Raw genomic sequence first — 135,118 nt, forward strand, 5'->3', positions numbered from 1 at the left:
CCAGACCCCCCAGCGCCCAGCACCCGCCGGGGGGGCCAGACCCCCCAGCGCCCAGCACCCGCCGGGGGGGCCAGACCCCCCAGCGCCCAGCACCCACCGGGGGGGCCAGACCCCCAGCGCCCAGCACCCGCCGGGGGGGCCAGACCCCCAGCGCCCAGCACCCGCCGGGGGGCCAGACCCCCAGCTGTCAGCTGGGTCAGATTACGATATGCTGGGACCTAAACTGTAGCTCATTTAGCTTGTGGACAAATCCAGCCCTGAGCTCTGCCCCATTCCTTGGAAAATCGGGCCCCGAGGGCCCCTATCCAAAGGCCACGTGGAGCCACTGCCAGGATTCCCATGGGCTGTGGGTTCAGAGCAGTGGCCACGGGTGGGGGGGACACTGAGAAAGTCGCCTTTCCAATCTGAGCCCCTCACAACCGAGCGCCCCCAGGCAGAAAGCAGCCCACGTTTCACAGCTGTTTATTCTGTCCGTCCCTCGGCTTTCCTTTCCCTACGCTCCTGATGGCTTTACCGGGGGTGGGGGTGGGGGCACTTTTCATTGCTCTCCTTCTCTTTCCTCCCAGCTCCCTCCGTCTCTGCAAAGCCGTTGCATTCCTGGATCGGCCTGGATCGCTAGTTCCAAATGATGAGGTGGCGTCTCTCCTTCCCGGCCCCCCCTCCCTCCCTCTCCCCTCTCGCTTTGCATACATAGATATAAAAAAGATGACATTCTTTTCTTTTCTGTCATGCTGCAAAAATTAAAGACACATCTTCCCCCGGCCAGCCGCCAGCGTGTCCAAGTTTCCAAAGGCGCGATTGGAGGAAACTCCTCTTGCAACGTGTCTTGGGGGCATAGCTACAGGGTGGAAAGCCGGCCAGATCGTTTGGTGTGTGTGTCGTCAAAACCACACCTCCCCCCAACACAGATAGCTACTTTTGGTGGAGCGCTTGTTGCATTTAATGGCAGCCTATAAAAAAATTGTAGCATTCACCATATGATCCTCTCCTGTCCCAATTTCCACGTGTCCTTTTTTTTTCCCCCCAGCAGGAACACACACACATTCAAAAATACTTTTTGTTAAAAAAAGAGAAATGCAAAACTTGGGACGCCCCCAGGACAGCGAGGCTATGTCCGCACTGACGGGTTCTTGCAAAAGAACGACCGTTCTTCCGCAGAGCATCCACACTGCCCTTGCATGCTGCTCGTGCGCAAGAAGATTTACAGTAGGGCGTGGGAAGAGAGGGCTTCTTGCACAAGAGCTATGCTCTTTTCCAGCAGGTGGAAGCCCTCTTGCACAGGACCTCTTGCACAAGAGGGCAGTGTGGACGCCCGGCAGGGGTTTCTTGCACAAGAAAACCCTATGGCTAAAATGGCCATCAGAGCTTTCTTGTGCAAGAGAGCGTCCACACTGCCATGGATGTTCTTGTGCAAGAACCCGCCAGTGTAGACACCTGAGTGTGCAAGTCCCCACCCCAGGCTAGCTGGACGGGGCATGAAGAACTGGAGGCTGTCAAGTTTCAGATCATTGTGAAAAGCCACCCCACTGCCTAGCCTGGGGCCCATTCTCTGCCGGTGGCACCGTGGGCAGTTTGCACCGCTGTGAAGTGGTTGCAAAACCTACAACCCCCCACTGTGACAGGGGAGCCTTTCTAACCCACTCTGCGAGTGCAAGTAACCCTCCTGGGGCCCTAGGCCTATTAGCTGATCAATGTTGTGTCAAGTGGAACCACAACAACACAACAGAGCTGACCTGTAGGGTGAAATGTCAATTGTGGTGGGGCTACGCCGACCTACGCCGGCGGGGGCCGGCCCCTTGACGCCGAGGGGGCTACGCCGACTTACGCCGGCGGGGGCCGGCCCCTTGACGCCGAGGGGGCTACGCCGACTTACGCCGGCGGGGGCCGGCCCCTGGACGCCGAGGGGGCTACGCCGACTTATGCCAGCGGGGTCCGGCCCCTTGACGCCGAGGGGGCTACGCCGACTTACGCCGGCGGGGTCCGGCCCCTTGACACCGAGGGGGCTACGCCGACTTACGCCGGCGGGGGCCGGCCCCTTGACGCCGAGGGGGCTACGCCGACTTACGCCGGCGGGGGCCGGCCCCTTGACGCCGAGGGGGCTACGCCGACTTACGCCGGCGGGGGCCGGCCCCTTGACGCCGAGGGGGCTACGCCGACTTACGCCGGCGGGGTCCGGCCCCTTGACGCCGAGGGGGCTACGCCGACTTACGCCGGCGGGGTCCGGCCCCTTGACGCCGAGGGGGCTACGCCGACTTACGCCGGCGGGGTCCGGCTCCTTGACGTCAATGGGGCTACGCTGACTTACGCCGGCGGGGTCCGGCCCATCGTCCCTGAAAGGAACCCTGAGTCATGCAAAATCAAGTGCAGGTTTGGCCTGGGGATTGCTTTTGATGTGAGCATCTAGGGGGCCGGATCCCCCTGCTCTTTGCTAACTTGGGGCATGGTAGGGCAGCGACATCAGCAGGGCTTTCACCACGGACGTGGGTAGAGAAGATGAGATGGATTCTCATTCTGCCCACGGGTCTCACAAAGTCAGTGGGTCTAAGGGATCATGGAGAGAACGTGGAAGAACCTGACCCACGGAGCCCTGAGAATATTCATAGGGCCAGCTTCCATCGGCAATCCACAGACACGACCTCTAAGGGCATCCTCGTTTTATAGCGAAGGGCAAACGTAGCGTTCTCCTTACCAAAAAAAAAAAAAGAAAATGCCACATTGTCTAGATAACCTACCAAGAATTCCCTGCTCTGTGTGTTTGCCTGCCCCTTTTGGTACTAAAGCTCCGGCAGTCTGCTATTGCATGGTAAACATATATATTTTCACATGTAATTATACCCTCTAAAAATTGCACAGTATAGTGTATATTATTGTCAGGGTGCGTTTTCTTTTTCCAGCCAACGTGGCTCTTCAAATGTGGAAACAGCTGTGGAGCCCTGCCAAAGAAAGAAAGAAAGAAAGAAAGAAAGAAAGAAAGAAAGAAAGAAAGAAAGAAAGAAAGAAAGAAAAGCGAATTTGCTGTAGTTTAGCCAGTGGATTAGAGAATCGAACTTCAGTATTTCAGCAGATGAAACTAAAGGGTGAACACTTTAATATTAGGTGCCTTTGCATTCTAATGGCACCATGTTTTCTTTAGTTTCCCACTGCGTGGCAGTTTAGTGCCTTTTTAATTTACTTTGCTTTGTTGAAGGGCTGAGGATGAAAAGTTACAAATCGGAGGTTTTTTCAGCCCAGTGAAATTTCTATCATAGACAAACAAGTGGGATTTTAAATTTATTTAGAGATTCACACTATTTCTGCTTTTAGAAAAACACTCGCAAGCAATTGGGTATGGCATGACTGCTCCGTGTAATGCATGCATGCAAGGTGTATATTGCAATAAATATTATATCTACAGCACTGTTTAGAGCAATAGATACACACATATAGTCAGGGTTAATGAACAATTATATTTATAATGCTTAATGTCCCATATGCATAGTTGTTCTAAATGTTAAAGACGTTATTTTTCAGTGCTTAATTCTGTGAAATTACAACATTTTCCCAGTGGTTCTCTCTCTCGTTTCTATTCCTCCTCTTCCTAGATCCTTGCAAACCCTGTCCTTTTCTATCATTTCCAGCACAACTTAACCAGCAGAATGGTTCCTCCGGACAATCTTTGACTACGTTTTTAAGCTTTCACTTGCAATTAACAAAAAATGATGGTTATTTCAAAAACCAAAACAAGGCAGGTTCGTGGCTAGAGCCAGCCACAGCAAGGTTGGGATCCAAATCGTCCCCCCACCTTATCTGGAAATCGTGTGCACTCCCCACCTGGAAAAACATTTTAAACGCTTTGAGAAAAGAAAAAGTGAAAAGCCCCTCTGCCCCCAAACCCCTTTATTGGTGGGACATTCCAGCTGGTGGCTTCCACTCCACAATTGGTCCTAACAAGCAACTTGCCCAGCCTTGGAACTTGTCAAAGGGAGCTACTGCCCCAAATAATATCCCCTCGTTTCCTCCGCTTCTTCTCTCTCGGTGCCATTAGAGCCCAGCACACCCCTACTCTCCATGCAACCTGCTCTGCCAGTGTGGGGAAGCCAATGATTTTTGGAAGGCTACACAGATGGGTCCATACCCTGGTGATTGGACTGAAAGGGGGTTGGCTGTTCCCTCCCAACTTTGTGTGTGTGTGTCCCCGCCTGGGACTGTGTTAGCCGAGCTCTTCTGATTGGCTGAGGGGTTGGTCCAAGCTCCCCTCTGCACTGAGAGGCAAGCTCGGTTGGGACCCACCTCTCTGGATGCTGGATCATATAAAAGGGGAGCCCAGGCGCTTGCCGAGTCAGTAGGAGGTTTCTGCTGGGGTCTGGACTGGATCTACATAGTCAGATCATCCCTGTATGACTGGACTCTAAACCAGAACAAAGGGGCCCAAAGAGTCTACATGTCTAATATTTAGACATGTTCAGCTTTGTGGATTCTCGGTTACTGCTGTTGATAGCAGCAACTGTACTACTCACCAAAGGCCAAGGAGAAGACGACGGTGAGTAACAACTTTCTTGCTCACTTTCTGTACAAGGTGTGCGGCTCTGCGTGGATGCATGCTCTGGTGAAACATCTTTGCTTAGGCACAGGCTGGTCCTCCTTGGGGGGAAAGTGAAATTGCACTTGAGAGCTGGAGGGATGCAGAGCTGGACTGGTCTGCAGAGAAAAGTCGGTGGAAGTTCAGGAGTGGGGTTGCCGGACGTGGTGCTTTGCATGCTTTGGATGGGGTGCAGTCGGCATTACTAGCTCGGGAACGGCAGGTACGAGGCCAGGTTAGGGAGACGGGGAGAAATGTTGTTGTCGTTTTTCAGGGGTTGTGCATTTTAAAATGGGGTGGGGAAAAGATCGTCTCCACCTTGACAGAGCATCTGGAACTGTGTGCGGCGGAGGGCGGGTCGGAAGGGGCTCCGGTGTGTTGCTCAAAAAGTGGGGGTGGACAAATCCAGTCGTGGCTGGTGTTTGTTCTCCCCGCACTGAAGTGCAGAAAACAGCCCCTTCCCCAAGCACGGAGAGGCAGCTGCTGTAAAGGGGACTGGGCGTGTTCGTATGTGCTGTGTCTCCTCTAAGCATGCCTCTGGCGGGCAGACGAGCTCTGAGATTCCTTGCCAAGTTCTGGGGTGGGGAGAGCAGCACAATCAGCCTCCGGGAGGGGTTCTGGAAAAGCCATTGTGAGCGTGGGCCGCGCCGGGAGCAGGGAGGGGGCCCGGGGCTGCAGGTTTGGGAGCTGCAAAAGCCATCAGGAACGAATTAGGAAAGGCTCCGATGATTCATAAGGAAAATGTTTCCAAGCCTGGGAAGCGCAGGAGTCTAGACATCACTTCACAGACAAACCCTTCGGATGCTCAGGACCTGGACTCATGTTTCTGCAGTGAAGTTTCACGGTGGGGGGAGGTCTCGTGGCGACCTCTGGCGGCCATCACCAGGCCTTGCTCCTGCAAAGCCCTGGGTGGGCTGCATCACCGCCCCCTGGGGCCCATTGGGAGCCCTGGGACTGGACAGTGCCCGCCAAAGGGGCAAGACCTCCGCCACCAAATGGGTTTGTGGAGCAGCCCCTCCACCTGCTTCCCGGCCCCATTCCAGGGCCCCTGGGCTTGGCCTGCCCCTACCGGCGGAGTGGCTGACTGCACCCTGGCACGCCACTGCCGGGCGGGTGTCAACACAGCGGTTTCCTGTTGCAAAACCGCTGGCTTCTAGGGACTCCGCCAGCAGCAGCATGTTTTGTTTAAAGTGTAAAGGAGACATGAGAAGCCGGGGACGACAGACCAGAAACAGCTGGCCTCCCAGCCGTGCTCCCGCCCCGGGGGCTTCCCACGCGAGGAGAGCTCTTCCCGCTTGCCTCCCGCTGCGGGGAACGGCGCCACATTTGACAAAACCCGCAACAATCACGTGCCCAGCAGCTCCCCCCTCCCCTTCTGCCCGCGCTCGGAGCTGTCACCACCAGCGAGCAACCTGACCGTGGCGTCTCCTCCATCTAATTCCAGCCGCCCCACCTGGCCTTGCATTCCACCCGCCCCAGCTCCGCTTCCCTCCCAAACCAGTGTCACCAGATCCCATTGCGCCAGAATGCACTCCACGCCCCCTCCCGGCCCTCCCCACCACCCCTTGGGTCTGGCCCTGCCTTCCTCCTCTTCCAGCCCTCTTCCCTCTCTGCCGTTTTATTTGGCTTGGCCTAGGCTCCGCGAGCTGGGGTTACAGTTGGATGTAACAATTGGCCGCAGGTTTTGTTTAAATTCCAAGGGCTCTGGAAATAGTTCTTGTGGTGTTGGCATGTTTCCTGTGGCAGGGAGCTGAGCTGATGAGAAGCAGATGAAGTTCCCGGAGAAGGGGGGGAGGCCGGTGGGACTGGAAGGGAAAGAAAACGCCCTTGGATAGAGAGGAGGCCTTAGGAGATACTGTCCTAGTGCCCGGATTGGGGGTCCTGGCCTGCAGCTTCAGGGCTGGGTCCCGAGTCAGCTCTTTGGCTCCTGACCTTCCCTCCTTCCCTCTAGTTCCATCTGGAAACTGCATACAGGACGGACTAACATACAGCGACAAAGATGTGTGGAAACCGGAACCCTGCCAGATCTGCGTGTGCGACAGCGGCAACATCTTGTGCGACGAGGTGATCTGCGAAGACACCTCGGACTGCCCCAACGCTGAGATCCCCTTCGGAGAATGCTGCCCCATCTGCCCCGACAGCCAGGGTACGCCCGGGGCATGCTCCGCCTCTCGGCCACGCGCACGCCAGCCACGCGGCCCCACGGGCCCTGGGCCACGCAGCCCAGCCACGCTGAGCGGGGAGGCCCGCAGCTTCCTCCTCGGGCCTACTGACGCCAAAGGCCCTAGCTCGGCTGGCCCTGCTCCTCCCCTGTGAGCCTGGGGCGTCTGCTCACGAGCCGTGTCCAAGGGGGCAGATTTGCTCTTGCCCGTGGGGGTGGGCGGTTCTCACCTCTCCTTCGCACGCGGCCTGAGACGGGCAGAGTGAGAGCACCTGAGCTTCCCTCCCCGGGGAGCAATGGGGCCTTTTGCTGGCACGTGGACCAGGGCAGCTCGGTTGGCTTGCCTGGCCAGCCTGCAGTCGGGTGGGGGGTTAGAGGAGCATGTGACTTGCCTTTTTTAAAGGACCCTTTTTCTGTCTTTTCCCCCACAGCCTCTCCTTCCTACCCAGAAACCACTGGAGTAGAGGTAAGGACAAGCCCTAGGCTCTCTACACAGCCCTATTCCCTGGTGTTTTCTGGGGGGTCTTTTCTCTCCCTGCTCAGCCTCTAAAGACCCTGTCTTGCTTCTCCCCCCAGGGACCCAGAGGAGACCCCGGCCCCAGAGGAGACAGGGTACGTATCTCCAGCCACGCTTTGGCCATTGGTCACTAGGGCTTGGTCAGGACCGGCGGGGGAGGCGGCGGAAAGATTTCCATGCACGTGACTTTCAAATTGTCCCGAAAACGTTGTGTCCACATTTCACAGCTTGAATCCAGCTATGGACGATTGTGACCCAGTCCAGTTACCCAGCCTGTGACATGCCTGGGGGTGTTCCTGAAGTACCAACCTCTGAATCCCCCTCTTCTCTTGCAGGGACCCCCCGGCCCACCTGGGAGAGACGGCATTCCCGGACAGCCTGGTCTTCCTGGACCCCCAGGCCCCCCAGGACCTCCAGGCCTTGGCGGAGTGAGTTAGCTTCCAGCCCCTCGGCCTGGCACGGGATGAACGCGGCTCAGCGTTCTCACCCCGGCTCTCCCTTCTCTCTCCTGCAGAACTTCGCACCTCAACTCTCTTACGGTTATGACGAGAAATCCGTTGGCGGCCTGTCCATGCCCGGCCCTATGGTGAGTACCCAGGGTCTCCCTCGGGGGCTGGCCTGTGGTCAGGACTGGAACAGGCGAAGGCAGGGAGCAGCTTGGCTCTAGAACGCACAAGGCCAGCTGCCCCAGAAGGCGGGGCGGGGGCGGGGGGCAGGAGGTATCTTCCTGTGGCCGGGGCGGGACCATGGCTGATATTTTCCTAGGCAGCTGTATCCTGGTTCCGCAGGCTCAGCCCAGGACACTTGAATTTCCCTTAGCACAGCCCGAGGGCCGGGCCTGCTCTCTGCCCCAGGATTCCCCGCAGCGGCAGACCGTTCTGAGGACGTGAGAACGGCCACGCTGGGTCAGGCCACAGGGCCCGTCCAGCCCCGTGTCCTGTCGCCCGGGGTGGCAGCTCTGTGGATGGGGAGCGCAAGGGCGAGGGGGGTAGGAGACAGCGAGAGGCGGCATGGTCCATGCCCCAGCCAGGTGGCGAGAGGGAGGGGGCCCCCGGGACCCAGGGTGGAGGGGCCAGGCCAGGACTCCACTGACTCCCCTCACCTGATTTATTTCTTCTCTCTCTTCTCCACTCCCAGGGTCCAGCTGGTCCCCGCGGTCTCCCCGGCCCTCCTGGTTCTCCCGTAAGTGCCTCACAGCTTCCTGCCCTTTGGGAAGGGGCTCCGCTGCTCCCGGAGATCTCCCAGCCGCGGGGCCGGGTTTGGCTCCTTCCTCCTCACGCCCTGGGGCAGGGTCGCGGCTGCTCCCTGCTCTGCAGCTGGCGGGGAGGGAATGGGACGGATGCCCCAGGAGCTGGGTGCGGCAGGCTCGTTCGCTCACCTGTTCTGTCCTCCTGCTCCTCTAGGGTCCTCAAGGTTTCCAAGGTCCTCCCGGCGAGCCTGGCGAGCCTGGCGCTTCTGTGAGTCCTGCTGCATCGTCTTCGCTCTTCCGCGTTCACGGGGGGCGCGGGGGGCTGCACCTGGAATCTCCCGGCCCCCGGCCAGGACCGTTCCTTGCACCGTCCTTCTCCGGCCATTTGGGGGCGGCCGGCGCCACGCCAGCCTGAGCCTGGCCGCAGAGACTTGGTCCGTGGGCTGGGATTTCGCTGGCCAGGCCCAGGCCTGGGGTGAGCTGCTAGCGGAGGGGTGGCGGGGAGGCCTGGTCTCAGAGTACTCACGCACCTTTCTTCTGCCTGCTGCAGGGTCCCATGGGTCCCCGCGGTCCTGCTGGCCCCCCTGGCAAGAACGGAGATGATGTAAGTGGCCCGAGAGCCCGTCCAGGGACGTTCTCCCCCCTCCCCGAGAGCCGGGCCTGCCAGCCGGTATCCACGGTGTGCTCAGCCCGGCGGCCTCCCGGGACTGAGGCTTTGGCTTCTGGGGGCCTGGCAAGCTGGCGAGAAGCAAGCGGGACCTTCCCGCAGCCGGGTGGCCTGCCTCCCGCTGACTGTCCGTCTCCTTTTCCTTCTGCCAGGGTGAAGCTGGAAAGCCCGGGCGTCCCGGCGAGCGTGGTGCTCCCGGCCCCCAGGTGAGATGTCCCTTCTGCCTGGCCCCCCGGGGCGCTTGGCTTGGGCGGTGTTGGCCCGTGGCCAGCCTCAGCGAGGTGACGTGGCTGGGAAAGCAAGGCCCCAGCTGGGCCGGGGGAGAGGGACCCTCCGAGCGCTGCCTGAGGGGCGTCGGCTGCTTCGCAGGATGGCCATCCGTGGGGCAAGGCAGCTGGGCCCTGCTGGTCACTCCCGATGGCGCGGAGCCGTGAGCACAGCGAGCCGTGGCCGTGGCCAGGCACAGCGTGGGGGCTGGGCTCGAGCGGGTGGCACCAGGGGCCTTGGCTCTGAATTGTTTCTCTCCCTTTGCCAGGGTGCACGTGGTCTGCCCGGAACTGCTGGCCTGCCAGGCATGAAGGGTCACAGAGTAAGTTGGTCCGTGGGTTAGTTACTGGAAAAGGGAAAGGCCCTGCGCCCCGCCCCTGAGCGCTGGAGATGCGGCTGTCTGAGCGCTCGCGCCCCCAGCGGGCCCCACCCTGCCCTCAGCCAGGCAACCCTGCAGGAGGGTCAGATGGCAAAGAGCATCTCCCCGCCCGCCGTGGGCCTCACCCCTCGGGGGAACTCCCCCTGCTCATGCCGCTCCTCTGGCAAACAGACGGGGCCTTGGGCCTGCTCCCGACCTAATCGCTGGCCCCCGCTGTTTCTGTTTCTCCTCCCTCCAGGGCTTCAGTGGTCTGGATGGTGCCAAGGGTGATACTGGTCCAGCTGGCCCCAAGGTAAGCTCCCTCTGCCCCGACACCTCCACCCTCCCTGGTCCCGTAAACGTGTCCCTGGCTCCTTGGGAACCGGCTGCTGACCCGGCTTCGTCTTCCTTCTAGGGTGAGCCTGGCAGCCCTGGCGAGAACGGCGCTCCCGGACAAATCGTGAGTAGAGCGCCCCTTGGGGCCACTTAGGGTGGGGTGTTGAGCCTGCGAGGGGGGGGCTGTGGGGAGGGGAGAGCTCTGGGTTTCCCGTGGACTGGAGAGCAAGAGGGGCAGATTTACCAGCGTGAAGCCCCACCCGGAGGGGAGCAGGGCAGGGGAGAGCCAGGACGCTGCAGACTCATTCCAGTCTCATCTCTCCTCCTTTCTAGGGGCCCCGTGGTCTGCCCGGCGAGAGAGGCCGCCCTGGTCCATCCGGCCCTGCTGTGAGTATGGGTGCTGTATCGCCGGGCTCTGGCGCGCCCCGCGTGGTACCCCCTGCGCCACAGCGTGGCACCCGCCTCGCCTCCCAGCTTCCCTGGCCCGCGCCAGCCTGTCCGTAACCAGGCCGTCTGCTCTCTTCCCGGCAGGGTGCTCGTGGTAACGACGGTGCTCCTGGCGCTGCTGGTCCTCCCGTGAGTATTTCCCTGCGCTGCCCTGAGGGGAGACGGCTCCGGCCCCGGCTACTGGGCTGCCCAGACGCTGGCCCCTGCCACATCACCCCTCCCGGGGCTTTGCTGGCGGAAGCCCCAGTGGTGGCACCAGCCAACCCCGCTGTGGCCCATGCCCAGGGGGGAGGCCTCCTCCCTCCGGCCTCTTCCTGCCCAGGGGCAAGCGTAGCCCCGGGCTCTGGCCACGGCGCCTAGTGACAAGAACCCGCCTGCCGGAGGCTGGCTACTCTCTAACTCGCTTGCCTCTCCACCTAGGGTCCAACTGGCCCCGCTGGCCCCCCTGGCTTCCCCGGAGCTGTCGGTGCTAAGGTAAGGGCAAGACCGGATGGCTGTGGTAGGAGCTTTCCCCGTGGCCGGCTCTGGTCCTAGTCTGGAACCGAAGGGTGCGTTGCAGTTCCCATTGGCTGTCCAGGTGTCTGGAGAGCTAGAGATGGGGCCCAGCCCCAGAACCCTCCAAAACAGGCCCATCCGTTGGGCCTAGCAAGCCCCCAAGCCCGGCTACGCCCTTGTGGCATCTCGAGGCCGAGGTGTGGCCCCTGGAGAACCAGGCGAGCCGAGAGCAGGGCAGCCCCAGACCCCCCCGAAGGTTGGAGCAGCAGAGCTGTCTGTTCCACGCAGGGCCCCGTCAGGCCTGGGGGCGCGCGTGGGGGGGCTCCCAGCGCCACGGGGCTCACTGCTCTTTCTCTCCTCTCGTGCAACAGGGTGAAACCGGCCCTCAAGGTGGTCGTGGTGGGGAAGGCCCACAAGGTGCCCGTGGTGAACCTGGAGCCCCCGGCCCCGCTGGCGCTGCTGGTCCTGCTGTGAGTGGAGCCGCACGACCCGCACCGGCTCTTGGCCTCTCCCATTTGCCCAGTCGCCCCCGGCGATAACCCCTCTTCTCTTCTCTCTCCTAGGGCAACCCTGGGAGCGACGGACAACCTGGTGCCAAAGGTGCCACTGTGAGTAGCCAGCTCCCCCTCCAGGTGGGTCGGCTCACGGGAGACTGGTTCTCACGCTGCCTCACTGACCCTTCTGCCTCCTCTAGGGTGCTCCTGGCATTGCTGGCGCTCCCGGCTTCCCCGGTGCTCGTGGTCCCTCCGGCCCCCAGGGTCCCAGCGGTGCCCCCGGCCCCAAGGGTAACAACGTAAGTGTCCTTCCTGCTGCCCCTTTGCGTCAGGCTCAGCTCGGCCTTCGTCACCTCCAGGGCCAGGCAGGGATGCGCCGGGCTGGGAGGGAGCCCATGGCGTGTTGTGATTGATCTTTGCCCCTGGCACCCCAGCGCACTACACATCCCTCCCCCGCCCGGCTCCTCCATGGAGCCCTCTACAAGGGCCTTCTCCTCCGCCCTGGCCACCTGCCCGCCTTGGCGGCTGGAGACATCTGCCATCTCTGCCCACCCCCACCCCTCGTGCCAGCAATGTTCCCTCTGAGGTGTTCCACGAGTGTGCAGAATAAATGTGTGCACTGACGCATGTGCAGATGGGCACCACCAGTAGGCATCCCTGCTGCCGGCTGTGGGCGCTGCGGCCCTGGAATCTCTCATGGGCAGCCGCCCAAGCGCTCAGCTGACTGGGAACCCTGCCCCCCACCCTCCGCCCAAGGACGGGGATCTCTGACCTTGGGCACAGCCAGCCTGTCTCCAGAGTACCCTTTGCGGGGAGGAGCTTTGCGTCTGCCCTCCCCCTTGGAGCCGAAAGGGGCGGAGGGGGCAGCGTGGAGGGCAAGAGGCGCTCAGGCCTGGCTCACGCAAGGAGCCCGCTGACACTGACCGATTTCTCCCTCCTTCCTGCAGGGTGAACCTGGTGCTCCAGGCAACAAGGGAGATGCTGGCGCTAAGGGAGAACCTGTAAGTACCGGCCCTCCTGGGGCCTGCTGGCAGCCTTGCCCAGTCTGCTTTGCCAGCCACAAGCTGCCTCTGACCCCTCTGCCTCGCTTGCGCTCGCCAGGGTCCTGTTGGTGTCCAAGGCCCCCCTGGTCCATCCGGCGAAGAAGGCAAGCGAGGGTCCCGCGGAGAGCCCGGCCCCGCTGGTCTGCCCGGCCCTGCTGGCGAACGTGTAAGTAGCAGTCGCTCGTGCCCGTCGGCCTGGAGCTGAGTCCTGTTGCCTGTAGGACATGGAGGGGTCCCGGCCGATCTCCGCAGTGAGCCAAGGCCTCCTGCACCTTGGGATGGGAAACTCAGGCCTGGACCCCGGACCAAATTGGGACTGGCCTGAGACCCCCCAAATTCGAGACAGGCCCAGGCTGCGGGAGGTCGGACACCGACCCAGCCCCAACCCGCCCCATCAGCGAGGGCCTGTTCCTACCCACTGCCGGCCCTGGGACGGGGTGTTCTGGGGTGCCCCCTTTCCACTGCGATCCCTGGCTGCACGGGCTTCTGACCCACGGCTGTCTCTTGTGTCCCATCGCAGGGTGCCCCCGGAAGCCGCGGTTTCCCTGGCTCTGATGGCATTGCCGGTCCTAAGGTAGGTGCTGGCCTCCTGCTGGGCGAGAGAAGAGGCCCCAATGGCCGCACAAGGGGTCTGGAGCCCCCCCACCTGGGGAGCAGCTAGTGCATGTGGGAGGGGGAGTTACTGAGACTTTCTGGGATCTGGTCCAGCCCCAGCCGCTCCCCGATCCACCCTGCACCCTGGATTTGGGGGTGGGACGTAGCTTGTCTCCCCGTGGCACCTAGGCTGGGGTGGCCCTTTCACGAGGGCTGTTTTCCCCTTGGCACAGCCCTGGGACTTCCTTGCCACGAGACACACCCCGCAGGGCCAGCCCGGCAGTGCCCATCCAGCGCCCCGCGTGTTCCCCATCTGTCATGGGCCTCCGCAGCCTGTAACCGCTCTCCCCTCCCCCCCAGGGTCCCACTGGTGAACGTGGCTCCCCCGGCCCTGCTGGCCCCAAAGGATCCCCTGGTGAATCTGGACGTCCCGGAGAGCCTGGTCTGCCCGGTGCCAAGGTGAGAGTGCGGGTCCGAGCGGGATGGAGGGGCTGCCCCGGGATCCCGCCGAGCCCTGCTGCTGTATCTGCCATCTCCGCCCCCCCCCGTCCTGCCCCGGTGCCTGCGCTCTGCCGTGTCGCCGGCTCAGAGCGGCTTCCTCCACCCTCTTCTGTCCCTGCCCCCAGCCGGACGCCCGATGGCTCAGCCCAGCTCTTCTTGCTTTTCAGGGTCTGACTGGAAGCCCCGGTAGCCCAGGACCCGATGGCAAGACTGGCCCCACTGTAAGTCACGATTTCTCCACACGCCTCCTCCTCCTCCTCCCCCTTTGCTCCCTGCAGCCTCCCCTGAGCCGGCCCTTTGCTTCCTCCTCACTAGGGTCCCGCTGGCCAAGACGGTCGCCCCGGCCCCCCCGGCCCTCCCGGTGCCAGAGGTCAGGCTGGCGTGATGGGTTTCCCTGGACCTAAAGGTGCTGCTGTGAGTATACCCCTGCACCGGGCAACCCTGCCGCTGCTGGGTCAGCCCCCCAGCCCAGCGATAGGGGGGTGAGAAAATGGCCACCCCAGGACATCCCATCGCCCTGGGAGGGCGCTGGGGGTGGAGACAGGCTGCCCAGAGGAGACGGCAGCCCTGAGGCAAGACGGAGCTTGTGGGGGTTCACTAGAGCATCAGTAGAACGACGACAGGGTCAGCCGGGCCGGCTTCCCACCATGGTGCCTCTCAGGCCCTCCCGCGGCCGCCTGCGAGGGCCATGCAAGAGGCGGTCATCCCCGGAGCCCCCAGCCCCTTGTCCCGGGGCCCCCCGAGCACCTTCGCTGAAGCTGTTTCGTTCCCTTTCTCAGGGTGAGCCCGGCAAACCCGGTGAAAGAGGCACTCCCGGACCCGTCGGCGCTGTGGTGAGTATTTCTCTCGGTACCGATGTCTCCTAAGAGTCTGCTTCTCACAGCCAGGGCTGGGCCTGGCGTAGCTTTGCCGCCGGAGGCCGCTTTCCAGCAAGAAGAGAGAGAGCGAGACTCCACGACCACACTGCCATGGGCTTAGATAGGATTGGGCGTTCCAGAGACTGGGCCCATCTAGCTGTGCCGCAGGACTGAGGGGAACGTATCAAACGTTCTGCCCATGGGGGCTGGTTAATTGCGTATTCTCTGGATGTCTAAGGGAGGGTTCCCTCCTTTACTTCGCTTTCTCCTCCTTACTAGTATCTCAAAAAGACGGGGACTTTCCAGCCTGGAAAAGAGGAGACTAAGGCTGTGTCTAGACTGCATGCCTCTGTCGGCAGAGGCATGTAGATTAGACACATAGGCAAAGTCAAATGAAGCCGCGATTTAAATGATCGCGGCTTCATTTACATTTACATGGCTGTCGCGCCGAGCCGACAAACAGCTGATCAGCTGTTTGTCCGCTCAGCGCGCTAGTCTGGACACTCCCCTGCCGACATCAAAGCCCTTTGTCGGCAGCCCCGTTATTCCTCGTGGGATGAGGGTGTGACGTAGTGGGGGGACTTGCTGGGCGGTGGTGACCCCTGCTGTCTGGAGCAAGACCCAGCAGGGAAAACCTCACTATGCAAAGGTGATGCCAAACCTGTTGAACCAGATAAACCCCATGGAGAGGGACAAAGGAAGGGGGAATGCTGCCCTGGCTGGGGGGCAGGGCTGGAGGAGAGTTAGTTAGAGTGGCTGGCTGGGAGCATGGATGAGACAGCCTAGGGAAAGGGGCTGGAGTTTAGGGGCCCAGTCTCCCCCATCTCAAGGGGGCCTGAGGCATCCTAGCCCAGCTCTGTGACCAGATTACATCTGTGCTGTGCTGTATCCTGGAGAGGGAATAAACTTCCTCTATTCCACCGGCTGGGGCAGTCTGTTTGTGCCATTTCGGGGTGCAGGAGACGGGGGACCCCAACGCGCCGTCACAGAGGTTTACTGGGGCTGCCGACAAAGGGCTTTGATGTCGACAGGGGGAACGTCCAGACTAGCGCGCTGAGCGGACAAACAGCTGATCAGCTGTTTGTCGGCTCGGTGCGGCAGCCATGTAAATTTAAATGAAGCCACGATCATTTAAATTGCGGCTTCATTTGACTTTGCCAAAACAACAAATCTACATGCCTCTGACGACAAAGGCATGTAGTTTAGACGTACCCTAAGAGGGGGATAGGATAGAGGTCTCTGAAATCATGAATGGTGTAGCGAAAGGGAATAAGGGAAAGTTATTTACTTCTTCCCATAACACAGGAACTAGGGGCCACCCAATGAAATTAATAGGTAGCAGGATTAAAACAAACACAAGGACATATTTCTTTATACAATGCAGAGTCAACGTGTGGAACTCCTCGCCAGAGGATGTTGTGAAGACTAGGACTTTGACCGGGTTCAAAAAAGAGCTAGATAGATTCATGGCAGTTAGGTCCATCAATGGCTATCAGCAGGGCTCGCCGAGCCGGGGTGAGCCCCACTCACCAGCCGCACTGTCTGGCGATCTGCCATGCACAGATCGCCCGATCCCGGCTCTTCCGGGTTGTAATCTACTTGCCACGGGCGAGTAGATTCCATAGTTTGTCGAGCCCTGGCTATTAGCCAGGACGGGCAGGGATGGTGTCTCTAGCCTCTGTTTGTCAGAGGCTGGGAATGGGCCACAAGGGTAGGATTGCCTGTTCTGTTCACTCTGTCTGGGGGCACCTGGTTGGAAGACAAGCTAGTGGGCTAGATGGACCTTTGGTCTGACCCAGTGTGGCCATTCTTATGTTTTCATGTGGCAATGAGTTCCACAGGTTAACTACACAGCCTCTTCCCCCCCCCGCCCCCCCCCCCACACAACCCTCCATGAGGCCAGCTATTGTGGCCTCTCTGAGGTTTTCTGCTTTCGAGGCCCCTGGACTCCCCACCCCTCCCCTGATGCTCACACCCCATTCTCATCTGAGGCTCACTCAGTATCTGTGCCGAACTCTTTCTCACCCCTTCCTTCTTCTCTCCCCAGGGTGCTCCTGGTAAAGATGGTGAAGCTGGTGCCCAGGGACCTCCTGGCGCTGCTGTGAGTACGAACCCCTCTCGCCCCGGCCCCCTGCTCCAAACCCCGCTGGGTCCCGCCTCACACTCTCCCCTCCCTTGCAGGGCCCCGCTGGAGAGAGAGGCGAACAGGGACCTTCCGGTGCTCCTGGATTCCAGGTGAGGAAGGCCCCACCATGGGGCAGAAGAATCCCGGCGGGCCGATCCCGCTGTGTCCCTTTGCTTTCCCGCGCCGCCTTCTCCCAGGAAATCTCAACACTTGGGCTTTTCTCTTCCCCTCTGCCCAGGGTCTGCCCGGCCCCGCTGGACCCGCTGGTGAAAGTGGCAAGCCCGGTGAGCAGGTGAGTGCCAGGAGGAGAGTGACTCTGCTTAGCACGGAACGCCAAGGAGGGGTGCCTGCCCCACGGCGCTCGCGCCCTCCCCTCGTCCCCACGCTCCAACCCACCTGTGCCCTGTGTTGGGGGCTTCGCTCGGGCTCCCTCCTGAGAGCTCCTGCCCCTCCCCACCCCCGCCAAAGTCCTTCTCCCAGGCTGGGGACACGAAACTCCTCTGAGCACAAACCAGGCCACCAGCCTGCCGACAAGGCCCCGGCTCGCGGCTCCAGGCCTCCAACCTCTCCTGGAGCTGAGCCCCTCTAAACTGGGCCGTTGGATTCTGGAGCCTGTCGCGAAGAGCCAACGCCGGCGCAGCCTGGGTGCCCAGGGCCAGAGCGTGCGCCCGTCTCTCACCGGCACCCTCTGTGCAAGACTCCAGGGGGGCAAGGCGGAGGCAGCGAGGGGTTGGGGTGCAGCTGTCCCCTTCCCTGCTCCACCCCAGGCAGCTCTGGGACAGCGCTGGGGTGTCTCCAGGAGGCGTCCTGGCACCTCCCAGGCCTGGCCCCTCACTCTGCTTTCTGCTTCTCCCCCGGAACAGGGCGCCCCCGGAGACGCTGGTGCCCCCGGTCCTGCTGGTGCAAGAGTAAGTAGCCATCCACTCCCGCAGCAGGGAGCCATCTCCTGCCCCTCTGGTCCTCTCCCGGCTGCCCTCTGGATGGCACTGCCACCAGTCACCATTCTCTCTCCTCCCCCTAGGGCGAGCGAGGGTTCCCCGGCGAGCGTGGTGTCCAAGGTGCTCCCGGTCCACAGGGTCCACGTGGTTCTAATGGTGCTCCTGGGAACGACGGTGCTAAGGTACCTGCTTGCGTGTCGGGGAGGAGCCGAGCCAGGCGTCCGGGGGAGCAGGCTCTGACAGGCTGTGCAGTGGGATAGGGGCTCGGGGTCCAGCCAGGGGGGGCGCCGTCTTCCCCTCCTGCGCTAGCCCCGGTCCCACGGCCGCGGATGGCGGGAGGCTGCCGACCCTCCTCTCTCTGCCCAGAGCTGCCTGGCCTAGTGCTGAGAGCAGGCCAGGGTCGCGGCTCTGGGGAAGGCAGGCAGCCTGTGCTATGGGGCTGACTCGAACTCTGGCTCTTTTCCCCGCGGCTTTAGGGTGATGCTGGTGCTCCTGGCAGTCCTGGAAACCAAGGCCCACCCGGTCTGCAGGGTATGCCCGGTGAACGCGGTGCTGCGGGTCTGCCCGGCGCCAGGGGAGACAGAGTAAGTATGGGCCCCCGAAAGCCCCCGCACAGCGACCCTCGGCCTTCACCCCCCAGCTGCTGCCTGGAGACCCTGCCTGAGACTTGTGCTCAGCCCGTTCCGGCTCATTTCCCCTCTCGCAGCTCTCGCCCTGTGGCTTCTCTCCTCTCCGGCTCCTTCCCCGTCCCCTCCTGCCGCGCCTTTCCCCACCCCCGGCTCCAGCCCCCACCTCTGCTCCCTCTCACGAGTCCGGCTAGGCCGGGCCAGGCTGCTTCCGGGCCTGTCCACACTCGGCCGACAGTCGCTTTACACCACAGAACACACCCCCACCATGTGCACACCGAGGCCTGTCCGGGCCTGGCCACACTCAGCCAACAGTCGCTTTACACCACAGAACACACCCCCACCACGTGCACACCGAGGCCTGTCCGGGCCTGGCCACACTCGGCCAACAGTCGCTTTACACCACAGAACACACCCCCACCACGTGCACACCGAGGCCTGTCCACACTCGGCCAACAGTCGCTTTACACCACAGAACACACCCCCACCACGTGCACACCGAGGCCTGTCCGGGCCTGGCCATACTCGGCCAACAGTCGCTTTACACCACAGCACACACCCCCACCACGTGCACACCAAGGCCTGTCCAGGTCTGGTCACACTCGGCCGACAGTCGCTTTACACCACAGCACACACCCCCACCACGTGCACCCTGGGGCCTGGCCGTCTGTGTCTCTGGCCCCAGTTCTCGCCCAGCAAAGGGATGGGGTCTCTCTCCCTGGGGCTGGGGTAGGCCCTTGTAGCCAGCTGCTTGGAAGAGACCTCATCTTGGGGAGACGAGGTGGCGGCACTGTGAGGGCTACGCTGTCTCCTTCCACTGGGCGGGCGGGTGGGCGGCTAACGGTCTGCCTGGGAGCAGCGTCCGGAGCACGGCAGATACGTGGAGGGGGCAAGGATGGGGGGGGGGGATTCCATGGGGTAAGTCACAGCGAGGTGTGGAGGAGAAGGGGGACAAACAGAGACACATGCACAGGTGTGTTGTACATGGGAGTGCAAACCCACACACATACACACGTACATACAGACACATGTATACACACTCATGTGCATACACACACACTGGCGTGCTTACACGCACACGTACATACAGACACATGTATACACACGCACATGTGCATACACACACACTGGCATGCTTACACGCACACGTACATACAGACACATGTATACACTCTCATGTGCATACACACACACTGGCGTGCTTACACGCACACGTACATACAGACACATGTATACACACGCACATGTGCGTACACACAGACACACATCTGGGCCCCGTCCTTGCTCCCTAACCAGAAGGTCACCTCGCGGTGCCCTCTCCCCCCAGGGTGATGCTGGTCCCAAAGGTGCTGACGGAACTCCCGGCAAAGACGGCCCAAGAGGTCTGACTGGCCCCATCGGTCCCCCCGGCCCAGCGGGTGCTCCTGGTGACAAGGTAAGGCTCCCCCGCCCCCTCGCAAGGAGCAGTGACCCAGCTGGCCTCTCGCACCCGGAGCTGGCCCCGGGCATCCGTGCAAAGGCCCGTCCCGGTCGTGCCCAGCAGGCCTCGCCCCGAGAGGAAAGCCCCCGCCGACCATGTGATGCATCCCCCCAGGGATAGCTTGGGGGCTCCCTCTCCCCACGGGACCCCCGCGCTAGCCCGCCTCGGCCCGCGCCTGGAGAGCCCTTGTCTGCCCGGCCCAAGTCTTGACCTCGTCCCTCTTCTCTCCTTGGCAGGGTGAATCTGGTCCCTCCGGCCCCGCCGGTCCCACCGGCGCTCGTGGTGCTCCCGTAAGTACGGTTCCTCTCAGCCCTGGCCCCGCCCGACGCAGAGCTCAGCCCCTCCCTCGCCTCGCTGACCTGTCTCTCTCCCGCCCTTCTCTTCCAGGGAGATCGTGGTGAGCCCGGCCCCCCTGGTCCCGCTGGATTCGCTGGCCCCCCTGTAAGTAGGATCCTGGCTGGCCTCAGATGGGGGGCTGGTGTCCGTGGGGCAGGCTGGGGGCTACGGGAGGGAAGCAGTGCTACCCAGGAGATACTGGGGGGTGTCTGGGATCCTCCCTGCCCCGGGAGTCCCTGGCTTGGCCTGATCCGGCCTCGTCTCAGCCCCGGCTGTTCCGTGACGGACCCGTCTCCAGGAGCCCCGCGCATGGACACTGCCCCTCACCCTCCGCTCTGCTCTCCCCCAGGGTTCTGACGGCCAACCTGGTGCTAAAGGTGAAACTGGCGACTCTGGTGCTAAGGGCGATGCTGGTCCCCCAGGCCCTGCTGGACCTACTGGTGCTCCTGGCCCCTCTGTAAGTGACTCTCCCCTGCCCTGATCCCTCCCCTGCGGCCCACCTCCCGTTCCCGCCTCTGATGGGGGCTCCTTCCTCTCCTGCAGGGTGCTGTTGGTGCTCCTGGACCCAAAGGTGCTCGTGGTAGTGCTGGACCTCCTGTGAGTATCTCCTGCGGTGCTGGGGGTGCACTGAGCTGGTGCCTCCTTCCTGGGACTCTCGCGGGCCTGGGGAGCTCGTCACTCCCCTTTGCAGTCGGCTTCTCCCACAAACACGTGGCCGAATGTCGGTTCCCCCCAGCCCGCTCTGCAGCGTGGCCTGCGCCCCGGGCTGGCTCCTTGCCCCGTCGCGGGGAGGGGGCAGTGTGGGGCCCGGAAAGGGCCAAGTGCTCCAAACCCATCGAGCAGTTTGTCTCTGGGTCGAGAAACATTCAAATCGGACCCTCGTGCGGCCTCCCCTCCCCGAATGGCGCCATTTCGGAGCCCGTCCTGCTGCCACCTGCCCCAGTCGGTCGGGTGGGGTCCTGGGCATTCGGCTCCTCGCGGGGGGGCACTAGTCCCTGAGTGAGCCGAGGGCACCGCTGCCTGGGTATTGAGCCACTTCCCCTTTTGGGGGCCTTTAGCCCCCCCCCCCCAGGCTTCGAGAAGGTCTCTTTCCCGGGGCTCAGAGCGCTGGCTGCACCGTGCCCTGCGGGCAGATCGGGCAGCGTCTCGGGGCTGGTGGGATCTTCCGCCCTGCCCTGCCGACGAGCCTTTCAGCCGCTTCCTTAGCCGCAGGCTCCCAGCCCTCGTGCAGGGCCTGTCGTACGGTCTGGGGCCAGCGGCCGGGGCCTCATGCTTCTCTCCCCACCACGTGCAGGGTGCTACTGGATTCCCTGGTGCTGCTGGACGAGTCGGTCCCCCTGGCCCCTCTGTGAGTATCTGCTCCTTGGTCCCCTTGGGCACAGAGCCGGGCGGGGTGGGCCACTGGTGGGGGGTTTCCACAGGGCGATGGGTGCCCTCCAGAGCAGGCACCTGGGAGCTGGGGGGGTGGCACCTTGAGGAGCTGGAGGGAGGGGTGCCAAGGCCCTGCTGCAGCACTTGCATGGCGCGTCTGAAAGCCAGGCGGCTCCAGCGGGGCACCGGGCGGGGAACGTCCGTGGAGATGGTCCGGGAAGCCCGGCATTGCCTGCACCCCAGAAGCGGCTCTGTCTGCCCCATGCTGGGTCTGGAGCCTGTCCTTCTGTCCTCAGACAGCCCTTGGGCCGCACAGCCTGACCTCTCTGCTCTCTCCCAGGGAAACATCGGTCTCCCCGGCCCCCCAGGCCCCAGCGGAAAGGAAGGTAGCAAGGGACCCCGTGGTGAGACTGGCCCCGCTGGCCGCAGCGGCGAACCCGGCCCCGCCGGCCCCCCCGGACCTTCTGGTGAGAAGGGCTCTCCCGGTTCCGACGGTGCCCCTGTAAGTACCTGTCCAGTGCTACCCCAGGGCCCTGCCGGAGCGCGACGGGCGGCTTGCTAACCAGACTCTCCCCTCCAGGGCTCCCCTGGCACCCCAGGCCCACAGGGTATCGCTGGGCAGCGCGGTGTCGTCGGCCTGCCTGGACAGAGAGGCGAGAGAGGATTCCCTGGGCTCCCTGGCCCATCTGTGAGTACGAGGTCAAACCCTCCACGGGGCTGGTGGCTGCAACTCGCTGCCCCATCCCAAAGCAGCCAGGCAGGACGGGACCTGTCGGCCGAGGCTCAGCCCTCCTGGCACCCGGGCGGGTGGGGGAGACGGGCGCGGAGCTCTCCATGGGAGCGGCAGAGGCTGGACGCCTGCCCTGTGCCTGGGGGAGCCGCTCTGGCCAGGACCCGGGAGCGGAGGGGGAACTCGAGAGCTTAGCCTTGTTCTAGAGGAGGGTGCTGGCGCCGCCTTCTCCTGGGCCCCCAGAACTCCAGCCCCACTCCAGGCCTGGCGGAGCCGGACCCCGTTTGGGGCTGGGGGTGTCCTCGTTCAGCGGGGGCGGGAGGGGCCCGGCCTCTTTCCCGTCCGAGCAGGCTTGTCAGCCTCAGCCGCGCCTCTAACCCGGGCTGCTCTCGCTCCTCCCCAGGGCGAACCTGGCAAACAAGGTCCATCTGGCCCCTCTGGTGAGCGTGGTCCTCCTGGCCCCGTCGGGCCCCCCGGCTTGGCCGGCCCCCCTGGAGAAGCTGGACGTGAGGTGAGTGGCCCCTGGCTTGGCTAGTTAGGACTGTGCTTTGCCCAAGTGCCGGGAAGCGCTGAAAGCCGGGGTGCACAGGTCTCGGGGGTCCCGCAGCCCTGCTGGGAGTCACTAGAGGGCACCTGTCACCATCGTGGGCTCCGTGACCCACCTCAATCACCAGGACAGCACCAGAGCCAAGGAGAATTCAGCCTCCCCATGCCCCGGGCCAGCGCTCAGGTGCCCAGCCGCCTGCCCCATGGAAGGGCAGGACAGACCCTGGCCCTTGTCTCCTGCAGGGCCAGTGAGCAAGGGGCCCGAGATGGGGGAACAGCAGAGTGTCTGAGGGAGAAGGGGATGGGCCAGAGAAATGGAAGCCCCATGGGTCCCTTTCCCCTCCCCCATTCTCTGTGGGTCTCGACACCCCCCACCCCCCGTCTCTAGCTGCTGTCCCCGGCCTCCTGGCTCACCCTCTGACCAAGTCCTTGCTCGTGCCTAACACTGGCCTCTGCTTGTGCTCAGGGCTCTCCCGGTGCGGAAGGTGCCCCCGGCCGCGACGGAGCTGCTGGTCCCAAGGTGAGTAGGGCCCAAGGGCTGTGGCAGGAGGCGCACTGGGGTGGGAGAGGGACGCCCCTTAGGCGAACGTGAACTCTGAGTTTTGCTTCCCAACAGGGCGACCGTGGTGAGACTGGCCCAGCTGGTGCGCCTGGTGCTCCCGGTGCCCCTGGCGCCCCCGGCCCTGTTGGTCCCTCTGGCAAGAATGGAGATCGTGGAGAGACTGTAAGTGACGCTTCTTTGCATTCCCCTAAACATGCAACCCGCTCCCTGCCCTGCGGGGGGGACAGAACCCCCGAGTCCTGGCTGCGAGGGCACCGCCCCTTCCCGGAGCTGGGGAGAGAACCCGGGAACACAACTGGGAAGATAAAAAATAATCAGCCCAGTTATCAGGTCCGGCTCCAGCCTGCTCTAACCACTAGGTGATACTCCTTTTCAGAGTCAGGCCTGAGACTCAGGAGCCCGGACTCCCAGTCTGCCCTGCTGTAGCCAGTAGGATGCCCCCCCTGCCAGGCAGAGGAGTGAACACAGAGACCCGTTCAGCATCCGAGGATGCTCTAACCTTCGCCTTTCTCCCTCCTTCCCTAGGGCCCCGCTGGTCCCGCCGGCCCCGCTGGTCCTGCTGGTGCTCGTGGCCCTGCTGTAAGTTCCGGGTTCCACGCCTGTTTCTGGAGCTGAGAAAGCAGCCGGCTCGGCAAGAAGGCGGCTGAGCTGGGGCTAGGGTGGCGCTGGCCCCACCACTCAGCCAGTGACTCTGCTTCCTCTTCCAGGGCCCCCAAGGTGCCCGCGGCGACAAGGGTGAAACTGGAGAACATGGCGACAGAGGCATGAAGGGTCACAGAGGATTCTCTGGTCTCCAGGGTCCACCTGGCCCTCCCGTGAGTACGGCTGCCCCCCGCGGCCCCCCAGGGACAAGCCCTCCAGCCACTTCCCAGGGCGACGCGGAGCCCTCTTCCTCGCTGCCCCAGAGCATCCTGGGAGAATCCCAGGGCAGGCCATGAGATGAGGACCAGCCTCAGGCCTACCCCAGCGCCAGGCTGTCCTTAGACTTGCTGCGATTGCGGCTGGGAAGGGCGGGGGTCGGGCCTCAGCCCCCAGCGGCCCAGTGCTGCACCCTAGAGCCTCCAGCGTGGCCCCAAGGAGCAGCCTGGCTGGACCGTCTCTCGCACGCGGCGCCTCTGGCAGAACTGACATTTCCTTCCCTCTTCGGGGCAGGGCTCTCCTGGCGAGCAAGGTCCCTCTGGAGCTTCCGGTCCCGCCGGCCCACGGGTAAGTCCCCCGAGCCCGAACAAGGCAGACACCGGCAGCCTGAGGGAATTCGGGGCGGAGGGCTCGGAATGAAATAACCAGCCACTGTTCGCACCAGACCAACCCCACAGCTCCCCTCATCGTGTGCAGCTCAGGTCTTGCCTGACCCCGCGCTGGGCTGGCCCAGACCTCGCCGGGGGCAGAATACGGATCCTAGTGTAGTCGCCAGCGGGAGCCCTGGGCATGCAGAACATAGGCCTGCTGCGGCCAGGAGAGCTCCTCCGGCCCTGTGCTCGGCCACCTCCGAAGGGCTGTGCCTCGAGGAGAGGCCACGTCCGTGTGGGGCAGCCTGAGAGGTGGTGAGGGGAAGATGTGACGCTGGGTCGGGGCTCCCCCAAATCCTGCACCCCCGGAGCAGCAAGAACAGACCCCGCCAGCCAGAGACGAGAGGGGGGTTATTGCTCCTCCCGGCTACAGCCCAGCACAGACGGGACGTGGCTACAGGAGTCTGGGCCGGGATGCCTCAGATCCCTTGTGTTGGGGGGGTCCATCACCCCCTAGACCTCAGCGTAGGCTCACTCCCTCCTGTCTCCCCGCCAGCAACTGGTCTCCCCCTGGGAATCCCCCGTTAGCGCCTCAGGCTGAGCCCCGGGGTCTGGGTTAATCCACGTGTGGGTGAGTCAGTGGGAATCGCACAGCCCAGCGCAGGGGCCCCGGGTCACAGCACAGCTCTTCCCCCCCCGCTACGGCAGAGAAGGGAACACGCATTACCCCACGGAGAGGGAACCTCCTCAAGCCAGAGCCCTCCTGCAGGGACCCCACAGCCCAGAGGGAGAGACCCTTGTAAGTCCCCAGCACGGGCAAAGACAGAGTCCGGTTCTGTTCTCAGCTGGACCTGGGCAAATCCAGAACGATCCCTCCACTGCCCATCAGAGCGGCCAGGCAGGCTCCGAGCAAAGGTCCATCCGCCCGGTGTCCTGCCTGCCGGCAGCGGCCAAGGCCAGAGGGAGCGACCAGAGCAGGGAGTGATCCCTTCCCTGAAGCCCATTCCCAGCCCCTGGCATTAGTGGATCCAAGTGTCTCCGCCGTGGAGCGTGGGCCTTGGTTCCGTGGCCATGGTGCTCGATGCGCTCTGGGGGCGCTCAGAGCAGAGGCAGGAGAGCTGGGTGGGAGAGCCAGGCATGTCCATGGCGCTCACGCTGTGTTTGCCTTTCCCTTGCAGGGTCCCCCTGGCTCCGCCGGTTCCGCTGGCAAAGATGGTCTGAACGGTCTCCCCGGCCCCATTGGCCCACCAGGTCCACGTGGTCGCACTGGTGACGTTGGTCCCGCTGTACGTATCCCTCTGGGGCTCGGGCGGTTGGGGGCTGCTGGCCTCTAGGTGGGGAAGGCTCCCGGCCTTCAACTCATTCTGCTCTCCTCCTCCAACAGGGTCCCCCCGGACCTCCCGGACCCCCTGGTCCCCCCGGCGCACCCAGCGGCGGCTTTGACTTCAGCTTCATGCCCCAGCCCCCTCAGGAGAAGGCCCACACCGACAGCCGCTACTACAGAGCCGACGACGCCAACGTGATGCGCGACCGCGACCTGGAGGTGGACACCACCCTCAAGAGCTTGAGCATGCAGATCGAGAACATCCGCAGCCCCGAGGGCACCCGCAAGAACCCAGCCCGCACCTGCCGCGACCTGAAGATGTGCCACAGTGACTGGAAGAGCGGTGAGCTTCGCGGCCACTTCCTTCTCCTCTTGTTACCAGTGAATTCCTCCCTCCCTCCCCTACTGACGTCCTTCCTCCTGCCCCTCCGTCCCCCATTCACTCGCCCCTCTCCTCTCCCCGCCAGGCGAGTACTGGATTGACCCCAACCAAGGCTGCAACCTGGATGCCATCAAGGTCTACTGTCACATGGAGACCGGTGAGACCTGCGTCTACCCGACCCAGCCTAGCACTGCCCAGAAGAACTGGTACATCAGCAGGAACCCCAAGGAGAAGAAGCACGTCTGGTTCGGCGAGACAATGAGCGACGGCTTCCAGGTGAGCGGGGGGCCGGCGTGGCGGAAGTGGGGAGAAGGACCAGCTGGCTCCCCCTGACAGTCTCTCTCTCTTCCATGCAGTTTGAATATGGTGGTGAGGAATCCAACCCAGCTGACGTCGCCATCCAACTGACCTTCCTGCGCCTGATGTCCACCGAGGCCTCCCAGAACATCACCTACCACTGCAAGAACAGCGTGGCCTACATGGACCAGGAGACCGGCAACCTCAAGAAGGCTCTGCTGCTCCAGGGCTCCAACGAGATCGAAATCAGAGCAGAGGGCAACAGCCGCTTCACCTACGGAGTCACCGAGGATGGCTGCACGGTGAGTCTGCCACCCCTGGGGCGCCCGGCACAGGTGGTACCAGGAGCCGGGCAGAGCCTGCCCAAGTGCGTGAGGGCGCTCTAATGGCTAGAGGGTAGAGCGGGCGAAGGGGGGTTTCCAGCGGCAGGAGGCAGAGCAAAGCTGCGAACCAGTCTCCCCAGCCATGGACGCGGCTGGCAGAGTCCCTACAGTCTAGGCCAGTCCCCTTGGCTGGGACAGGCTTGTTAGAGGGTAGCTCAGGAAGGTGGTTGCTCTTGATCTCACCGCAAGAGCAACAGAACCTAGGAATCTGGTTTCCTGGGGCCCCTGCACCCTCTGAGAGCTGGGACGGGAGCCCAGGGGTCCACTTCCCCGTCCCCCCTGTCGGAATCACGGGGCAAGGCTGCCTCTGCCGTTAGAGCTGCTGGCTTGGAACCTCGGCCCCATCTGCCCCCTCATGGTCTCCTTTTCCCGGTCCCTCTCCGCAGAGTCACACCGGCACCTGGGGCAAGACAGTCATCGAATACAAGACAACGAAAACCTCCCGCCTGCCCGTCATTGACGTGGCCCCCATGGACGTTGGTGCGCCAGATCAGGAATTCGGAATCGACGTCGGCCCCGTCTGCTTCTTGTAAACCGGAGCTAAAACCTGCCCGGAAAGAAAACAAAAAACAGCCAAAAAGGAGAAAATTTCACATGGACTTGAATTCGTGTTTTTTTCTATCCATCATCTCTAAAACTATTTTTGTTTCCATTAAAAAAAAAAAGCATTAAACCAAAAAAATAAAAATAAATGACTTTTCAAAAAAATCCCAGACGTGGGTCCACTTGCTTGACATGGTTCTATTTCATTTCATTTTTTTTTTAAATCCCTGAAGACAGATTGGGGTTGGTTTGGTTATTTTTTTAACGTGATATCTCGGGACCACAACTTGCACAATCCAACCAAAAATACCATCCAAAACCGACCCTACCAAAACACCCAAATCACAACCTGCTTTGAAAATTTTGCAGCAAGAATGGTTTAGAACCTGCTCCCCCTGCTCCTACTCCTCTTCCACCAGTGCAAAAATCTCTTTTTATAACCTGGAGTTGGAAAAAACACCAAAACTAACTGCCAGCTGACCTCTCCCTGCTGGTGTCTTTACTAAATGTATTTTCTATACCGCTGCAAGGAAGGCACTTACAATGGTGTGTAATGAACCTTTTTTCCTTTCATTTGTTCAGGTGGCAAAAGAAATAAATAGGAGAAAAACTTCAAATCCAGGTGTTGTAATTGTTTTCCTAAGCAGAGCCTGGCAGAGTGGAAAACAGCCGAGATTGTCGCTTGGTGTGCTGCCTTTTAAACAGAAAGAGCTGTTAGCAGGACAGCTGGGAGAAACAATCCACTGAGACAAAAATCCAGTGTTTTGTCAGTGAACGATGAAGGGAAAATGAAGGACTCACAAGCATTCCCAATGCAGAAAATGTCGTGTTAAACCTGTGTATTACTGTTGTATGGAAGGTTACCTCTCACTGTGTTTTCCAAGTAGTTGTTTAGCTTGCTTTGAGGTTTTGAATGACACCAGATTGTGGAGAGGGGGCATGGAGTCCAGGGTTAGATCAACGGTGCTAACTTTGTCTTTTTTTTCTTTTCGTTGGCTATGTTAATGGTTTTCGGTTCTAGGTCCCTTTTCTTTGTTTGGTGGTTTAAAGCTGCACGATCCAACTCATGGAGAGGCTGCGATAGGGACCAATTGGTGCTATAGATCTAGGACTGTTGTTTTAAGGAAAGAAACTCAGTTCTTTTGCTGCCCAGGGTCAACTTGTGAATTTTCTGATGGTGCTATTTAAAAAAAAAAAAAAGAAACAACCCCCTCTAAAAGCAGGGCGGGAACCAATGCAAACAGATCCAAGTAGCCTTGAAAGGGAAGGAGAGCGCCAGCCTCTTTCCGGTTAAGCAGGTGGATTCCGTTTCTGCTTTCCTGACTCAACCCTTCGCTTTTCCCATCCCTCTGTCCTCCTTCAGCCTGCTGCCTTCTCTCTCCTCCGCACACACTCTGGTCCCGCCACCGCCGCTGGGCTGTTTTCTCTCGCCTTCCCTTCCCTCTCGCCCGCTCCTCCTCTGTGCTTCTCTGCAAGGGTCCCCAGCAGCCCCGCGCAAAGCCCCGTCCTGCAGGGCGCAGGTGTGCTAGGGAGGCGCCACCGAGGATTCTGTACCTGTTGTGTGTCTGTATGATAATTTGAGATGTTTTTAATTATTTTGACTGCTGAAATAAAGCATGTGAAATGATCCAAACAAACCTGTGATGCTCTGGACTCTTCTCTCTCGCATGGCTCAGGGCAGCCAGGCCTGGGGCGGGCGGGCGGCGGGCGGGCGGGCGGTGCCCCACAGGCGGGGCCGACAGGAACAAGGCAGGTGGCCGCGGTCCCCAGCTCTGTCCCTCTGCTCCACTTCCCTCTGTCTGTCCTTTCCGCTTTCCCGCCTCCTGCCAGCTAGGGACGCAGGCACTGGAACCCGGCCCAGGGCAGCCCAGGGGCCCGTGGCTCATGGCAGCGGGTTAGAGGCAAGTGCAGGGAGCCCCACAGGAGTGGGGGGGGGCTTCCACTCCTTCCCCTTCTTCACACCCCCGTCCCTCCTGCTGCCTTTCTCCCTTTCCCAACCAGCAGCCACAGGACTTGCATTCCCTACAGGTACCAGCCTATGGCAGCGGGGGCCTGGCCAGGTCTTTGAATAGCTCCCGGCCGGCGCTCGCCGCAGCTCAGCCAGCTCCTGCCGGGGCCGCGCACCTGGGCACGCCCGCTTCCTGTCGCCTCGGGGCCCAACCAACGCTTTCCCACCCCGGCCTCTGCCCGGATCCCCCCCAGTTCCTTTCTCCTGGCTCCGTCTTCCCTTCTCACCCTGCCTGTGCCAGCTCCGTCAGCTCCCGGCACTCCCGGGGCAGCCGGTTTTCTTTCCTTAGTGCTTGGCGGGAAGGTCCTCGCGGTGCCCAGCGCCCCCCGAGCGGCTGCTCCATGCGCCACGCCCGGGGACAGATCTCCCCTCCCAAGAGCGGTTTGTCCGGGGGCCCGAAGCGGGGCCGCCGTGGGGTGAGCTGTGCCCTTGCCGGGGGTCCAGGGGCCGCGGGGGGCGATGCCGGGTGAGAGAGGCTGGAGAGGAGGCTAACGAGCCCCTGGGAAAGCCGGGAGCCCTGCCGGGCCGTGCTCAGAGGTTAGTGCCCCCGTGGGGCGGAACACGATGAAAGGGACCCGCAGAGGGAGGAGGGCACATGGGGCAGGCGAGACATGTGGGCTCTTGTAAAGGAGCGTGATGCAGGGCAGGGGCTAGTCTGGGGGCAGCATAGCCTTGGCCCTGCCTGCCCCCAAGCTGAGATGCCGGGGGGGCCTCTGGGCACCGGCCTCCCTTGGTCTGGTGGCCAAGTGGGCACTGAAGCAGATGGGGCCCCGGCTCCCTGGGAGGCCAGGGCGGGCACTAGCGGCCTGACACCTGCTGGGGTGGGTAGCGCTGAGCAGGGGCACGTGTCTCTCCAGGACCCGAGTCCGGGGCTGCCGTGCTGCTGTTGGGGAAACCCGGCCCGGCACCGGTTTCTTGTGGATACCAGCAGCCCCTGAACCCCAAACCGGAGGCCGCCTGGAGTGGCTGCCACATCAGTCCAAGCCAGTCCCTGCACCCTGCCTGACTTCCCTGGACCATCCTGCTGGCTCGTGCCCCTCCTTTGGGCCCGCCAGGCCCAGGGCCCCGTGTGCCGCCTGAGCCAGGGAGGCCTCAAGGACACAGATTGTATCAGTCTGGGGAACCCGCCATCGGCTGGTGCCCGCTCCCCCAGCTACTAACGGGCACAGACCGGGCCCCACAGGCCCCCGGACGTGCTGGTGCAGAGCTCAGGAGAGGCAGGTGTTCCGGGTGCTGCTGCTGGGTGGCTCTGGGGAGATGGGTGCGATACTGGGGCTTAGTCCTGGGTGCTGGGGCCTCCCTCGCTGTGCGCACTTCACGGGCGGCTCCTGTGCGCTCCCCAGGGCCCTGGCGCCTTGTGGGACCCGGGCTCAAACTCTCCCTGCGGGCACCTCCTGGGTGTGACCTGCTCCCGTTCCTCCTTGCCAAGGGACAGCTGCCTGGAAACCAGCTCTCTGCTCCTGCCTCTTTCCTGCGGTAGGCCCCCAGGCTACAAGCAGCCGGTCTGCCCAGAGGCCAGCCCCACCCGCCAGGCCCCACAACATGGGCCAGACTCCCTTCTGCAACACATGGGCCAGAGACACAGAATTACCAGCCCGGGTCCTTCCACAGCCTACCCCGCTCATAGCGCACACTGCACCAAACTGCAGTGCTCACTCTCGCACCCCCCCACAGTGCACAGGCACACCCGGAGTCACACTCACACCCCCCCACAGTGCACAGGCACACCCGGAGTCACACTCGCACCCCCCACAGTGCACAGGCACACCCGGAGTCACACTCGCACCCCCCACAGTGCACAGGCACACCCGGAGTCACACTCGCACCCCCCCACAGTGCACAGGCACACCCGGAGTCACACTCGCACCCCCCACAGTGCACAGGCACACCCGGAGTCACACTCACACCCCCCCACAGTGCACAGGCACACCCGGAGTCACACTCGCACCCCCCACAGTGCACAGGCACACCCGGAGTCACACACACACCCTGCAGTGCACAGGTACACCCGGAGTCACACTCGCACCCCCCCACAGTGCACAGGCACACCCGGAGTCACACTCACACCCTGCAGTGCGCAGGTACACCTGGAGTCACACTCGCAACCCCGCAGTGCACAGGTACACCCGGAGTCACACTTGCACACCCGGAGTCACATTCGCACCCCTGTATAGTGCACAGGTACACCCAGAGTCACACTCGCACCCCGCAGTGCACAGGCACACCCGGAATCACATTTGCACCCCTGTATAGTGCACAGGTACACCCAGAGTCACACTCACACCCCGCAGTGCACAGGTACACCCAGAGTCACACTCGCACCCCGCAGTGCACAGGCACACCCGGAGTCACACTCACACCCCACAGTGCACAGGCACACCCGGAGTCACACACACACCCCGCAGTGCACAGGTACACCTGGAGTCACACTTGCACACCCGGAGTCACATTCTCACCCCTGTATAGTGCACAGGTACACCCAGAGTCACACTCACACCCCGCAGTGCACAGGTACACCTGGAGTCACACTTGCACACCCGGAGTCACATTCGCACCCGTTTAGCGCACAGGTACACCCAGAGTCACACACACACCCCGCAGTGCACAGGCACACCCGGAATCACATTCGCACCCCTGTATAGCGCACAGGTACACCCAGAGTCACACTCACACCCCGCAGTGCACAGGCACACCCGGAATCACATTCGCACCCCTGTATAGCGCACAGGTACACCCAGAGTCACACTCACCCCGCAGTGCACAGGCACACCCGGAGGGGCACAGACATGCAGGCAGACCTTACCCCTCACACGTGCACAGCCCGCCCCCCTCCCCGGCTGAGCTCTGCCCAGGCCCCAAGTCCCCCCTTACAATGAGGCCATTGTACCCGGCTGGCCCCATGCCGCCCACTCGGTGACATCACAGGCTGCTCAGAAAACCCCGGCACTCGCCACAGGCTCCCCCAGGAGTGTCCTGGCGCCCGCCCGCAGCACATCGCGGTGCGGGAAGGAGCCGCGCGCTGCCCCTTGCGCTCCGCGCTGCCCCGGCCCGGCCCGGCCGCGCAGCCGGGGGCAGGACTGAGCGGAGGAGGAGCCCCGTGGCCCGAGGGTTTGTGGAAAGCTCGGCGGGTCGGTGGGCTCGGGCCCACGGGCAGCGGCAGGAGCTTCTGCTACGCCCACGTCCCGCGGGTTCCTCTCCACTTCCTCCCTCCTGCCCACGCTGTATCGCGCGTGTGCGTGCACGAGTGGGTGAGTGTGCATGCGTGTGCGTGCACGGGTGGGTGAGTACGTGTGCACGAGTGGGTGAGTACGTGTGCACGGGTGGGTGAGTGTGCATGCGTGTGCGTGCACGGGTGGGTGAGTACGTGTGCACGGGTGGGTGAGTGTGCATGCGTGTGCGCCCACGTGCACGTGTTTCTCTTTCCCCGCTCTCTCTTGTAGTCCCTTTGGAAAGCCTCGCCCCGGGAGCCAGGCGGCGGACGCAGCGGGCGGGGTCCGCCTGGCTGCGGGGCAATGGGCCGCGACGGGGCTGCTCCGGGCCCGGCGCTCCGGCTGGAGAGCTTTGCGGAGCCTAATCCGGGGGGGTCCGCCCGCGGCCCCTCCCCGCGCTGAGGAACCGGCCCGCGCCCGCGCAGCCCCGGCTCTGCCACTGCGGGAAGCGCTCCGGGAGCTGCCGGCGGGGTCTGTGCCCGGCGGCGGCCCGAGGGGAGGACGCGAGGCCCCGGGTAGGGGCTGAGAAAGGGCCGAGGAGCCCGCAGGGCGGGTGAGAAAATGGAGACACCCCCCCCGTGAACGGGGGGAGCCCGCATGGGGGGCTGTCTTGTGAAGGGGGGCGCCTCTGAGTCTGAGTCTGGGGGTGCGTGGCTGTGAGTATGAGGTGTGGGGGGGTGCGGCATGTGTGGTTGTGAGTCTGGTGTGCATGGTTGTGAGTGCGAGTCTGGGGTGTGCGTGGTTGTGATTGTGTGTGTGAGAGGTGCAGCCTCTGGGTTCCTGAACAGGGGAAGAGGTGCCTGTGTGGGGGTGGTTGTGTACATGCGGGTGAATGGGGGGGGTTGCCTTGTTTGAATAGGAGTGTGGTTGTGAGTCTGGTGTGTGTGGTTGAGTCTGAGAGTGTGGTGTGCGTGGTTGTGTGTGTGTGCGTGAGGTGCAGCCTCCGGGTTCCTGAACAGGGGAAGGTGCCTGTGTGGGGGTGGTTGTGTACATGCGGGTGAATGGGGGGGGGTTGCCTTGTTTGAATAGGAGTGTGGTTGTGAGTCTGGTGTGTGTGGTTGAGTCTGAGAGTGTGGTGTGCGTGGTTGTGTGTGTGTGCGTGAGGTGTAGCCTCCGGGTTCCTGAACAGGGGAAGGTGCCTGTGTGGGGGTGGTTGTGTACATGTGGGTGAATGGGGGGCTTGCCTTGTTTGAATAGGAGTGTGGTTGTGAGTCTGGTGTGTGTGGTTGAGTCTGAGAGTGTGGTGTGCGTGGTTGTGTGTGTGTGCGTGAGGTGTAGCCTCCGGGTTCCTGAACAGGGGGAGGTGCCTGTGTGGGGGTGGTTGTGTACATGCGGGTGAATGGGGGGGGTTGCCTTGTTTGAATAGGAGTGTGGTTGTGAGTCTGGTGTGTGTGGTTGAGTCTGAGGGTGTGGTGTGCGTGGTTGTGAGTGTGTGCGCGTGAGGTGCAGCCTCCGGGTTCCTGAACAGGGGAAGGTGCCTGTGTGGGGGTGGTTGTGTACATGCGGGTGAATGGGGGGGGGTTGCCTTGTTTGGATAGGGGCGTGCTTGTGAGTCTGTGCTGTTGCGGGGGCAGGTTGGTGGAGGTGTGTGGCTGGCTGGGAACCTGGATCTTGTGAGGTGTGTGTGCGGAGGGACTGGGGGCCTGCAGTCGCATGGAGGGTGCCATGGGCCCTTTAAGAAGGGAGACACTCCGGAGCCTGTGACGGGTGTTGAGCCCTAGTTAGGCGTAAGGGAGACCATCTGGGCCCTGGGAGGCTGGCGACTTGGCAGGAGTTGCAGGGGAGCCTGTCCTAAGCTGAGCTCAGAGGAGAGCGGGACCAAACCCGGGGGGGCTGGATTGTGTATTGTGAGCCGGGCGCTTGGGCAGCATCTCCGGAGGTCCCAATGCCGCCCCGCTGGGCTTTGTGTCTCTAGGTGGTGCACATGCCTCAGTGCACCTCAAATGTATTCTGCCTGTGAGTGGAAAAAATCCGCACGTGGCTGGAGAAGAGCAGCGGGGACGTTGCTGGGGCCCGAGGGGCAGAAGGAAGGGGCAGGGCCGAGCAGCGAAGGGGGAAGATCCAGCTCAGTCCGGAGAAGCAGAGCCCAGCAACTGCAGGGACGTGCCCTGGACAAGGGTCGGACTCACTGGCAGGGAACTCTGCGGAGAGGCGCCCTGCAGGCAGCTGCCTTGATGGGCTGTAACTACTGCTCAGGTGAGGGAGGCCTGGAGAGCAGGGTCCAGGGTCAGAGGGAGGGAACAGGGACCCTCTCCAGGGGCGAGTGTGAGGGGCAGGGAACTGCTGCCCCTTCGTCCGGTCCCTGTGGAAGCTGGAGAAGGGTTTTGTTACAAGGATTTCGGGGAACTGCTGAACGGCTGCATGGGAGTTGATGGGGGGGGGGTGCTGGGCTCCTTGCGTGGGTGGAGTGACGGGAACAGGCAAGGCACATCTGTAGTGCCGCAGACCGGTCCCTGTATCGGGGAGTTACGCGTCCGTGGAATAAGGCGGCTGTGATGGGCTCTGAAATTGCATTTACATTGACAGAAGCTAGGAGGAGGTGGCCTGTGGACCCGTGTTCTTGTGCGTGGCTGTCAGGCTGTGGACGTGGTTGTGAGTCTGTTTCTTGCCCTGAGTCTGAGAGTCTGTCTCTCTCCAAGGCCGGTTGAGAGTTTGTTTCCATGTGTGCTTGCGTGTCTGTGACGGGGGGAGATTCGTTGTGTTGGGATTCTTGTGGGACTTGGTCTTTGCGTGTGGGAAGCTGGTTGTGAGTCCGGGCTCCTGGGTGTGATGGGGCTCTTGTGTGACTTTGTGCCGTGAAGAGGCAGGCCAGCGCCTGGGGTCTGGAGACCCCCTTTGCTCGGTGATTCCTTTCTCCTCATGCTCCCGCCAGTGCAGCACAAAGCGGCTGCTGAATACAACACCAAAGGAAGCGCTGGGCGAGGGCGCACGATTCGGGTGGGGTGTGAAGGGCCAGCCGGGCGTTTCCCTATTCCGGGCCCTGGGATCGCCGGGATGAACAGGATGGGGATGACACGGGAATAGGTTGGAAAAGGGGGGAGAGAGGGACTTGCATAGAAAGCAGACGTGCAGCTGGGCTTTTCCCGAAATCCCAACCATCGGACGAGCTCCCCCTTCAGGCCGGCTCGCTGGGCCTGGGACCGCACAGAGCTGTTAAATCTTCCCCTGGAATCGTTTTTCCCTTCAGAAATGCTGCTTGGGTGAGATCAAACATCCTGTAGCTTTTTGACAGTTTTGTTGCGGAGGTGGGGGGAGGGGACAGTTTGCAAAGCTCGCGGACAATAGTTTAGCATTTTACAAAACCGGGGGACGTCACATCAGTCACTGAATCCGTGACGTATGAGGGATTTGATGGGCCAGGGTTTTGCAAAATGCTAAAAACAAATTGTACAAAGAAGTTTAAAATGAAACCAAGGCTGAAAATCAACACAGAAGCCACCGCTACAACGGACGCACGGCAAACAGGGTTTCAAGAAATTTTGTTTCCTAGAAATTTGAGGGTTTGTTCCAATTAGGAATTAATTCCCCCCCTCAGCCCCCCCAAAAATTATGGAAAATCCCAGGAAATAGAAATTCTGCCAGCTCTCCTGCTGAACAAGCGGAACCAGGGACCAAGGCTGATTACACCAATCTGTAACCCTGCCCTTTGCCTAGGACTACAGAAGTGCAAACTGCCCACTTCACCTGGAGTGCCTTTTGCAGGGCCAGCATGTGTTAACTCCGCCCAAACACACTGCTTCAGTTCTTGTCTAGCAGTGCACTGCCTGTAGCTGGGGAGCTTCCCAGCTTATCTCTCGCCATCAGAAGTGTGGCCTCCCTGGCCTGTCTCTAGCAACCCGGGACTCTCTTGGCTACAACAGCACTGCCACGCGCTCGCCAGCACGGGTTGAACTGTTAGTACTGCTCCGGCGGGATTTTCACGAGCCACTTAGCATGGGGGGGCGGGTTTCCCGCAGTCCCATGAAGTTTTACCGCCCCGGTTCCAATGTTCCGTGCTGTTGTTTATCCTAACTTACCCCCCAATGCCTTGCAAGAGCCCAGTGGGAGGGTTGGTGATGCTGCCGGACAATATTGCCCGCGTGGTCCGGCACCGGTCGGGATGAGAGCGGTTCACTGCGTCTCCAGAAAGTTCGCTTCCCGATCGCAGGGCGTCTCTTCCCTTCGGCGAGACAGGGTCCCAGGAATCTTGGCTCGTGTGTAGGTTAGAGAGGGGTGGGCAGTAATTTTTGACGGGGGATCACTCCAAGAATTTGGTAAGCAGTGAAGGGCGGCACTCTTCCATGACACTGATGGAGGAGGGGTGGGGTCTGGGATGGAGGGTGGGTGCAGAAAGCAGTTTGGGGCAGGGACTTGGGGTACAGGAAGGGGTGTGGGATCTGGGAGGGAGACTGGGTGCCGGAGGGAGTTGTGTCTTAGGGCAGGAGACTGGGTTGCAGGGTCCAGGAGAGGGGAAGGGTACAGGAAAGGATTCTGATGTGGAGGGGGTGCAAAGCCTGGGAGGGAGTCGTGACCTGGGGCAGGAGAGCAGGAGGGGGTGCAGGGATTCGGGTTGTGACAAGGGGTAGGAGACGGGGTGCAGGATCCGGGAGGGGGTTGTGAGGCAGTGCAGGGTCTGGGAGGGGACATGGGGGAGGGGGCAGAGGGTTGGGGGAGGAAGAAGCTGGGTCCAGGCTTTGGCAGGAGGGTGCTTACCGGGGCAGCGCCCGGCCAGAGCCCAGCAGGTTCCTCAGCCAGGGCCCCTGGGCCTTGTGCGGCTCTGAACACTGCAAACCCAGAGGAGGGAGGGAACTTCCCCCACACTCCAACACCCCCCCCCCCCCGCATCCCACACTTGAGTTTCTTACCGACGCTCTCGGGGGAGCCGGGTGGGGGCGGGGGTGATAGCAGAAACGGAAGGTACTTTCCCCTCGGGGCTCTTCAGGCCCTTGGCCGGCTGCGTGCTGCAGAGAGCAGTGGGGTTCCCCCGGCCGGCCGGGGCAGTCCCCATGTCCCCAGCTGCCCTCGTGCCCTAGGGGTGTGAGACGGCAAGTGCCTGGCGCACTCTGGCTTGGGCAACGTGGCCCCCAGAGCTGCTGTTCTGACGGGGCCCTGACAGGCTGCAGCCGACACCTGACCCCTGGGAGCAGCAGGCCAAGTTTCAGCATCAAAGCGGGTTTTAATTCATTGTTGCGGCTTCGTCCTTCCCCACCTCTCTCCTGCTTGAGCCCCCCCCCCCCAGCTCTCTGTCCCGCCTGTCGCTCTGTTTCACAGAGGGGAAAACCAAGTGTCGGGTCTCCCGACCAACAGAAGACTCCTTGGCTGTTTGCAGTGACTCCCCTGGACGCCCCACGCCGGTCGTTACCTGGGGGAAGGGAGGAAAAGCTCCTTAATAACAATCCTGCTTTGCTGCTGACTAGCTCTCCCCTCGGAGACCTCGGCGTGGGTAACATATTACCACCCAGGCCCGGGTCTCAACTCGCAGCCCTGTGCACTAGTCACTAGGCCCCCCTGCCTGCAGTTCCAGGGATCCACACGGATCCCCTAGGAGGCAGGAGAAAGGAGAACAAATCAATTTCCCCCACCCAACCCCCCTTGCTGGCTGCCCCAGCAGGCCAGCCGAGGACTCCTGGATCCCCGAGGTTGACCTGCCTTCTTGGCCCTGCAAGGGGCCAGTCCTCTGTCCCCCCGCCCCGGTGTGCTGACGAGGCAGTGTAGCCGCAGCCCCAGGTCTGTTGGGCCATCCACGGGGCTCATGCACCTGTTTGAAAGGCAGGGCTGGGGGGCCCCGCGCAGCCCTTTCACTGCCCCACAGCCTCCTTGCTGGTGCCAGGGCCACAGAGCAATGGCAGGTCACTGCCTGGGGGGGCAAGTAACCCTGGAAGGCGAGGAACCAGCTGCCCCCGGTCACGGCTCTGCCCCCCACCCGCCAATCAAACCCGCTTTGTGGGAACACTCACTGCTGGGCGAGGATGAGCGGGACGTGGGCGCTGTCGTGCCGGCCCGGCAGTGGGGAGACCCTCTCGCCCGTGCGCACGTTGAACATGGGCAGGGTGGAGAGGGGGCGGGGCACGTCCCGGCTGCTGGCCATGTGCCTCAGCTCCTCTGTGTTACTGTGGATCGTGTTGTGATGCACCATCTGGATACTGACAACGGGGGAGAGCAGAGAGGACACCCTTAGTCTGGTGCTGGGGTGAGGGGAGGGGAAGAATGGGGAATAGTCATTGATTTCTGGGGGGGGGGGAGTCTTGGAAACCCAGCCCTGCACCCCACTGTGCTAGGTGCGGTATAATATTTATTAGGTGTATTACGGTAGCACCTAGGCACCTGTCAGGTGCAGACCCCACTGTGCTAGGTGCGGTATAATATTTATTAGGTGTATTACGGTAGCACCTAGGCGCCTGTCAGGTGCAGACCCCACTGTGCTAGGTGCGGTATAATATTTATTAGGTGTATTACGGTAGCACCTAGGAGCCTGTCAGGTGCAGACCCCACTGTGCTAGGTGCGGTATAATATTTATTAGGTGTATTACGGTAGCACCTAGGAGCCTGTCAGGTGCAGACCCCACTGTGCTAGGTGCGGTATAATATTTATTAGGTGTATTACGGTAGCACCTAGGAGCCTGTCAGGTGCAGACCCCACTGTGCTAGGTGCGGTATAATATTTATTAGGTGCATTATGGTAGCACCGAGCCTGTGGTGGCCCAGACCCCACTGTGCTAGGCGCTGTAGGAAGGAAGACTGAAGGAATTGGGTTTGTTTAGTTAAGAAAGGAGAAGTCTGAGGGGGACATGAGAGCAGTTTTTAGGTATCTAAAAGGGTGTCTTAAGGAGGAGGGAGAAAACTTGTTCATCTTGGCCTCTGGGGATAGAACAAGCAGCAAGGGGCTTAAACTGCAGCCAGGGAGGTTTAGGTTGGACATTAGGGAAAAGTTCCTGCCTGTCAGGGAATGAATTGCCCAGGGAGGTTGTGGAATCCGCATCTCTGGAGATAGTTAAGAGCAGGTTAACGTGTGAGCTCAGCTCTGCCGGGGTGCAGCAGAGGAGATGGGGCTGCCAACTGGCTTTGCTGCTTGAAAGTCTCTTCCCCCCCCCCCCCCGCTAGCCACGCCTCACAGGGCTCTTCCGACATCACAATGCACCGGGCTGCGCTGCCGTGGCTCAGTGCCGGGGGTGGCCTTTGCCTTGGAGCTCCCCACTGGCTGCCCAGCCTCCTCCACGCAGGGCAGTGGCCGGCCGCGTTGCAGGCAGAGCCAGACCCTCAGGCATTCAGGAGAGGAAGAGTCCTGAGCCGAGCCGCGAGGAGCTGACCCTGGGACGGGTGCCGGCCAGCGCTTTCCTACCGAGAGCGGCTAACGGGAGCGTGCCCCAGGGCCAGCAGAGCCCCCAGGCCGAGGGCTCCAGGAAGCAGGACTCCGTGCGGCGGTCCAGAGACTGATCGGAGCAGACGGTGGAGAACCCGGGGGGCTAAGCCAGGGCCCACAGCCCCACATTGCATCGTTGGTCCTTGGGGCTGAACTTCCAGCAGGAAACGAGACTCCCCAGCCGGGGCGGCTCCGATCCCAAGGCAAAGCTCCAGGCTTGGGCTCTGCCGGGACGAAGAGGGGTTGGCCACGCAGCCCTGAGGGCCGCCAGCCAGCAGCATGACTGATCTGTGTGAGCCGTGTGAGGGGCCCTCCTTGGAATCAGAGCCCCAGAAGTCAGCCGCGAGCGGAGCAGCCCCCACGCCCGCCAAGCAGGCCAGCCCCAGCGTCTCGGAGCTCATCCTCTGGGCCGTGGCCACCTCCCCGAAGTGCCAGGGCCTCTCCCTGGACGCACTGAAGAAGACCGTCACCAAGGCGGGCTACGACGTGGTGAGGAACCGGACCCATTTCCTGCGGGTGCTGAAGGGGCTGGTCTCCAAGGGGCTGCTGAAGCAGATGACTGGGATGGGCGCCGCAGGCTCCTTTCGCGCCGGCAAGAAGAAGAGGGAAGCAAAGAGGAGCAAAGGAGCTGCCAAGAAGGGGAAGGCGCCTGGGACGAGGAAGGCGCCCAACCGTGGGTGCTCCAAAGCCAGCCGGCCCGCCCGCCGGGGGAGGAAACGGCAGGCTGCCAAGTGAGGTGCCGGGGCTCGGCAGGAACCGGTGCTTAATAAAGTGACCCGAGTATTTAAAAGTTCTCCTGTGTCGGGCTGATCCTTTCCGCGGGAGACGGCAAATGGAAACAGCCTGGAACGTCAGGGAGTTGGGAGGCCGGGGCGGACTCACCAGCCCTCTGCGCTAAGGCTCACCGGGCTGGGCCATTGGGTGTGGGGGGAGACCTCTGTGGGATTCCAGGACTGGGGCGTGGCAACTTGGCGGTGCCTTCCCTGCTTCATCATCAGCTAGAGCCCCTCCATGTGCCGGAGCCGGAGGGGACTGGGCTATTGGCCAGTCGAGCTCTGGCAGCAGAACGTGCACTAGTCACGGTGTCTGCGTGCTCCGGGTCCAAATTAGGGAGGCAGAATAAATCTACGAACGGCAAAGTTCCTCCTGCACTTGGGGGCTCCGGGCTCTTTGCTGAGTGTGTTCAACAGCTGCCGTGTTCCACCCCAGATGTGGCAGCAAGCTCAGGTGACCTGCCAGGGCTCGGGGTGAATGGGATTCTAGGAGCAACTGGCTTGTCTGTCTACATGCTGAGGCCTCCATCCAACCGGGGAAATGAGACCTAAGGCTACACGCACGTTGCAGGGTTCTTATGACACCACAATGCGCCCACCACGGCCCCCAGGGTCACCACCTTCTGCAGCCCACTCAGCAAGCAAAACGACTGATAGGAGTAAGCTCCCTTGGGGTCCCTCCTCTGATTATCACCCTGATCCTCAGCTAAGCCAGGTTCAGAGATCCCTGAGAGCACAGGGTAGTTCCAATCCATAGTCCAGCCTCTCCAACCCGCCCAAGCCAGCAGGTTCTAGGCTCTCCGACCCGCACAAGCTGCTGCGTTCTAGGCTCTCCAACCCGCCCAAGCCAGCAGGTTCTAGGCTCTCCGACCCACACAAGCTGTTGCGTTCTAGGCTCTCCAACCCGCCCAAGCCAACAGGTTCTAGGCTTTTCAACCCGCCCAAGCCACTGTGTTCTAGGCTCTCCAACCCACCCAAGCCAACAGGTTCTAGGCTCTCCGACCCACACAAGCTGCTGCGTTCTAGGCTTCCCCGCCCACACAAGCCAACAGGTTCTAGGCTCTCCGACCCGCCCAAGCCACTGTGTTCTAGGCTCTCCGACCCACCCAAGCCAACAGGTTCTAGGCTCTCCGACCCACCCAAGCCAACAGGTTCTAGGCTCTCCGACCCGCGCAAGCCACTGTGTTCTAGGCTCTCCAACCCACCCAAGCCAACAGATTCTAGGCTTTTCAACCCGCCCAAGCCACTGGGTTGTAGGCTCTCCGAACCTCCTAAGCCACCGGGTTTTATGCGCTTTAACCCACCCAAGCTATCAGGTTCTAGGGTCTCCAGCCCACCAGATTCTAGGCTCTTCAGCCAGCCATTTGGTGCCAACCCTTCCAAATGAGGTGATTGGGCAACACAGTGGTAGGTAAAATTCATTGTTGGTCAATGCAAAGTAATGCCCATTGGAAAACCAGATCCCAGCTGTAGCTATAAAGCTGCAGTTCCCAACCTTTTCCAGATGGGGACCCATTTTGACAATTCAGGAAGACTTGGTGACCTGGGGCAATTCAAAAAATGTGTGAATGGCTCCTTAAGAGCCACCTGGGGAGATCTTTTAAAATGGAATGGCCACCCATATTTGGGTCCCAACCCATAGGCTGGGAAGCCCTGCTATGAAGTGATGGGTACTAAATGAGCCGTTACCACTCCAGATAGTCACTGGGGCTAGTTCTTGGAGACCATCCACTCAACGTGCAGCGGGATCAAAAGGGCAAACGGAACGTGGGGAATCATTCAGAATGGGATGGAGAATACGACAGAATTTCCTGTGGCTCCATGTAAATCTTGACTCCTGCATGTGGATCCTAGACTGGACTGGAAGGGACCTCGAGAGTCATCGAGTCCAGTCCCTGCCCTCCCGGCAGGACCCAGCACCGTCTAGAGCATGGACATTTATCCAACCTGCTCTTCAATAGGTTGGATGTGGCACCTCATCTCAAAAATGATCTCTTGGCCTTGGGAAACGTCCCGAAAAGCTGAGGGGTTTGGCTCGGCTGCCGCATGAGGAGCGATGACTGAGACGGGGGCTTCTCAGCTCAGGAGACCGGCGCATGGACGGAGGCGGGCGGGTGCATGCTCGGCTACGTCCCCAGGCCAGTCACCCACCGCAGCACGCAGGTGCCTCGCAGGGAAGCCAGTGGGAGCTGGTGTCTGGTGACAAGACCTGGGCCTGCAACGGGCCAGAATTTCCAGCACTTGGCCCCCACTGTCAGACCCGGGTTTTCAGAGGGGCGCTGTTCCCATTGAGGTGCCTGCCTGAAGGCCAGTCCTCAGCACCCTGCGACTCCCGTTATTTCCCAGTGAGCCCCTGTCACGTTACTGGATCTTGAGGGGGAGCAGCCAGATCACTGCTGCACCCAGAGGTGGGGGTGTTGGTGTGACGTAGTGGGGGTACCTGGCTGGTTTCTATGCTGCTGGCTCTGGGGTAACCCCCACTGGCTGCCGTGGGTACCACGACCCAGCGAAACAGGATGAGTCACTATGCAAACGAGTATGGCCAGCCACCCCCCATGGAGAGGAACAAAGGGAGGTGGATGCTGCCCTGGCTGGGGGGCAGGGCTGGAAGAGGGTTAGTGAGTTCCTGTCTGGAAAGCAGGGGAGAAGGAGCTGGGGAGGGGGGCTGGGACTCCCCTATCTCAAGGGGGACACTGAGGCCTCTCAGCCCCAGTTCCTGTAACCAGATTACATCTGTGCTATGCTGTATCCTGGAGGAGCAATAAACCACCCTCAATTCCACTGGCTGGTGGAGTCTGTTTGTGCCATTTCGGGGTGCAGGAGACGGGGGACCCCCAACGTGCTGTCACAGTTGGCCCCAAGAATGGTATAGAAGGGGGCCATGTGAGGTGCTGAATCGAAGCTTATTATCTGATAATCCTGTGTAAGCTATTTATGTGGTTGTATAATGTCTGTGTGTGTAGTTAGGAATCTGTAGTCTGTGTGGATACTGAATATTTCTCTGCATGTGGTTGAGCATTGGGCAGAGCCCGGGCCTGTGGACATGCTAATTAGCGAGGCCCTGAATGGGCCAAGGACACACCTAAAGCATGAGGGCTGACACCTGAGAGCAGCAGCAGAGAGAGGCTGAGGACCAGGTGATCTCCTGCAGCCAAGAAGAGGCTGGGAAGGAGGTATAAAGAGGCCATGTGGCTGACTCCATCTTGTTCTCAGCTCAGCACTTCATCCCAGAGGCAGCAGTGCAGGGATGGAAGAGCCTGGAAGACCTGTGAACCCATCCTGATCTAGGATGCGCAACAAGAACTTTTAAACCAGCAGCTGTAACATCTCTGCTAGAGCCTGCATCGAGAACTGGGAGATTCGGTGCATGTAACGTACTATCCTTTAATAACCTTACTCTCATGCTTCTCTTTATTGTAATAATAAACCTGTAGTTGTTAGATGCTAAAGGATTGGTCCAGCGTGATTTGCGGGTAAGATCCAGAGGGGAAATTGACCAGGGATCTGTGGCTGGTTTCTTGGAACCGTACAGGACTTGTTCAGGGTAGGTGGGATTGGGTGCTAGGACCCCCCACCTGTGTATGAGGCCTGGGGCCATCTGGGGCACGGATATTGCTGGGGTGTCGGAGGGGTTTCGCTCGTGAGGCTTCAGGCAGGCTGCTGAAGCGCTCTGTGGGACTGGTTTGTGGCCTGTTTCGAGAGGTCACCAGTCTGGGGGCTGTAAGGAGCCCCAAAGTTGAGCAATTCGCCCTGAGCGGACGCCCTCAGCTGTGCCCAGACACAGCCCAGTCCGTCACAGCCCCGCACCCGGCCCCCTGAGCTCTCCCCAAAACCCGGGCCTGGGTGCCTCAGGCAGCCTGGCCCCCTGCTCCCGGGAACATGCAGCGCACAAGCAGGGGGAGGGAGAGGTTGCTCACTTGGCGGGCCCCAAAGAGCCACGGCCTGAATACGAACACGCCAGGCCGGGCTAGATAGCGCCGGCTGCTCCCCTGGCCCCTAACACACACGCCCCTCTCCTGCACACGGCCCCATGCAGACATCACAGACCGCACCTGACGTCACAATCCACCGAGCTCCGCCCTCACGGCAACCGCTGGGTTCTGCCAGCCCGAGAGGGGTGGCCGAGGGGGCTGTGCTTTAGAGCTTGTCCTCGCTGGCCCTACGCCCCGCTCCAGGCTCACAGCCGCCTCCGGCCCAGACTCCTGGTGGGAGAAGGTCCCGCAGAAGACCAGCCTCCGAGCGAGGCAGCAAGGAGCTAAGAATCGGCGCGGCCCGGAGCACCACGGTCGGGCGCCGTCTCCCCTGGGTCCTCCCGGGCGGCCACGCCGAGCGCGGCCAGAAGCAGGACACTCCACTGCAGCCCGAGGCTGGGCTGGGGGAGCAGGCGGCGGGGTTGTAGCTGCCCAGCAAGCCGCAGCGCAGGGAGAAGAGGGGGACGTAGCCGCTCGGAAGGGGCAGGCCGGGCACCGGGACCCGCGAGAGGTGCAGACGCCGGCCAAGGAGCAGCAGCTGCCTCTGGCAAACAAGATGGAGGAAACAAAAAACCCTCCTAAGGTTCCTCCCCTGGGTTCCTCCTCCACCCCTCCAGGGCACCCGGACCCCGCAGCTCCGGGTTCTGCTGCCGTGGGCTCAGCTCACCCAACGGCAGAGAGCCCTGAGCAGGCCCAGCCATCTGGGTCCACCGGCGCCCAGGAGACCCAGCCGGCGGGCAGCAGGGTCTCCCAGCCTTCCAGCTTGCCTGGGGCCAGCCCGGCCAAGCTGCCCAGACCCCCGGGTCCCAGGCTCCCCAAGCTCATCCTGCAGGCCGTGGCTGCCTCCGAGAGGCGCACCGGCCTCTCCCTGCAGGCTCTCAAGAAGCTCGTGGCGGCCGCCGGCTACGACCTGGCGAGGAAGAAGACCTACTTCCGGAGGGCGCTGCTGAGCCTGGTGGCCAAAGGGCTCGTGAGGAAGCTGAGAGGCTCCGGGGCCTCGGGCTCCTTTGGGATTGGCAAGAAGAGGGGCCCGGGGCGCCGGAAGAAGGCTCCCAAGAAAAGAGGGAGGCCCCTCGCGGTGGGCGTAGCAGCCACAAGCCTGGCAGAGAGAGGGCAGCTGCTGCTGATGGATGGACTGACGACGCCAAGCCACCAGCCAGCCACGCAGGGCAGCAGCCAGCCAGCACCTGAGGCTTAGACCCGCCCCGCCATAGGTCTGCCCCGGCCGTAAATAAAATGGGTGTTGTATTTACACGCTCCTGTGTCCAGGCGCATCCTGGGGACCCAGGGCAGGGCCTGCAGGCGGGAAGGTGCAAGGGAGAATGATCTAGTGACGCCTATGGGGCTCCCTTGCCCCTCTCAGGGCTGGCAAGGGGCACCCCTTGGTTTGCTGCTGGTGGAGCGTCCCACGCTGACCACGGAGCGAGGGGCTCCGCAAGACCCTTGGAGACCAAGGACCGAGCCCTGAGCGATCACAGCGATCAGAGAGGTCGGGCAGGTTTTCGTACGAGGGGGGGCTGAGAGTTCCCTGGGGAGGAGGTGCCCTTTAGGGAAGGACTTGGAGAGTCTGGGCTGGGGAGGGCACACAGACAGCTTGCAATCTGACTGAAGAAGAAATGGAGGGCAAGGGATTTGCCAAAGGCCATGCAATGAATCAGTGGCAGAGGGAGGATTAACACCCAGGTCTGCTGAGTCCCTGGCTAGTGCCCTCGCTGCTCGGCCATGCTGCATCGAAGGAGGAGGACAGCTTTCCCAACCAGCCTCCGGGTCCACCTCCTCCTCAGGCTGTCTGTGGAAGCCTGGCAGAAAGGGGGAGGCTGCGGGTCCTTCTCAGGGAGCCAGGATGCCTGCTGGCCAGGGAGGGAGAAGCTCCCGAGCCAGAGCTGCAGCTGCGCCATGAATACAAGGTTGTATTGGCCGGACTCAGCCTCTGCCCGGCAAGGGGCTGAATCCCATCTGCTAACCAGCGCAGACAGGGAGGGCTACAGAAATGGTCCCTCTGGCCCCTGCAGAAGGCGGCAGAGAAGGACGGTGATGGGGTTGGGGTCTAGGAGCGGGACGAGGCTGGTGCCGTTTGAGTCCCACTGTCATGCCCTGGGTGTCTGGTACCAGGGTCCTCCCAGGCCAATGCAGGCGCCTGTCTCCAGATCTGCCCCCCCCCGGGGAGTCACAGCCCTGTGACAGCAGTGAGATATGGGTGGGGAGGAGAAATAGCTCCCAGTCCCCGGCGAGGCTTGGTGTGTGCCCCCCCCAGCCACCTAACACGATCACCAACGGCCCCCCCCGGACAGTGTTCCCTCTAATTTTTTCCATCCACATGTGGAATAAATGTTATGTGTGTGGATGTGCACCACCAATAGAAACACCTGCTGCTGGCTGTGGGTGCTCTGCTGGGCAGCACCTGAATCTCCCCTGGGCAGCCACCCCAGCACTCAGCTTAGAGGGAACCCTGCTACGTATCCAGGCTGCATCTAGATTGGCAAGATTTTGCGCTAATGCTGTTAACGGAAAAGTTTTTCCATTTAAAGTATTTGCGCAAGAGAGCGTCTAGACTGGCATGTGCCTTTGCGCAAAAGCATCCGTGCCAGTGTGGACGCTCTCTTGCGCGATAAGCTCTGCCGGCCATGTTAGCCATCGGGCTTTCTTGCGCAAGAAATGAACGTTGCTGTCTACACTGGCCTCTTGCGCAAGAGGGCTTATCCCTGGGCGGGAGCGTCGCAGTATTTGCGCAAGAAGCCCTGGTTTTGTACATTACAACGTCAGTGTTCTTGCGTAAATACTCGCGGCCAGTGTAGACAGGCAGCAAGTTTTTGCGCCAAATCTTGCTGGTCTAGACGCACCCCCACAGTCAGCAGCGTGTTGACAAGCAGGCACCCAAAACAGCCCCGCCTGCAGAAGTGCTAACATACAAACAGGCAGAAAACACACGCCCTGCCCTGTACAAAGCACACACGCCGGTCAGCCTCACAAAGCCACACGACACACAGCTTTACCCCCCCCCCCCAATACACACTCATGCAGGCCCGGGGGGGAGCTCTGAACCACTTACTCAGAGGTCTTCATGTCCCTTTTGTGCCTGGGGGAGGAAAAGGAAGGCGGGAGAGGTTGGTCACTGTGGGATGCTGAGCTGAGCTTCAAACTGGCACCGACTAAGCCGGCTGTGTGACCAGGGCCCAGCAGAGGTAAAGCGTAACTTGCAATAACCCGAGCCAGTGTTGATAGACAGCCTGGCCGGGCCCAGCTACGTGAGCCACAGCAAGAAGTGTCGTGTATGTGCCCTGCTGTCCCCTGTTGGAGGGACTCAGCGCTGCTGTGTCATAGCCCCAGTACTGCTCACAGCTAGTGGAGATCCTCCTGTGGCACAAGTGGCGGGGGTGGGCTGGTGCAACAACTGGGCCAACAAATGTACCCGGAGTGTGGACTCCGCTGGTAACAGTATGTCCCAGTCAAGCCCTGTGACAGAGAAGTGGAAATTCACCCCAGGACAGAGGGGCCAGCCTAAGGCTAGGTGTGTCCTTAGGGCACTTTGGCAGGGGTGGATTTCACTCTGCCCCAGGGGGCTCCAGCCCTCTGCAAATGGGGAATCCTGAGCACCCTCCCCAGCCTCTTCCTCCATCCCTTCCCGTTCCTGGCTCCAGGGGCGTCTGCCCAACTTACAGGCCCTCCCTCCTGCCGTACATGACGTAGGCCAGGAGCAGGCAGAGCAGGAGGGCCACCAGCAGCGGCAGCAAGATGGTCAGCAGATAGTCAGCCAAGAACGCCTTCTCGGGGGAGTCGGTGGGGGGGTTGTATTCGCTGGCGTCCTCCAGCACCCCGTCGCCCCAGACGGGAGTCCCCTCGGCGGTGCTGAGCCCGGAGAGATCGGTCTGCAGGAGGAGAGAGCCGTGACAGTCAGGGGCCACCGGGGTCTCTCGGGGGGGCTGCCCAGGGGGTGTTCGCCCCCGTTGCCAGGGAGGCTCTCCGCTCGGTCACACCTCCTCAGGGATTTCTTGGGGCCAGGGAGACCGGAATCTCCAGTCAACAGGGCAGCCCTGCCCGCGCCTTCCTGCGCCTTCTGCAGCATCCCTGCCCCCAAGCGCCGGGGGAGGAAAACAGGAAAAGGAAAAGCAGAGGAAAGTGAGGATTGGGCCCACCACAGTGACCCGAGCCTTATTTTTAAACTTTCCACGGGCCCCCTGCAGTACCGGCGTGGGCTGCCAGGGGTCTGCCGACCACAGGGTGGCACCACGGGTCTAGAGCAGGCCTGCGCGACTCGGGAAGCGGCGCGGGCCGTATTCCTCCAAAGCAAACAGCTGCAGGCCGCAAGGTCCCAAAAAATACCGAACTCGCGGACTAAAAATGTCTGTCAAGCAAAAAGAAAAGCGTCTCCACTTGGCCCCCTGGCATTGGTCTCTCCTGCGCCCGGCCCCTTGGTGCCTTCCCCTGTCCCCTGACCTGCCCCCTCCCCTCAGCACAAGCCCCTTCCCCTCCCCTACCTGGCTTCTGCCGCCCAGTTTGTGGGGCTGCTGGAGCCTTTTGGAATCCGGCGGGCGCCGGCTGTGACGTCACGACGCCACGTCACCCCAGCGTCCTGGCATCTGCCGGCGTCCCGCCCTCTGGCTCGCGCCCGCCCCCTCACGCCGGAGCTGCATGCAGGCCGGCGGAGCGGAGGGGGCCACGCCTCCCGTAGTCGGCACGGGCCGCACAGTGAGCCCCTGTGAGCCCCACGCAGCCCTCAGGACGTATGGTGTGCAGGCCTGGTCTAGAGTGACAATGATTTGCCCAAGGACACCGAGCATTTCAGTAGCAGAGACGGGAGCAGAGTCCCAGACAAGCCTTTGTCGCGCCATCACGCTAGGCCCTAAGGTTCAAGGTTACGGCCGCATGGCTATTCAGGGCACTGAGGCAGGGGTGCAGGAGACCCCAGGGAGAAATCACCAGCAACTCTCCCCTGCATTTCACCGGGCCAGGACTCCTCCCCCGGCCCTGCTAGGAGGGGGGGATGCGGCGCATGGGGGCAGCGTGGCTCTGCCCAAGCCCCTCACCAGGGTAACGTTGCACCAGTCGATTTGGAACTGAGGACTGAAGCTGTCGTAGCAGGGAATGACCGGCTGCTGCTCCAGGCTGCACCGGAACTGGTTGTCGGAGGAGGTGGCCTTCACCAAGCAGTCGGAGAAGGGCCGGCGGGAGCCCACCTTGATGTAAACCCTGGGGAGAGATGCCCAGAGGGACAGGAAAGTGGGAGGAGGAGGGGTTGGGGCTATCAGATCGCAAGAATGTGGGGCATGGCAGCCCCAGCCTCCCTAGCTAGACAGGCTGTGAGGAGCAGTCCAGGAGCCCCCCAGCTGTGGGGAACGGTCCAGGAGCCCCCCAGTTGTGGGGAACTGCTTGGGAATGTCCTCCCCATCTGGGTGCCCCCAGCTGCCGGGAGTGACCAGGGAGCCCCCTGCCAGCTGTGGGAAGTGGTCCGGGATCTCTGATAGGTAGAACCAGCCTAGGAGCCCTTTGCCCCACTGACCAGGCCCTGGGTCACCCAGGGTTGGGCGCTGCGGGGCCAGGGTCGCTGGCCCTGGGCATCCTTGAGAAGTCCCAGAACCAGGCCAGGAGCTGGTGGGCAGTCGCTGTCCTGTTCTCTCCTTACCCCTCCTTCCTGCCCTCGATGGGCAGGGGGACCCGGCCCCCTCGGTCCAGGGCCGACGTGATGTTGACGATACTCCAGTCCTTCTGCTCCAGCATGGTGTCCAGGGCTTGCTGGAACTGCTTCTGCGCGTCCGGCGGCAGCACTTCCTCCACGTCCCGGTTCCTGACGAAGAACTCGGCCTGGAACGGCATCTGGGCGTCTGCGTGGGGGAGAGAGACCCCGCTGGGAGGCCATCAGGAGCTCCTGCATCCGGAGCATGCCGAGGGGGCTGTGGGAGGAGGGGGGGCATGCTCCAGGGGCCGCTGGCAGGGCCGGGAGGCATCACCCTCTTAACACGGCAGATGGGGCCGTCCTCGCACCCCGGCGCCTGTTGGCGCCTCCTTGCCCTGCCCCGGTGGGGGGCCTGGGATGGGCTGGTCGCTAGCAACAGGGCACAGGGAGCGGCGGAGGGAAGGCGGGGGAGTTACCTGGGGAGAGGACAATGGTGAAAATGACCCTTTGCCGCACGGTCTCGTAGGTGTGTCTGTTATACGCTGTCACCTGCCACGTGGAGAGGAAAGAACTTGGGATCCCCACTCAGAACAAAATGGCCGCCACCCACATCACGTCCCATGAGGCCTGCCACACGTTTTATTTACACGGAGCTGCCAGATCCCATTGGCTTCCCTTTGCGGCGTTTGCTTCCCACCCGTATCACTAGAGTGAAGCCAGGGCAGGTGACGTGCGGTGGGCGCTGACTGCACCCAGCACTGACGGGGAGAGCCGGGCAATCCCTCCGCAGCCAACCCCAGCGCTGCTCCAGTTCGACCTGCACCCCCCGCGCATTCCTGGGGCGCAAGCTCAGTGAGCAAAACTGCCCTGGCCCGGGAGAGCATCGTGGTAACAATCGTGTGTCCCGGCCACTGAGCTGGGGAAGGGTCCCGCACGCGGCCCACGCGCAGCCTCAGTCGTCGGTTGCTGCTCTAGGCCATCTCCTGCTGCGGGGAAGGCTGGCTCAGATGGCAGACACGGCAGGAGGCAGAGACACCCAGAGTCCAGGGGGTTGCCCTGCTGCCCTCGAATGGGGAGATGGCTCATGAGTGCCCAGACGGGGGGCTGCCTTGGGCATAGAAGGAAAGGGAGCCCCAGGCTGCGGCCTGCTCGGGTCACCATAGGACTTTGGAGCTGGTTAGCTCTGATGTCCTCAGCTTCAGTCAAAACATTTACCCCATAGCTATGCGTGCAGACACACACACACACCTCCTTTGCGCACGCAATTCCCTCCACACTCCTCCCTCACACACACATCACATACACACACACACACCCCTCCCTCACACACACACACACCTCCCTCACACACACGTCATACACACACACACACCCCTCCCTCACACACACACACACCTCCTTTGCGCACACAATTCCCTCCACACTCCTCCCTCACACACACACACCTCCTTTGCGCACACAATTCCCTCCACACTCCTCCCTCACACACACGTCACATACACACACACACACACACACACACACCCCTCCCTCTCACACACACACCTCCTTTGCGCACACAATTCCCTCCACACTCCTCCCTCACACACACGTCACATACACACACACACACCCCTCCCTCACACACACGTCACACACACACACACACACACCCCTCCCTCACACACACACATACACACTCACACACACACACACACCTCCTTTGCGCACACAATTCCCCCCACACTCCTCCCTCACACACACGTCACATACACACAAACACACACACACCCCTCCCTCACACACACACACCTCCCTCACACACACACACACACACACACACCTCCTTTGCGCACACAATTCCTCCCACACTCCTCCCTCACACACACGTCACATACACACAAACACACACACACCCCTCCCTCACACACACACACCTCCCTCACACACACACACACACACCTCCTTTGCGCACACAATTCCCTCCACACTCCTCCCTCACACACACGTCACATACACACACACACACACACCCCTCCCTCACACACACGTCACACACACACACACACACACACCCCTCCCTCACACACACACACCTCCCTCACACACACACACACACACACACACCTCCTTTGCGCACACAATTCCCCCCACACTCCTCCCTCACACACACGTCACATACACACACACACCCCTCCCTCACACACACACACACACACACACCTCCTTTGCGCACACAATTCCTCCCACACTCCTCCCTCACACACACGTCACATACACACACACACACCCCTCCCTCACACACACATACCTCCCTCACACACACACACACACACACACACCTCCCTCACACACACACACACACACCTCCTTTGCGCACACAATTCCCCCCACACCCCTCCCTCACACACACGTCACATACACACCTCCTTCCCTCATACACACACACACACTCCTACACACACACACAAACTCACACCTCCTACACACACAAACTCACACACATACACCCCTCCCTCACACACACACACTCCTACACACACACACGTCACATACACACACACACCTCCCTCCCACACGTTACACACACACACACACACACTCACACACACACACCCCTCCCTCACACACACACACACACACACCTCCCTCACACAATTCCCCCCACACCCTTCCCTCACACACACGTCACATACACACACACCTCCCTCCCACACGTTACACACACACCTGCACACACACACAAACTCACTCTCACACAGCTCACACCCCCCCCCTCTCCTTCACACATACACACGCTCCCGTTCGTATCCCCTCAAATGCCCAGCAGCCAAGCCCACCCGAGCCCCGCTGGCCCCAAACGCCCCCAGCCGCCAGGCAGCGCCCCAGTCCCCAGAGGCCGGGGGCAGCACTGGCCCAGTACCTCGATGAGCTGCCTGCCGACGTCCTTGGCCGTGGGCGACCCGTAGAGGTAGCCGGGCTGGTACGGGCTGCGTTGGGTGTAGCGCAGCCACCTGGGCAGGTCGGGGAGCCCCAGCAGCTGGGCGCGGAAGGTGATGGGGGCCGCGGGCAGGATTTCTGAAAGGATCCGGCCAGACACATGAGGGTTTTCGGTGACCCGGCCACCCCATGATCTCGGGGGTTGAGCCCGTCACCGTTGTCTGGGCACCTTCCGTGTAGAATCTGTACCAAGAGCCATGTCCCAGCAGGACGTGGGGGAGAAGGGGGGGAGCTGGGGGGCCCGGCGGGAGAGGCACCGCCCAACTTTCAAACCACCCCAGCACGCAAGGGACCCTCCACAGAGCCCACTCCCGCCCCAGGACACGGCTCGTACGCGGAGCCCGGCCCAGCCCCAGGATCCCAGAGAGCGCTGGAGAGAGGCTGTTGCCCTTTCCCTGTCGTCGGCTTGTCCGTCTGTCCTTCCTCGGGAGCGCCTCTGAGCAGGGATTGGCCCTTAGGCAGAGTGTGTGGAGGCAGGGGCGGATAGATAGATAGACAGACAGACAGACGGGGTGTGTGGGGATGGATAGACAGACAGACGGGGTGTGTGGGGATAGACAGACAGACGGGGTGTGTGGGGATGGATAGACAGACAGACAGACAGACGGGGTGTGTGGGGATAGACAGACAGACAGACGGGGTGTGTGCAGACAGACAGACAGACGGGGTGCGTGGGGACGGATAGACAGACAGACGGGGTGTGTGCAGACAGACAGACAGACGGGGTGCGTGGGGACGGATAGACAGACAGACGGGGTGTGTGCAGACAGACAGACAGACGGGGTGCGTGGGGACGGATAGACAGACAGACGGGGTGTGTGCAGACAGACAGACGAGGTGCGTGGGGACGGATAGACAGACAGACAGACAGACGGGGTGTGTGCGGACAGACAGACAGACGGGGTGTGTGGGGATAGACAGACAGACAGACGGGGTGCGTGGGGACGGATAGACAGACAGACGGGGTGTGTGCAGACAGACAGACAGACGGGGTGCGTGGGGACGGATAGACAGACAGACGGGGTGTGTGCAGACAGACAGACGAGGTGCGTGGGGACGGATAGACAGACAGACAGACAGACGGGGTGTGTGCGGACAGACAGACAGACGGGGTGTGTGGGGATAGACAGACAGACAGACGGGGTGCGTGGGGACGGATAGACAGACAGACGGGGTGTGTGCAGACAGACAGACAGACGGGGTGCGTGGGGACGGATAGACAGACAGACGGGGTGTGTGCAGACAGACAGACGAGGTGCGTGGGGACGGATAGACAGACAGACAGACAGACGGGGTGTGTGCGGACAGACAGACGGGGTGCGCAGGGACGGATAGACAGACAGACGGGGTGTGTGCGGACAGACAGACAGACAGACGGGATGGACAGGCAGACAGACGGGGTGTGTGGGGACAGGCGTGTGATTAGATTCCATTTCCTGTTATTCCTGCTTGGCCAGTGCCTGCTGGGAGATGGGCAGTTAATGGTGCCAGCCCCTTTGGACCTCTCCCCTGGCCCGGCTGTGGGTGACCTCGCGAGAGGAGTGGGGGGCTGGTGAGCCCCTGGCCCCTCACCCACTCACCGCTGGAGTTCTTGCGGACAGAGGGGAAGGCCCGCTGGAAATGCTCTCGCTTCAGCTCCTGGACGCACAGGGCTCCGGCTGCCGGGGAGACGCTGCGGTCGGGGAGCGTGGCCAAGGCCCCCCCCAGGAGCACGGCTGCGGAGAGGGAGGGCGTGACAGCTGGAGGCGGGGTGGGCCAGGAGGAGCCGAGGGGGACAACGAGCAGCCAGCCAGATGGGTGCTGCAGGAAGGGTGGGGGGCGGAGGCCTGTGTCGGGGGGTCGTGGGCAAGCCAAGCCCTGTGTCAGGCACTGAGGCTGGTATAAAGCGCCTGGCTCCGGAGCCAAGTGGAGGGCACAGGCCACAGGGAGCCCTCCTGGGGGAGCCCAGGCGGAACCCACAGCTCAGGGCCAGACCCAGGATCGGCCCCGTCGGCTTCGGGCCACCCTCTCGCAGAAGCCCCCTGCCTCCCGCAGACCCAGCCGCTGGGTGGAGCTGAGCACCCTGCCGGGGGCACCGCCCTGCGCAGAACCCAGCCGGCCTCCCAGGCCTGCAGCTCCGGGCCAGGCGGCCCTGGCTATTTATAGAAGGGGCCGCTCCGGGGCTGTCTGCACCTCTGGCTTCCCCGCGCTGGTCAGCACCGACCCTCGGGGCTGGGCCCGTGCAGGGGGGGGTCATGCAGGGCCCCTGCCCCGTGGAGGGGCGTGCGTGGAGCACCTTGGCCGCGCTTGCCCGCCCCACGCCCTCCCCTCCTTCTTCAGGTCTGGGGCTCCCGGCACCTCTCCCAGCCCCCCACCCCGGCGCTCTCCCCTCGCATAGAGCCCAGGGAGGAGGCTACTTGCCCGTCACGAAAGGAGTCCACAGCAGCCCCCGCGCTGCCATCTTTGCCCTGTTCGCCCGCCCGCCGGGACTGCGGCCAGAGACAGGCTCTGATTGACGGAGACAGGCTGTCAGGACGGACCAGGCGAGGGAGGGACAGGGGAGGAGACGGGGGGGGGGGAGTGACTAGACAGGCCGGGACCCTGATCCAAAGCCTGCTGCAAGTGCTACTGGGTATGTGCCCGGCAGGATGTGCCGGGGGGGGATATGACCGGGGGGTGATGTGCCCAGGGGGATGCGCCCGGGGGGATGTGCCCAGGGGGATGTGCTTAGGGGGGATGCTCCAGGGGAGGGATGTGCCTGGGGGGAGATGCACCCGGAGGGGATGCGCCCGGGGGGATGTGCCCAAGGGGATGTGCTTAGGGGGGATGCTCCAGGGGAGGGATGTGCCCGGGGAGATGCGCCCGGGGGGATATACCCAGGAGGATGTGCTTGGGGGGAATGTGCCCGGGGCAGACGTCCCCAGGGGGATGTGCCCGGGGGGAATGTGCCCGGGGGGACGTGCCCAGGGGGATGTGCCTGGGGGGGGATGTGCCTGGGGGGATGCGCCTGGGGGGGGATGTTCCCAGGGGGATGTGCCTGGGGGGAGTGTGCGCAGGGGGATGTGTCCGGAGGGATGCACCCAGGGGGGATGTGCCTGGGGGGATGTGCCTGGGGGGGATGTGCCCGGGGGGGATGTGCCTGGGGGGATGCGCCCAGGGGGATGCGCCCAGGGGGGGATGTGCCTGGGGGGATGCGCCCAGGGGGATGCGCCCAGGGGGGGATGTGCCTGGGGGGATGCACCCAGGGGGATGCGCCCGGGGGGGATGTGCCTGGAGGGATGCGCCCAGGGGGATGTGCCCGGGGGGGGATGTGCCTGGAGGGATGCGCCCAGGGGGATGTGCCCGGGGGGGATGTGCCTGGGGGGATGCACCCAGGGGGGGATGTGCCTGGAGGGATGTGCCTGTGGGGGATGCACCCAGGGGGGGATGCGCCCAGGGGGATGCGCCCAGGGGGGATGTGCCCAGGGGGGATGTGCCTGGAGGGATGCGCCCAGGGGGGGATGTGCCTGGGGGGATGCGCCCAGGGGGATGTGCCCGGGGGGATGGGGGGGGGGATGTGCCTGGGGGGGATGCGCCCGGGGGGGATGTGCCTGGGGGGATGCGCCCAGGGGGATGCGCCCAGGGGGATGCGCCCAGGGGGGCATGTGCCTGGGGGGATGTGCCTGGAGGGATGCGCCCAGGGGGATGTGCCTGGGGGGGATGTGCCTGGGGGGATGCGCCCAGGGGGATGCGCCCAGGGGGATGTGCCTGGGGGGGATGTGTCTGGAGGGATGCGCCCAGGGGGATGTGCCTGGGGGGGATGTGCCTGGAGGGATGCGCCCAGGGGGATGTGCCCGGGGGGATGTGCCTGGAGGGATGCGCCCAGGGGGATGTGCCCGGGGGGATGTGCCTGGGGGGATGCGCCCAGGGGGGAATGTGCCTGGGGGGATGCGCCCAGGGGGATGCGCCCGGGGGGATGCGCCCAGGGGGATGTGCCTGGAGGGATGCGCCCAGGGGGGAATGTGCCCGGGGGGATGTGCCTGGGGGGATGCGCCCAGGGGGATGCGCCCAGGGGGATGCACCCGGGGGGATGCGCCCGGGGGGGATGCGCCCAGGGGGGCATGTGCCTGGGGGGATGTGCCTGGGGGGGATGTGCCTGGGGGGATGCGCCCGGGGGGATGCGCCCAGGGGGATGCACCCGGGGGGATGCGCCCGGGGGGGATGCGCCCAGGGGGGCATGTGCCTGGGGGGATGTGCCTGGGGGGGATGTGCCTGGGGGGATGCGCCCGGGGGGATGTGCCCACCATGCCCGACAGCCTCGCCACTTCCTCTGGGATCCCCTGGCACCCCCAGGACGCCGCCTGCGATGCGAGGAGCCCGGCCAGGGCAGGGCAGGGAGCAGAGGAGCGAGCTGCACCCAGCGGGCACTGCCCAGCCCTCCCCTTCTGGCCGGCTGCCATGGCTGCGGATCCTGCCCCAGTGCTGTGCGGCCCCAGAGGCCATCGCTGGCCAGCAGCGGGATCCTTCCACCCGCCGCCCCGTGAACCTGCCCCGGGCTCAGACCCCGTCCCGGCTCTGCCGCTTGGGGCGGGTGGTGCCCGGTGGGGAACACGGCACCGTGCAGGGTCCTAGGCTGGCCAGGGGACTGAGCAGAGGGCAGCCCGACCCCTGAGTGCCAGCTTCCCCCTCCCTGGGGTCGCAGGGGGCGTCACAGCAGCCACCTCTGGTCACGGGGCGGGGGAGCTGTTCGCTCTCGGGGCCCGGGGCCCGGTGCTGGGCTGTCACTGGTGCTGTGTGGGCTGGGGTGACCCCTGCTGGCCGGTGTCAGTAGCACTGCCCAGCGGGGGGCACCCTGAGGGCCCCCATGTCACTAGTCCATGGCCCAAGGGGAAGGGCTCTGAACAGAGGCAGGGGGTGGCTTGGAGAAGGGGCAGTCTTGGCTGGGCAAACATGAAGAGAAGAGACTGAGCCGCATGCTGGGGGCTCGGGGGCCGGTGGACCCCCCCCCCCGCAGGGGGCTGAGGCTCCAGCCCCTCCCCGCGATGCCCACATGGAACCCGGGCCGGGCTGTGCCCCGCAGAAGCAATAACCCCTCCCTGTTCCACTGGCTGGCGGAGTCGGGGTGCAGGGTCGGGGGGAACTCGACGCGCCGTCACGGGGCCTCTGGGCTGGGCTCCTTCACCCCGGCCTCCTGTACAAGGTGGACGGCCGAGAGGGCAGCTGTGGCTTGCAGCCCTCCGAGAGGTCCCCAGGGGCTGGAGTGAGCCCCCCAGCCCCTCCCAGCCCCGCAGGCCACTGCCCGCAGAGCAGTGCCCAGGTGTGTGGGGCCAGTCGCAGGGCTCAGCGCCAGTGTGCCTGGGCGCGCTGAGCTCTGGGGAGGAGCCATCCCCGAGCGCGAGTGACCCGGGACGAACCCTCACGTCACCCTCCCTCTGTGCTTGCACCCAGCCAGCCTGGGTACCGGGAGCAGGCTGCAGCGGGTCCCCCTCCGCAGCGTCTCCGCGGGAGCGACGCCGGCCCCCAGGCCTGTTGGCCCGGCCTTCCCGGTCCGGTAGGGAGGGGCTGCAGCCGCTGGACAGCACCGGGGCTTGGCCTGCTGCCCGCACAGCCTCCCGCTCCGGGGCCCAGCGGGCATCCCCAGCAGGCGGGCGCAGCTGTGCTCTCCGGGGGGCCTCAGAGCGGCTGCTCCAGGGCAGGTGTCCACACTCGGGATCTGGCCCCGGGGTCCACAGGCAGAGCAGGCGAGTGGAGGAGCCAGGAGCGGCCGTGGGGAGGTTTGGCGAGACACCCTCTGACCAGGCCTCCAGATCCCCCCCGCACCAGCTAGTTCTGCCCAGGCCCTATGCCTGCCCTGCGCTTAAAGGGGCAGCTCCCGTTCCACGGTTCAGTGGCTCTAGTGGAGGGCGCAGGAGAGCCCAGGCCTGAACAGCAGCCACTGGATTCCCCTCATGCCCAGCCCGAGCAGGGCCGGGGGAGGAGCCACAAATAAGTGGAGATCGGGGCAAGGGGCCTCAACAAATGCTATGAATTGTGGGTAAGCCAAGGCCGTCCCTGCAACATGGAGATGGAGAGGGTACGGCCACACCCTGGTCACTGGGCTGCAGGACAAAGCCTCTAGGAAACAAGTGGGCACAACATTCAGCTCCTCCTCTTCCCAGCTCTCTGTGGTGAGTGACTCGAGAATCGCCCTCATGTCTTGGCAGTATGGGGCTTAGGACACACAGGACAGCTCTGCTTCCATCCACCAGAGGGCGGTGGTGACCGTATGGTCACGTAGGGGTTAACATTAGACCTGCAAAGACATGTGAAGCAGGAGCAAGGGGGAAGTCAAGTCGCCAGGGAAGAGCAAACTTTGGCTTTGTTTTGAGTGGGCCCTTGGACAGCAAACGGGCTGCATCCCCATTCCGTCCATGTCCCCCCCTTCCGGCTGGCTCGCTCCTTTGTTCTCCTCCCCCTCCAACCCTCAGTCCCTCAGCTGTAAAATGGGGAGAAAGAGCCTTCCTCTAATTGTACTGTGGGCGCCTGCCCCAGGCTCTGCCCTTCCCTGGCTACTGCCCTGGGGGTGGGGCTGTGGAGCCCGAAGCTGAGGCAGATGCAGCCAATTAGGGCCCAGCCCGGGTTGCATGAATAGGGCTCCTGGCGGGAGGAGAGAGACCTGCTCTTGCTCCAGCTGGGGAGCCGGAGACTTCCTGAGCCAGAGCAGGGCTGGGGATGCTCTGGCCAGGCAAGCTCCCAGGCTGCAGGGCCGTCCCCTCTTCCCAGTGCTGAGTGGCCACGTCTGACTGCAGAGTGCCCCGAGGGAAGGGTTAGATAGTGCCTGGCCATGGGTCGCTGAGGGGAGGCGGACGGGGGGGTTCCCTGGCCGTGGGTCGCTGAGGGGAGGCGGACGGGGGGGTTCCCTGGCCATGGGTCGCTGAGGGGAGGCGGACGGGGGGGTTCCCTGGCCGTGGGTCGCTGAGGGGAGGCGGACGGGGGGGTTCCCTGGCCGTGGGTCGCTGAGGGGAGGGGGGCGGGGGGGGGTTCCCTGGCCGTGGGTCGCTGAGGGGAGGCGGACGGGGGGGTTCCCTGGCCGTGGGTCGCTGAGGGGAGGCGGACGGGGGGGTTCCCTGGCCGTGGGTCGCTGAGGGGAGGCGGACGGGGGGGTTCCCTGGCCGTGGGTCGCTGAGGGGAGGGGGCGGGGGGGGGGGGTTCCCTGGCCGTGGGTCGCTGAGGGGAGGCGGACGGGGGGGTTCCCTGGCCGTGGGTCGCTGAGGGGAGGCGGACGGGGGGGTTCCCTGGCCGTGGGTTGCTGAGGGGAGGGGGGCGGGGGGGGGTTCCCTGGCCGTGGGTCGCTGAGGGGAGGCGGACGGGGGGGTTCCCTGGCCGTGGGTCGCTGAGGGGAGGGGGCGGGGGGGGGGTTCCCTGGCCGTGGGTCGCTGAGGGGAGGCGGACGGGGGGGTTCCCTGGCCGTGGGTCGCTGAGGGGAGGCGGACGGGGGGGTTCCCTGGCCGTGGGTCGCTGAGGGGAGGGGGGCGGGGGGGGGTTCCCTGGCCGTGGGTCGCTGAGGGGAGGGGGACGGGGGGGTTCCCTGGCCGTGGGTCGCTGAGGGGAGGCGGACGGGGGGGTTCCCTGGCCATGGGTCGCTGAGGGGAGGCGGACGGGGGGGTTCCCTGGCCGTGGGTCGCTGAGGGGAGGGGGCGGGGGGGTTCCCTGGCCGTGGGTCGCTGAGGGGAGGGGGCGGGGGGGGGTTCCCTGGCCGTGGGTCGCTGAGGGGAGGGGGCGGGGGGGTTCCCTGGTCGTGGGTCGCTGAGGGGAGGGGGCGGGGGGGTTCCCTGGCCGTGGGTCGCTGAGGGGAGGGGGCGGGGGGGTTCCCTGGCCGTGGGTTGCTGAGGGGAGGAGGCCGGGGGGGTTCCCTGGCTGTGGGTCGCTGAGGGGAGGGGGGTTCCCTGGCCGTGGGTCGCTGAGGGGAGGGGGCGGGGGGGTTCCCTGGCCGTGGGTCGCTGAGGGGAGGGGGCGGGGGGGTTCCCTGGCCGTGGGTCGCTGAGGGGAGGGGGGCGGGGGGGTTCCCTGGCCGTGGGTCGCTGAGGGGAGGCGGACGGGGGGGTTCCCTGGCCGTGGGTCGCTGAGGGGAGGCGGACGGGGGGGTTCCCTGGCCGTGGGTCGCTGAGGGGAGGGGGGCGGGGGGGGTTCCCTGGCCGTGGGTCGCTGAGGGGAGGCGGACGGGGGGGTTCCCTGGCCGTGGGTCGCTGAGGGGAGGCGGACGGGGGGGTTCCCTGGCCGTGGGTCGCTGAGGGGAGGGGGGCGGGGGGGGGTTCCCTGGCCGTGGGTCGCTGAGGGGAGGGGGACGGGGGGGTTCCCTGGCCATGGGTCGCTGAGGGGAGGCGGACGGGGGGGTTCCCTGGCCATGGGTCGCTGAGGGGAGGCGGACGGGGGGGTTCCCTGGCCGTGGGTCGCTGAGGGGAGGGGGGCGGGGGGGTTCCCTGGCCGTGGGTCGCTGAGGGGAGGGGGCGGGGGGGGTTCCCTGGCCGTGGGTCGCTGAGGGGAGGGGGGCGGGGGGGTTCCCTGGTCGTGGGTCGCTGAGGGGAGGGGGCGGGGGGGTTCCCTGGCCGTGGGTTGCTGAGGGGAGGAGGCCGGGGGGGTTCCCTGGCTGTGGGTCGCTGAGGGGAGGGGGGTTCCCTGGCCGTGGGTCGCTGAGGGGAGGCGGGCGGGGGGGTTCCCTGGCTGTGGGTCGCTGAGGGGAGGGGGGTTCCCTGGCCGTGGGTCGCTGAGGGGAGGCGGGCGGGGGGGTTCCCTGGCTGTGGGTCGCTGAGGGGAGGGGGCGGGGGGGTTCCCTGGCTGTGGGTCGCTGAGGGGAGGGGGGTTCCCTGGCCGTGGGTCGCTGAGGGGAGGGGGGTTCCCTGGCCGTGGGTCGCTGAGGGGAGGCGGGGGGGGGGTTCCCTGGCTGTGGGTCGCTGAGGGGAGGGGGCGGGGGGGTTCCCTGGCCGTGGGTCGCTGAGGGGAGGGGGCGGGGGGGTTCCCTGGCCGTGGGTCGCTGAGGGGAGGAGGCCGGGGGGGTTCCCTGGCCGTGGGTCGCTGAGGGGAGGAGGCCGGGGGGGTTCCCTGGCCGTGGGTCGCTGAGGGGAGGGGGGGCGGGGGGGTTCCCTGGCCGTGGGTCGCTGAGGGGAGGGGGGGCGGGGGGGTTCCCTGGCCGTGGGTCGCTGAGGGGAGGCGGGCGGGGGGGTTCCCTGGCCGTGGGTCGCTGAGGGGAGGGGGGGCGGGGGGGTTCCCTGGCCGTGGGTCGCTGAGGGGAGGGGGGGCGGGGGGGTTCCCTGGCCGTGGGTCGCTGAGGGGAGGGGGCGGGGGGGTTCCCTGGCCGTGGGTCGCTGAGGGGAGGGGGGGCGGGGGGGTTCCCTGGCCGTGGGTCGCTGAGGGGAGGGGGGTTCCCTGGCCGTGGGTCGCTGAGGGGAGGAGGCCGGGTGAGATCCAGCCGGGAGGGGCTCCGGTGCGGAGTGCTGCTGTTTCCCGAGTGGCCGGGGGAGGGGCGGCGAGTCGCTCCCCGTTAGTGCCCCGGAGCGAAGCCAGTCGCGCCCCCTCGCGTGTACAGCCCCGGGCGCGGGGCGCCGGTCTGGCGCTCGGGGCTGGTTCCGGCTGCCTTGTGTCTCGCGTTGCGAGCCTGGATCCCCAGGGCTGGGGGCACTTTCCGCCCCGCCCGGTACGTCTGCAACGCTCCACCAGGAGGAAGGGAAACCCAGGGAAATGCTGGCGATCCCCCCCCCCGGCTCTCCCCTTCAGCGTTTCCATTTTGCAAGAGCTCGGTGCTCCGGCCCCTCGGGGCTCGGCGAGTGCAGGGGAGACCCGCTGTGAGGAAGGGCTCAGCCTGCGCCCCGGCCCCTCTGCCCGGACGCAGGGCCCCGTGCGGTGGCATCTTCCCTGCAGGGGGAACCGCGCGGCTCGCCTTGGGAGGAGGCCGGGTCTGCGACTCGGGTGCTGGGGGGCTCTGGGGAGAGACCCCCATGGAGGTGAGACCGACAGGACCCGGAGACGGCCGGCTGACAGCCTGCCCCTGGGCCATGCTGTCTCCTGCCTGCAGGCCTGGTTCCACGTCACTCCCCCTCCAGGCTCCAAGCTCCAGTGGCTGGTGGCTTTGGGGTGCTCTGGTCCTTCCACTTGTTCAAGGGGGAGTCTCTGCGCCTCCCCGTGCCCCAGAGGTGAGATGGGCTGGGGAGCCGCCCCGGGCAGGGCTTTGGGAAGTCAGTGTCCGGTCCCTGGCTCCGCCGTGGCCTTGGGCACGCCCGGCCCGGAGGGACCAGCCCCCCGTAGCGGGAGAGCAAGAGGCTGGGAAGGGGAGGACCCATGGCCGTGCCCTCTCCACCCCGCCTGACCCCAGCTGTCACGGAGCCGGCCCTGCTGCAGCCCAAGCCAGGGGGCTGGTGCCACCTCCTTGCAAAGGGCTGGGGGGCCCGTTAACCCCCCTGCCATTGCAGCGGGCTCAGTGACTCACTTCCGGGGGTGACTCATCCACAGGGGCTTTCTCTGGGCTGCCTCGGGCCTGTCATTAGGGCGGGCGGGGGGGTGGATGTCGGGGCAGGGGGCGCCCAGTCCTGCTCCCCCGCGCTGGAGCCGGGCAGGGGCGCAGGACTGGGCCCGGCACTGAGCCTGCGGGAAGGAAGGTGCATGTGGGGGCAGGGCGACGGGGAGGATGCACCCTGCGCACTTGCATGGTGGGGCCAACGGGTGCAGGGGGAGGGCCCAGCGGTGCAGCATGGGCAGACGGCCACCAGGGGGAGTGGTGCTCAGTGGTGTCAGCAGCCCCCAGCTGCTGCTGCCAGAGGATCTTGCCTTTGCCTCCTCCCTTAGCCACAGGGGGAGGGGCTGAGTTGGCGTGGGGCCAGGGTGGGGGTGCAGGCTGCAGAGGGAGTTGAACTTGGGGTGGGGTGGTCTGAGCTCTGGGGGGCCTCAGATGGGGGCTGCAGAGGGAAATCTGAGGGGGGAGGCTGCAAAGATGGGGGTTGAGCTGGGGGGGTGGCCATGAGGGGGCGCAATGAGTGCAGAGCTGGGGATCCATTGAGGGGAGGCCTCTGTGGGAGAGGGGTCTGAGCTAGTGGGGTGGCTGTGGGGAGATCTGAGCAGCCGGGCGGGGATCTGAGCTAGTGGGGTGGCTGTGGGGGGATCTGAGCAGCCGGGCGGGGGTCTGAGCTAGTGGGGTGGCTGTGGGGGGATCTGAGCAGCCGGGCGGGGGTCTGAGCTAGTGGGGTGGCTGTGGGGAGATCTGAGCAGCCGGGCGGGGGTCTGAGCTAGTGGGGAGGCTGTGGGGGGATCTGAGCAGCCGGGCGGGGGTCTGAGCTAGTGGGGTGGCTGTGGGGGGATCTGAGCAGCCGGGCGGGGGTCTGAGCTAGTGGGGAGGCTGTGGGGAGATCTGAGCAGCCGGGCGGGGGTCTGAGCTAGTGGGGAGGCTGTGGGGGGATCTGAGCAGCCGGGCGGGGGTCTGAGCTACTGGGGAGGCTGTGGGGAGATCTGAGCAGCCGGGCGGGGGTCTGAGCTAGTGGGGAGGCTGTGGGGGGATCTGAGCAGCCGGGCAGGGATCTGAGCTAGTGGGGAGGCTGTGGGGGGATCTGAGCAGCCGGGCGGGGGTCTGAGCTAGTGGGGTGGCTGTGGGGGGATCTGAGCAGCCGGGCGGGGGTCTGAGCACCTGGGGAGGCTGTGGGGGGATCTGAGCAGCCGGGCGGGGATCTGAGCTAGTGGGGTGGCTGTGGGGGGATCTGAGCAGCCGAGCGGGGATCTGAGCTAGTGGGGTGGCTGGGGGGGGATCTGAGCAGCCGGGCGGGGGTCTGAGCTAGTGGGGAGGCTGTGGGGGAATCTGAGCAGCCGGGCGGGGGTCTGAGCTAGTGGGGTGGCTGTGGGGGGATCTGAGCAGCCGAGCGGGGATCTGAGCTAGTGGGGTGGCTGGGGGGGGATCTGAGCAGCCGGGCGGGGGTCTGAGCTAGTGGGGTGGCTGTGGGGGGATCTGAGCAGCCGGGCGGGGGTCTGAGCTAGTGGGGAGGCTGTGGGGGGATCTGAGCAGCCGGGCGGGGGTCTGAGCTAGTGGGGTGGCTGTGGGGGGATCTGAGCAGCCGGGCGGGGGTCTGAGCTAGTGGGGAGGCTGTGGGGGGATCTGAGCAGCCGGGCGGGGGTCTGAGCTAGTGGGGAGGCCGGGAGGGGGTGAGCTGCAGGGGTGTCAGCTCGGGGCAAGGGGAGCCACAGGGGGCAAAGGCAGGAGCCTCATTAGTCCCCAGGAAGACCCTTGTGCTCCTCCGTGTGGTTCTCTCCTGGCGGGGCTCCCCGGGGGCAGCTGTGCTCACGTAGGCCGCTCCGGCCCCGCTCCCGTTCCAGAGCCCTATTTTCCAGGGCGTGCACCTGCCCCAGAAACTCTGAGCTGTATTCTGGCCCACACGTTGCCAGGGCCCGGGGAGAGTTGGGCATGAGTGTCTCCGTGCACGATGCTTTCTGTGCCTCCCGTGTGCAGGTACACGCGTGTAGCTCTGTACAGGCGTGTGGGCACATGCCGCTGCGTTGGCTCTGTGTCTACGTGTGACTATTTCTGCAGCCCCCGACGTTCCGAGGGGAGGAAATGGCCCCTCCCCCTCGCTCCCCGGATGCCCCTGGCCTTCTCGGTCGCTGAGGATCGAAGGCTCCGGCGAGGCTCTTCCTCCCCCTGCCCATTTTGGAAGCACCCCCAGGGAAGTGGTTTCCCCTGGGGCCGCCCTGGGAGGCCGTCGGGGGCGCAGACAAGATTGCACCCCCCGAGTCCCGGGCCCATCCCCCAGCCACGAGGCTCCAGAGCCAAAACTAGAGCCCAGGAGGCCGGACTCCCAGCCCCCTTGTGTGGCCACTAGCTCGCCCGCTTCCCCTGGCTCAGCCCCTTCTTTCCACGCACATTTGCTCGGTTACGTTCTACGCCCCCGTTCACCCTGAGGCCTGCCCTGGATTTGGGCCTCTTCGCTTCCTGCCCCCAGCCGCTGTGCAGGGGTCACTAGGTGCCGCTGATCAGCCGCTGTTAATGTTAAGTGACTTGCCACAGGTACAACAGCAAGTCGGTGGAAGAGTCAAGGCTAGAACCTGGCACCAGGCCTCTGCTCTAACCACTAGACAACCCTCCCTCTTGGCACTGAGGATGGGACCCAGCAATCCACAGTCCCAGCTGCTCTGATTTAGACTAAACCCTGTTTCAGCAACGTGGCTACGTGAGTTCGCACCAGGTGGCTCAGCAGCGTTCGTCCGCGGCGGGCTGTGGCCCCTCCCCGGAGACTGGGCAGTCATAGCTCTTGGCCGTGGCTCACCGTTCCAGCCAATGGCAGTGGCTGGTGGGTGGCGCGGTGGATGCCCATGGCTTTGTGGCCAGCCGGCTGATGGCACAGTGGATGCCCACGGCACTGTGCCTGTCCATGGCCGGCGGGTGGCACGGTGGATGCCCACGGCACTGTGCCTGTCCATGGCCGGCGGGTGGCACGGTGGATGCCCACGGCGCTGTGCCTGTCCATGGCCAGTGGGTGGCACGGTGGATGCCCACGGCGCTGTGCCTGTCCGTGGCCAGTGGGTGGCACGGTGGATGCCCACGGCACTGTGCCTGTCCATGGCCGGCGGGTGGCACGGTTGATGCCCACAGTGCTGTGCCTGTCCATGGACGGCGGGTGGCACGGTGGATGCCCACAGCGCTGTGCCTGTCCATGGATGGCGGGTGGCACGGTGGACGCCCACAGCGCTGTGCCTGTCCGTGGCCAGTGGGTGGCACGGTGGATGCCCACAGCGCTGTGCCTGTCCGTGGCCAGTGGGTGGCACGGTGGATGCCCACAGCGCTGTGCCTGTCCGTGGCCAGTGGGTGGCACGGTGGATGCCCACAGCGCTGTGCCTGTCCGTGGCCAGTGGGTGGCACGGTGGATGCCCACAGCGCTGTGCCTGTCCATGGACGGCGGGTGGCACGGTGGATGCCCACAGCGCTGTGCCTGTCCATGGCCAGCAGGTGGCGTGGTGGATGCCCACAGCGCTGTGCCTGTCCATGGAGGGCGGGTGGCACGGTGGATGCCCACAGCGCTGTGCCTGTCCGTGGCCAGTGGGTGGCACGGTGGACGCCCACAGCGCTGTGCCTGTCCGTGGCCAGCAGGTGGCGTGGTGGATGCCCACAGCGCTGTGCCTGTCCATGGACGGCGGGTGGCACGGTGGACGCCCACAGCGCTGTGCCTGTCCGTGGCCAGTGGGTGGCACGGTGGACACCCACAGCGCTGTGCCTGTCCGTGGCCGGCGGGTGGCACGGTGGACACCCACAGCGCTGTGCCTGTCCGTGGCCAGAAGGTGGCGTGGTGGATGCCCACGGCGCTGTGCCTGTCCGTGGCCAGCGGGTGGCACGGTGGACACCCACAGCGCTGTGCCTGTCCGTGGCCAGAAGGTGGCGTGGTGGATGCCCACGGTGCTGTGCCTGTCCATGGCCGGCGGGTGGCACAGTGGACGCCCACAGCACTGTGCCTGTCCGTGGCCAGCAGGTGGCGCGGTGGACGCCCACAGCACTGTGCCTGTCCGTGGCCGGCGGGTGGCACGGTGGACGCCCACGGCGCTGGGCCCGTCCGTGGCCGGCGGGTGGCACGGTGGACGCCCACGGCGCTGGGCCCGTCCGTGGCCGGCGGGTGGCACGGTGGACGCCCACGGCGCTGGGCCCGTCCGTGGCCGGCGGGTGGCACGGTGGACGCCCACGGCGCTGGGCCCGTCCGTGGCCGGCGGGTGGCACGGTGGACGCCCACGGCGCTGGGCCCGTCCGTGGCCGGCGGGTGGCACGGTGGACGCCCACGGCGCTGGGCCCGTCCGTGGCCGGCGGGTGGCACGGTGGACGCCCACGGCGCTGGGCCCGTCCGTGGCCGGCGGGTGGCACGGTGGACGCCCACGGCGCTGGGCCCGTCCGTGGCCGGCGGGTGGCACGGTGGACGCCCACGGCGCTGGGCCCGTCCGTGGCCGGCGGGTGGCACGGTGGATGCCCACGGCGCTGGGCCCGTCCGTGGCCGGCGGGTGGCACGGTGGATGCCCATGGCGCTGTGCCTGTCCGTGGCCGGCGGGTGGCGTGGTGGATGCCCACGGCGCTGTGCCTGTCCGTGGCCGGCGGGTGGCATGGTGGATGCCCACAGCGCTGGGCCTGTCCGTGGCCGGCGGGTGGCACGGTGGATGCCCACAGCACTGGGCCCGTCCGTGGCCGGCGGGCCACCTGTCTCCCGTTTGCCCATCTCTTTCCTGTCGGGTGGCACTCAGACCTGGACATGATGCTCTAGCTGGGGCCTCGTCCGTGCCGGAGCAGAGCAGGAAAACCCTACAGTCCAAGGGTGCGCACGAGCCACGGCCCGGTCGCTGGGTCCAGCTGCCTGTGAATCGGCCAGCTCGGTGGGAGAAGGCCGTGCAACCCAGGGAGAGCATGGGGCCGACTTAAAGCCAGGTGGGCATGTGGCCCAGCCCTGGGCTTAGCCCCCAGAAATGGGGGTTCAGTTGTGGCGCTGGCTCCATGGGGAACCTTGTGCAAGTGGCTGAATCTCTCTGGGCCCCCACAGAACGGCCGCCCTTCCTTCAGGTCCTGGCAGCGCAGAGGGTGCGCCCTTGGGGCAGGCGGCCACGGGCCGTGGCTCTGCTGCACCGTGGGGGAAGGGATCAATGCAGCGCCTGCGAGGGGGTGTTGGGCTGGTGGGGAGAGCAGGAGTGAGGCGGGGGGGCCCTGCTGCTGCTGCTCCCGGTGCCGGCCTGCCGAAGGTACTTGGGCGGCTGCGGCGGGGGCCATGCCAGCAGGCCGACTGTGATCTGTGCACGCTGGCCTGGGTACCCTGCCTCCCCTGCCTGGCAGCTGCCCCTTCACTTGCAGGGCAGAGGTACCCAGAGTGCCCAGGCTGGGCAACGCCAGTGTGGGCTGGGCTGGGCTGTACTGGGCCTTTCGCGGCTGCCCCTGCCTTAGCTAAGGGAGGCGGTGTGGCCCCACGGGGAGGGGCCTGGCCTACAATTCAGGAGCCCCGGATGCTGGGCCATCCATGGCTCTGGAGTCCACGGAGGGGTCGGCACCTAGGCAGTTCTGTTCCCAGCCTGCCTCCGTGCTGCTGCGTGACGCCTTCCTTGGTCTGCTTGGCCTGGAAGCTCCTTGGGGCAGGGAATGCCTCAGTTTCCCCGTATAGCAGCGTGTTGCTTCCCTCCTTTGCAAAGCCAGAAGAGCAGGCGGCAGGGGGGCCGTTCAGCTTAGAGCGGAGACGACGCCAGGGGAGATGATGGAGGCCCTGTGCAATCAGCAAGGCGGAGGCGAAAGTGACTAAGTGGCGTTTACCCACCGCTCAACGGACACACGGGGGGTCGCTCAATAAAACGAATGGAGGGAGACAGGCCTGAGGACGTGGGTCTGCGCCCCCCCCAGCCTGTGGCGCTCTGGGGCAGGGCTGCTGCAAAGGCCAAATGAACGAGAGAAATTCAGAGGCTAGAGCCAGGATTGGCTTTTGGGCAGCCTGGGGAGGCGCGCAGCCCTGCACGGCCCTAGGACTGAGCCCCGGTGCATGGGGAGGGGTCACGCCAGACTCGCCCTGCTCTGTTCTCTCCCTGCCAGGAGCCGGGACGTGGCGCTAGACGGGCCTGTGGTCGAGGTGGTATTTTGCTCTGTGCCCGTACAGCGCGGTCTCAGCTGGGGCCTGCCTGTGCCCCTAGGAGCAGGGCTGAATCCAGCAGGCGGGGAGAGGCGGGGCCCGTGGGCGAGAGGCGCCTGCGGGTGCCCTCATGTGCCTTCTCTGTTTCGACAGCTGTTGCCCTGGGCCGGGCGAGGGTTAATGCCCAGGCGTGAGGCTGGCGGGTGGCAGGACAGAGGCAGGTCCAGGTGGCAGGGGTGGTGGGCGCGGGGCGGTGGGTTTGCATTCCTGCTCCTCTCTGCCCGCATCCCCGCGCAGGACCTCCCTGGGTGTGGGGGTGGCAGGTGGGGGGGAGCACTGCGGAGGGGGATGGGAAAGGGGGGAGGGGGAGCCCATAACTAGGCTGGTTCCTGCACAAAAAGGCAGAAGATGCAGGAAGCAACGTAGTGGAGGGGGAGCTTTTGTCATGTGGCGTCTTCAGGGTCCTGGTGCCGCCTGGTTCCCGTGCTGGAGCCCTGGGGCTGGACAGAGTCCTGCTGTCACAGTGGCTGAGATTAACCAAGGGGATTGGTGATGGGGGGGGGGCTGAGACCCCTTAAAGGGGCAGGAGCCTTCTGAAATCAGCCCCTTCAGTGTCTCTCCTCCATCCTCCCAGAGCCAGCGGGACTCCCTGCTGCTGGGGGTCTTGGCTGGAGGCTAGCGCCTGGCAGGAGCACGGCCCCGCATGGCCCCTGGGGTCATTCGTCAGCTCGACGCCCTCGGTCCCGGCTGGGCAAGGAGGGTCAGGCACCCGGCCGGGGGGGCAGAGGAGCCAAGGCGCAGGGAGGGGACTGTACCCATGGGGCCGGGTAGAGGGCTGGCCGTGCCCTGAGCCCCCCACGGCCTGACCCTCGCCTGCCTGCCGGTCAGATGCTGCCGCCTGAGGACCTCCGGGGACAGCGCTGGGGGATCCTGGGAAGCTAAAATCAACCCCCAAGAGGCCTGATTCCTCTTTTGCATCCGCGTGGGCGGCGCGTAGAGGCACGGTGCGGGGCTGGAGGGAGCTTGGCTCTTTTCCAGCATCTGCCACTGAGCCAGGGCAAGTCACTTGTCCCAGCTGTGCCTCAGTTTCCCCTCCAGCCCTTCGCCTGTCTCTTTATCTCGCGTGTGCCCTGGCCTTGTGCCTCTTGCTGTATGTCAGCCCAGGGCCTAGCACAGCGGGGCTCCGTGCTCGCCCATCGAACACGAGTAACAAACAGATGGGTTACCCTGGAGCGATGGGGGGAGAAGTCAGGCCCCTGGGGGCATCGAGTCGAGTTTCCCCAGGGCTGAATGTGGTGCGAGGGGACGCTGCGCTCCCTGACTCCTGCCCCGCTGGAGATTCCACTGTGGGCAGAGTCTCAGGGCCGTGCGGGTTGAAACACTTCCAGGGGAGGGTCGCTGGCTGGCCGTGGCCGTGAGCCACCAGCCAGTGGCTCCTGTCGCACGTGAGGGGGCTGGGGCCGTGTCTAGGGGCCTGGCTTTGCCGGGGAGCCAGGCCGCAGCCCCCGCAGCGAGCGCCGGTCTCTCGGGGTCAGGGGCTGCGTGTGCGGCTCCCCCAGCCTCTGCCGCTGTTGGCACCCCTGAAGGGGAGATCCTAGCAGTCGCTCAGCTCGCCGAGGCCGCCAGGCACTTGACGCCCGCCCTCCCAAAGCCCCGCTGCTCCCCAAGGGTAACAGCCAGACCCCCCTCCACGCGCTGCCCCTGCCTCCCTCCGGCGGCTGAGCTGGATCCGGCCCAGGGCACCAGGAAAAGGGGCAGCCCCAGGCCCTGCGGAGGCGCGTGGGCTGCTGGCTCGGGGCGAGGGAGCCCCCGGGGCCGCGCTAACCGGCCTGGCGCAGCGGCTCCGTCCCACCGCGACAGGCGCCCGGGGGCCGCGTTCCAGAGCCGCTCTGGGTCGACTCCCCTGTGGCCCCGGCCCGCTCGGGGGGGCTCCCCCCGCCCAGCCCGGGCGGCCAGGCCCGTGCGCTCGCTCTAAGACCCAGAGGGAGCCGGGGCCGGGCGGGAGGCTGGGCCGTTTGCAGAAGGGCTGGAGCCTCCGGTCTCCATCACCAGCCATTGAGGCGCAGCGAGCGGCGGGGGGAGACGGGGCGGGCGAGGGGGCCGCATCACCTGGCCGGAGATGGCCTGAGCCCTCCCCGGGGGCGATCGCGAGGGCGCCCGGGCGCCAGGAGCAGCCCTGCCCCTCCCCAGCCAGCCCCTCCTCGCCCGAGGCGCGCCGCTGCCTGCGCGGGGGATGCGCGCCGGGAGGGCGCCGGGCGGACGAGGCCGCGCGAGGCTATGAGGTGCGGGCGGCCGGCGAAGAGCCCTCGCTGAGCCATGCTGCAGACGGAGCCCCACGCCGGCAGCGGCAGCCCCGGCAGCGGGCTGAGAAGCGCCTCCCCGCACCGGAACGCCTACGAGGCCGGGATCCAGGCCCTGCGCGCCACAAAGGATGCCCTTGGGCCGGCCGAGAGCGAGGAGGCCAAGAAGGCCCGGAGCAAGAAGTATGGGTCCAACGTGCACCGCATCAAGAACATGTTCCTGCAGATGGGGACCGCCCCGGGCGAGGCCCCCTGCGACCTGGCCAAGGCCCGGGAGAAACCCGTGCGGCTCTCCCTGCCCCGGGCCAGCAGCCTGAACGAGAACGTGGACCACAGCGCGCTGCTCGCGCTGGGCACCAGCGTGTCGGAGCGGGTGAGCCGCTTCGACTCCAAGCCCGACAAGCCGCCCTCCAAGCTGCAGGAGACCCGCAAGATCTTCGAGCGGAGCCTGCAGGAGAAGGAGGCCACCACCAAGCTCCTGCTGCGGAAGGAGCGGCCCGGCTTCCAGGACAGGAAGCTGGACGTGGTGGTGCGCTTCAACGGCAGCACCGAGTCGCTGGACACGCTGGGCACGGACGCCGTGTCGCCCACCGTCAGCCAGCTGAGCGCCGTCTTCGAGAAGGCCGACCTGAGGAACAACCTGCACAAAGCCCCCGGCAAGGCAGGGCCCCTCAACTCCAAGATCATCAGCAAGCGGTCCCGGGTCTTCCTCCAGGGCCCGGAGGGGGGTAAGGGGGAAGCCAGGGCGGGCGAGGGGCCGGCTCCCCAGGGCAGAGCCAGGCACCTTGAGGGCGACAAGGCCCAAGCCAGGGCGGCCACGGGTGCCCCCCGGCCGGGCGAGAAGGAGGCCACGGGCCCACGGGCTCAGGGCGCCCAGGAGGTGCGGAAGATCAAGCCGGTGGAGGTGGAGGAGAGCGGGGATTCGGAGCAGGAGCTCGAGGCCGCTGAGCGGGCGGAGGAGCCGGCGGCCGAGCAGGACAGGAGCAAGAGCTCCGCCGGCTTCGCACCCGGGCCCGCCGGGGCCGAGGAGATCCAGGCCGAGGTGACGGTGCACGCCTCCTTGGAGAACAGCAGCCCGGCTGCCAAGGCACACGGACAGGCCCCGGAGGCGGACGCCGGCCCCGCGGAGGAGGGCAAGGCCGAGGGGCAGGAGGAGGCCGACCTGGGCGACGAGTCCAAGAGGGAGGACTTCTCGGAGGCCGACCTGGTGGACATTAGCGCCTACAGCGGGCTGGGGGAGGACTCCGGGGGGAGCGGGCTGGACGAGGACGAGGAGGCCGACGGGCTGTACGAGCCCGAGTCGAGCTGCGTGGAGATCCCCGGGCTGTCGGAGGAGGAGGAGCTGGCTCCCAACCGCAAGATCCAGTTCAGCACGGCTCCCATCCAGGTAGGCACTGGGCGGGGTAACGGGCCGCCCGCCCACCCATGGGAGGTGTGAACGGCCCCCGCCCGTCAGAGCTGGGATGAGACCCCAGCAGGCCCTTGTGTCTAGCCCCACGGCCCCCCATCACACTGCAGCTCCCTGCCTGGGGGGTTCCAAGCCGGGGCAGCATGCCCCCATGGTCGCCCTGTTGGTCCAGTCGGGGCGTGGACTCTCGGGGTGCCATGGCCTCTGTGCCCACCACACTGTCCGTGCGCCGACCCCATGAAATGCGGCCACTGCTGGGGTGGCTGGACAGCATCCGTCCAGTGCACACTGATCTGGGGGCAGGGGGAGGAGCAGGGCTCGGGTACCGCGGAGCCAGCCCCTCCCGGGGCTGAGACAGGCCGTGAGGGGCCAAGCTGAGCCGCGGTTGGGATCTGGGTCCCCCACCTCCCGGAGGTCTGAGCCAGCCCTGCTGCGAATGGGGCAGGTGACTCCAGGGATGCGCCCGTTTGGTGAGCAGGCAGAACCCACCTTCCTCTCCGCCGGGAGCACCGAGCGGTGTCAGGCACCGCCTGCCTGCCTGGGCCTCAAAGCCAAGCCGGGCCTGGCTGCCGGGTGTCTGTGGGGCTTGCACTGCATGGCAGGGAGCCGGGTGGGGGGTGCTCTGACAGTGAGGGGCAAGAGACATCCTGGGTATCCCAGGAGCCTGGCTGCCGGGTGTCTGTGGGGCTTGCACTGCATGGCAGGGAGCCGGGTGGGGGGTGCTCTGACAGTGAGGGGCAAGAGACATCCTGGGTATCCCAGGAGCCTGGCTGCCGGGTGTCTGTGGGGCTTGCACTGCATGGCATGCAGGGAGCCGGGTGGGGGGTGCTCTGAGCAGTGAGGGGCAAGAGACATCCTGGGTATCCCAGGAGCCTGGCTGCTGGGGTGTCTGTGGGGCTTGCACTGCATGGCAGGGAGCCGGGTGGGGGGTGCTCTGACAGTGAGGGGCAAGAGACATCCTGGGTATCCCAGGAGCCTGGCTTCTCGCAGGGAGGGGCAGCCCCCGGGATGCACTCATGGAGCTGGTGGGGAGGGGGAGGGGCCTGTGGGGGCCGAGAAGGAGCACTGATTGCCCCCCACAGACTCCCCTCTGGGGTCGCGCCCGGGGCGTGTGGGGTGTAACCCCCCCCCCAGAGCTGGGCGCTGCCGCTGGTGTCCCACCCCGGAGCAGGGGCCTGCAGCACCAACCACCCCAGCTCCAGCTCTTGCTGCTGTTGCGGGGGGGGGGGGACGACTTCTCTGCAGCCCCTTGGCCTGGGTTGCGCCTGCTCCCTCCCCCCCCCTTTTACCCCTGGACTGGAGTGCGGCTCAGTGCGTGGCTGGTGCGTGAGCCATTCCCGGCTGGTCTGACTCCAGGCCCGGCTGTTACCCATACACAGCTTGGGGCAAGGGAGGGCCATGGGGGAGGGGGTTGGGTGCTAGGAGCGTCAGGTTCCATGCCCAGCTCTGCCACTGACTCACTGGGTGACCTCGGGCAAGTCACACCTGCCTCAGTTTCCCCCTTTGCAGAGCTCAGGCCGCCCGGCTTGGAGGCTGGGCTAGTTAACGTTTGGGTGGCAGGTGCTGCAGAGCAGGACTTGTTAGGATTGGGGCCCTCATGGGCGAGCAGGCAGGACAACTTTGCCCAGCGAGGACTCTTGTGGCGGGCCTGGGGCCAGGAGGAGACCTGTATGGCCCTGCGCCCGGCGGGGTGTCCCCAGCGCCTGTCAGGTCGGAGGGCAGGAGCACACGGCAGGGGCTTGTCTTGGCCTTCTGCCATTGCCCCTTCTCCGTGTGACGAGTGTCCCCGGGTGTCCTAGGCCCCTTCTCCCTGTGCTGAGCTGCCTGAGCATCGCACTGGAAGGCAGGGCCCTGCTGCGCCAGGCGCTGCAGGGCCTTGGCCCCCAAGAGCTCAATCTGAATAGACAAGACAAAGGCAAATAGACATGCCCAAGGTCACCCAGCACGTCGGTGGCAAAGCCAGGTGTCCTGGGCCCCGGTGCTGTCCACTGCCCTGGCCTGCCTCTCTCTCCACAGGCCTCCGGCTGCCATCTGTCCATTGGCCGGCGAGGCTCCAGATGGGCTCTCCGGAGGCGGGGCGGCCCGGTCACGTCCCTGCCCTTAGGCAGGTGGGGACCCTAGAGGGGAAGGCGCAGATGGGGGGGCACCCGGCATCAGGATACTGCTGGTCTCTGAACTGTCATGGTCCCGCCCCCCAGGCGCAGCACGAGTGAGAAAGGGGAAGGAAGTCTCCGTGCAAGCAGCCCTGGCAGCTTCAGCACAACCCACGTGGGCACGGAAGAGCCCGGGGGGAGGGGAGAGTGTGGCAGAGATCTGGGGCGGGCCGGGGGTGGGTCTGGGGCAGGCCGAGGGGGCCGGGGGGTGGGTCTGGGGCAGGCCGAGGGGGCCGGGGGGTGGGTCTGGGGCAGGCGGAGGGGGCCGGGGGTGGGTCTGGGGCAGGCCGAGGGGGCCGGGGGTGGGTCTGGGGCAGGCCGAGGTGGCCGCGGGTGGGTCTGGGGCGGGCCGAGGGGGCCGGGGGTGGATATGGGGCGGGCGGAGGGGGCCGGGGGTGGGTCTGGGACGGGCCGAGGGGGCCGGGGGGTGGGTCTGGGGCAGGCGGAGGGGGCCGGGGGGTGGGTCTGGGGCAGGCGGAGGGGGCCGGGGGGTGGGTCTGGGGCAGGCCGAGGGGGCCGGGGGTGGGTCTGGGGCAGGCGGAGGGGGCCGGGGGTGGGTCTGGGGCGGGCCGAGGGGGCCGGGGGTGGGTCTGGGGCGGGCCGAGGTGGCCGCGGGTGGGTCTGGGGCGGGCCGAGGTGGCCGCGGGTGGGTCTGGGGCGGGCCGAGGGGGCCGGGGGTGGGTCTGGGACGGGCCGAGGGGGCCGGGGGTGGGTCTGGGGCGGGCCGAGGGGGCCGGGGGTGGATATGGGGCGGGCCGAGGGGGCCGGGGGTGGGTCTGGGGCAGGCCGAGGGGGCTGGGGTGGGTCTGGGGCAGGCCGAGGGGGCCGGGGTGGTCTGGGGCAGGCTGAGGGGCCGGGGGTAGACACATCCATGGCGCCTGTGGGAGGAGCGCAGAGGGAGGGAGGCGCCGGCGTGGCTGGCAAAGGGGCGCAGGGCTCCCCTCCTGGCAGCGGCAGGGAAGTTTCCAGCTGCGGGTCCCCAGGGGGTTCCTGACAGTAGCTGGCCGGTGGCAGAGGCGCGACTGGGTCTCGGGCTGAGCGCAGCCCCTGGCCGCCTGAGGCGCCACGACCCCTGGGAGCCATCGCCCGCTGGCGGAGGGGGCACAGGAGCTCCGGGGCCAGCCCCTTCCCGCCCCCCTTGTGTCGAGCGAGGCCGGGCCGGGGTGAACCGGCCCCCCAGCTGTGCAGCCATTGTGGGACTCAGCCCCGTGGCCGGCTGAGCAGCAGTCGCGGTGCCCGCCGGGTCGGTGACTCGTGTCTCTCCGGGCTTGGGGGGCAGGCTCCTGGCGGGGTGCCCCAGCTGGAAGTCTCCTCAGAGGCTGCTCCCCGCTGGGCACGCCCCGCATGTGGCACGGGCAGGGCTGGATCCAGCCGAGCCCCTGGGGATGCCCTGGCCGGGGAGGCGCGTAGAGAAGAGCCGAGCCCTTCGGAGGCTCTGTCCCCGATGGGGGGCAGAGCCCTTGGAGATGGGGCCCGAGGGCTGTGAGTGGGGGAGGGGGCAAGCGCTGCCTTGTAAAGCTGGTTGGGAGCTGAGGCGCGCCGACCCGTGTTATTGTAGGGCCTACCCAAACTGTTGGGTGCGTGTGTCTCATTGGTGCGGCGGGAGGGCGAATTCCTGGCCTGGATTCGGTGGGGTTCTCCCTCACGCTGGGATTGCTGGGAGCTGGGCTTGGCCTGACTCCAACACGTCTCTAAAATTCTCTCCCCGGCCAGGCGCCCAGGGGCTGGGAGCCCCGAATGCAGGGGGGCGGGGGACAGGAGGGAGGGGACGCCGCGCCCTCCTGTCAATCCCAGACTGCCTCACGCCTGGGAGCCCCTCCCTGCCGACTGCTTCTTTGTGTCTTCCATGCCCGGGCTGGGTATGTGGGCCCATCACCCTGGCCTCTGGTCCCCGCAGTCAGCGGCAACCCCCCTGCATGCCAGTGGGGGCAGGGAATCAGGAGCAGGCTGGGAGCATAGAACCCAGGGGGTTGCCGTTCTATATATTACGGTACTCCTGTACAGAGCTTTGCAAATGGGTCAGGGCAGCCCCAGGGATGGGTGCTGGGAGGAGAAACCGAGGCCCAGAGAGGGGACGCGTCTGGCCCGAGTCACATGGCCAGTTAGGGCAGTGACGAGGCTAGAACCCAGGCGTCCCAACCCGCACGGGCTGTGGCACGCGCCGTCTGCGGGCACGGCTGCGGGGGGTGGCTGGCAAAGCGAGGACCTGCCCAGCCCCTGGCAGGCTGGCACCGGGGCAGCTGGCCCATCTGCCCCCCGCGCTGTGACCGCTCGCAGAGCCGCTCTGCCCTCGGGAGCCCCTGCCTGGCAGGCCCAGGCGCCCCATTGACCAGGGCAGGCTGCCTGGAGACGCAGCGGCCGCCATCCTGGCCAGCACAGGGGTCTGAGTGGGGACCTCGGGGACTAGCCATGGAGTGGCCCTGCCACGCCCAGGCACTCGGAGCCCTCCCCCCCCGGCAGAGGGTTCCTGTGCTCACAGTGGGGAGGGCTGCTCAGCGACCGTGGGGCTGCAGTTGACAAAGCGGGGGGTGGGTCAGGTTCAGACAGCTCCTGGGGGAGGGGGCTGGGGCCCAGTTTCTGACTGGGTTGAGCGCAGGGCCTGGGATTGAATTCGTGGGTCTGTATTCATGCCAAATACTTTCCCCGCCACGCCGGGACAGTCCCTTGCCCTGCGCCACGCCTGACCGTGACGCTTTCCAGCCCCTCCCCGAGGAGAATGCACCCGCCTTACTGGTGGGGAAACCGAGGCAGGGGGCAGTCGACCCATTTGCCAATGTTCCCAGAGAGGCAGGGTTAAAATCTGGGTCCTTGTTACGCTCAGAGGGACCCTGCCTGCCGTGGGTCACTCAGATCCCACAGGGCGGCGGTGCCGGGCCCCTCTCGCCCTGGGGCGTTTGTGTCCGTCGTGCAGCCGCGTTCCTTGGGCTTGCGCTCGGGGAGCCGTTGGTCTTCCCGGTCGGGAAAGCCGCCAGACCGAACCGGTGCCGATGGTGCCTGCGGGGTTCTGCCTAGAATACCCCCCCCCCCCCGCCCACCATGCCATTCGGAGCTGCTGACGGAGACACCGGCCGCCGTTCTTCAGCTTTCACGGCCAGCTGGAGAGCACGCTGCCCTGTGCAGCCTGGAGCACGGCGCGTGGGCAAGCGGCAGCGCGAGTGGCTCTGGTTACTCCAGGGACGAGCGAGTCCCTGGCCGTTACCAGCCCCCAGCTGCCCGCTCAGCACTGACCTGCCCGGAGGGCACATGGGCCAAGGGGCTGCTGGCAGGCGCCTGGGCAGCATCACAGACCGCGCTGGAGGATGCTCAGACCCTGTTCCGCAGCCCAACATCCTGCCCACGACACCTTTGTGATTCCCTTGGGGCCGTGACCTTTCTTGGCTCAGGAGTCCTGGGCGGGGGCAGATGATTTCCCCGAGGTTCTGCAGCTTCCTGCATTGCGCCCTGGGGCTTGGACAGGGCTGTGGACGGCTCCACGCCCCCTGGAAGGCTGCCAGTGAATTTTGGAGGCTGAATCATTTTCAAAAGGGATTTAGGCTCCTCGGTGTCTGAATCCTTTTGAAATTGAGATTCAGGGTCCTAAATCTGTTGGGTGTTGGGACCCTGAACGTAGCAACATTTACATGCCTTGGAAAAGTCTGGTGACGTGCCAAGGTCACCCAGGAAACCTGTGGCAGAGGCGGCAGCTGGTTTCCCGGTCCCAAGCTGGTGGCCTGAGCACCGGGCCGCTTGTCTGCTGGGCAGATGAATGCTTGGGGAACAAACTCTCTGGCCGTGCTCCTGTGGGGCGAAATGCAGCCAGCCCCGGGGTGGGGGGTGAAGGGCTGGTGCTACGGCCGTTGTGCAGAAGGCTTTGCTCCATAGCCCACGCCACTGGGCTCTAATTCCCTTGCGAGCGCCGCCGGAGAGCGACAGTGACGGGCACAAGGGCTGCGAGCAAAGCCGGACCCTCCCTCTCTCCTCGGCATGAAAGCAGCGTCTCGCCCAGCCCGTGGGCCTGTCGGCTTCAGGGTACACCTGGCCATGAACTGGGAGCCTGTACTGTCGCAGAGACCCACCCCCCGCCGTGGGCTGCCAGCCACGTCCCTGCCCTGCGGGCCATCTCCCCATGGAGCAGCCAGCCCTTGTCCTGTGCTCGTGCGTTCTCCCATGGAGGGGTTGGAATCCCCCCGTCCCAGCCTCCTGTGATGACGGGGGCGCCTCCTTTTCCACTTACACGTGAGCACGGGCGTTGCTAGGGCGTGGGGATGTGGCTGGAGCGCCGCAGCGTTACGCGAACGGGGGTAATTCGCTCCCCTGGCAGTGGACGAATAGCCGCATCTATGCCTTGGGTTTGCTCCTCTGAGCGGCAGTGCCTACAGGGCGCGTTCCCAGGTGGCGAACTTGCTCTCGATTTTACGCATGGACCAGGTCAAATAATTAGTTTGCAGCACACTAGGGTGTGAATTTACCCCGCCTCTGCCTGCTGGGGCCTGGCTGGTGGGTGGGCCTGGCTGCTGCCCATTAGCCGTGTGTTAGTGCGCTTCCATTTAGTTTTCACTGAAACATTAACGAACTGTGACTGTGCAGTGGCCGTGTCTGGGCAGACAGGCAGGCCACGCAGGCTACTGCAAGGGACATTTGCTCCCCAGCTTGCTGTGAATCGATTGTTCTTGTAGGGCAAGGGCGGGGAGCCATCTTTGGGCCACACTGAGCCACAGGAAAATCAGTCAAAAGTATTATATATCGGTATAGAAAGTACGCTTGTTAAGTTTGCAGATGATCCCAAGCTGGGAGGGGTTGCGACTAATCTGCAGGATGGGGTCATAATTCAAAATGACCTGGACAAACTGGAGAAATGGTCTGAGGGAAACAGGATGAAGTTTAATAAAGACAAATGCAAAGTGCTCCACTTAGGAAGGAACAATCAGTTTCACACACAGAATGGGAAGTGACTGTCTGGGAAGGAGCACAGCAGAAAGGGATCTAGGGGTCATAGTGGAGCACAAGCTGAATATGAGTCAGCAGTGTGATGCTGTTGCAAAAAAAGCAAATATGATTCTGGGATGTATTAACAGGAGTGTTGTGAGCAAGACACGAGAAGTCATTCTTCCGCTCTACTCTGCACTGGTTAGGCCTCAGCTGGAGTACTGTGTCCAGTTCTGGGCGCCACATTTCAAGAAAGATGTGGAGACATTGGAGAAGGTCCAGAGAAGAGCAACGAGAATGAGGAAAGGTCTAGAGAACATGAGCTATGAGGGAAGACTGAAGGAATTGGGTTTGTTTAGTTTAGAAAAGAGAAGACTGAGGGGGACATGAGAGCAGTTTTCAGGTATCTAAAAGGGTGTCTTAAGGAGGAGGGAGAAAACTTGTTCATCTTGGCCTCTGGGGATAGAACAAGCAGCAATGGGCTTAAACTGCAGCCAGGGAGGTTGGTTTAGGTTGGCCATTAGGAAAAAGTTCCTGCCTGTCAGGGTGGTTAAACACTGGAATGAGTTGCCCAGGGAGGTTGTGGAATCTCCATCTCTGGGGATATTTCAGAGCAGGTTGGATAAATGTCTGTCCAGGATGCTCTAGACAGAGCTGGGTCCTGCCATGAGGGCAGGGGACTAGACTCGATGACTCTCGAGGTCCCTTCCAGTCCTAGTATTCTATGAAAAGTGAGATGCAAAAAACCTCCAAAATCAAACCCTCACTGCCGTGGCCCCCAACCAAGGAGAAAGATGCTCACCACGTTCCCCTTGCACACCAGAGACTTGGGGGGTCAGGCTAGTAGATTGTGTGGGGCCCCCACAGGCTCTGGGGTGAGGCCAAAAATGAGGGGAGAGGGTGCTGGGAAGCGGGTTTGGGGTGCAAGGTCTGGCCAGGAAGCAGATTTGGGGTGCAGGGTCTGGGCAGGAGGGAGGGTGCTGGGAAGCGGGTTTAGGGTGCGGGGCAGGAGGGAGGGTGCTGCCTCTCCAGCCCGATATGGGGAGCTGCTGCGGAGCCGCGGGCCTGGGGTACTGGTGCTGGCACCTCAATAATAGGTCCACCCCTCCTGTGGATCTAGTAGGGTAACCTACAGGCCCCCCACCCTTGTCAGTCTGAGTCTGTTGCAGCCTGGTGTGGGCCATGGGCATGCGGCTCCCACTTTCAGTCCTGCTCCCATACCCGGGGTGCCGGCCACCAGGGCTGAGAGCTTGAAGTGGGAGCCCCGCAGGCCTCCGAAGCGGAAGCTGGACAATCGGGCCCTGGAATGCGCCGTTTGGCGTAGGAAGATGAGGCTTTCTAAGGTTCTGCTCCGGGGAGGCAGCGGCCTGCTGGGGCCTTTCCCTGCTGGGGCGTGGCAGCTCAGAACGCCTCCGGCCCGCAGGAGGGCACGTTTCTGAATGTGCACGAGTGCGTACTGCACACAAGCTAGGGATGTGAAATATCAGTTAATTGACGAGTCGAGTAACCTCATGATTTTTATCGGTTACTCGACTCCTCTATAGCCCCCGGGGTCAGGTGGAAGCTGGTCCGCGAGGGGAGCCAGTTTAAAAACCAGCTCCTCTTGCAGACCAGCTTCCTGGCTCCCTGCACTGCTACACTGCTAGAGAGGCAGCAGCGTGGGGCGGCGGCAGCCCCTGTCTAGCAGGTCTGAGCTCCCGGACCCGGGGTGCACCAGAACTGAGCCAGGCTGCCTCCCGCCTGGCTCCTAATACACTTTCACTGCAGAGCCGCAGAGGGGCAGGTCCCGGAGCCGGTGTGAGCCAGAAGTGAGCTGGGCTGCTGGCCAGCCTGCTAACACACGGACTGGGCGGGAAGGGCGGGAAATGCGTATCGTCTGTAGCATGAACCTGTCAGCGTTTGCTTCTCGGTTCATCGACTCCACGATTACACCCCTGACAAACCCATTCGGGATTCAAAACCCTGTTTCATTGGCTAACCGGTTAAACACACTGTTCAGCTGGTTATCCGTGGAAAGGGGTGTGGGGGGGCTGCTCCAGCCCCACTGGTTAACCTCAATTGGAAAGCCCCACCCAGTAAGGCTAAGGGTTATCAGTTAACTGGTTAACCAGTTAAACCGTCACATCCCCGATACCCGTGTGCATGTGCCTGCTCAGATGCGCGCGCGCGCGCACATACCACACACACGCACACTGACCCTGGCCCCAGGACGGACGGACGGGCACACACACATACACACACACACCCACCCCCTGGCCCCAGCGAGGGAACTAGAGCCTGGCTGAACCTCCACACGCCCTCCCGCCGTGCACACGCCCTCCCGCCGTGCACACGCCCTCCCGCCGTGCACACGCCCTCCCGCCGTGCACACGCACACCAATAATTCATGCTGGTGACAGACTCCATTCCCAGATCTTTTCCTGGAAGGGCTGCAGCCAGAGTCCATTCCGGGCAGGCCCTAGGATCCAGCTCCGGTTCTTCCCAGGGGATAGGTGGCCTAGTAGAAATGTCTCCTCTGCTGACCCTTCTCTGCTCTCCCGGCAGGACCCAGGCACAGGGAAACCCCGGCCTGGATTCCTGCGCTGGCTGCCAGGCACGACTCCCGGGTGTGCTCCAGCACAGTGCAGTGCAGAGAGCGCCTGGCAGCTGGTGTGTGGGCTGGGCTGTGGTACAGCTCGGCTTGTTTCTCACCCTCGGGAGGGGGAGGGCGCAGCAGCAGGAAGGGATCGTGCCGTCCTGGGGGCGGGGGCTGGCTGGGGGCAGGTCTCCGGCTACCCCGGGGCTCTGGCTGGGTTCCTCGGGAGGGTCACGGTGGCTTTAGCCCCACGGCTGCCCTAGGGCCCGGGCAGGGCCTGGCTGCGCTCCACAGCCGGGGGTCCTGCTCTGCCATTAGCTAGCGGGGGCCATGGGGGTCAGTCGGGCTGGAGGTAGCTGCAGAAGCCAGTGCCCTCCTGTCGGCTCTGGGCCAGGCTGGGTACATGCTCGGTGGCGCTGCCCATGAGACGTAACAGCGGCAGTTCAAACCCCCACCGGGCCGGTCCCCTGGCCTCCCTCTCCCTGCGGCGGCCACCCCCTGCCTCCGAACCAGCCTGGGACGCCACCTGGTCTCTCATCAGCCGCCAGATGGTCACACCTTGTAGCCCCCAGTGAGCCGGGCTGGGCAGGAACCGGAGGCTCCCTGCAAACAACCCGACCTACTTCCTGGCTTCTCAGTCTGGTGGGAAACCCGCATTAGGCAGCCCTGCCTGCGTCGCCCGGAGAACAGACCCCCGGGGACTGCCGTGGGGGAGGGGAAGCTGCCGGGCACCCGGCTGGGAGCAGGAAACCCCCCTGCCTAGGGTCCTGCCCATTTCACAGCCGTGAAAACTGCGTCACGGAGCGTGAAAGGAGCCCTTCCTGTGAAACCGGATGTCTCCTTGTTCCTAGGAGTGACCCATCGAAGGGGGCTTCCGACCGCAGACGAGGGACGTAAAACCCCATTAACGTAAACGCTTAACGTGATCGGTTAACCGGTTAACTACCCCACTGAGGGCGGGGTCCAGCCAGTCCCGCCCACCTTGGGCAGGGGGCATGATCGCGGGCAGGAGGCTGCTACGGTCCTCTGCTCCCGCCAGGCTGCTGCGGCCAGGATGGTTAACCGGTTACCGGGTAAGCAGGCTGATAAGCCTACTGCTAACCAGGTAACTGGGTAACCTCTTCCCTCCCTGCCTCCAGCCGGGCAGGGGAAGGACAGGGCCTATCTCCCCGGTGACCTGACCAGACCCACCTCTGCCTCTTGGAACCTGCTCCGGGGTTGCTACCAGCTCCGAAGGCAGCGGGAAAGTGAGGGTACCTGTCCCAGGATCCCCCTGCGGCAGGTTGTGACCCTTCCCCCACCTCCGGGGCCGTAAGGGCCGTGAATTTGGCAGGACCTCCCGGTGCCCTGGACGGGGCTTTTCTAGACGAGTCCGTGCCAGTTCCTGTATCTGCCTGCCTGCTTTTGATCTGTCTCGCTAGCTCTTCCCACGCGCAGCACCCTTCCCCCAGCCCCGCCTGCAGGTCCCTGGCGGGCCGTGGGCGCTGCGCCCTCCCCACCCTCTGTCTCACGCTCCCCCCAGCCTGCAGGTCCCTGGCGGGCCGTGGGCGTTGCGCCCTCCCCACCCTCTGTCTCACGCTCCCCCCCCAGCCTGCAGGTCCCTGGCGGGCCGTGGGCGCTGCGCCCTCCCCACCCTCTGTCTCACGCTCCCCCCCCCCGCCTGCAGGTCCCTGGCGGGCCGTGGGCGCTGCGCCCTCCCCACCCTCTGTCTCACGCTCCCCCCCGCCTGCAGGTCCCTGGCGGGCCGTGGGCGCTGCGCCCTCCCCACCCTCTGTCTCACGCTCCCCCCAGCCTGCAGGTCCCTGGCGGGCCGTGGGCGCTGCGCCCTCCCCACCCTCTGTCTCACGCTCCCCCCCGCCTGCAGGTCCCTGGCGGGCCGTGGGCGCTGCGCCCTCCCCACCCTCTGTCTCACGCTCCCCCCAGCCTGCAGGTCCCTGGCGGGCCGTGGGCGTTGCGCCCTCCCCACCCTCTGTCTCACGCTCCCCCCCGCCTGCAGGTCCCTGGCGAGCCGTGGGCGCTGCGCCCTCCCCACCCTCTGTCTCACGCTCCCCCCCCGCCTGCAGGTCCCTGGCGGGCCGTGGGCGCTGCGCCCTCCCCACCCTCTGTCTCACGCTCCCCCCCGCCTGCAGGTCCCTGGCGGGCCGTGGGCGCTGCGCCCTCCCCACCCTCTGTCTCACGCTCCCCCCGCCTGCAGGTCCCTGGCGGGCCGTGGGCGCTGCGCCCTCCCCACCCTCTGTCTCACGCTCCCCCCAGCCTGCAGGTCCCTGGCGGGCCGTGGGCGCTGCGCCCTCCCCACCCTCTGTCTCACGCTCCCCCCCCGCCTGCAGGTCCCTGGCGGGCCGTGGGCGCTGCGCCCTCCCCACCCTCTGTCTCACGCTCCCCCCCGCCTGCAGGTCCCTGGCGGGCCGTGGGCGCTGCGCCCTCCCCACCCTCTGTCTCACGCTCCCCCCCGCCTGCAGGTCCCTGGCGGGCCGTGGGCGCTGCGCCCTCCCCACCCTCTGTCTCACGCTCCCCCCCGCCTGCAGGTCCCTGGCGGGCCGTGGGCGCTGCGCCCTCCCCACCCTCTGTCTCACGCTCCCCCCCGCCTGCAGGTCCCTGGCGGGCCGTGGGCGCTGCGCCCTCCCCACCCTCTGTCTCACGCTCCCCCCGCCTGCAGGTCCCTGGCGGGCCGTGGGCGCTGCGCCCTCCCCACCCTCTGTCTCACGCTCCCCCCCGCCTGCAGGTCCCTGGCGGGCCGTGGGCGCTGCGCCCTCCCCACCCTCTGTCTCACGCTCCCCCCCGCCTGCAGGTCCCTGGCGGGCCGTGGGCACTGCGCCCTCCCCACCCTCTGTCTCACGCTCCCCCCCGCCTGCAGGTCCCTGGCGGGCCGTGGGCGCTGCGCCTTCCCCACCCTCTGTCTCACGCTCCCCCCCGCCTGCAGGTCTCTGGCGGGCCGTGGGCGCTGCGCCCTCCCCACCCTCTGTCTCATGCTCCCCCCCGCCTGCAGGTCCCTGGCGGGCCGTGGGCGCTGCGCCCTCCCCACCCTCTGTCTCACGCTCCCCCCCCGCCTGCAGGTCCCTGGCGGGCCGTGGGCGCTGCGCCCTCCCCACCCTCTGTCTCACGCTCCCCCCCGCCTGCAGGTCCCTGGCGGGCCGTGGGCGCTGCGCCCTCCCCACCCTCTGTCTCACGCTCCCCCCCGCCTGCAGGTCCCTGGCAGGCCGTGGGCGCTGCGCCCTCCCCACCCTCTGTCTCACGCTCCCCCCAGCCTGCAGGTCCCTGGCGGGCCGTGGGCGCTGCGCCCTCCCCACCCTCTGTCTCACGCTCCCCCCAGCCTGCAGGTCCCTGGCGGGCCGTGGGCGCTGCGCCCTCCCCACCCTCTGTCTCACGCTCCCCCCAGCCTGCAGGTCCCTGGCGGGCCGTGGGCGCTGCGCCCTCCCCACCCTCTGTCTCACGCTCCCCCCAGCCTGCAGGTCCCTGGCGGGCCGTGGGCGCTGCGCCCTCCCCACCCTCTGTCTCACGCTCCCCCCAGCCTGCAATTGAGCGCCGCAGGCTGCTGCAGGAGAAACCAAGCATGAAAACTCTTCCTGCAAAGCCTGGGACGGTGCTAATTAATCTGCCAGTGCAGCCGCCCGCCTGTCACCATCCGGGCCGCCCCAGCACCCGCCCCACCTGCCAAGCCCGGGGACAACACACACGCTCATTGTGCCCCCCAACATTGTCCTTCCCCCATCCTTGCAACTCTGCTAAGGCTGCTTGGGCTCCCCTCCAGGGTGAGGGCTCCTCCCCACAACCTGGCCCCACAACGTCTCAAAGACCCACAGACCTAGCTTCAAAGGGAAGGACCTCCTTTCCCTCTCTGCCATCCCTTCCTCCCACCCTCTGCCACCCGGCTGTGCCAGCATCTTCCGCTCTGACACTGTGAGCGTGGAGGTTGCACCTCCGGAACGTTGGGAGTCCGCAGAAAGCTCAGTGCGTACAGCCCCTAGCACCGGGGGATCCGGTCTCTGGGTGGGTACAGCCCCTAGCACCGGGGGGATCCGGTCTCTGGTGCGTACAGCCCCTAGCACCGGGGGGATCCGGTCTCTGGGTGCATACAGCCCCTAGCACCGGGGGGATCCGGTCTCTGGGTGCGTACAGCCCCTAGCACGGGGGGGATCCGGTCTCTGGGTGCGTACAGCCCCTAGCACCGGGGGGATCCGGTCTCTGGGTGCGTACAGCCCCTAGCACCGGGGGGGTCCGGTCTCTGGGTGCGTACAGCCCCTAGCACCGGGGGATCCGGTCTCTGGGTGCGTACAGCCCCTAGCACAGGGGATCCAGTCTCTGGGTGCGTACAGCCCCTAGCACCGGGGGGATCCGGTCTCTGGGTGCGTACAGCCCCTAGCACCGGGGGGGTCCGGTCTCTGGGTGCGTACAGCCCCTAGCACCGGGGGGATCCGGTCTCTGGGTGCGTACAGCCCCTAGCACCGGGGGGATCCGGTCTCTGGTGCGTACAGCCCCTAGCACCGGGGGGATCCGGTCTCTGGGTGCGTACAGCCCCTAGCACCGGGGGATCCGGTCTCTGGGTGCGTACAGCCCCTAGCACCGGGGGGATCCGGTCTCTGGTGCGTACAGCCCCTAGCACCGGGGGGATCCGGTCTCTGGTGCGTACAGCCCCTAGCACCGGGGGGATCCGGTCTCTGGGTGCGTACAGCCCCTAGCACCGGGGGATCCGGTCTCTGGGTGCGTACAGCCCCTAGCACCGGGGGGATCCGGTCTCTGGTGCGTACAGCCCCTAGCACCGGGGGGATCCGGTCTCTGGTGCGTACAGCCCCTAGCACCGGGGGGATCCGGTCTCTGGGTGCGTACAGCCCCTAGCACAGGGGATCCAGTCTCTGGGTGCGTACAGCCCCTAGCACCGGGGGGATCCGGTCTCTGGTGCGTACAGCCCCTAGCACCGGGGGGATCCGGTCTCTGGGTGCGTACAGCCCCTAGCACCGGGGGGATCCGGTCTCTGGGTGCGTACAGCCCCTAGCACCGGGGGGATCCGGTCTCTGGTGCGTACAGCCCCTAGCACCGGGGGGATCCGGTCTCTGGTGCGTACAGCCCCTAGCACCGGGGGGATCCGGTCTCTGGGTGCGTACAGCCCCTAGCACCGGGGGGATCCGGTCTCTGGGTGCGTACAGCCCCTAGCACCGGGGGGATCCGGTCTCTGGTGCGTACAGCCCCTAGCACCGGGGGGATCCGGTCTCTGGTGCGTACAGCCCCTAGCACCGGGGGATCCGGTCTCTGGGTGCGTACAGCCCCTAGCACAGGGGATCCAGTCTCTGGGTGCGTACAGCCCCTAGCACCGGGGGGATCCGGTCTCTGGGTGCGTACAGCCCCTAGCACCGGGGGGATCCGGTCTCTGGGTGCGTACAGCCCCTAGCACCGGGGGGATCTGGTCTCTGGGTGCGTACAGCCCCTAGCACAGGGGATCCAGTCTCTGGGTGCGTACAGCCCCTAGCACCGGGGGGATCCGGTCTCTGGGTGCGTACAGCCCCTAGCACCGGGGGGATCCGGTCTCTGGTGCGTACAGCCCCTAGCACCGGGGGGATCCGGTCTCTGGTGCGTACAGCCCCTAGCACCGGGGGATCCGGTCTCTGGGTGCGTACAGCCCCTAGCACAGGGGATCCAGTCTCTGGGTGCGTACAGCCCCTAGCACCGGGGGGATCCGGTCTCTGGGTGCGTACAGCCCCTAGCACCGGGGGGATCCGGTCTCTGGGTGCGTACAGCCCCTAGCACCGGGGGGATCTGGTCTCTGGGTGCGTACAGCCCCTAGCACAGGGGATCCAGTCTCTGGGTGCGTACAGCCCCTAGCACCGGGGGGATCCGGTCTCTGGGTGCGTACAGCCCCTAGCACCGGGGGGATCCGGTCTCTGGGTGCGTACAGCCCCTAGCACCGGGGGGGTCCGGTCTCTGGGTGCGTACAGCCCCTAGCACCGGGGGGATCCGGTCTCTGGGTGCGTACAGCCCCTAGCACCGGGGGGATCCGGTCTCTGGGTGCGTACAGCCCCTAGCACGGGGGGGATCCGGTCTCTGGGTGCGTACAGCCCCTAGCACAGGGGATCAGGTCTCGGGTGCGTACAGCCCCTAGCACCGGGGGGATCCGGTCTCTGGGTGCGTACAGCCCCTAGCACCGGGGGATCCGGTCTCTGGGTGCGTACAGCCCCTAGCACGGGGGGGATCCGGTCTCTGGGTGCGTACAGCCCCTAGCACAGGGGATCAGGTCTCGGGTGCGTACAGCCCCTAGCACGGGGGATTCGGTCTCGGGTGCGTACAGCCCCTAGTACGGGGGATCTGGTCTCTGTGAGGTAGCACCCCACTGCCTCCGCCCCCCCACGCCTCCCACTGCCTACACCCTCCCACATTCCCCCCCACCCCCCACACACCTCCCACTGCCTCCGCCCACCCACATTCCCCCCCCCACTGCCTCCACCCCCACACACCTCCCACTGCCTCCGCCCACCCACATTCCCCCCCACTGCCTCCACCCCCCCACACACACCCCACTGCCTCTGCCCTCCACACACCACTGCTTCTGCCTCCCACATACCCTCCCCTGACTGCCTCTGCCCCCCCACACCACACACACACCACTGCCTGCACCCCCCCACACACCACTGCCTCTGTCCCCCACATACCACATACCCTCCTCCCACTGCCACTGCCCCCCCACACCACACACACACCACTGCCTCCACCCCCCCACACCACTCCCTCTGCCCCCCACATACCACATACCCTCCTCCCACTGCCACTGCCCCCCCACACCACACACACACCACTGCCTCCACCCCCCCACACCACTCCCTCTGCCCCCCACATACCACATACCCTCCTCCCACTGCCACTGCCCCCCCACACCACACACACACCACTGCCTGCACCCCCCCACACACCACTCCCTCTGTCCCCCACATACCACATACCCTCCTCCCACTGCCACTGCCCCCCACACCACACACACACCACTGCCTCCACCCCCCCACACCACTCCCTCTGCCCCCCACATACCACATACCCTCCCCACACTGCCTCCGCCCCAGGCTTCACGGGGCTGGGAGACTCTGGGGGCTGGACACACACAGGTGCCCTGCATGCTTGTTTACACACACACACACACCCCACTGCCTCTGCCCCAGGCAGCGTGGGGCTGGCAGACTCCCAGGGGCAGGCAGCCGGCAGGAGGACCCCTCCCGATCTCGCCAGGTGCTCCGGTTCCCGTTGTAATTACGGAGAGGTGGCGGGCGGCTTTCCAGGTGGCAAACCCCTTGTGATTTATTCATGCCGACACGGGTTCGTGGTAACTGGAGCCGCAGGGCGTTCGCCAGGCAGCTGGCAGCAGGAGACTGGGTGCGGCGAATCCCGAATCCGGCGCCTTCGGGGAACCCGGCAGCATGGGGAGTGTGCGGACCCGCTGGGCCCTCTCCTGCTTGGGCAGGGGGTGCTGGTGGGGAGGAGCCAGGACACCTGATCCTACAGGGGATTTGGCACCTAACTCCCCTGGATGCCAAGGGTGTCCATGGGAGTTAGGAGCCTGAATTGCTTCGCAGACCTGGGCCTTCGTCTCTGCGTGGCAGCAATCCCCTCCCACCCTCGTCTCCCGCGTCACAGTCTCAGCACCCGGGGCCGGGGTCTCCGCTGGGCCCCCGGCGCTCTGCTAATAGACACGCTCCTTGCAGAGGGGGCGGCTCAGCACCCCGTCCTTAGGGGCAGGGCACCGAGAAGAGGGCACCTGCCTGAGGCCACGCAGGGTTCGGGAGCTAGACCCCCCCCACCCCAAGCTCCTTAGCCTCAGGCCGGAGCCTTACCCCCACTGGGTTGCCATGGAGACGCGTGGTCCTCGACATGGGGGGGCCTTCCTTGCTGGTGCGGGAGCCCTTCACCTCTGCAGGCCTGAGCGGCACCGGGGGGGGCCCGCTGGGGGTAGGGGCCACGGGCCGAGCTGCTGCAGGGTTGGGCCAGGCCCCCTCGCCTGAGGGCCCCTAACGCCCCCTCTCGGCTGCACGCAGGTCTTCAGCACCTACTCCAATGAGGACTACGACCGCCGGAACGAGGACGTGGACCCCATGGCCGCCTCGGCCGAGTACGAGCTGGAGAAGCGGGTGGAGAGGCTCGACCTCTTCCCGGTGGAGCTGGAGAAAGGTGAGGCTGGCGCTGCCGGGGCAGGGGGGCTCACCGGGCTGGCCCTGGGAGGCTGAGGGCCAGATACTCAGTGACCCGGTCCCTGGGCTTGGGGCTAGCGGCTGAGGGGGCTCGGAGCGACAGAGGACGGCCGCAGGGCCACGCTGGGGAGAGGGGGGGGAGAACGGCCACAGGGCCACGCTGGGGAGAGAGGGGGGAGAACGGCCGCAGGGCCATGCTGGGGAGAGGGGGGGGAGAACGGCCGCAGGGCCACGCTGGGGAGAGAGGGGGGAGAACGGCCACAGGACCACGCTGGGGAGAGAGGGGAGAACGGCCACAGGGCCACGCTGGGGAGAGGGGGGAGAACTGCCGCAGGGCCGCGCTGGGGAGAGGGGGGAGAACGGCCTCAGGGCAGGGCCACTAGGGTTGCCAGAGGGTTCCATCAAAAATCCCGGCACCCTTGCCGTTCCGTCCCAATCGACATTCCATCGGATCGAGGAAACCCCGGGCAGTTCTATTGTCTCGTTTCTATTGTCTCGTTTCTATCGTCTCGTTTGTTTCCCGAACCGAAAGCTCAACTGCTGGACTGTCGGGTTCCAAACCGACCCCTGGCAGCCCTAAGGGCCATGCTGGAGAGCTGGGGGGGGGACAGCTGCAGTGTCGTGCCAGAGGTGGGGGCCGTGCAGGGCAAATCTCAGGGCCGTTTCTGACCCAGGTCCGGCTCCATTGCGCGGCCAGAGCCGCACTGAAAGGGCTTTGGTGTGAGCCTCAGGGTGCACCCCGGCCTCCCCTTCCCATGTGCTTGCACACTCGTCGTCACTCACTCCTCGCACACACATTTGCACATTCGTCCCTCAGACACACTCACCCTGCTCGCACATGTGCACACTCACCCCCCGCGCTCACACACTTGCATACACGTGCACGCTCATCCATCCCCCTACTCCCAGATTCCTCCTTACACACTCACCGCGCACACACTGGGGCACACATCCCCTCCCACACGCCTGTACACTCAGCGTCCCTGCACTCTCCCCCTCCTGCCCACACCCTAACCCCTCCCCCTCCCCCCCTCCGTGCACTAGCGCTGCTGACTCAGTCCCCACGTTCGTTTTCCTCGCAGAACGGCACCGCCAGCCTCCAGCCCTTCCCCCTACCCCATCCCTCTCCGACAGACCCCGGCATAATTCCCTCACCTCGGGGGGACATGCTCTTGCACACCAGTTCACACCCACCTTTGCACACATGGGCCTGGGTACACACACACCCGTTCACACACACACTTCCTTGCCCACTGATTCATACTCGCACACATGCCAACGTGCACACCTGCTGCATTCATGCATCCCTGTTCACACACACACCCTGCACGGTCATTCATCCACACAAACAGGCTAGTTAACACACCCGCCCTGCGCACTTGCTCTCACACACGCGCTCACGCCCATTCCCTGCACCCCCCCGCTCTACACCAGCACCAGTTCACACGCGCCCCGTGCACACGCTGAGTGGAAGCGACGGCCCGAGGGGACGGCTCTGTGCGCGGCCCCGCGGGAGCGCCGAGGAGCAGGCCCGGGCGGAGAACTCCCACTGGCATCTGCCCGGCGCACAGCAGCTGGTGCGGATGCAAACAGGATGCTCAGAGAGGGCACCTTGCCAAGCCCGGCTGCGGCGCCTCGGTGCCTCCCCTCTGAGCGCTGAGCTCGCCTTGGGGGGCCGGCGGGGCACGTCCGTGCAGAGGACACGCTGGCGATAGGAGAAAGCTGAGGAGTCCCCAGGGGGATTAGCTGTTCTAACCCTGCAAGGGGCACATGGGGAGCCCAGCGGCGGGGCAGGCTGGAGGGCCTGTCCTTGGGCTGCAGGGGTGCGCAGGGATGGAGAATTTGCCCCCCTCCCACCGGGGGTAGCTCAGCTCCCTGGCACAGGGGCTCTAACCCATGTGGCTCGGGCTGATCCCGGCGGTGGGGGACTTGCCCAGGGATGCAGGAGCCCCGCTCTGCAGTGTCGGGGGTCGGGAGCGGGTGGAGGCAGGGCGCCCTGTCCAGCGGCAGACGTGAGTGTTGTGAGAACCCTGAGGGCCCGACTGGGCTGGCACCGAGAGAAGACCCTGCCTCCGACAGCCCTCGAGCCAAGGGGGGGCCCCGAGACCTGGCCAGGGGCAGGGGGCCTAGAATTCGGGGCTCCTGACTGAGCCCTGGGGGTTAGGCAATCTGCCCGGCTGGGCCTGGGCCAGACCAGTGGTCTGTAGCTCAGTCTGCCGGGCAGGGGCAGATGACCGTTTTGTGGGGCCCAGGGCGGTATAATTTCGCGGGGCCCCCCTTTGCCACGGCGCATGCGCGGGGCTTTTTGAAGCGTGGGGCCCGGGGCGGCCGCCCCGCTCGCCCTGCCCTGTATCCGCCCCTGCTGCCGGGGGCCTGGCTCTGTACCCTGGGAGGGGCGGGGCTGAGCTAGCCTTCCACAGGCAGCCTTCAGTGTCTTCATCAACGGCGCAGAGAGGACACTTATGACGTTTGCAGAGGATCCCAGGCTGGGAGGGGTTGCCAGGGCTCTGGAGGACGGGTCAAAACGATCTGGACAAACTGGAGAAATGGTCTCAGGTAAACAGGATGCAGGGTAATACGGAGAAATGCAAAGTGCTCCCCTTAGGAAGCGCGCGTACAGAATCCATTTCACACACACGGTGGGAAGCGACTGTCTAGGAAGGAGACGGCAGAAAGGGATCTCGGGGTCATAGTAGGCGACAAGCTAGATAGGAGTCAGCAGTGTGACCCTGTTGCAAAGAAAGCAAACGTGATTCTGGGCTGCATTAGCAGGTGTGTTGAGAGCAAGACAGGAGACGTCATTCTTCCGCTCTGCTCTGCTGATTAGGCCTCAGCTGGAGTCTTGTGTCCAGTTCTGGGCACCGCATTTCAGGAAAGACGTGGAGACATTGGAGAGGGTCCAGAGAAGAGCAACAAGAATGATGAAAGGTCGAGAGAACATGAGCTCCGAGGGGAGACTGAAAGAAACTTGTTTAGTTTAGAAAAGAGAAGACAGAGGGGACAGGAGAGCGACTTTCAAGTGTCTAAAAGGGCGTCACCGGGAGGAGGGAGAAACATTGCTCTCCTCGGCCTCTGGGGACAGGACAAGAAGCAGTGGGGTTGGATTGCAGGAAGGGAGGTTTAGGTTGGACATTAGGAAGAACTTCCTGCCTGTCAGGGTGGCTGAGCACTGGGATAAATTGCCTGGGGGGGGTTGTGGAATCTCCGTCCCTGGAGATACTGATGAGCAGGTTGGACAGACGCCGGTCAGGGATGGTCTAGACGGTGCTTGGTCCTGCCGCGAGGGCAGGGGACTGGACTCGATGACCCCCCAGGATTCTGTGGTTCTGACAAACAGGCCGGGGACACGTCCCTGCCCAGCCTGGCTAGTAGCCCTTGGGGGACCTGTCCTCCAGGAAGGTGTCTAGCTCTTGTTTGATCCCTGTTCTAGACAAGCCGGCCAGCTGTCCCCAGTGAAGCCTGCGGAGGGGCCAGCTGTGCTGTGGGTCTGAACTGGCCCGTCCCATCCCGGGTGCTCTTTTTCACACTCCCTTGTTCTTTCCTTCACCCTCCCGCCCTGCAGCCGCCATCTGTCCTTCCGCTCTGCTCCTGCTCCTTCCCCCGGGGCCAGTCGTGGCAAAGGCAGGAGCCCTCTCTCTGCTCCAGGCCTGTCCACTGGCGTTTGCCCGTCGCTTTGCGGGTGCCTCCCTGCTGCCCCAGCCTGGCCGGGGCCCCTTCGCTGGGCGGGGGGAGGGCACAGGGCTGGCCTGGCTCGGAGCCGCCCCCCGTGACTCCACACGGACACCGGGTCTCTCTCTTGCAGACTCCGAGGGGCTGGGAATCAGTATTATCGGGATGGGCGCCGGAGCCGACATGGGCCTGGAGAAGCTGGGCATCTTCGTCAAGACGGTGACCGAAGGGGGCGCGGCTCATCGGGACGGCAGGTAAGAGACTGAGGCCAGAGGGGACCCTGCGAGCTTCTGGTCCCAGCCCGGCCTGGCACGGGCCAGCGATGCTGCTGTCAAACCCAGCACGGCGGCAGGTCCAGGACCTGAATCCGGATCTCATGAGTCCCAAACCTGGAGTCTCATCCTCGAGATCCAGCATCCTCCCGCCATGCTCAGCCCCAGAACACAGGGCCCCCTTCTCAGACACACACTTTCCTGTTTGTTCCCTCCACTCCCTGCAGGGGGCGCAGGAGGGAACGGGGCAGGAACGCTGGCTGGGGGGGGGTCTGCAGACACTCCACGCCCCCCAAAGCCCTTAGGGATTCCTGACATTTTGGCAGCAGTACAGAACGTTGTGGCTACGTCTACACTGGCCACAATTTCCGGAAAAGGGATGCAAATCAGGTAAGTCAGGATAGGGAAATCCGCGGGGGATTTAAATAAACATGGCCGCCGCTTTTTTCCTGGCTTGGGGAAAAGCCGGAAAAAAGGCGTCTAGACTGGCGCGATCCTCCGGAATAAAGCCCTTTTCCGGAGGATCTCTTATTCCTACTTCGATGGGGCTGGCTGTGCGGGTGGTGGTGTGCGTTTGTGTGGGCTCGCGGTGGGGAGTTGTGTTAATACACACCAGTGCCCCCTGGGGCAGGAGCTGCCGAGCCCACTTCAAGGGCCACGTCCCTCGCTCAGGGCCGGCCCGACTCTAGTCTAGCGAATGGCCAGGCCGCCAAACTGAGCGGGGCTGGGAAGCGGCAGGGCCATGGGGCATGCCCCTCCCCCCCATCCTCCAGCCCCACAGCATGTGCCCCCAAGGACGTGTGCTGTGTGTGTGTGGTTGTGTTTGTGTGAGTGCGAATGGAGGTGTTTCCGCATGGGTGTGTATTCCGCGGGTGTGCTTGTGTATGGGGTGTCTACAGGTGTATGAGTAGGCGTGCATTGGTGTGTATAGTGCGTCTGTTGTGTTCATGAGCATCTTTGTGCACGGGGGATGTGTGGGGGTGGATGTGTATTTCTGTCCAGGGGTGCGTTGTGTGCGTGTGTCAGTTGTGTTTATGGGCGTGATTGTGCACTGGGGGATGACTGGGGGTGTATGGGGTGGATGTGTATTTCTGTCTGGGGGTGCGTTGTGTTTATGGGCGTGATTGTGCACTGGGGTGCAAGGGGGTGTATAGATGTGCCTCGGTGGGTGTGTAGTTCTGTCTGGGGATGTGTTGTGTGTGTGTTGTGTTTATGGGCGTGTCTGTGCACTAGGGGTGCATGGGGGTGTATAGACGTGCCTGGATGGGTGTGTATTTCCGCGAGGGGGCAGGTGTCTGCTGTTTATTGGTGTGTTTGTGCACGGACCAGGGTTCAGACAGCTGTAGAAATCCCGCCCCCAAGCACTGTTGATGATGCAGACAGGACAAAGGGGCTGGGGGCGCAGGTGAGCCCTTGGCCCCGCATGGGGACTCTCTGTGGAGCGGCAGGTTCACCCCCTCTGTGCCGGCAGGCCGGGGGCCCGGTGCCATTCTGCACCATCTCGGAGCTTCTCTGAAGCCCTGCTCCGGGTGCGTGTGTGGGTGTGCATGGGGGTGTGTGTGTGTGTATGCATTCGTGTGTGTGTGCGTGTGTGGGTGTGTGTACGTGTACATGTATGGGTGCAGGTGTATGTGTGCGCATGTGCGTGCATTCGTGTGTGTGCGTGTGTGGGTGTGTACGTGTGTGCATGTGTGGGTGCAGGTGTATGTGTGCGCATGTGTGCGCATGTGTGTGCATTTGTGTGTGTGCGTGTATGGGTGTGTGCATTCGTGTGTGTGGGTGTGTGCGCGTGTGTGCGCGTGTGTGTGCATGTCAGTGTGGGTGTGTGTGCATGTGCGGGTGTATGTGTGCGTGTATGTGTGCATTCATGTGTGCGCGCGTGTGTGTGTGGTGTGTGTGTGTGCGCACGTGCGTGTGTGCGTGTGTGTGTGCATGGGTGCGTGCGTGTGTGTGCGTGTGTGTGCATGTGCGTGCGTGTGTGTGCGTGTGTGTGCGTGCGTGGGCGCGTGCGTGTGTGTGTGCATGGGTGCGTGCGTGTGTGTGCATGTGTGTGTGTGCGTGGGCGCGTGTGCGACTTCGCTTAGCGACGGGCGTCTCCTCCCCTGCGCGCTGGCCATGCCTGGCTTCCTGAGCGCAGGGAGGAGACGGACAGGAAGTTCCTTCCTCTTTCCACCCCGCAGAGCAGAAGGGCCGATTGCCTGTTTCCAGGGCGAGGGGGGGGCTGTGACGGCGCGTTGGGATCCCCCGTCTCCTGCACCCCGAAATGGCACGAACAGACTCCCCCAGCCAGTGGAATTGAGGGTGGTTTATTGCTCCTCCAGGATACAGCACAGCAAGATGTGATCTGGTTACAGGAACTGGGGCTAAGAGGCCTCAGTGCCCCCCTTGAGATGGGGGAGTCCCAGCCCCCTCCCCAGCTCCTTCTCCCCTGCTTTCCAGCCAGGAACTAACTACCTCTCCTCCAGCCCTGCCCCCAGCCAGGGCAGCATCCACCTCCCTTTGTTCCTCTCCATGGGGGGTGTCTGGTTCAACCAGTTTGTCACCTTTGCATAGTGAGGTTTCCCCTGCTGGGTCTTGCTCCAGACAGCAGGGGTCACCACAGCCCAGCAAGTCCCCCCCCTACGTCACAGGGCCCCGAGCGATTTACTTCCACTCTCTGGGAAGGGCGCTTGGCCCTCGTGCTCCAGGGCATCGTCTGGTCTCCGCCCAGCAGGGTCAGGAAGGAAATGGCCCCACAGGGCAGCCGGGGGGGCACACCCGGCAATAGGCCCGCGGGAGGCGCGACAGGGAATTAGACAGGCCAGCGATTTGATCCCGGGAGGCGCCGGGAGGAGGGACTGGGTGGGCCAGCGAGCTGACGTCGCCGGGCCAGAGATCTGTGGGGCTGCAGGAGCTCAGACGGCTTGTGGGCCTGCCAGGGCCTGGGACCCAGCTCCGAGCCCTCCGCACCCTCTGCCAGAGGCCCCGGCCTCGGTTTCCCTCTCTCACTGGCCTTCTCCCTCCCTCAGGATCCAGGTGAATGACCTCATCGTGGAGGTGGACGGCACCAGCCTGGTGGGCGTGACGCAGAGCTTCGCAGCCTCGGTGCTGAGGAACACCAAGGGTAGAGTCCGGTAGGGGAACGGCGTGCGCCCGCTTGCCGCGAGCCGGGGAACACGGCGGGACAGCGGCCCCGGGGCAGCAGACGGCGCGCACCCTGTGCCGGGATAAGCCGCGGCCTGCCGCCGGCACGGTGGAGCCTGTGATCTTCCCTCACTGGCGCCCTGGGCGCAAGCGCAGTGTCTCCAACCACGTCTGTGCTGGCCCTGCTCCCCAGCAGGCTGGGCAGGGTAGAAAAGAGGGTGATGCTTTTGGCAAGCCACACCCACTCTCGGCAGGCCACACCCACTATCTAAAGCTCCCGCCCCCAATTCCAGATACGCTGGATTTCTCTGTTTCCATGACACAATGAACGTTGTCAGTGTCGTCATTCCGCTTCAGAGTCAACACGCCCCGCTGCGATCCCTGGGGCCGTTTGCACCTCGCAGAGCCGTTGGGCTTGGTTGAAAGGGGAAGCTAAGTGGCCTCGCCCTGCCCCCACCCCCGTTTGTGTGTACACGGCACTAGCACAAGCAAAGGCCTCGTCTCGGCTGCCTGAGGACTGGGGCTCCGCAGAGGCGGGTCAGAAGGGCTCCTGCTGGCCAGCGCTGGGGGGCCCATTCCCGTTCCCAGGGCGCCTGCAGGAGGCAGCAACATGGCTGGGTTTGGTTGTCACATGCAACCGGGAGCCTCTGCCTCCGACAGGGCCACTGTGGCTCCAGCGGGTGGGGAGTAGGAGACTGCTTCCAGGCAGACACTGCCCAGGGCCCCACGGCACCCACCGTGGCTCTCCTGTAGCTCCAGCTGTACCTAGGGGTTGTGGGCGGGCAGGGGTAGCTCCAGGGATAGCTAGGGGCTGTGTGGGGGGGGTAGCCTGAGGATAGCTAGGGGCGGTGTGTGGGGGGTAGCCTGAGGATAGCTAGGGGCTGTGTGTGGGGGGTAGCTCTGGGGATAGCTAGGGGCTGTGTGTGGGGGGTAGCCTGAGGATAGCTAGGGGCTGTGTGTGGGGGGTAGCTCTGGAGATAGCTAGGGGCTGTGTGTGGGGGGTAGCTATGTGGATAGCTAGGGGCTGTGTGTGGGGGGTAGCCTGAGGATAGCTAGGGGCTGTGTGTGGGGGGTAGCTCTGTGGATAGCTAGGGGCTGTGTGTGGGGGGTAGCCTGAGGATAGCTAGGGGCTGTGTGTGGGGGGTAGCTCTGGGGATAGCTAGGGGCTGTGTGTGGGGGGTAGCTCTGTGGATAGCTAGGGGCTGTGTGTGGGGGGTAGCTCTGTGGATAGCTAGGGGCTGTGTGTGGGGGGTAGCTCTGTGGATAGCTAGGGGCTGTGTGTGGGGGGTAGCTCTGTGGATAGCTAGGGGCTGTGTGTGTGGGGTAGCTCTGGGGATAGCTAGGGGCTGTGTGTGGGGGGTAGCTCTGTGGATAGCTAGGGGCTGTGTGTGAGGGGTAGCTCTGTGGATAGCTAGGGGCTGTGTGTGGGGGGTAGCTCTGTGGATAGCTAGGGGCTGTGTGTGGGGGGTAGCTCTGGGGATAGCTAGGGGCTGTGTGTGGGGGGTAGCCTGAGGATAGCTAGGGGCTGTGTGTGGGGGGTAGCTCCAGGGATAGCTAGGGGCTGTATGTGGGGGGTAGCCTGAGGATAGCTAGGGGCTGTGTGTGGGGGGTAGCTCTGGGGATAGCTAGGGGCTGTGTGGTGGGGGTAGCTCTGTGGATAGCTAGGGGCGGTGTGTGGGGGGTAGCTCTGTGGATAGCTAGGGGCTGTGTGTGGGGGGTAGCCTGAGGATAGCTAGGGGCTGTGTGTGGGGGGTAGCTCCAGGGATAGCTAGGGGCTGTATGTGGGGGTTAGCCTGAGGATAGCTAGGGGCTGTGTGTGGGGGGTAGCCTGAGGATAGCTAGGGGCGGTGTGTGGGGGATAGCACTGGGGATAGCTAAGGGCTGTGTGTGGGGGGTAGCTCTGTGGATAGCTAGGGGCTGTGTGTGTGGGGTAGCTCTGGGGATAGCTAGGGGCTGTGTGTGGGGGGTAGCCTGAGGATAGCTAGGGGCTGTGTGTGGGGGGTAGCTCTGTGGATAGCTAGGGGCTGTGTGTGGGGGGTAGCTCTGGGGATAGCTAGTGGCTGTGTGTGGGGGGTAGCCTGAGGATAGCTAGGGGCTGTGTGTGGGGGGTAGCTCTGTGGATAGCTAGGGGCTGTGTGTGGGGGGTAGCTCTGGGGATAGCTAGGGGCTGTGTGTGGGGGGTAGCTCTGTGGATAGCTAGGGGCTGTGTGTGGGGGGTAGCTCTGGGGATAGCTAGGGGCTGTGTGTGGGGGGTAGCTCTGTGGATAGCTAGGGGCTGTGTGGGGGGGTAGCTCTGGGGATAGCTAGGGGCTGTGTGTGGGGGGTAGCTCTGTGGATAGCTAGGGGCGGTGTGTGGGGGGTAGCTCTGGGGATAGCTAGGGGCTGTGTGTGGGGGGTAGCTCTGTGGATAGCTAGGGGCGGTGTGTGGGGGGTAGCTCTGTGGATAGCTAGGGGCTGTGTGTGGGGGGTAGCTCCGGGGGTAGCTAGGGGCTGTGGGCGGGGGGGGGGGTAGCTCTGGGGTAGCTAGGGGCTGTGGCGGGCGGGGGTAGCTCCGGGGGAAGCTAGGGGCTGTGGGCGGGTGGGGGTAGCTAGGGGCTGTGGGCGGGGGGGGTAGCTCCGGGGGTAGCTAGGGGCTGTGGCGGGGGGGGTAGCTCCGGGGGTAGCTAGGGGCTGTGTGTGGGGGGTAGCTCCGGGGGTAGCTAGGGGCTGTGGCGGGCGGGGCTAGCTCCGGGGGTAGCTAGGGGCTGTGGGCGGGCGGGGGTAGCTCCGGGGGTAGCTAGGGGCTGTGGCGGGCGGGGGTAGCTCCGGGGGTAGCTAGGGGCTGTGGGCGGGGGGGGTAGCTCCGGGGGTAGCTAGGGGCTGTGGGCGGGCGGGGGTAGCTCCGGGGGTAGCTAGGGGCTGTGGGCGGGCGGGGGTAGCTCCGGGGGTAGCTAGGGGCTGTGGGCGGGCAGGGGTAGCTCCGGGGGTAGCTAGGGGCTGTGGGCGGGCGGGGGTAGCTCCGGGGGTAGCTAGGGGCTGTGGGCGGGGGGGGTAGCTCCGGGGGTAGCTAGGGGCTGTGGGCGGGCGGGGGTAGCTCCGGGGGTAGCTAGGGGCTGTGGGCGGGGGGGGTAGCTCCGGGGGTAGCTAGGGGCTGTGGGCGGGGGGGGTAGCTCCGGGGGTAGCTAGGGGCTGTGGGCGGGGGGGGTAGCTCCGGGGGTAGCTAGGGGCTGTGGGCAGGCGGGGGTAGCTCCGGGGGTAGCTAGGGGCTGTGGGCGGGGGGGGGGTAGCTCCGGGGGTAGTTAGGTTGAGAGCTGTCGCTCTAGTGCACCTCGCGGCACCCACCATGTATCTCCTGCAGCCCCATGAAACCTGCAGAGCCCCTCGTATCCCGTCATGCGCTGCCTGTGGTCCCAACCCCCCTGCGCCCCGCACCCCACTGTGTCTCGGCCCCTGCGCCCCGCAGCGCCCCTCTGCCTCTCCCCGTAAGCCCCGTCGCAGCGGGGGGAGGGGGGGGCAGGGGAACAGGGAAGAGGGAGGCAGCGATGCTGGAGCAGCGGAGGGGGGGGGGCAGGGGAACAGGGAAGAGGGAGGCAGCGATGCTGGAGCAGCGGAGGGGAGGGGGGGCAGGGGAACAGGGAAGAGGGAGGCAGCGATGCTGGAGCAGCGGAGGGGAGGGGGGGCAGGGGAACAGGGAAGAGGGAGGCAGCGATGCTGGAGCAGCGGAGGGGAGGGGGGGGCAGGGGAACAGGGAAGAGGGAGGCAGCGATGCTGGAGCAGCGGAGGGGGGGGGGCAGGGGAACAGGGAAGAGGGAGGCAGCGATGCTGGAGCAGCGGAGGGGAGGGGGGGCTGGGGAACAGGGAAGAGGGAGGCAGCGATGCTGGAGCAGCGGAGGGGAGGGGGGGGCAGGGGAACAGGGAAGAGGGAGGCAGCGATGCTGGAGCAGCGGAGGGGAGGGGGGGGCAGGGGAACAGGGAAGAGGGAGGCAGCGATGCTGGAGCAGCGGAGGGGGGGGGGCAGGGGAACAGGGAAGAGGGAGGCAGCGATGCTGGAGCAGCGGAGGGGAAGCCCGGGGGGGCGGCGTTTCCGCCTCGCGGCAGGGCTGTTGGCAGGCCCTGCTGACCCGTTATCTTGCCCCGGGCATCTCAGGCCCTGCCCTTCCTGCCAGGATCCGCCCGGGGCCGAGGCCCAGCCCCCGTCGCTCCGCGCCCGGCTCCGGATGTTTGCGCTTGGAGCGGTGGCTGTTGTTAAAGTGAATCGGCCTAAAATAAACCCGCCCCCCCCCCCCCGCACGGCGGCGTCAGCCGAGCCCGGAGCGCAAAGCGCGCAGCCGCCTAGCCTGGGCCCGCCCTGCCACCTGGCTCCGGGGCAGCGCAGCCAGCAGGACGTGGGCGCGGCCGCCTAACGAGCGGCTCCCCCCACAGGCCGCCTGCGAGTTACTCAGGGACAGTGTCCCACTGGAGCTGGGATGGGCAAGGGCTGGGCAGGCGAGGGGCAGGCTGTTTGCTGATCTGCCCCTCGGTGGGGCAGCATGGCTGCAGAAGCAGGGCCCAGCCGGCCCACTGCGTGCTGTGGAGCGGTGGAACTCAGTGCTGCAGGGTGGCCCTCGAGGCAAGACCCAGCCGGGGGCCCCGGGAGGAGGATGGGCTCAAACAGCAGCTGCTCTGCCTCCGGGCGCAGGCATGGTCCTAGGCTGACCTGCGGCCTCGCCTCCCTTGCTGCGGCAGGTTCCTGATCGGGCGGGAGAAGCCGGGCGAGCAAAGCGAGGTGGCTCAGCTGATCCAGCAGACACTGGAGCAGGAGCGGTGGCAGCGGGAGATGATGGAGCAGAGATACACCCAGTACGCGGAGGAGGACGAAGAAGTAAGAGGAGCGCGCAAACTGCGTTCCCCGGTCACCCTTTGCAAGGGCTGGAGACCGGAGCCTTTCCCGAAATCCCAGCCCGCCCCGCCCCAGGAGAGACCCCCCCTCCTGGGTCAGAGAGGCATCCAGGAACCCCTGGCTGATGAACCCTGTGGCAGCGTACGGGTACCCCCATCCTGCACCCCCAGCGCAGCAGGAGGCTCCGCCCGCCCGTAGACTAGAGGGAGTTTAGTGCAACCCGGCACACCCCATGCTTGGAAACATCCAACGGCCTCCGAGCCGAATGGAGGGGAGACAGCCCCTGGCCCACAGGTCCGAATGGGGATCCCACCCAAGATCACCCAGCACCCGGCTCTGCCCACTAATCCACGCTGCCACCTCTGCCGGTGCCCCAGAGGGCCCGAGTCCTCGCGTGGACAGGGCCCCGTCTCGTGAGAGGAGGGGAATTGGGCCCCAGGCCCCTGCCAGCCCAGATGTCCCTCCGCCCCGGTACCCGCCCGTCTCCTGGAGGCAGGGGCGGATGAGGATTTTGCGGGGCCCAGGGCAGCACAATTTTGCGGGCCCCCCCTTTGACACGGCGCATGCACGGGGCTTCTTGAAGCGCGGGGCCCGGAGCGGCCGCCCCGCTCGCCCTGCCCTGTATCCGCCCCTGCCTGGGGATATCGCCTGTTCACCGGCATTCCCGCCGTGCTGCCACCACCCACTGCCGCTCCGGAAGAGCCTGTCCCAGGCTGCAGAGGGGCCGACCCAGCCCCCCAACCCTGTGTCCCAGGGGCCCGAAGAGACAGCCTGGCCTGATTCACCTGGCCCTGCCGCTCAGGTTTCATGTGCGCTAAGTGAATGGCTCCGGTTCACTGGGGGGGGCCGGAGCTGCTCCCCACCTGCCACGGTCAGGGGGCTGCTCCGGCCCTGCCAGCCCCCCACTGACAGGGGTGCTCCAGCCCCCCCAACCCCCTTTAATCCAGTGAAACGGGATTTTACATCCCACGTTTGCACCAGTGCAAAGTGCACTGCAACGCCTTGGCTGTGCTGGAAGCACTTTGCACGGCTGTGAGTGGCACACGGAGCGCAGGGCCCTGCCTCCCTCCTCTCCGCAGCCCAGTCCCCAGCCCCGCGGCCAGGAGGTGGCTGGGCCGGCCGGGCTGTGCGGCAGGGTGCAGGCTGCTCTCTCCTGGTCGCAGGGCTGCGTGGCTCTGCCTTGGGCTGAGCTGTGCTGGTGGGTTGTCTCGTGTGGGAGGGGATTGGGAAAGGAACAATCCGTTCCAGTGTCACGACGTCTCGTTAGCAGCTCGCTCTTAGCTAGCTCCGTGCACCAGCCGTCTCAGCGCACCTTGAACTGGAGCGCAGCACCGTGATGGCCGTGTGGCAGCGGGGAAACTGAGGCACGGAACGGGGACGTGAGTTGCCCACGGTCACCCCGTGGGCCAGGGACAGAGCCAGGCAAACCCAGGCCTACAGGGTCCCAGTCCAGCGCTCTATTCAATAGGCCGCGCTGCCTCGGGGCAGCTCCCGTGGAGACAGCTGGTGCTAGGGTTCCAGATGAGCCGCGGGGCGGCGGGCGGCAGCCCGGGTGTCAGTGGCGCGGCGGCTGCTCGACACCAGCTGGGCTCAGGCTCATTCGTGCAGCGTTTGGACGCCGAGGCGCCGGCAGGGCTGGGACACGTCGCACCCTAAGGAACAGCGGCCAGTTGCTCCCTTCTCCCCGCGACAGCCGCAGGGTTCTCCGCACCGCCCAGGGGGCCAGGCACGCGACGAGGGCTGGGAATGGCTAACCGGCCACTGTGCCCCCACCCTGTCTTAGACCAGGACCCATTGAATTCCATTTCAACGGGCGTCGAGTGCCTAAGTCACTTGGGCGCCGAGAGACATCTCGGCCCTGCTCAGTCGCGCTGCAGGTGCGCAGCGGAGCATGGGGCTCTGAGTCGGGGGTCCTCTGCTGTCTCCCTCGCGCTGCTGCTCAGAGCCCTTAGGCAGCTTTCTGGACCCCCCCTCGTGCCTCAGTTTCCCCAGCTGTGAAATGGGGTTCCTAATTCCCTGCTTCTGGGGGGTGTTGCGAGGAATAGGGGCGCCATCTCATGCCTTTTGTTGAGTTCTCCGAGCACAGTGGGCCCTGGCCACGCTGCCCTGTGGGACTAGAGGTACCCATGTGTTAGGTGCACATCTGGATACCTCCCCTGAGAGGGGCGCCCTGCCGTGCCAGGCGCTGCGCGTGCAGCACACACCGGGAAGGAGGCTGGCCCCGTTCCCAGGACATCGCTTGCTGGAGAGGCGGGCTGTCACGTATAGCTTGGGCTATACGGTCCCCGGGGGAACCCCCCACAGCGCGACGGCCCCTTCTCGGGGAGTCCAGTCTCTCCCCGGGGGTCCGCCCCTCGCCTCCTGGGACGACGCCTCTCAGGGCCCCCACCCCGCCCGCCTGTGCCGTGAGCCCCTCGGGGTCCCCTCGCTCTGGGCCTGGAGCCGCGCTCCCGGAGCGACTAGCCAGCACCCAGTGGGCCGGTTCATGGAGCTTTGAAGGCTCTGCCTGCCCCCTCCCCGTCCTGCAGCCCCTGGGTCCGCCAGGTAGCAGGGCACCCATCGCTGGGGCTCCAATTCTGTGCTGGTCCCTGGAACAGCCCAACCCCCCCATGATACCAGTAACCCCCAGGGCCCTGAGTGCCCCCCACGTGGTCCCACCAGGCAGCTCTCCTGCCCTGCCCGCCCACATGGACCCTGCAGGGAGCAGCGCACCCTGGGGCCATCCGGGGGGGTCACAGCAGCGCCGGGACCTGCCCCCGCCCCTGCGTTAAGCGACACTGGGTCGTTGTCCTGACCCTGCAGCCCAGGCGGGGCTGGCTCGGGAGCCGCGGTGGCTGCTGGGGGCGGCTCACAGCAGCGCCCGGCTCTGTGCCCGCAGACCGGCGAATATGCCACAGACGAGGAGGAGGAGATGAGCCCCATGTTTCCCAGCAGCGAGATGGCCATCGAGGTCTTCGAGCTGGCCGAGAACGAGGACATGCTGTCCCCCGTCGAGATGGACCCCGAGAAGCTGGTGCACAAGTTTAAGGAGGTACAGCTGGAGCGGGGGAGGGGAGCTGGGGTGCGGAGTGGGGGGCAGGCAGAGGCGCGATGCGGCAGAGTCTGGGCGGGAGCGTGCGGGGGCTGTGCTGCTTGTGTGAGCGTGTGCACGCGTGGGTGTGGCCGTGGGCGGTACGTGGTTTGTGTATGCATCTGGATTCCCAAGGGCAAGGATGTCTGTGCGCCTTGAATTTGTGTGTTCACACGTGTGTGTATGTAGAAGGGCATGGGGTGTGTGCATGTGCGGGTCAGTGTGCAGGACATGGGGGTGCGTGTGTGTGTGTTGAGGGTGCGTGCACGCCTGTGATTGTGTGTGACAGGGTGCGAGGTTTGGGGGTGCGTGTGTGTGTTTTGGGGGTGCGTGCACACCTGTGATTGTGTGACAGTGTGCAGCGGCATGGGGGTGTGTGTGTGTGTTTTGGGGGTTTGTGCACGCCTGTGATTGTGTGTGACAGTGTGCAGCAGCATGGGGGTGTGTGTGTGTGTTTTGGGGGTGCATGCATGCCTGTGATTGTGTGTGACAGTGTGCAGCAGCATGGGGGGGTGTGTGTGTGTTTTGGGGGTGCATGCACGCCTGTGATTGTGTGTGACAGGGTGCGAGGTTTGGGGATGCGTGTGTGTGTTTTGGGGGTGCGTGCACGCCTGTGATTGTGTGTGACAGGGTGCGAGGTATGGGGGTGTGTGTGTGTGTTTTGGGGGTGCGTGCACGCCTGTGATTGTGTGTGTCAGGGTGCGAGGTATGGGGGTGCGTGTGTGTGTTTTGGGGGTGCATGCACGCCTGTGATTGTGTGTGACAGGGTGCGAGGTTTAGGGGTGCGTGTGTGTGTTTTGGGGGTGCGTGCACGCCTGTGATTGTGTGTGTCAGGGTGCGAGGTATGGGGGTGCGTGTGTGTGTTTTGGGGGTGCATGCATGCCTGTGATTGTGTGTGACAGGGTGCGAGGTTTGGGGGTGCGTGTGTGTGTTTTGGGGAGGGTGCACACCTGTGATTGTGTGACTGTGCAGGGGCATGGGGGTGTGCGAGTGTGTTTTGGGGGGGTGCCTGCCTGTGATGTTTTGTGTGGCTGTGCTGCCCCCTAGTGGGGCGCTCTGGGAAAGGCGGCCCAGCCTTGGTGGGGAGGGGAGCAGTGACCCTTCCTCAGCTCCAGCCCTGAGTGCGAGCGCTCACGCTGGCTCCGGGGGCCATGGGCTCTGAGGTGCGGCTGCGCCGGTCTGGCGCCGGCAGGAGGCCCTGGGCGCTCTGGCCCTGCCCAGCCTGATTCTCCTGGCAGGCGGTGCCACCCGCTGGGGCCCGGACAGCCTCGCCCACACAGAGCCAGCGCTGGCTCGGGAGAACGGAGGATCGCGCGCCCTGCGCTGCAGCCAGCTCTGGGGTGGAGCCCGCGGCCTCACCGCACAGCACTGCCGCCCGACAGCCGAAGGCTCCGGGATCCGGCTGATGCTGCGGCCTGTGCCCGGGGGGAGGGGAGGGGTTCACTGTCGCAGTGGGACCCCGACCCTGGGGGGGTGTTGCCAGGAGTCCAGACTGCATGGGAGGCTCCGGGGATCTCGACTGCTTGTCCATAGCCTCGGCTGCGGGGGCGGGGGCGGGCGCCGGGCTGGCCCCAGGGCGGACGTGACTCTCTTTCTCCACCAGCTCCAGATCAAACACGCCGTAACCGAGGCCGAGATCCAGCAGCTGAAGAGGAAGGTGAGCTCTGGAGACGGGACCGGGTGGGCGGGTGGGGAGCAGGCAGGGGCTCCTCTTCCAGCTCTGAGGCCCGGTCCCTGGTCATTGCAAACACCCCTACACAACTGCACATGCAGCACAACCACACACAGAGAGAGGCACGCACAGCCAGACACACACAGACACAACTACACCACAGACACACAACCACACCCAGACGTACAGCAGCACACAACCAGAAACACACTGCAAACACACAGACACACAATCATACGCAGAGCTACAACCGCACACAATGAGAAATACACAAATAAGTGCACACAGAGAGACACAAGCACACACATAGACATGCAACCATGCACAGAGATACTCCAGCACACAGACACACACAGGGACAAGCACACAGAAAAATAACCACACCCACAGACACACAATCATACGCAGAGATAGAACCGCACACAATGAGAAATACACAAATAAGTGCACACACAGACACAGCCATGTGCAGAGATACAACAGCACACAACGAGAAATAAACAAGTGCACACAAGGACACAGACACACACAGGGACAAGCACACAGAAAGATAACCACACCCACAGCCACACAACCAGCACACTACCAGACACAAACACACAAATGCAGAGATACTCCAACACACGGAGACACAAGCACACCCACCCCTGCACAGAGATACCACAACGCACAACCACACCATCGCCCAAACCACAGGCCCAGAGAGACAGACCCGGCACACGCTTGTCCCTCCCCCTGACCCTGTGCTGCGCTGCCCGTCCAGCTGCAGGCGGTGGAGCAGGAGAAGGCTCGCTGGCGAGCCGAGAAGGCCCAGCTGGAGCAGAGCGTGGAGGAGAACAAGGAGAGGATGGAGAAGCTGGAGGGCTACTGGATGGAGGCCCAGAGCCTGTGCCAGGCCGTGGACGAGCACCTGAAAGAGACGCAAGCCCAGTACCAGACCCTGGAGCGGAAATACAGCAAGGCCAAGCGGCTCATCAAGGAGTACCAGCAGAAGTAAGGCCACCCCCTATGGATCCCCTATGGATCCCAGAGCCCCTTCCCCTATGGATCCCCTATGGATCCCAGAGCCCCTTCCCCTATGGATCCCCAGGTCTCTATCCCCATGGGGTGGGGCTCTGTCCTGCCCAGTTCAGAGTCCCCTGGGGTAGGTGTTGGGCGCTGTTCCCTGGGCCTGACTTCATGCCCCCCCCCGCAGGGAGATCGAGTTCCTCAAGAAGGAGACGTCCCAGAGGCGGGTGCTGGAGGAGTCGGAGCAGGCCCACAGGGAGGAGATCGACAAGCTCCAGGAGAAGGTGGGCACCAAGCTCCAGGACACAGGGTGCCCCTGAGGCCGCTGAGCGGGCGATGGCCAAGGAGAGGTGTGACTGGCGGGCTCCGGACCAGCCGGGGGGCAGGACGGCCCTGCCACCCCCTGGGACTCCAGCAGACCGGAGCCGGCTTTGGCAGGAGCAAGGGGCGGGGCGAGGAAGGGGCTTGTTGGCCAGGCTGCGTCTTCGTGGGGTTGGTTCCCTTTGGCTGGCGCGATGGGCGCTGGATCGCGCCTCGGCTGCCGGGGCGCGCCGGATCCTGCGGCGAGTCCTGCCAGTCCCACCGGGGCCCGTGCCGGGGAGCGCCGGATCCTGCGGCGAGTCCTGCCGGTCCCGCCGGGTCCCGTGCCGGGGCGCGCCAGATCCTGCGGCGAGTCCTGCCGGTCCCGCCGGGTCCCGTGCCGGGGCGCGCCGGATCCTGCGGCGAGTCCTGCCGGTCCCGCCGGGTCCCGTGCCGGGGCGCGCCGGATCCTGCGGCGAGTCCTGCCGGTCCCACCGGGTCCCGTGCCGGGGCGCGCCGGATCCTGCAACGAGTCCTGCCGGTCCCACCGGGTCCCGTGCCGGGGCGCGCCGGATCCTGCAACGAGTCCTGCCGGTCCCACCGGGTCCCGTGCCGGGGCGCGCCGGATCCTGCGGCGAGTCCTGCCGGTCCCACCGGGTCCCGTGCCGGGGCGCGCCGGATCCTGCGGCGAGTCCTGCCGGTCCCACCGGGTCCCGTGCCGGGGCGCGCCGGATCCTGCGGCGAGTCCTGCCGGTCCCACCGGGTCCCGTGCCGGGGCGCGCCGGATCCTGCAGCGAGTCCTGCCGGTCCCACCGGGTCCCGTGCCGGGGCGCGCCGGATCCTGCAGCGAGTCCTGCCGGTCCCACCGGGTCCCGTGCCGGGGCGCGCCGGATCCTGCGGCGAGTCCTGCCGGTCCCACCGGGTCCCGTGCCGGGGCGCGCCGGATCCTGCGGCGAGTCCTGCCGGTCCCGCCGGGTCCCGTGCCGGGGCGCGCCGGATCCTGCGGCGAGTCCTGCCGGTCCCACCGGGTCCCGTGCCGGGGCGCGCCGGATCCTGCGGCGAGTCCTGCCGGTCCCACCGGGTCCCGTGCCGGGGCGCGCCGGATCCTGCGGCGAGTCCTGCCGGTCCCACCGGGTCCCGTGCCGGGGCGCGCCGGATCCTGCGGCGAGTCCTGCCGGTCCCACCGGGTCCCGTGCCGGGGCGCGCCGGATCCTGCGGCGAGTCCTGCCGGTCCCACCGGGTCCCGTGCCGGGGCGCGCCGGATCCTGCGGCGAGTCCTGCCGGTCCCACCGGGTCCCGTGCCGGGGCGCGCCGGATCCTGCGGCGAGTCCTGCCGGTCCCACCGGGTCCCGTGCCGGGGCGCGCCGGATCCTGCGGCGAGTCCTGCCGGTCCCACCGGGTCCCGTGCCGGGGCGCGCCGGATCCTGCTTTTGCACCGGGGGGGCTGTTTACTAGCTGAACATCTGTGTGTGTGTGTGCGCGCGCGTGCGCATGTGTGTGCGTGTGTGCATGTTTGGGGTTCCCTGTGGGGAGGGGGGGTCCCCTCTCTATGCCCAGGCACCATGGACCAGGGGAAGGGATCCCCGGAGAGGCCCCGGCTTGGCACCCGACTTCTCTCTCTCCCCCCAGAGGTGGCTCCACGGCAGGCCCAGCGCCCCCTTCTGGGCAGTGCGGGTGCAGGCAGGCAGAGGCAACAGTGGGGCATTAGTCCAGCTGGCTCTGCTGGGCATAGGCTGCCCCCAGTGGGCCACGTGTCCCTGGCGAGGCAGGGGAGGTGGGACGCGGGGCGGGGGGAGCTGCGTAGGACCCAGGGGCAGGCAATCTTGCATCATGCTTCCTCCCAAGCCCCCCTTTCCTTGCTGCCCACCCCTCCAACTCCCTCCCCCCTTGGAAGGCCTGGCATAAAGCAGCTGACCCCCCCATCCCCCTCCCAGTAGCGACCCTCTGCATTCACCTCCCCAGCCCCCCACCCAGCCCCCGCTATCCACCCCCCCGTGCCTCTCTGCATTCACCTCCCCAGCCCCCCACCCAGCCCCCGCTATCCACCCCCCCGTGCCTCTCTGCATTCACCCCCCAGCCCCCCACCCAGCTCCCACTATCCACCCCCCCGTGCCTCTCTGCATTCACCTCCCCAGCCCCCCACCCAGTCCCCGCTATCCACCCCCCGTGCCTCTCTGCATTCACCTCCCCAGCCCCCCACCCAGCCCCCGCTATCCACCCCCCTGTGCCTCTCTGCATTCACCCCCCAGCCCCCCACCCAGCTCCCACTATCCACCCCCCCGTGCCTCTCTGCATTCACCCCCCCAGCCCCCCACCCAGCTCCCACTATCCACCCCCCCGTGCCTCTCTGCATTCACCCGCCCAACCCCCCACCCAGCTCCCACTATCCACCCCCCCGTGCCTCTCTGCATTCACCCCCCCAGCCCCCCACCCAGCTCCCACTATCCACCCCCCCGTGCCTCTCTGCATTCACCCCCCCAGCCCCCCACCCAGCTCCCACTATCCACCCCCCCGTGCCTCTCTGCATTCACCTCCCCAGCCCCCCACCCAGCTCCCACTATCCACCCCCCCGTGCCTCTCTGCATTCACCCCCCCAGCCCCCCACCCAGCTCCCACTATCCACCCCCCCGTGCCTCTCTGCATTCACCCCCCCAACCTCCCACCCAGCTCCCACTATCCACCCCCCCGTGCCTCTCTGCATTCACCCCCCCAGCCCCCCACCCAGCCCCCGCTATCCACCCCCCCGTGCCTCTCTGCATTCACCTCCCCAGCCCCCCACCCAGCCCCCGCTATCCACCCCCCCGTGCCTCTCTGCATTCACCTCCCCAGCCCCCCACCCAGCCCCCGCTATCCACCCCCCCGTGCCTCTCTGCATTCACCCCCCCAACCTCCCACCCAGCTCCCACTATCCACCCCCCCGTGCCTCTCTGCATTCACCTCCCCAGCCCCCCACCCAGCTCCCACTATCCACCCCCCCGTGCCTCTCTGCATTCACCCCCCAGCCCCCCACCCAGCTCCCACTATCCACCCCCCCGTGCCTCTCTGCATTCACCTCCCCAGCCCCCCACCCAGTCCCCGCTATCCACCCCCCCGTGCCTCTCTGCATTCACCCGCCCAACCCCCCACCCAGCTCCCACTATCCACCCCCCCGTGCCTCTCTGCATTCACCCCCCCAGCCCCCCACCCAGCTCCCACTATCCACCCCCCCGTGCCTCTCTGCATTCACCTCCCCAGCCCCCCACCCAGCTCCCACTATCCACCCCCCGTGCCTCTCTGCATTCACCCCCCCAGCCCCCCACCCAGCTCCCACTATCCACCCCCCGTGCCTCTCTGCATTCACCTCCCCAGCCCCCCACCCAGTCCCCGCTATCCACCCCCCGTGCCTCTCTGCATTCACCCCCCCAGCCCCCCACCCAGCTCCCACTATCCACCCCCCCGTGCCTCTCTGCATTCACCCCCCCAGCCCCCCACCCAGCTCCCACTATCCACCCCCCCGTGCCTCTCTGCATTCACCTCCCCAGCCCCCCACCCAGTCCCCGCTATCCACCCCCCGTGCCTCTCTGCATTCACCCCCCCAGCCCCCCACCCAGCTCCCACTATCCACCCCCCCGTGCCTCTCTGCATTCACCCCCCCAGCTCCCCACCCAGCCCCTGCTATCCACCCCCCCGTGCCTCTCTGCATTCACCCCCCCAGCCCCCCACCCAGCTCCCACTATCCACCCCCCCCGTGCCTCTCTGCATTCCCCCTCAGCCCCCAAGTTCTCGGGAGGGCCCCACTTTCTCCGCCTGAGACATTTCTCCCTTTGTCTGTTTTTCAGATCTCCGAACTGGAGGGGAAGCTGCAGACCTTGAAAAATTCAAACCCAACTTAAAACAAACACAAAGGCGAAGCAATCGCTGGGGAGGAGAGACACGTTCTCCTGCCCCCCCCCCGCCCCCTTTCTGCCCCTGCCCTTCCCCCGCCCTCCTGCCCCTCCGCCCCTCCGCGCGGGGAGAGGAAGAGCCCCAGACCCCAAACCGCTAGGAAAGGAATAGGACTGGTCCCTCCTTCCCGCGCCATCCTTGGGGGGAGAGAAAGCAAGGCGGGGGTGGCGGGGGTGGCAGGGGCGGGGGCGGCGGGGTCTGGCCAGTTGGGGCGTGTCTCTGAGACGGGCCCCTTGTTATTTCTGTTCCTCGTGTGAGTCTCGTGTTATCTCGGTGGAGGGATGGGGGCGGATTTGTTCTTCCTGCGCCCCCCCCCCTCGGCGCCTGTGCAGCGCGGCACAGACAGCAGCGCCCCCGCGAGCGCGCCGAGGCCCCAGGGAGGGGCTGTGCCGGGGGGACACTGGGGGGCAGGCGGGTGGGCGCGCAGCTCACCCTGCCGGGAGGACTCTCGGGGGGGGGGTGGAGTTCTGGGAGCCCTGGTGCTCTGTGGGAAGGGTCTGGTTTAAGGGGCAGTCTCGGCCCGGCGCCGGGCAGAACCTGGAACCCAGGACGCCGGACAGCTGCTCGGGGCCCTGGGGACCCTTCCGCACTCGCCCCGGAGGAGGCCAGGAACCAGCGCCTTGCCCTGGCCGGTGCCAGCGACGGAGCTAACGCCTCCCGGACAGAAACCTGCCCCCCCCGCTCGGAGCAGCCTGCTGGGCAAAGCCTGGGGCGTTGGCCCCCTCCCCCACGGCTGTGTGGACACGGGGAGGCCCGACTACGGCAGCCCAACGCCGCGACCGATGGGAGGAACCCGGCAGAGACTCGGCGCTGTGCGGCACCCCGGCGGGCTGGCTCCAGCTGCTGGGCAGGGCCCGGGCTGGGCACCCCCCCGGCTTCACTCTCGGGGAGGGGGAGCAAACGAACCACGCACAGGCCTTGGCGCAGCAGAGACCCGCCCCCAGGGGACACACGGGCTGGACCTGGATTCATTGGGAACCGGGTGCTCCCAGCATGCACGGCGCCTGGCACTGGTGTGTTCCCACCTGTGAGTGGGCCGGGGCACTGGTGAGCTCACACCCTTGCACAGTGGGGCACTGACACTCATCCTTGCACTGGTGAGCTCACACCCGTGCAGGCAGGGAGCGCTGGTGCACTCACACCTGTGCACGTGGACGAGCCCTGTTTACCCCACCGCTTTGGAGCCCGGTTTAGTCCCAGCTGTGCAATCGTCTCCTGTCCAAGGCCTTTGGCTCCAGCCTCCTTCCTTCCAGTTTTGTCTCTGTGCCGGCTCTGGGCAAACGGGCACTTTGCCTCCTTTGTGCCTTGGGACTCAGGGAGCCCCCAGAGCCTCTGCGTGCGGGGGAGGAGAGACAGCTCCCCACGCTCGTGACAAGTGAACTCGTGGGCCCCTCCTGAGCCGGGGCGACGCTGCCGAGCCAGGCCCGGGTCCCGCTCTCGTGCCTGCCAGGAGTCCCCGGAGCTGCACCGGTCCAGGCGGGCGCCCCTCCCCGACAGCGTTACAAGGGCACCGCTGGCCCCTGGGCGCGAGGCCGGCGAGGGGTCAGTCCGGTGTCACAGCCGCGTCCCCAGTTGTAGATTAAACAGGCGCAGGGTTCCCATGTGCCCGGAGTCATCGTTTTGCTTGGTCAGCTGCAGACTGCGGGGGAGGGGGGGGCATTAGCGCCTCGTCTTCACTGCGAAGGGTTAACAGGGTCCAGCTGCCCCCCCCCCCAGGGTCCAAAACTGCTTTTCCGGCGCCCCTGCGCGCTGCGTCCTGCCATGACTGGCCGGGGGAGCCAGGCCTCAGCCGGCGAGTGGCGGTGTGGACAAGCCGGTCAATGCGGAGCGGAGCGACAGCCAACGGGGACTTGCACAAAGCACGGGGGGGGGCTGTGAAATGGGAGCGTGAAACCCCTGCAAGGAGCAGCGGGGGGCCGGCGGGCGGGAAGCGCCTGGGATTTGTATGGAGCTCCTCGCACCGGTCCGTGTGTCTGTACATAATATATATATATATGGACCGGCGGCGCCTCTGCTTTTGTATCCGCGTCGGGCGGCGCTTCATAGCGGATACGTGCAGGGCCCCGCTATTCCGGTGGCTCATCTCACCAGCGGGGAGACCCCCTTCGGGGGGGCGTTCGGCCGGCTGTGAGCGGACAGGCCCCGGCCGCCCTGCCCCAGGAGGTGGGTGCGGGTGTGATGTGTCCGTTTGTATCCCCATTGCTCCAGCCACGCCGACGCCCGTCACACGCCTTCCCTGCGCAGAGCACGGCCGGGGAGACCCTGGGAACCCTCCATGGCAGGTATTTCCCCGGCAGGCGCGCACCCTGGGGGCCCGGGGCTCGTCCACTCGGCGGCAGAGACGCCGGTTTCAGACAAGGACTTCGGGACCCAGCGCCGGAGCCCCACTGCGACGGGAGGGCAGCGGGTCTGCTCCAGTCGCGTCCGCTGCCCGCTCTAGGGTAGAAATGGGAGCGTCGCCCCTTTGGCAAGGCTGGCCCGCCAGGCGCTTCGGGATTCGTAAGCCTGGGGTTGTGAAATGTGGGGTGTGCAAAACCAATCAGACGCCCGAGGGGGGGCCGTAGTTTGGAAAGGTTGAGAGCCTCTGCTGCGGGGTCTATTCCCTCGTGTTCTGGTGGGTGGATTTCCCTGGCCGTGGGGTAGATTTCCCTGGCCGTGGGGTAGATTTCCCTGGCCGTGGGGTAGATTTCCCTGGCCGTGGGGTAGATTTCCCTCGGCCGTGGGGTAGATTTCCCTCAGCCGTGGGGTAGATTTCCCTGGCCGTGGGGTAGATTTCCCTCAGCCGTGGGGTAGATTTCCTGGCCGTGGGGTAGATTTCCCTCAGCCGTGGGGTAGATTTCCCTCAGCCGTGGGGTAGATTTCCCTGGCCGTGGGGTAGATTTCCCTCAGCCGTGGGGTAGATTTCCCTCTGCCGTGGGGTAGATTTCCCTGGCCGTGGGGTAGATTTCCCTCGGCCGTGGGGTAGATTTCCCTCGGCCGTGGGGTAGATTTCCCTGGCCGTGGGGTAGATTTCCCTGGTCGTGGGGTAGATTTCCCTGGCCGTGGGGTAGATTTCCCTGGCCGTGGGGTAGATTTCCCTCGGCCGTGGGGTAGATTTCCCTGGCCGTGGGGTAGATTTCCCTCGGCCGTGGGGTAGATTTCCCTCGGCCGTGGGGTAGATTTCCCTGGCCGTGGGGTAGATTTCCCTCGGCCGTGGGGTAGATTTCCCTGGCCGTGGGGTAGATTTCCCTGGTCGTGGGGTAGATTTCCCTGGCCGTGGGGTAGATTTCCCTCGGCCGTGGGGTAGATTTCCCTCGGCCGTGGGGTAGATTTCCCTCAGCCGTGGGGTAGATTTCCTGGCCGTGGGGTAGATTTCCCTCAGCCGTGGGGTAGATTTCCCTCGGCCGTGGGGTAGATTTCCCTCGGCCGTGGGGTAGATTTCCCTGGCCGTGGGGTAGATTTCCCTCAGCCGTGGGGTAGATTTCCCTGGCCGTGGGGTAGATTTCCCTCAGCCGTGGGGTAGATTTCCCTGGCCGTGGGGTAGATTTCCTGGCCGTGGGGTAGATTTCCTGGCCGTGGGGTAGATTTCCCTCAGCCGTGGGGTAGATTTCCTGGCCGTGGGGTAGATTTCCCTCAGCCGTGGGGTAGATTTCCTGGCCGTGGGGTAGATTTCCCTCGGCCGTGGGGTAGATTTCCCTGGCCGTGGGGTAGATTTCCCTCGGCCGTGGGGTAGATTTCCCTCAGCCGTGGGGTAGATTTCCCTGGCCGTGGGGTAGATTTCCCTCGGCCGTGGGGTAGATTTCCCTCGGCCGTGGGGTAGATTTCCCTCAGCCGTGGGGTAGATTTCCTGGCCGTGGGGTAGATTTCCCTCAGCCGTGGGGTAGATTTCCTGGCCGTGGGGTAGATTTCCCTCAGCCGTGGGGTAGATTTCCCTCAGCCGTGGGGTAGATTTCCCTGGCCGTGGGGTAGATTTCCCTGGCCGTGGGGTAGATTTCCCTCAGCCGTGGGGTAGATTTCCCTGGCCGTGGGGTAGATTTCCCTCAGCCGTGGGGTAGATTTCCTGGCCATGGGGTAGATTTCCCTCAGCCGTGGGGTAGATTTCCCTCGGCCGTGGGGTAGATTTCCTGGCCGTGGGGTAGATTTCCCTGGCCGTGGGGTAGATTTCCTGGCCATGGGGTAGATTTCCCTGGCCGTGGGGTAGATTTCCCTGGCCGTGGGGTAGATTTCCCTCGGCCGTGGGGTAGATTTCCCTGGCCGTGGGGTAGATTTCCCTCAGCTGTGGGGTAGATTTCCCTGGCCGTGGGGTAGATTTCCCTCAGCTGTGGGGTAGATTTCCCTCGGCCGTGGGGTAGATTTCCCTCGGCCGTGGGGTAGATTTCCCTGGCTGTGGGGTAGATTTCCCTGGCCGTGGGGTAGATTTCCCTGGCCGTGGGGTAGATTTCCCTGGCCGTGGGGTAGATTTCCCTCGGCCGTGGGGTAGATTTCCCTGGCCGTGGGGTAGATTTCCCTCAGCCGTGGGGTAGATTTCCCTCGGCCGTGGGGTAGATTTCCTGGCTGTGGGGTAGATTTCCCTCGGCCGTGGGGTAGATTTCCCTGGCCGTGGGGTAGATTTCCTGGCCGTGGGGTAGATTTCCCTCAGCCGTGGGGTAGATTTCCCTGGCCGTGGGGTAGATTTCCCTCAGCCGTGGGGTAGATTTCCCTGGCCGTGGGGTAGATTTCCTGGCCGTGGGGTAGATTTCCCTCAGCCGTGGGGTAGATTTCCTGGCCGTGGGGTAGATTTCCCTCAGCCGTGGGGTAGATTTCCTGGCCGTGGGGTAGATTTCCCTCGGCCGTGGGGTAGATTTCCCTCGGCCGTGGGGTAGATTTCCCTCAGCCGTGGGGTAGATTTCCCTGGCCGTGGGGTAGATTTCCCTCGGCCGTGGGGTAGATTTCCCTCGGCCGTGGGGTAGATTTCCCTGGCCGTGGGGTAGATTTCCTGGCCGTGGGGTAGATTTCCCTCAGCCGTGGGGTAGATTTCCTGGCCGTGGGGTAGATTTCCCTCAGCCGTGGGGTAGATTTCCCTCAGCCGTGGGGTAGATTTCCCTGGCCGTGGGGTAGATTTCCTGGCCGTGGGGTAGATTTCCCTCAGCCGTGGGGTAGATTTCCCTGGCCGTGGGGTAGATTTCCCTCAGCCGTGGGGTAGATTTCCTGGCCATGGGGTAGATTTCCCTCAGCCGTGGGGTAGATTTCCCTCGGCCGTGGGGTAGATTTCCTGGCCGTGGGGTAGATTTCCCTGGCCATGGGGTAGATTTCCTGGCCATGGGGTAGATTTCCCTCAGCCGTGGGGTAGATTTCCCTGGCCGTGGGGTAGATTTCCCTCGGCCGTGGGGTAGATTTCCCTCGGCCGTGGGGTAGATTTCCCTCAGCCGTGGGGTAGATTTCCCTGGCCGTGGGGTAGATTTCCTGGCTGTGGGGTAGATTTCCTGGCCGTGGGGCAGATTGTTAGATAAGTGCATGGAGGACGGGTTCCTCAGTGGCGATTAGCCAGGACGGGTCCCTGGCCTGTGTGAGAGGGGCTGGGAAGGGGCGACAGGGGAGGGGTCACTGGATGATTCCTGGTCTGTTCCCTCCCTCTGGGGCACCTGGCCCTGGCCGCTGTGGGCAGACAGGGCGCTGGGCCAGATGGCCCCTGGGTCTGACCCCACCTGGGTGCTCGGGGTGTCCCAGGGAGCGTACGTTCAGGGCGAGGCCGTTTGTGTCTGTCCTTGGAGCAGACAGCAGATCCTCCACGCTGGGGACACTGGGAGTGAGCTACCCGTGCACATCTCTGTCCCTCCCACCCTCTCGGCACACCCACCCCTCCCCAGACCCTGGGGCTCAGGGCGTAACTTCCTGCGGGTGTGCAGGGTCCTTTGCCACAGACAGGCCTCACCCAGGAATACCCTCGCTCGATGGACAGTTCCCAAGCAAGCCCAATACACGTGCTAAGCACCCAGCTACGTCCAGACTGCAGGTGTCTTGTGCAAGAAGCTTTCTGCAGAAGGGATCTGCCACAAAAACGCCTTGCGCAGGAGCGCGTCCACACTGCGAAAGCGCATGGGAAAAGCCATGCGCTTTTGTGCCAGAGGGCGTCCAGATCACACGGACGCTTTCTTGCAAGAAAGCTCTGATGGCCCTTCACAGAACGGCCACGAGGGCACCTGCGCTTCTTCTGACAGGCTGTTTTTGCGCAAAACCCCCATTTCCCCTCCACACACACCTTTTTGTGCAAAACGGCTTATTCATCATAGCCAGAGGAGTGCCCATTGCGCAAAACCCCTCGCTCCTTGGCTACGTCCAGACTACGTCCCTTTTTCGTAAAAGGGATGTAAATTAGACGTATCGCAATTGCTAATGAAGCGGGGATTTAAATCTCCCCTGCCTCATTAGCATAAAAATGGCTGCTGCTTTTTTTCCACACGGAGCTTTGTTGGAAAAAAGCGCCAGTCTAGATGCTGATCTTGTGGAAAATAAAGCCTTTCCCAAAAGATCCCTTCTCCCTTATTTCATAGAGGGATAAGGGATCTTTTGGAAAAGACTTTATTTTCCACAAGATCACTGACTGGAAGGCACCTCGAGGGGTCACCGCGTCCTGTCACCTGCCCTCACGGCAGGATAACGCACCGTCTAGCTCCGTGGTCCCCAACACGGTGCCCGCGGGCGCCATGGCGCCCGCGGGGGCATTTCAATGCGCCCGCCAGGTGCTCGGGGGCTGGCCTGGCCCCGGGCACATGGCGCACGGACGCTTGGCGGGGGGAGCGCCGGGCGCGCGGCACTCGGCGGGAGGCGGCGGGGGGAAGCGCCGGCTCCGGGCACTCGGCGGGAGGGGGGAGCGCCGGCTCCGGGCACTCGGCGGGAGGGGGGAGCGCCGGCTCCGGGCACTCGGCGGGAGGGGGGAGCGCCGGCTCCGGGCGCTCGGCACTCGGCGGGGGGGAGGAGGGGCTCGGCAGTCGGCGGGGGGGAGGGGGGGGGGAGCGCCGGCCCCGGGCGCGCGGCCCTTGGAGGGGACCCTGCCCCCGGGCGCGCAGCTATGGGGGGGCCCTGCCCCCGGGCGCGCGGCTAGGTGGAGCCCCGCCCCCGGGCGCGCGGATGGGGGGGGCGCCCCCGGTCCCCGCCCCCTGGCACCCGGCGGGCAAACGGCCACGCCCCCTGGCGCCCGACAACCGAAAAAGGTTGGGGACCACTGGTCTAGCTCATCCCTGAGAGGTGTGTGTCCAGCCTCTTCAGTATCTCCAGGGATGGGGATTCCACAACCTCCCTGGCTGCAGTTTAAGCCCATTGCTGCTTGTCCTATTGTCAGAGGCCCGGGAGAACATAAGAGCGGCCAGACTGGGTCAGACCAAAGGTCCATCCAGCCCAGTGTCCGGTCGGCCGACAGCGGCCAGTGCCAGATGCCCCAGAGGGACGGATCACAACAGGGAATCCTCCCGTGGTCCCTCCCCAGTCCCCATTTCCAGACGGAGGCTCTGGACACCGTTCCTCCCCAGCCTGGGTCAGTTTTCTCCCTCCTCCCTGTGACACCCTTTTAGATACTTGAAAACTGCTCTCATGTCCCCCTCAGTCTTCTCCTTGCCAAACTAAACAAGCCCAGTTCCTTCAGCCCCCCCTCATCGTTTGTGTTCTCTAGACCTTTGATCATTCTCGTTGCTCTTCTCCGGACCGTCTCCCATTTCTCCACATCCTTCCTGAAATGCGCTGCCCAGAACGGGACACGAGACTCCAGCTGAGGCCGAATCAGAGCAGAGCGGGAGAACGACTCCTCGTGTCTGGCTCACAACACTCCTGCTAATGCCGCCCAGAATCACGTTTGCTTTTTTTGCAGCAGCGACACACTGTTGGCTCATATTCAGCTCCTGGTCCACTCTGACCCCTAGATCAGGACTCCTCCCTAGACAGTCACTTCCCATTCCGTATGTGTGACACGGATTGGTACTTCCTAAGGGGAAGCTGTCCAGAGTCTTTCTCCACACAGGGGAGGGGCAGCAGAGCCATGCCTGACCCCGCAGAGTGGCATGCCTGGCCATTGCTCTGTGCTGGGTGGCCAGCAGGGCCAGGGGGTGCTGCTGGAGCCATGGAACGTGTTCGTCACCTGTGGCTGGGTCTGACGCCGCCGTGACTAACGGAGAGACAGCGAGACGGCGCGAGGCTGGGTGTGTGACGGAGCCACTGCCCGGGCATGTGTCCGTGGTCTGGGCTCTGCACGGGCACTGGGTGTGTGTCTTGGGCTGAGCCCCTGTGTGCGAGGGAGCTACTGGATTCTGTGCGTGCGAGACAACCGGTGCACGTGTGGGGCCAGGCCAGCCCCTGCCGGAATCACAGCAGATCCTGCTCACATCTGCCCCCTCACGTCCTCCTGAGGGCCCAGCCGGGTGTCTGGGATGAGCACCGGGGGCTGCCGAGGAGGCACCGGGGCTGGGTCCTGCCAGCCGTTGGGGACGTTAGGAAACTGGCGCATCCCTTTGGCTGCTGACGGAGGCACCTTCAGTGACGATCTTGGGGAAGCGTCCACGGGCGGCGACCAAGCAGCCACCAGGCCACATGGGGGAGAGACACAATCATGTTTATTATATATGGGGCAGGGACTGGCTTTGGGCCTCTGTGGTGGGGCAGCTGCTCCACACTGGCCAAGAAAGGTTCAAGCAGGCTAAGGAAAGCTGCACAGAGCTTGGCCAATCAGAGAAGGGCTTAGAAGAACCAATCAGGGTGTAGCTTGGGGGAGCTGCCCTGTATAAAAGGAGCTGCCCAGCAGCAAGGAAGTAGTCCGGCCTTGACCAGGGAAGGAGCAGGGTCTGGGATCTAGGGGCGCAGGGCTGGGCAGGCTCAGTGGGGCTAGAGTCTCCAGCCTGATCCCTGTGGGGCTGCGGCCTTGTGACAAGGCCAGGAGGCTGCAAAGGGTCACCGGGGAAGTGGCCCAGAACAAGAGGCAGAGGGGGCAGGAAGAGGCTGCAGCCAGAGGGTCCCTGGCCTGGGTCCCCTTTTCCCCCAGGCTGACTGTGGCTGGCCCCTGAGACAGAGGGGCTGGGCTTGGAGGCCACAGTGGCGGTAGAGACACAGCACTGGCAGGGGGAGAGCACACAGGGGTGTGCCAGGAAGCGGACGCTGCACGCCCGGCGCAACGTGGGTCCGGAACATGAGCGGGGGGGGGATGCCCCCAGACGGGGATGTCCTGCTGAAAGAGGACTCATCCCCCAGAGCTACCAGCAGGAGGCGCTGCAGCGGTGAGTCCCACGCGTGCCAGTCTGTGTTGTACAGCGCTCGGGCACTACGGTAACACACTTCATCCTCCTAATTAGCGATAAGTGGCAGGAGGAGGAAGCGCTGCTCTGCTAGGTCTCCTCCCCTGCTTTCTACGATTACCGAATTCTCGAGGAGTCATTGCATTGGGGTTTATTGCATCCCTGTGGATTTTCTGCTGCAATTGTCCCTTGTCCCTACCGGGTGGGATGCGACAGAGATAGTTAGAAACAAAGCTCAGCTCAATGCCCGTTCCTGCCCCGCACACCTTCCTAGGAGCTCAGCAGCAGAATCATTTATATTCTTATTAAAGGTGGCCAGGACTCTTTCAACCAAATGTCATTTTTCCTCAGAAAAACCAAAACTCTCTGTGGGCCAGGGGCCAGTTTGGAGAACGAGGAAACGCCCGGTCTGTTTCTCAGTTCAAACCTGGTTTTTTTTTTTTATTTAGAAGCTTAAGTTGATTTAAGGCCAAGAAAAAAAACTCTTCTGTGGACCTGATCCCATTTATTAATTCTATTTCCTATTTCTGTTCTTGAGACACTTCGGAGAGTTTGACTTTTCATTCCCATTTGGCGCGGGGAAATGATTCAAAAAAATTCTCATATGTAAACTGGTTTTCCGACCAGCTACAGTGATAACATCTTTGAAAGTGCCCCTCCCCATCGGATCTGGGCAGGCCCAGCCCCTTTACATCGACCATGCCTGGGGTGATGGTGGGGGCAGTGGGATATCCTGGTTGCTGCGGTGGTCTCCATGGCGGAAGTGAGACGAGTGCCAGCCTGAGCTTTGTTTCTGCTACATCGTAGCCCGCAGTAACGTGAGCTGGAAGAGATCTCCTGCCTGTGGCGCCCGGCTGCTTTGCATTGGCACTGGGAGGGTAGGCGCGGAGCGGCTGGCATGGGGACTGCTGCCTCCCACTGCCCTACTTTCTGCAGTCGGGTTTGCGAAGGCACCAGACCATGCCCGAGCCGTCTCCAGTCCTCCCCCAGGCTGGCAGCCTCCTTGCTGTGACTGCAGGAGCCAGGGAGCGGGGTGTGTGTGTCTGTGTGTGTGTGTGTGGAGCCAGGGAGCGGGGGGTGTGTGTGTGTGTGGAGCCAGGGAGCGGGGGGTGTGTGTGTCTGTGTGTGTGGAGCCAGGGAGCGGGGGGTGTGTGTGTGTCTGTGTGTGTGGAGCCAGGGAGCGGGGGGTGTGTGTGTGTCTGTGTGTGTGGAGCCAGGGAGCGGGGGGTGTGTGTGTCTGTGTGTGTCTGTGTGTGTGGAGCCAGGGAGCGGGGGGGGGGTGTGTGTGTCTGTGTGTGTGTGCAGGGAGCGGGGTGTGTGTGTGTGTCTGTGTGTGTGTGCAGGGAGCGGGGTGTGTGTGTGTGTCTGTGTGTGTGTGTGTGTGTGTGTGTGTGTGTGTGCAGGGAGCGGGGTGTGTGTGTGTGTGTGCAGGGAGCGGGGTGTGTGTGTGTGTGTGCGTGTGCAGGGAGCGGGGTGTGTGTGTGTGTCTGTGTGTTTGCATTAAAACGCGCACACAGAGCCTGGAACGTGCCTCGACATGTTGCTAATCCAGGCGGTGCTGCTGCTGTCGGGCTGGCAACTTGGGTTCCTGCTGCTCGGGGGGGGGGGGGGGCAGAATCTCCGGTCTCATTTTCCAGCCCAGCAGCAAAGCGCCACGGGGCAGGCCCTGAGACAAGCTGGCAACACCTAGTTCGGGCCGCAGGGCCTTCCCAGGCACCATTCTGCCGCGCTGGGCTGGGGGGGGGGGGTCTTTTTGGTGCTCGCTGCAGGAGGGGCCCATCTCTGGCCAGCCCCAGGAGCCCCCCCAACTCCACATCCATTGGATTCCTGCTGCCAGCTCCCAGCTCTGCCCCCTTTCCCTCTGCACAGCCCCCCCCCCCCCCCGGCCTCCACTGGCCGAGCCTCAACTTCCAGCCACGTCTGCACCGGGGCCACCGGGCCGCCTTCTGTAGGCAGCCACCGGCCCCCGTCACACCCCCTCCACACACACCCCCTCCACACACCACCCCTCCACACGCACACACACTCACCCCCTTCACACACCCCACACCCTTCACACACACACACACACACACTCATTCACCCCTTCACACACTGCACATCCTTCACACCCCTTCACACACCCTACGCACGCCTTCACACACACCCCCCCACACCCTTCACCCCTTCACACACACACACACACTCCACACCCTTCACACCCACTTCATGCACACACCCCTTCACGTGCATACACACCCCTTCACACACACACACACACTCACACCCCCTTCACACACACACACACACACACTCACACCCCCTTCACACACACACACACACACACTCACCTCCCTTCACACACACACACACACACACACACTCACCTCCCTTCACACACACACACACACACACACACACACCCCTAGCCGTGAATTGAGGCTCCCTATCTTCCAGGGCCGGCCCGCAGCATTTTGGCATGTGAGGCGGGAGCTCAAATGAGCCCCCAGGCCCCCTCGCTTGGGCCCAACCTCTGAAAAGTCTCAGTTCTGCTCCCGACGCGCGCACCGGCCGCAGACCGCGTCCTCCACCCCAGTCTGAGTCCGCCCCGGGCCGGGCTCTGGGTCTCTGCGCTCCCTGCCCCAGGGTCTGTTCTGGGCCCCTCGGGCCAATCAGCTCCCCGGAGGAGGCCGCGGGGGTTTCCCTCCCAGGCCGGGGCCGGGAGCTGTCCCTTCAGCACCACCCGCCAGGCCGGCTCCGCCTCCCCAGTGCTGGGGGGAGGGGTCCTGGCACAGTCCAGAACTCTGTTGTTTCTGCCACGTGCCCGGCGCCCCCCCCCCCCCCCCCCCGCCCTGGGATGGCGAGAGACGCTCCCTGCACCCCAGGGCCCTTCGAGCGGAGGCAGAGGGGAAACTGAGGCACGGGGAAGCAGCTTGATCCAGGAGAGTCAGGATTAGCCCCCCCGTCCCACGCGCCCCAGACCGTGGCTCGAGCCGCCGCCCATCCAGCGCCTGTCCGCTGCCATCCGTCTGCGTCCTCGTCCGGCCCTGCGCCCCCTCCCCCAGCCCGCCTGGCCCCTGGCCCCAGGAGAGCCCCCAGCTTCCATCGGTGCGGAACCCCGGCTTCCCTGCTCCCCCCCAGAGCTGGCTGCATTTCGGGGGGGCGGGGCTGCTCCGGGGAAGCTGCTACAGTCTTTCTCGTCCCCCCCCCCCTCCCCGGCCAGCCCCTCTGGCAATCAGGCTGCTTGTCGGGGGGGGGGGCCCTGCTCGGGGAGTCCCCCCCCCTCGCTCCAGGCCCCCCGCCGCCGCCTCCTGCCGCTCCCAGCCCCAGGGCCCGGCAGCATCCTCCCCCCTCCCAGCCCGGCTGCTCGAGGCGCTTCCGGGTTCCTGCGAGCCCCCCCCCCCCGCGGGTCCCGGGGACCATCCCGGCGCGGCCGGCCGAGGTCAGTGCGCGAGTCTCTCCGCAGCGGCTCCTCCTCGCGGAGCGGCCCGCGGGCCGGTGCCCCCCCCCCCCCCGAATTGTTGGGAGCTTCTTGGAGCCGGAGAGGCGGGGGCGGGGCGGGGGAGAGACGCCCCTGGACCCGGCATGGCAGGCCCGGGACGCGGCTGAGGATGCCGGGGGTCTCCTCGGTGAGTAGCCCCCGTGGCGCGCGCTGGGGGGGCTGCAATTGACAATCGGACTTATTGCAACTAACCCCCCCCCCCCCCCGGTGGGTCGCTGGTTCCCAGCCCTGCCTGCTCGGGAGGCTGCAGCAAAGGCCCCAGCAAAACAGCCCCCCCCCCCCCCCCCCGGGTTACTGCGCTCGGGGAAGGGCCGCTGCGTATTGTGTGTCCCTGTCGGGGGGGGTGAGGAGCGATGGGGGCGCAGGGAAAAGGGGGGCGGGGTGGGAGGAGGCTTAAACTCGGGGTGTTTATAGACGTCTCTGCGGGGGGGGGCACTGCCTATGCAGCAAGCCGCGCTTGGGCGAGCCCAGCCCCCCCGCTCTGCCCCCCCCCACTTTAAACATTCATGAGCAGCCCAATCCCCTGCCCTGTTTTCCATCAATCGATGGAACATCCCCCCCCCCCCCCACCCACACACACACACACGGCAGCGTCAGCAGCCAGGCGAGTCCATTGTAACCCTCCTGGCCCGGCTGGGTTTGGAGAGGGGCCGTGGGCCGGGTCCCTGCTGAGCCCCCCCCCAGAGGGGCCTTGGGCCGGGTCCCTGCTGAGCCCCCCCCCCCCCCGGCTGGGTTTGGAGAGGGGCCTTGGGCCGGGTCCCTGCTGAGCCCCCCCCCCCCCCCGGCTGGGTTTGGAGAGGGGCCTTGGGCCGGGTCCCTGCTGAGCCCCCCCCGAGAGGGGCCTTGGGCCGGGTCCCTGCTGAGCCCCCCCCCCCCGGCTGGGTTTGGAGAGGGGCCTTGGGCCGGGTCCCTGCTGAGCCCCCCCCCCCCCCGGCTGGGTTTGGAGAGGGGCCGTGGGCCGGGTCCCTGCTGAGCCCCCCCCCCCCCGGCTGGGTTTGGAGAGGGGCCGTGGGCCGGGTCCCTGCTGAGCCCCCCCCCCCCGGCTGGGTTTGGAGAGGGGCCGTGGGCCGGGTCCCTGCTGAGCCCCCCCCCCCCCCCGGCTGGGTTTGGAGAGGGGCCGTGGGCCGGGTCCCTGCTGAGCCCCCCCCCCCCCGGCTGGGTTTGGAGAGGGGCCGTGGGCCGGGTCCCTGCTGAGCCCCCCCCCCCCCGGCTGGGTTTGGAGAGGGGCCTTGGGCCGGGTCCCTGCTGAGCCCCCCCCCCCCCCGGCTGGGTTTGGAGAGGGGCCGTGGGCCGGGTCCCTGCTGAGCCCCCCCCCCCCCGGCTGGGTTTGGAGAGGGGCCGTGGGCCGGGTCCCTGCTGAGCCCCCCCCCCCCAGCCCCCCCCCCCGGCTGGGTTTGGAGAGGGGCCGTGGGCCGGGTCCCTGCTGAGCCCCCCCCCCCCAGATGGGTTTGGAGAGGGGCCGTGGGCCGGGTCCCTGCTGAGCCCCCCCCCCCCCCCCCGGCTGGGTTTGGAGAGGGGCCGTGGGCCGGGTCCCTGCTGAGCCCCCCCCCCCCAGGGGGCTGGGTTTGGAGAGGGGCCGTGGGCCGGGTCCCTGCTGAGCCCCCCCCCCCCCGGCTGGGTTTGGAGAGGGGCCTTGGGACGGGTCCCTGCTGAGCCCCCCCCCCCCCGGCTGGGTTTGGAGAGGGGCCTTGGGACGGGTCCCTGCTGAGCCCCCCCCCCCCCGGCTGGGTTTGGAGGGGGGCGGTGGGCTGGTCCCTGCTGAGCCCCCGCTCCCCCGGCTGGGTTTGGAGGGGGGCGGTGGGCTGGTCCCTGCTGAGCCCCCGCTCCCCCGGCTGGGTTTGGAGGGGGGCGGTGGGCTGGTCTCTGGCTGTTTCACTCCTGGGTTTGTTTTCTCTTGGGGGCTTGCTACCCCCACCCTGCTGTCCTGTCCCCTGGCTCCATTCTGCCCTTTGTCCCTTCCCGCTGTCTCTCCGCCCCTTCTCCTTCCCTCTCCTCCCTTGCCAGCTTCCTTTCCTGCAACCCTGCCCTCCGTGTACCCCAAGTTCTCCACCCCACCCCCGCTTTCCTCCTCCATGCCCCCTCCCACCGCCCAGGCTTTGGGGCATTTTCAGTCCTTGCCAGCCCCGTGCTCCAGGCCTTGGGCGGGCGGGCCGGGGGTGGGTGTTCCTATGGCTGGCAGGAGGCTCTCCCGGGCGTGTTGGACGGTGATGGAAGGGCCTCGGGGAGGGGGCACTGTTCAGATCCATTATTTCACATGAGGTGCAGACCCCCCCCAGTTCTACCCCCCTAGGCTGTGAACTCGTTCCTCCCCCAGAGCCGTATGCTCGGGGAAGCAGCCCTCTGGCTGAGGGCGCCGAGGTGCCGCAAGTAGGGCGGGTTAGCAGGAGCGCCAAGTCTGTGCTGACCCCCCGACCTCTGGGGACTGCTGCCCTTCATGTGGGACACCCAGCCAGGGTTCTGAGCTGCTCTCTGTCAGCAGAGACCCCGAGACTCAGGGCCATTAGCCCCAGGGTCCTGGGGCAATCTGGGGGCAACCCACCTTCCCATTCCTTACACCTGTGCTGCAGCTGCCCGCTGGCTGGTACCACTTCCCATCCTACCTGCGATGCCTCGCAGTGCTGCTGTTCAACCAGCGGCCGCGCCCCACCCCAGAGGTGGCCGCATTTCAGTGGCGGCTGGAGCGGTTCCATTTGCAAACCACTTTGCACTCAGGGAGATGTCCGAGATCGATAGGAATCGCTGCCAAAGCAGATGTATGACCGGCTGGGCTGTAATTTTCTGCCTCCTTCTGCCTCGTCCCGGGGACTGAAAATCCATTGGCATAAAAAGCTGCTTCTCCCGTTGGCCTGCCTCCGGGAGCCACGACTTCCCCACGCGGCTTTAGGTGCTTTGCTCCTGGTACTGCCAAGGAATCTGCACTGGGGGGTGGGGACAGAGGGAAGAAATTCAATCGCGAGTCTCAGGCCAGCACATCCCTGGCCCACCTTCCGGGGCCTTTCATCAGAGCACTGGCTGAGTGGCAGGCGCAGGGCGGTGGGTATCAGAGGCAGGGGAAGGCTTTGCCTTCCAAACAGCCAGCCTGGCCTGGCCCATGCTCCACCCCCAGAACGCCTGCTGTGAGCTTGCCTGGGGTGGAGTGTTGCTGCCCCCAGGGCCCACCCTCCCTGTGCTCTTGGGCTGGGACCATTTTCTGCCCACCCTCCCCGTGGTGCTAAGGGGGAGGATGGGCCCACTTGCTACTCCACCTCCCTGAGGTACGGGGGGGGGAGCCGGCTTTGAACTCAGGAGCAGGATGGGCCCTTGGAGCCTGGCTTGTAGGACACACTGTGAGGGGCGCGTCACAGGCCGGCAGGTGCCTCCCTCCACTGGCCGGGGGCCCTGGCATCCCAGCCCGAGCCAGGGCAGTGGCACCCCCAGGCTAGCCCAGGTAAAGGCTCCGCTGCCGGAGTGGAGGCATCTGCCCGCCCTGGCCGGGATTTGAACCCTGGGCTGTCTGCCCCTTGAGCTGAAGGGCAGCCCCGCAGCTGTCCGCAACAGCAAGCCGCTATTCTCCAGCCGGTGTTTCACAGCGAGTGGTACGAGCCCCCTCCGGTCCGCAGGCGACGTCTGGGGGGGCGTCAACAACTGAAATTGGGAGAAAACTGAATTTCTGTTGTAAGTTTTGCAGCACTTTGTTATTTTTGTACTTTTTACACCCAAAAATGTCATCGCCAGCCCAGCTACGATTAAGTTGTTTAAACACGTGTTGCAACCATAGTAAGAAACGTTGTGTGTCTAAAAACTGTAGGTACTGGGGGGACTTACAATTTTTTAAGGGGTACTTTATAAAAAAAGGTTGAGAAACACTGGGCTAGCGGACGTGGGCTCGGGACACTGTGTCAGGCTAGGAGTGGTGCGGGCGCACAGTAAACAATCCTTGGTCTAAAGAGAGCCGGCCCGTGCCTCAGTTTCCTATGCTGAAAACAGGGGTGATCCCCAGGGCTCTGTAAATTCCGGGGGGTCACACGGGCAAGGTGCTGTCTTGCTCCTGGCTCTGCCCCCAGAGCACGAGAGGAGCCGGCCCGGGGGCAGGAGAGCAGCGTCCTGTTCCTAGAGAGGGGGAGATCCCAGCCCCCGTTCAGTCAGTGGCCTGTCCCTGGGGCCGCTGGCCCTTCGCTCTCTTGTGCGTGTTCAGGGCCAGGCGCCAGGTGATTCCTGTTCACACATCTGGCTGCTGGGAGCAGGGCAGATCCCCTCCCCCCCACTCTATGGGAGCGCTGGGAAGGGGCCCGGCGGGGGCTCCAGAGGGGGATGTGACTGCTCCCCGGCCCCTTTAGGGGACCCTCCCTGCTCCCCCCATGCTGCTCCCGATGCTTTGTACCTCTCATGTCAGGATCCCGGGGGGGGGGCGCGTTGGGGTTCCCCGTCTCCTGCACCCCCGAAGTGGCACGAACAGACTCCGCCAGCCAGTGGAATTGAGGGAGTTTATTGCGTCCCCCAGATACAGCCCAGCACAGATGCAATCCGGTTACAGGAACTGGGGCTAAGAGGCCTCAGGGCCCCCCCTTGTGATGGGGGTGGCTGGGCCCTGCAATCCCAGCCCCCTCCCTAGCCCCTTCTCCCCTGCTTCCCAGACAGAAACTGACTCTCCTCCAGCCCGGCGCCCCAGACCGGGGCTGGTCTCCGCCCTCCTCCCTTTGTCTCTCCCTGGGAGGCGACCGGTCGGACCGGCTGGGAGCCCCTGGCCTAGTGACTCACCCGCTGTCCTGCTGGGCCGTGCTACAAACAGCCGCCAGTGGAGTCACCCACTGCCCGAGCCCAGCAACCAGCAAGGCCCCCCCACGCCCCACTGGGTTAGAGAGCAGACAGCCCCCCCCGCGTCACAGGGGGTCACTGCTCCAGCCCCTGCCCTGGAGGGTGAAAGGACCCTGCAATGGGCCGTTGCAGGATAATCTGCCCCTGTGAACATTTGCCTCCTGACCCCTAATGGTTGGCAGCCCTGAAGCCTGAGGCTTTATCCCCTCCCCCAAACCTTAGCTTCTGACTTTGCTTCTACCAGAAGCCAGGGGACTCCTGTTCTCCACAGAAATGCCAAGTCCCCTTTGGAGTCCTGCTCAGTTGGTGGCCTGGACAAAACCAGTGGAACTCAGCGCCACAAGGTTAACTGGGTTGTAAGGGAACCGCATTTCCCCTTTGCTGTCTGAGTCAGCTCTGATCCCCCAAGTGCCTGGAGTTGCCACCGTGTCCCTTAAGTGCAGCCCCCGCCCCCACTGGGGAACAGTGGGCAGAGTCTCCTCTTGGAGGGGGTGCTGCGTGGAGGAGAGGGGAATCCGGTCTCCTGTCTCTGAACAGACGGACAAGAACAGCAGATCCATCGCCATCCACGTCTTCTAGTGCATCCTCCCAGGCTGGGGGAAGGGCGTGCACCACTCATCCCCCTCCACTGCCCCCAGGATGCAGCAGTGCTGGGCTGTGGGACCCGCCCTCTGGGCCTGCAGCTGCATCCTCTGTGCTCATGGCCCAGCGCGGAGCCCTGGGGGTCCCTCGGTGCTGGCTCCATGCACCGGGCCCACCTGGCTCAGCCCCACGTCCGAGCTGGACGTGTCCAGCGGGAGGCTGCCCAGGGGGAACTTTGGAGCAGCTGCGTCCAGGGGACACTGGGCAGCCCGGGCGCGACCGGGGACACAGGGCCCTGCTGCATAGGCGCCTGTGACCAGGCCCAGACAGCTCTCCAGCCTCCGGCCCTCCCCAGAGCTGTCTCTAGCCCCGCGCCCCCCCAGACACCCGTGCCACCCGCCAGTGCGCTGACCCTGCCTCCCCCTGTCTCCGCAGAGCCGCCCTGCCATGTCGACCTCCAGACGCCGCGATGCCGACGAGGTTTTCGGTGAGTCTCCTGCGCGAGCTCCCCTCCCCCCGCTTGCCAGCCAAGGGAGATTTGAACCCAGGGCCGATGGCCTGAGGGCGGGGCGGGGGCGGCAGAGACCCAGGCTGGCGGAGGGAAGGTCGGGCTGGGGGAGTTGTTAGAGCCTGTGGGGGAGGGGAGCTGGGAGATTGGAGCTAAGGCCTGGGGGTGACTGGGGGGAGGAGAACCAGGGAGCTAGAGCCTGGCTGGGGGGGGGCTGGGGAGTTCACTAGGGTAGTGAGCGCTCGCCTGGACTACCCCCCCATTCCTCATTGCACCATTTAAATTCCCACCTCCCACCATGCACGGACACCAGGCTTGTTCCCATGCGCCCCCCCCCCCCCCCCCCCCGGCCGGCCCCGCAGCGAGAGGCAGTAAGCGCAGGGACCGGGGGGCCTGGAAATGAATTAGCTCCCCCTCCCCCACAAGCAGAGACCTGTTCTCCTGCCTCTCTGTCTATGGGGCTCCCTGGGACCCCCAGCTGAGGCCCCTTTTCCGGAAGGGCAGCGCGTGCTAAGTCTCATGGGAATCGGGGCCCAGCTTGCCCTGACCCCGCCCCTCTCTGACGCGCTCGCCCCTCAGCTCCCATTGGCCGCCATTCCTGGCCAATGGGAGCTGCTGAGCTGGCGTGTGGCCCAGGAGCCAGAGGGAGATGCTGGCAGTCTGTGCCGCCAGTCGGACTCCTAATGGCCAGGAGCAGCCACCAGGCAACCCCAGGGCCCTGCCCACTTGCCTCCTGCCCCCGGCTGCTGGGATCCTGCCAGGACCCTGCAACCCGCCAGAGCTCCTGCATGGCTGCCCGGGGCCCTGCCCATTCAGCCTCCTGTGGCTGCCCCCATGCGCCCAGCCCCAGCACGCCAGCCACACCCTCCTGCCCCAGCTGCTCTCCTCCCTCGCTGCTTTGCCCCGCCCCTCAATGGCCAGGGCAGGACTTTGGGCACCCTCCTGCTTTGGCTTGAGTTCCCCTCCGCCTTCTGTGGGGGCGAAGAGCTGTGCAGCTGGCCCTCCGCCTGGCCTGATCCGGCCTCCCTTGGCTGCCTGAGGCTCCGAGGCAGCCGAGGAGGGTTTGTGCGCAGAAGGAAGCAAGGACCAGGCCCGCCGGGGTTTCTGTCTCTCGGGATTTGCCTCCACTCAGGCAGTTTGCACCACGGTGCTCAGAGCGTGGGCTCACTCTGGTGCAGTGTCTTATCCTGGTGCAACACGTCCACTTGGGTCTGTGCCGTGGGAGCTGACGTGGTGCCAGCCAAACCCAGTGTGGGCAGGCTTTGCGGTGAGGGAGCATCTTGCACACGCACATGCGCACACGCACTCACACATGCACTCTCACGCACATGCACATACACTCACACATGTGCACACACACATTCACACGTGCACTCACACATGCGCACACACACACATTTACACGCACACACATTCACACTCACACACACGTGCACAGACGCATTCACACATGTGCACACACGCATTCACACATGTGTACTTACATGCACTCACATATGCATACACACACATTCACACACACACACACACATGCACATGTGCACACACATTCACACACGGGCACTCACACATGTGCACATTCACATTCACACACATGCACATGCACATTCACACACGTGCACTCACAAATGTACACGCATATTCACACACATGCGCGCACATATGCACACATGCACATGCGCACATGCACGCACACTCACACGCACACTCACACGCACATTCACATGCATGAACTCACACATGTGCACATGCACATTCACACAGACACTCACACATGTGCACACGCACACGTGCACTCACACATGCACACATGCATGCATGCACATGTTCACACGCACATGCACATTCACACATGCACACTCACACATACTCATGCACACACGCACATTCACCCACGCGCACTCACACATATGCATGCGCACACGCGCGCTCACACACGGTGCCTCTGGTTAACAGACGCCTGAGCCATGACATGCCAGGGCCCCCCACTCCTCATCCAGGCCCACCCACCCCAGCCCTGCCTCTGTTCCCTCAAAAAATGAGGTCTACAAGATCTTTCAAAAAAGGGTGGAACGAGGCGTACAGATAGTTCGGAATAGGAAGCCTAGTCCGAACTATCTAGTCTATGCTGCGTGTAGCCGCGGGCACGGAGTCCGCATTAGCGGGGATTTAAAAATGGCGGCGCCCGGCAACATGCAAATGAAGCCCAGGAAATTCAAATCCCAGGCTACATTAACCACCCTAGTTCGAACTGGGGGCAGGGTAGACAGACCCAGAGGGCGTAGTCTAGACACAGCCAGGCAATGCCGTACCGGACCAAGCGCCCCCTGGTGCTGGCAGTGCAGCGCTAACCAGCTCCCTGCACTGGCCCCCAGCGCTCTGTGTCACAAGAGGAGTTGGGGGGCACTGGGTGATCTGCCCCCGCTGAGGGGCCTGGCAAAACCTCCCAACGTGCGAGTTCCTCCCGGCCACGCCCACGCAGAGCCCTGCGCGTCCGCTCTGGGCAGGGCTGGGTGGGACCCGGGAGGCGTGTTCTGGCTACAATCCCAGAAGCCCATTTGGAAAGGCAGGTCTGGCAAGGGCCCTCTCCGGCGAGCGGGAAGGGAGGGAAGCAACCCGCCATTTTCCCCATTAGTGGCAGCTTCTCGCTCCTTTCCCCTGGAGGCTGCGGGCTCACGGGCGGGCGCAGGCTTTGGCTGCCGTGTGCACTGGCCAGCCGGGGAGCAGGGACGGATTTACTGAGCTGCACACAGAGCAATGCTTTAGAGATGGTCCTCATTGCACGTGTGTGTGCGAGGGTCACAAGCCGGGCGTGCGTGCACTCTGGTGCCCTCCTGCATGTTGCTGATGAGAGGTGTGTGAGGGCACGTCCCAGTCCAGGCGTGTGGAATAAAGGCCGGATTTCTGCTAAGATTTTCTGGGCCTTCTGACAAGTGCCGCCCCACATGCTCCTAGTGCAGACCTTCCATCTCAGCCCCAGCCTCCCTCTGCTGCAGCCCCTGCTGGGTCTGACAGTCCCTGGCCTGTGAGCCAAGGGGCGTGGCTGCATGCTTATTGGGGTGCAACAGGGTCACGCATAAGTGTGCAAACGTCTGGATGTGTCAGGGACTAAGTGTGAGAAGGTGCTAATGGCCACGTTTGCACAATGGCCTGTGCATGATCAACTGGAGTGTCTGGTCTCTCCGTCTGTTCAGCCGAATTGTTTGTCTAAGGACCACGGGCCCAGCCCAATAGCTGTGTGTGGGGGGAATGTTATGAGCAGAGGCTGATACATTGTGGAGCAAGCACACGTTGTTCTCAGGCTGCTCCGGGTGTAACTAGCCAATGTCGCGGC

At 64.9% G+C, this 135,118-nt stretch overlaps 5 protein-coding genes across 12 annotated transcripts in view; 4 read left to right on the forward strand and 1 right to left on the reverse strand.

Moving 5' to 3' along the window:
* Nucleotides 1–4,307: 4,307 nt before the first annotated feature.
* Nucleotides 4,308–28,993, forward strand: COL1A1 (collagen type I alpha 1 chain). 2 transcript variants are annotated; one of them, XM_075918435.2, is made up of 51 exons: nt 4,308–4,519; nt 6,510–6,704; nt 7,151–7,185; nt 7,296–7,331; nt 7,572–7,664; nt 7,751–7,822; nt 8,374–8,418; nt 8,640–8,693; nt 8,976–9,029; nt 9,245–9,298; nt 9,628–9,681; nt 9,977–10,030; nt 10,133–10,177; nt 10,387–10,440; nt 10,585–10,629; nt 10,921–10,974; nt 11,367–11,465; nt 11,559–11,603; nt 11,690–11,788; nt 12,437–12,490; nt 12,591–12,698; nt 13,053–13,106; nt 13,487–13,585; nt 13,795–13,848; nt 13,943–14,041; nt 14,407–14,460; nt 16,532–16,585; nt 16,666–16,719; nt 16,848–16,901; nt 17,473–17,517; nt 17,631–17,729; nt 18,024–18,131; nt 19,501–19,608; nt 19,890–19,943; nt 20,041–20,094; nt 20,339–20,446; nt 20,533–20,586; nt 21,284–21,337; nt 21,701–21,862; nt 21,941–22,048; nt 22,494–22,601; nt 23,103–23,156; nt 23,253–23,360; nt 23,724–23,777; nt 23,906–24,013; nt 24,351–24,404; nt 25,606–25,713; nt 25,812–26,094; nt 26,219–26,409; nt 26,490–26,732; nt 27,200–28,993. In XM_075918435.2, the coding sequence occupies exons 1-51, from the start codon at nt 4,438–4,440 to the stop codon at nt 27,344–27,346; spliced, it is 4,365 nt and encodes a 1,454-aa protein (XP_075774550.2). In that variant the 5' UTR covers nt 4,308–4,437; the 3' UTR covers nt 27,347–28,993. The 2 variants fall into 2 exon arrangements, with proteins under 2 accessions (XP_075774550.2, XP_089630205.1); XM_089774079.1 differs by lacking the exons at nt 13,053–13,106; nt 13,487–13,585; nt 13,795–13,848; ... (3 more) ...; nt 16,666–16,719; nt 16,848–16,901.
* Nucleotides 28,994–37,197: 8,204 nt separating this feature from the next.
* Nucleotides 37,198–55,781, reverse strand: SGCA (sarcoglycan alpha). Of its 2 annotated transcripts, XM_075918408.2 has the most exons (10): nt 55,647–55,781; nt 54,827–54,961; nt 53,170–53,324; nt 50,744–50,816; nt 50,277–50,475; nt 49,681–49,843; nt 48,314–48,522; nt 47,706–47,732; nt 38,510–38,695; nt 37,198–37,914 (listed from the first exon to the last, which is right to left on the reverse strand). In XM_075918408.2, the coding sequence occupies exons 1-10, from the start codon at nt 55,684–55,686 to the stop codon at nt 37,911–37,913; spliced, it is 1,191 nt and encodes a 396-aa protein (XP_075774523.2). In that variant the 5' UTR covers nt 55,687–55,781; the 3' UTR covers nt 37,198–37,910. The 2 variants fall into 2 exon arrangements, with proteins under 2 accessions (XP_075774523.2, XP_089630044.1); XM_089773918.1 differs by lacking the exon at nt 37,198–37,914 and having other exon boundaries at nt 38,506–38,695.
* On the forward strand, nt 45,207–45,913 carry LOC142825995 (uncharacterized). The gene has a single exon (XM_075918409.2). It carries the CDS (start codon nt 45,213–45,215, stop codon nt 45,852–45,854), a length of 642 nt encoding a protein of 213 aa, XP_075774524.2. The 5' UTR covers nt 45,207–45,212; the 3' UTR covers nt 45,855–45,913.
* Nucleotides 55,782–71,826: 16,045 nt separating the features above from the next.
* Nucleotides 71,827–115,185, forward strand: PPP1R9B (protein phosphatase 1 regulatory subunit 9B). Its single transcript, XM_089773891.1, has 10 exons — nt 71,827–73,474; nt 91,138–91,270; nt 95,093–95,213; nt 98,240–98,344; nt 103,059–103,194; nt 106,091–106,243; nt 107,886–107,939; nt 108,718–108,947; nt 109,150–109,246; nt 113,081–115,185. The coding sequence occupies exons 1-10, from the start codon at nt 72,104–72,106 to the stop codon at nt 113,132–113,134; spliced, it is 2,454 nt and encodes an 817-aa protein (XP_089630017.1). The 5' UTR covers nt 71,827–72,103; the 3' UTR covers nt 113,135–115,185.
* A 6,756-nt stretch (nt 115,186–121,941) lies between these two features.
* SAMD14 (sterile alpha motif domain containing 14) overlaps nt 121,942–135,118 on the forward strand; it is a 29,486-nt gene continuing 16,309 nt past the window's right edge. For 3 of the 6 annotated variants that reach the window (XM_075911358.2, XM_075911357.2, XM_075911359.2), the window contains exons 1-2: nt 125,810–126,027; nt 131,712–131,763. In XM_075911358.2, the coding sequence (XP_075767473.2) occupies nt 131,746–131,763 (18 nt within the window). In that variant the 5' untranslated portion in view covers nt 125,810–126,027; nt 131,712–131,745. Of the gene's footprint in view, nt 122,402–125,809; nt 126,028–131,711; nt 131,764–135,118 lie in introns of those variants that run through there. The other 3 variants (XM_075911356.2, XM_075911360.2, XM_075911361.2) reach the window with 3 other exon arrangements.

Source organism: Pelodiscus sinensis, chromosome 29 (genome assembly GCF_052426305.1).
Source record: "Pelodiscus sinensis isolate ZL-2025 chromosome 29, ASM5242630v1, whole genome shotgun sequence".
NCBI classification, from domain to species: domain Eukaryota; kingdom Metazoa; phylum Chordata; order Testudines; family Trionychidae; genus Pelodiscus; species Pelodiscus sinensis.

What these genes read in the sequence shown, in the direction of transcription:
- COL1A1 (XM_075918435.2), top strand. Translation starts at nt 4,438, where the DNA reads ATGTTCAGCTTTGTGGATTCTCGGTTACTGCTGTTGATAGCAGCAACT. An exon ending in CCGGTCCTGCTGGTGCAAGA is followed by an intron (nt 17,518 to 17,630) that starts GTAAGTAGCCAT and finishes TCCTCCCCCTAG; the next exon opens with GGCGAGCGAGGGTTCCCCGG. An exon ending in CAATGAGCGACGGCTTCCAG is followed by an intron (nt 26,410 to 26,489) that starts GTGAGCGGGGGG and finishes TCTTCCATGCAG; the next exon opens with TTTGAATATGGTGGTGAGGA.
- LOC142825995 (XM_075918409.2), top strand. Translation starts at nt 45,213, where the DNA reads ATGGAGGAAACAAAAAACCCTCCTAAGGTTCCTCCCCTGGGTTCCTCC.
- SGCA (XM_075918408.2), bottom strand. Translation starts at nt 55,686, where the DNA reads ATGGCAGCGCGGGGGCTGCTGTGGACTCCTTTCGTGACGG. An exon ending in CACCATTGTCCTCTCCCCAG is followed by an intron (nt 50,476 to 50,743) that starts GTAACTCCCCCG and finishes TCCCCCACGCAG; the next exon opens with ACGCCCAGATGCCGTTCCAG. An exon ending in ATCGAGGGCAGGAAGGAGGG is followed by an intron (nt 49,844 to 50,276) that starts GTAAGGAGAGAA and finishes ATCTCTCCCCAG; the next exon opens with GGTTTACATCAAGGTGGGCT.
- PPP1R9B (XM_089773891.1), top strand. Translation starts at nt 72,104, where the DNA reads ATGCTGCAGACGGAGCCCCACGCCGGCAGCGGCAGCCCCGGCAGCGGG. An exon ending in GCGGCTCATCGGGACGGCAG is followed by an intron (nt 95,214 to 98,239) that starts GTAAGAGACTGA and finishes TCCCTCCCTCAG; the next exon opens with GATCCAGGTGAATGACCTCA. An exon ending in ATCAAGGAGTACCAGCAGAA is followed by an intron (nt 108,948 to 109,149) that starts GTAAGGCCACCC and finishes CCCCCCCCGCAG; the next exon opens with GGAGATCGAGTTCCTCAAGA.